The 144,179-nt window shown below is 43.7% G+C and overlaps 3 protein-coding genes and 1 long non-coding RNA gene across 4 annotated transcripts; 2 read left to right on the top strand and 2 right to left on the bottom strand.

Annotated features, from left to right (window-relative positions):
• Window positions 1–16,613: 16,613 nt before the first annotated feature.
• Window positions 16,614–19,310, bottom strand: ASCL1 (achaete-scute family bHLH transcription factor 1). Its single transcript, XM_064456320.1, has 2 exons — window positions 18,016–19,310; window positions 16,614–17,771 (listed from the first exon to the last, which is right to left on the bottom strand). The coding sequence occupies exon 1, from the start codon at window positions 18,692–18,694 to the stop codon at window positions 18,038–18,040; it is 657 nt and encodes a 218-aa protein (XP_064312390.1). The 5' UTR covers window positions 18,695–19,310; the 3' UTR covers window positions 16,614–17,771; window positions 18,016–18,037.
• Window positions 19,311–21,694: 2,384 nt separating this feature from the next.
• Window positions 21,695–25,583, bottom strand: LOC135314281 (uncharacterized). The gene is made up of 2 exons (XR_010373741.1): window positions 25,017–25,583; window positions 21,695–21,805 (listed from the first exon to the last, which is right to left on the bottom strand). It is a non-coding gene; the product is annotated as an uncharacterized LOC135314281 (long non-coding RNA).
• Window positions 25,584–28,237: 2,654 nt separating this feature from the next.
• On the top strand, window positions 28,238–70,431 carry PAH (phenylalanine hydroxylase). Its single transcript, XM_064456308.1, has 14 exons — window positions 28,238–28,591; window positions 28,764–28,890; window positions 32,932–33,039; window positions 43,814–43,997; window positions 52,830–52,918; window positions 55,091–55,158; window positions 57,944–58,140; window positions 58,458–58,593; window positions 59,896–59,965; window positions 61,699–61,755; window positions 62,789–62,884; window positions 63,215–63,348; window positions 66,314–66,429; window positions 67,044–70,431. Exons 1-14 carry the CDS (start codon window positions 28,542–28,544, stop codon window positions 67,085–67,087), a joined length of 1,476 nt encoding a protein of 491 aa, XP_064312378.1. The 5' UTR covers window positions 28,238–28,541; the 3' UTR covers window positions 67,088–70,431.
• A 2,462-nt stretch (window positions 70,432–72,893) lies between these two features.
• Window positions 72,894–104,836, top strand: LOC104041893 (tyrosine 3-monooxygenase). The gene is made up of 12 exons (XM_009501235.2): window positions 72,894–73,088; window positions 73,993–74,167; window positions 77,322–77,410; window positions 80,687–80,754; window positions 81,920–81,970; window positions 85,671–85,816; window positions 91,620–91,755; window positions 92,404–92,473; window positions 94,168–94,224; window positions 97,296–97,391; window positions 102,946–103,079; window positions 104,677–104,836. The coding sequence occupies exons 1-12, from the start codon at window positions 72,894–72,896 to the stop codon at window positions 104,834–104,836; spliced, it is 1,377 nt and encodes a 458-aa protein (XP_009499530.2).
• The last annotated feature ends 39,343 nt before the right edge of the window (window positions 104,837–144,179 follow it).

A 144,179-nucleotide genomic window follows, 5' to 3' on the forward strand; every position in this document is an offset into this window, starting at 1 on the left:
CAGTTATGTACCTGTACAGCATAGATATAGCACCACTACACACATACTACCACACATTACCAGCTAGTTGAGGTAATCACTCATAGTGGATGCTAGGTTTGAATACACACATCCACACACATGTGTATCCAGGAAGGACATATTTCCACGCTTGCATTTCTGCAGTCAGTTTGTCAGCTATAGACAGGCAGTGGTCCAGTCACGTTCAAAGAGGGAATTAAGCTGCTGCATCTCCAAAGAAGACACATACACATTTTGATGACAGAGTGTAATGATGTAACAGAAAAGTTCTTTATGGCAAGTCTCCCTTGATAGAAACAGTCTTTGGTCTTTGTGTGGCATGTCATACAAAAAGTTGTAGGGTAAACTGTTGCCTTTGGCTACTAGCATTATATTACTTGCAGATTGTTACTGCTACAAAGCAGTGAAATAATTTTCGCTGTTGGGAAAATCTTATCAGATAATGGGAAAATTTAAGGTAAATTCAGGATTTGTGAAGACAGCTGAAGCAGCTGTGGTACCCAACTTATAGTGAATTTCAGTAGGCTGTGAACAACTCTGTGCTGCCCACCCATATATCCATGCTAGCAGTGGGTGCATTTCTGCTGCCATGGAGGACAACACACTGATGCAGCATCAGCAGCACGTCTGGCATGCTAATCTGAAGTTTTCTCATCTGCAAATTCATACCACTTTTCCTGACATGTCCTTTAAATCTTCAGTACATCGACATGACACCCTAGCCCGGGGACTGGTTTCTTAGTGGTAACCCCTAAGCTGCTGTGGTGGCCCCAAGAGCTGAGCTGCACAGAGCCATGCAGGAGGCCAACCTGAGGCAACCGCCCATTGTGTGAGCACCCTTTGGAGCTGAAGAAAAGTCCCAGGAATGAAATGCGACTGGTGATTTCAGATAACCTTGGGACTAACTGACAAGGAAATACTGCTCTGCCTTTTGCTGCTCTTTCCAGAGTAAATGGCAGAGGTCAGAGTTACTTCTCTTGTTCTGACTGAGAAACTGAAAATATTGCATAGATGTAATTCATTCTGCATGTGATTTTGTGTTGTGACTCTGTTGAGCTATGTTAGGTTTGTAGGAAGATCAGAGCATATAACAACATAGTAATTCTCTTTTATGGCCTATGACTATGGAAGCCACTTAATCAACAAGAGTGTGTTCTTACTCCAAAATGACAGGCACATTTTGTGATAATACATCTTTTCCCAGGCATGTGTGCCGGTATCTCCACAGAGAAGTAAAATACAGTATACCCATCTGTCTACAACTGACCCTGGTGCTTCTGCATTCCCATCTGCCATAGAATAGACCTGGCTTTCAGCTCAGCCTTCAAAACTCAGTTTTGTTTCTGTTTTATAGAAGTACTGTAATTAGAAGATGCTACATTTCCTGTGTTAACATATTCCCCTGCAGAGCTTGACATTAGAGTGAATGTAAATGGTTTCATGGAGTGCAAGATTAGGGCTGTTTAAATAATTGTTGTAATTGAAAATATGTGTATTATTATCTCTCAAGATGGTTTAGATTAAATTAATGAAGTTCACATCTGGAAGAACAGATATTAACCCTTTATGTGATTCTGATCCCTTAACTAGGTCATCTGAAGCTCAGATTTTCAATCCATCCCTCATAACGCAGCTGTTCTTAGCTTTGAAAAATACTTTGTCTTAACCCTTGCTATTTATTCTATTAATTTCTGGATCACAGTGCCCAACTCAAAACAAGTACAGCAAAAACTAGCAGCTGGATCTGTGGAAAGTCAGCCCCATAGTTCCAATCGAAACCAACAGAGTATACCTGTGGGCTCCCAGACAAAATATTTCCTCTGGGTAGGCCTGCTCTGGTCCTTTTGTTGTTGTGTAGGAAGTGTGTAGTTTTGTTGTTTCCTCACTTTCATGAAGTCAAAGAAGAGGAGTCCCAAACAGATTTGGAGACACCATCCACCTGAGAGGACAGATACTGATTTTCAGAGGCACAGGCAAGGCTGGCAGCTAGAGGCCATGGCATCCTGAGAGTCAAATCTGAGAGGTCAAGGGCTCCCCACTGCTGCCTTTGCTTCACTCCCTGGGTCAGGAGGAATGGTTGATTCGCACAGGTCAATGATCCAACAGCAGCAGCAGGTTTTTGCCTCTCTGAGAGGCAGTGTCTTCTAGCTACTGATGAGCTCTTGCTGTCCTGCATAACCTCTGCTTCAGGGCTGATAACCACAGGCTAGCAGAGCACCACTGAAAGGTTGTTGACCCCGATCTAGTCCATCTCTGCCCTGAAGGCAGTGTCAGCTACACGACCATTCATAGATTAATAGACTTAAATGCACAGCAGCACTATCATGGCTGTACAGCAGTGTGTTCACAGCAGATTTTATTTATTTATGTATGCATTTGAGGCAAAGATTAGTTTAAAACCTACAAAATAGTAGGACCTCCATGGTGCATTGCTGTGGGTTGGCTCTTGGCATAAAGGTGAAAGCCCCTGTACAGAGAGGGGAAGGTAAATGCTGCTTTGTTTGAACGTATTCCTAGCCAGAGGTTTCTGACTACTTCCTCCCCATCAGCAGGAAACTGACAGCTCTGAACCTTCAAGTTACGTGTTGCTTATTTCCTGTTTGTATTCAGTGTTAAAATGTTTCTTTAAACAAGCACTAACATGTTGGGCTTTGAAGCCAGAGCTGGGGGAGGTTGCTGTTGCCCGCAGTGGGATCAGAGAAAGCCCTTCTTCCCAAACAGTTTGGAGATATCCTGGTCTTCACTCTGGACATAGACTAAAGTGTGATGTAATTGCTTAAGCCTGATGCAGAGAAGGCCTTACACTTGTACTTAAATCTGGAACCATGAGGGTTTCCAAAATCAGGGTTGCAGTGCATTAGATACAGGACTAAGAGAGACCTTTCATGATGAGGCTGCAACATTACTATGAAGGTTCAGTGTTAGCACAGTGGAGCTACGTAACTTTTTTAAAGCTTTCAGGCACTTCCATAGTAATATTAATGTTGATAGTAATATGATGTACAGGATGGATCTGCTATATGCCTTCCAGTTCCCCTCCGCTCAAGCCAGACAACAAGAAAACTAAAGCTGCATAAATCATTAAAGTGAATGTGACTGCACTGAACTAATACCAGGACTCTTTCAGTTATGACTGAATTATTCAGGCTGCATCTAGTCATTAATAATGGAAATGGAAACATATCTAGATTATTCTGTAATTATTTTTCAAAAAATAGCTGACATCCTTCTGAAAGATGGATTCCATGCGTAGCTCTGCCCTCACTTTTCCTGTTTGCACTTATTTTTATTGAAAACAACCTCACAAACAGGAACTATGGATTTTCCAAGACGACCCTTATCAGAACCCATGTTTTGAATGAAAAAAGTTTATAAAGCATTTATTCTACAAATGGTTTTTAACCAGCTACAGATCCAATTGAACCTATAAATAAATCCTCATAACCTATTCCTGTATGGAAACTGAAATGAAGACAAAGCTTTCATTTCAAAATCTGCTTGGATTTTCAGATTTTGTTTATGGCATGGGTTCCCAAAGATTAACTTTTCTCTTTCAAACTGCATTAATAGCATTAGGCCTCAATTAATCAGATTCAAAATTTGGAAACAAAGAAAGTATTTTGTCCGTATAATCACTGAGAGGCCATATACCGGGATCTTTTCTTACCAGGCTTTTTAATGATTATTTCAGTCCAGAATTTATTTTTTTTAAAGGAACCGCTGAAATCTAGGCTTTGAATTTTGTAAATGAGCCTGCTGCCCAACGCACTTCTCAGCAAGATAAGGGCAGAATGGCATTTGCAGAAATGCTTAGCTATCTCTCTAACAATCCTGCTTGGTTGTGGGCCCCTTGGTAACAGCTTGGCAAATCTGCAAAAGGAATGTGACTATATAGTTTGTGTGTGGATTGTTGAGTCATTATAGCCTCCAAATTGCACAGCAGATCATTAATCATAGGCCAAGATAGGCAATCACTGCAGAAACCTGATGAAAAGGCTCCAGAATAATGCCTGCTAAATCATGTTTAACATGCAGACCTTGCCTGTGCAGATATGGAAAGGGGGAGGTAAGGAAAAAAAATCATTCCCCTTTTAGGAAAGAAAACTTCTACTTATCTTTGATTTGCATTCAGCCCTCCCTCAATAGTCCTTAAGCCTGTTATTTAATTCATTTTGGTGCCAGGTCCCATCACAAAGCGAAAACCCTAACCAGGACCTATGCAGTCTATGACCTCCAAACCCCCTGTCTTTTCTTGTCAGTTCTATGTCATTTGTGCAGTTGAACTCCACCAATTTGAAATGCTGACCTCTTCCATAGACAACCTTATTCTCCTTGAGTGAAAGAAAGGGCCAAGGCCTACAAACCACTCAAGCGAGAGATGGCAAGAAAAGAGAAAAGTGGTTGACTCGTAAATCAATTTCCACAGCCCACCCAAAACCCACATGGACAATAACAACAGTATTTTTTAAAAGTTGTGTTGCTGTGGTTTTCTTAATTGAGCTCATTCTCTTTGGAGAAAGTTTCACGCAAAATAAAATTGTTTGTTCAAGGTGGAAAATTAGACTAGATCCTGCTCACAAACCACTTCAAATCAGGGTATATTTATATCAGAACTCTGTTCCCACCTGTCGTCCCCACAGAAAAGGAGCGCAGCCTCACAAACAGGTCTTTGTCCACGCTGGAAGAGGTGGCAATATCCAAAGAAAGAGAAACATTTGGGGCATAGATGTGCACTCAGTACCAGTATGGGGGAAGAGCGGCAGTACCTGGCTTTGTGCCGCACAGCCTGCTCACACGGATGTAGCTGTGCAGATCTGTCTTTGGGCCCCCGCAACCCCACATGTGTGTCTGTGGCCTGTACCAAGCCCCCGGTGTGCAGTAAGCGGGGAGGAAACATGCGTACATATGGGCTGCACTGAGCCAAGGACACGCATTGTGTCATAGAGACGTGCGAGCAAGCATCCAGGCATACAAACCAGTTAGAAACCTGCCACCACACAGCAAGGTAAATTTTTAAAGCTCCATATTCCACTCCCTGGAGTCTGATTTTGTCTATGTTACTTGCTCAGGAAGGTTTTCTACTCCTCAGGTGGTCTCGGTGGATTCAATGACAGTGTCTTTGAAGAGCAGCTGCAGAAATTGCCTGGAGCATATCATGCGCCGGGCCCCCAGCTCCACTAGCAGCTTTCCATTTTTCAGAGGATGGGACCTGGCTGTGCTGTTTCTTACTCAACAGTCACATCTCTGGGTTTAAGGCTGGGGTGTACTTAAACAGCATTACCCATCTTCCCGATGGGAAAGAACACCCCTCCTCTGCCAGGCTGGTGTCTCTCAGTCCTGCTCTCCCAGGATCATAATCCTCTGGAGCACGGAATGACTGGTCAGTCTCTGTCAGCCCAGACAGGTCCAACCCTTAGGTTGCACATAACAAATGAATCTTTTAAGATGTCTCTTTGATTGGGCTAAGTCTCAAATTCACCCAAAACTTAGCGCCACTTCCAAGTCCATGGTGGAAAAAATGTCTGGGAGGAATTAAGTGCAACAGCCCTGCCTTTGGCTCTGCACATCCTAGACCCGTACACCGCTAAAGGTGGTATCACCACACGCTACGCTTCTCTTAGTTTTTTTCTTCAGCCTCTGGCATTGGCCCTTTCTGGGTGGCTCAGACCCTCCCTCGAGCTTTTTTTTCTTGAAACAGAATAATGATACTTTGTGATCTAAAAATCCTTGATACCACACAAGCAAAATATGGTGTGTTGTGTTGTTATGGAAGTAGGAAAGTTACTCCACCAGAAGAGAAGTACCTACAATGGCAGTAACTCCTCCAAGGAACCTGGCCTATTGCACTGGTTTTTCCCTAAATTGCTGTGAAAATGCTGATGGGATACAGTCAATGGGAGGGGTTCCTCATCTGGGAGAGCAGATGCTCCGAAGGAATCTGCCTGTGGAGCCTGCTCAGCCGATGTGCCCCCATTGGGTCTGTGCCTGCTTGCTGTGGGGCTTACCAGCTCTGAGCCCTTGGGCAGAAGGGAGATTTGGAGCTGTTTATACCACTTGACCCTCCATCCCAATGACCTTCCATCATCTGGGGCCAGCTGATGCTAAGCAGTAAATTAAATTCAGTGGCATGCTGTCTTGCTTCTCAATGGCGTTTTAGTGTGAGAGCCGGAGTCCATAGAGCAGGGCTCATTACACGCTGCTACAGCAGCTGGAGCTAAGGGGAGTGTCAAGCTCATTACATTTTATAATATGCCCACCGATGGAGCTAGGTGTGCTGTAGATGGACTTGTTGGACTCCAGCACTTTTGTTTGGGGGCGAAGCACGGCGTTAATCTGACAGGCAAGACTCCATATTATGCAAAAGGAAGAATTCAACAGGAAACAGATGCATGTGGCTAAAAATAATCAGTGTTTTCACAACCTGCACCTCTGAGTGCAGCAGCACCTGTACCAGTTGAAAGGATGTATCCTCTCCTTCCTTAAGCAAACCGAGGCTTATGGTGAGCAGTTTGCAAAGTTGCACTCCAGTTCAATGAAATCCTTATATATACGATACCAAAGTTTTCAGCAATAATTTTCTTGGCTTGCTTAGTCAGCTCTCTGTGTGTCATTGTTCAGTCCAATAAATCAGAGATGATTTTACTCCTAAATGTCTGAAGTTATGCACCAAAACCTGTGTTGAACTATGTGATTAACTTTCTAGCACAAGCTTCCTTGCAAAGCTGACCTTGCCACACCATTTTGTTTGGAGTGCAGTGCAACACATTTCAGTAATCCGTGTGCACTCACCTAATTCACCATACTCCAGGAAAAAATGTCACATGCCTGTAAAGAAGAGAAAATAGCAAAACTAGAGAAGAAAACTGGCCGTGTGCAGGCTCCCTGGCTGGATAACACATATCTTGAATCTGTCCTTTAATATCTAGATCTTTTGGGAAAAAGAACGTCAGATGTGTAACGATGATGAAGTCAGAAGACAGGGTCTGCAGAGAGCACCTTGCTGGCTACTGTCCATGCAGTACAGCGGTGGACAGCTGAACTGGCAAAATCAAGAATAACCCATTTGTCATTGCAGACTGCCTTCCTGGGAGCTCTGTTGCTCAAGATCCTGAAGGACAAGAGGCTGTTTCTGAACTTCTGAGCTCATTAGTGCTTACTGGTTAAGGCCACCAGGTTATCGATGGTGTGCAATGTCTCTGCTAAAGGGTAAGGAATAGTTTGTGGAGCTAGGAGAAGGTGGACTTAAGGGAATGTACTGGCATTGTAAACCTTGTCCTTTCTGTGCGCCTTGATTCACATTTCACATATTCCTATTAGAAGAAGTAGGCTGTCCTGTGGTAGATGGGAACCTTACACAGGCCCATCACTGAGACAGACAGTTTTAATTTCCTGTTTTCTTCAATAGGGAGATGGCAAGGATATGTGTGCATTGTCTCAATTACAGCAGTAGCAGCTAGCAGGCATGAATTTAACGGTGGTGTTAATAAGACACATGCTCCTGGTCGTGTCTCACAGAGGCAGTTGTGCAGCCCTTGCTCCTTTTCATGCTGTGGTGGCATCTGGCACAGCTAGATCCTTGTTTGGGTTATTTAATTGCTTCTTTGCCTGCCTTATGCAAACTACATTTGTAGCTGGGTCTGACGTGGTCTTTTGGGCACTCGGACCCATGACTGCACTGCATTTAGTAAGTGCTCTGCTCTGTCCTGTAGGCAGTATTTCACATAGTCACCAAGTGACTTTATTCAATTTGCTGGTCCTCAACGTTATTGTCACTCTGCATCATTTACCGATACAATTTTTACAAACAAAATTAGTCATTGCAATGTAGGTGTATGGAAGCTGTCCCACTCTGGAAGGATTCATTAAAATTCCCATAATAGCCTCCTTGTCAGGACTCTTGCCTGCTGTCTGGGAAGTATTTCAACAAGTCTGTCCTACTGTTGTGTTAATTAAACATTGTTCTATTTATAAATGCTCCATTGGTCAGTAGCAGTTCCACACACAGAGAGTGAGAAGGAGTAGTAGTAACTAAAAGTGATGTGCCAAGAAGACAGGATTTGGCCATGCAGAGAAGCCAAGGGACAACCCAGACTGAGCAGAGTGCCCCTCGTGAACCTGTCATTGTCCTCATCACCTGCCCCGGCAGCCGCGGTGGTCTTCTGACAAGAAACTTTGGAGCAGGGGAGTAAGGGAGGAGGTTTGCTCAGCACTTCTGCCAGCAGCTATTTTTTTTGTTTGTCTGTACATCATATTCCTTTAACAGTGATTGCCACAGGGCGTTGCAGAAGGCAAAAATATAGCTGGGTTCAGAGAGGGAACAGGTAGGTGAATGGAGAGTAGATCCGTCAGTGAGTATTAAAGATGGGCAAGTGCAGCCTCCGAACCAGCGCCCAACTGCGGGAAGCCAGGAGGGTGTGCGGCCTGGGGGAGGCTTACTCCTGCGCTTCTCTCACGCTGCCGCCAGCCTTGTCTACAAGCCTCTCGCACAAACACATCTCTCTTCTGACATGTGTGGACAAGAGGAAAGGGAGCCATTAGGAGCCCCACGGAGTTGCTTGCTGCTACAGAATCATCTCCTGGGGCTGGCACTGCTTGGGTTTCAGGGGTGTCTGCCCAGCACTGCTCTTTCTTTATGCTCCTATTTTGCTCATCAGCAACCCTGCTCTGTGCTGATGTCCTGCCCAGCAGCACGTGGCATGGCTGCGTGGTAGGGAGCCTCTCTCCCTTTCATGATTACTGTGACTTTCTGCCATAGCATCCATGATGTCCCCTCTTCTGCATAGGTAGGGGAAACTGCCAGCATTTTTAACCATCTTCTAGAGGCTTGCTGGCCTCAGAGACAGGAGAAGTTGGCCACCATCTCCACCAGCAGGTCCATAAGAGGCAGAACCCAAATCTTTGGTGAAGCCCAAGGGAATTTGGAATTCAGGTGGGTAGTGTTTGCAATGAGATGCTTCTGAAAGTCATGTCTGTGCTTGCTTCTTGATTTTCTGGTCTCCTTCCACCTCACACTAGTTCTCTTGACTATGCTGGTGAGGGGTGAGAGTGCCTGGATGAAGATGTGTGCAAATAGGTATTTATCCTGGAAGCTGGTTCAGGGTGTAACTTGAGCTGCTGCAGCCCCAGATGTGAGAAGCAATGGAGGCGAAAGAGGAGGCCAAACCTGTGGAGGAGAAGGAAGCAAACATTTGACAGCAGAAAGTGTGAAGTGCTGCCAGCCTCATCCATGGACATACATCTCTCTAGAACCTTACCTGGCTGCTCAATTCCAGCTTCAAATCATTGAGCATGCAAAATCTGTAAGGACCACTTGAAACATTGGGGTTCATCTGAGTGGCAACACAGCCAGTGAGGGATAAGCTGAGATGCTTTGTGGGTTTTTTTTTTGGCAGTACTTCCAAGTTTGACAGGATATGAAACACTCTAAGTCCTCTTGCTAGGTCAGGGCCCATAGCTGGGCAGACCAACATGATGTGTATTATAGTAACCTAAAAATGTGGTTTTTTATAAAAGTTAAAACAGGATGAAGCAAAGTGTGTCCCACTGCCCATTCTTCAGCCTCTTGGGTCAGCAACTCCAAATGCAGTTTGTATGGCGTGGAGAAATATGCACAGACACTCATTAGAAATTTCAAGTAAAAGTCTCAGGTCTTTGAAGAACACCTTTCATCTGAAAGGCTCAGGGGGTTATTAATAATCAGTGACCCTTTGCTTGTAGGCTAACAGCCTGACATTATCCCGTTTATTGTGTGAAAGCTATTTCTGCCCCACAGTGACACAGTAGTGGATGCGGGAGAGGCTGTAGGTTTTGTGTTGACTGGTTATACCTTCATTCACTGGTGCATCCTCAGAGATGTAAAAGCAAAGATCTCCAGTACAGTGAGGCATTTCAGCACGTGCTTAAATGTAACCAACACTTAAACAGGCAGGCTGGCCTCCTCCTTGCTCAGAGAAACCCTCCATCACCCTCTTGCAGGCCTTCAGCAAAGCAGGGTGGGGAACCTCTCCTTGCTATTGCCGGGTCCGTGTTTGTCCTGGATATGATGCAGGACTTTGCTCTCCCGCGCTGTCAGTCAGGAGCCTTTCAGGAGCACCGCGTTCACTTCTCCGAGTGCACACGTGAATTACTGTTTACTCAACAACAAATCAAACAAATTCCCTCTCTTTTTCAAAGCAAACCGCAATGATAAAAGAGGGCTGATTTCCAGTATTATTAGCATTGATTAATGTCTTCCCTTCACTTGACTGTCTTTATTTCATATACAGGTGGCTTTTTTTTCTTTTTTCTTCTTTTCTTTTTCATTTAGAAATGTCATCGCCACTTAATTAGCAACGCGTTGTTACCTGAAAGTAAATGCAAGCCTATCTTAGGCCATATGGCAGGGTTTTAATCTGCATTGTCATGGTATAATCCTGTTGAAATGGCTTCCCTTTTGAGTCAAAACTGCGTTTCGCACTTTACTAATATGGGGCTTTTCCTTTCCTGTTCCAGGGTAATATAGCCCTGCCAGTGCAGCAAGTGCAAATTAAAATAGCTCACAGCTCCGACCAGCAGCAGGAGGGGAGAGAGAATGAGAGAGTGGTGCGGCTGGGTGGGGGGAGGTAGGAGGACCCCATCCCAAAAGGGGAACACATGCTCTTTCTGTGATCTGCTTCTGTGAAACTGGACCAAACGAGTTCAGGCTCCATTTCAGAAGATAATCACCGCCCCATCAGAAAGGCCCGTGCTATGCCACTGGGCCTAGTTATAGGGGTCTTTGTGATTTTTACCTCTCCTTCCCCAGTGCCATTGGGAACCCAACATCAGGAGTTTATAGAACCAGAAAGCAAGAAAGCCATGTGTTGCTGCCAACTAAGAGTGACCAGCAGAAAGTTTGGGCAACTTGACTGCTGCAGTTGTTTACAGGGTCTAAGAGCGGGTTGAAACACATGGCCTGGTGGGTGACATTTTCAAAAGAATTTTGCTCCCAGGCAGCTTCCAGGTAACATATAGGACAACATACAAATGTTTGCTCTTAGATTTTAGGGAAAGCGAAGCTCTTCTGGGAAAAATATATAACTGTCCCTTTCTAGGGTGATGGGTGAAGAGCACAAGCAGGATTTAATCCTGTTCCCACTGGAATGAAAGGAAACATGGATTGCCCATCCCCCAGAAAAATAAGCCAGACTATTAATATGCACTGGCTCTTCCCACAGCACTTTGCGCAAGAGCAGAGTCTGGAGCAGTGACCCCTCTCAGTCTTGCCAGATTTCTCACCTTCTCCCAATGCTGCATATCCCCAGGCACCTGTGAGGAACTACTCATGGTCTCTGTTCAGCATTTGTGGATATCAGGCTAAAATAGATTGAGACAGGATCAAATCATACCCAACAATGAATCTCGATAGCTTCAGTCCGAGATCAGTGCCTTGTCACAAAAAGCAGCTTTCCCTTAGCTGCCCTTTCCTGCATTTTTACCCGACTTCCTCCTTTGCAATTAGTACAGTAAGTACCAGGTAGCTGGGTAGAGGGAGAAAAGGGACCTCATGAAACTTCTCCCCTCTCCTACTGGTTACTTGTGTTTGTCCAGGACAAAAGTGTCAAAGCCAATGAAAGTACCAGCACTCAGGGAGGCTTTTCCTTTGCTTACCTCCTTCTGGGGACACATCTGGCTCCAAAGCAGCAGAAAATGCCTGCCTTCTCTAAAGGGGGGCAGCAAGCATCATATTGGCTGGATGCACTGTGCTGCTCCAGGGTGTGTGTGGGATGGAGGACTGGTACTCCTGATCCTGAGGCCAGACCTCCTTCCCCGTGGGATGCGTAGGAATCACACAGCTCTCATTAGAGAGGAGCAAAGTCTGACTTGCCTTTCTTTGACACATCGTCTGAACTGTGTTGCTGTGTCCCTTTTCTGGTATAATCCCCTACAACACTTCAGATGACGTTTGGAGATACCCATATGTGAATATGACAATACACAGCAGTACTCTTCCCCCTCTCGTCTCCCTCCCCCCAGCAAAAGTCTGGCTATAGAAGCTGCGCAGTACTGATCTGGTCCTTATCAGATATTAACATGTACGTGTACTTGCAATGGGACAACAAAAATGACAAGGGGAAAAAAAAAGGGATTCAAGTGGTGGTCTGAGGTTTTGCTTGCAGTAATTTTAAAAGCTTTGGAAAAATCTGTGCTTTAGCAAGTCAAAGGAAAATCAAAGCATGGATGTTCACTTACAGGCAGCGCAAGGGAGGCTTTAGTTTGGTGTCCTTGCCAGTAGGTGTTTTACTAAGGGAAAGGATTCGAGCATGTGTGTCTGGGTAGCCAAAGCTGTACATTTGAAAGCAAAAGGTGGTAACGGTTCTGCCGTGCTACTGTTTCACTGGGCACCTCGCTTGCGCTTTGCAGGACTGACGCAGGAAAGGACTGAAGGTGCAGAGAGACAGTGTGAGTGCAGGTGATGGTCCCAAGAGGAAATGTAATTCTGGAGCATGAAACAGAGGGAGAAATATCAAGAGCAAATACCCAGCTGCAGGTCCTTTCCCCTTCTTTTTCCAGCGTTTGCATGAACTGCAAAGCCAAGGGGGACTGTTAACAGCCTGGGCCTGTCCATTTGTCTCTCTCTCTACCTCTCCGTCCCTAACCCCCCTCCCTCTCCCCTCCCGCAGCTCCAGAGGGTGGAGGTGCGATTCGCTATGCCAGTTTTTTATTTCCAGCACGCTTGACAGGCTGGGCGAGGAAGGCGTTAATGTTTTCTGACAGGCCCCCTCTAATTGTTGGAGCTTTTCTTCTCTGCCTTTTCTGTGAAATTCTGACTCAGGCGAGCAGCATAACAAAATGCTCTGGCATTGAAATGTGCGCTTGCACTACACTGGGCTCGGGGAAACAGCATTATTCATGAAGATTTTCAGCTGTTTTTGTCTTTTAACTAACCTTTGAGTTTGATCAGAGGCTAGCCGGGCTCCCTTTCTCAAAAGGCGGTCTTGGCAACCCGACAATGGAGCCAAACTGTTTTCCCTGTTAAAGAGATAACTATGCCGTTGAGTTGGTACATGGGGGAAATTAATCTTCAGGCGCATACAAATGATAGCTTTACTTCGGTCTGCAATCGCCTGCATGGGATTATTAATAGGACGGGGGTAAGGAGCAGGAGAAATTCAGTCTGGGGCAGGGAACTTAAAATAAAACTGAAAAAAAAAAAAAAGAATCCCAACCCCAAACCCATCATCCCTTTTGATTGCATAAAGCCTGCGATTGATTCCTCACCACTTGCCTTTTGCAGCAGGAATTAGCCCTGCATTGTGCGGGCTGACACGCTAAAAGCGAGCTCGCTTGGGAGCAAGAAGTTGCTCTGCGCTGGGACGGGCCGGGGTGGCGGCCGGAGGGGGGGGGGGGGGGACGACACGGGACGGGGCGCGCTTCTCCCCGCTCCCCTTTCCAAGAGGCGAGGAGGGGGGAGACACAGACTCAGCCCCCCTTCGCTTCAAGGCGAGCTAATCCCTGAATGCACTGAGTAATACGCGCTGCATTATGGAGCTGCGCTCAGCGGCGAGCTCAGGGCGTCCCCCTCGCCTTGGGCAGCTGCCCGCTCCCCTCGCGTGCTGCCGGGGCCCCCGCCCGCGGCCGCGCCCGGGCCAGGGGGACGCGGAGGGGAGCGGAGCGGGGCGGAGGGGCGCGGAGGGGAGCGGAGCGGGGCGGGCGGCAGCTGCGGCGGGCGCGCGCCGCCCCCGAGCCCGGCGGGCCCCCGCCGCGCCGCCGCCGCCGCCACCGGAATAAAGGCTGAGGCGTGACACGCGCGGGGGCAGCGCTGCCCGCTGCCTGCCCGGCCCCCGCAGCCCCCCCTTTGTGCCCCTGGGAGCCCGCACACAAAAGGCAGGACCTGCGCCGCGGGGAGGGGGGAGGAGGAAAAGGAGGGGGAACAAACAAACAAAAAAATTTTTTTAAATCCCCAAAAGAGTGGAAAAAAGTTTTTGAAAAAAGCGGGGGAAGCGCCCCACGCTCCCCAAAACTCGGGCTGGGTGCGGGTCGGCGCACCTCTCCGAGGGGAAGGTGGGGCAGGAGCGGGGAGCGACTCTCCGGGGTACCCGCGCCTCTTGCCGGGTGCGGGGCCCGGGGGTGCCTCCACCTCCCCCCTTACCTGAGCGCGGGGGTGGGACACGACACATGGACGGACACGACGACACACGACGAAGACACGCGGAGGCTCCGCAGGGCCGGCCCTAGTCCCACGCGCGGAAAAAAGTTTGGGCAGCGGAGGGGCCTGCGTGGAGGGGGCAGCGGCGGGAGCCTGGGGAGCGAGGGGAAAGCCCACGCCGCGGGGATGCTCCCCCCCACCCCCGCCCCCGTCTCCGCGAGCGCGGACCTCGCGGGCCGCCACGCACATCGTGGCGGGAGGGGTGGGTGGCGGGGGAAGTGCTGCCCACCTCCGTGGCCCAACGCGGCCGCCGTGTTGGGTCTCGCCGTGCTTCCCCGTCGCTGCCCGAGGGTCTTGATTTGGGGGGGGGGGGGCGGGGGGGGAGAAAACTCGGGGCGAGACATTTGTTAACGGGCCGTTTTTCCAGCATTACGATAAATAAATACACAGGTAAATAAATGAATAAATCCGTGGCCCAGCAATTTCCATCTGCATATCCTGCCCCGTTTCTCTGCTCCCCGCCCCCCCATCCCTGAGTAGCTCTAAAACTTATACTGCGCCCAAAGAAGTCCCTGATTTATGGAGTTTACTAATGCTAACTGAATACTGTCTGTCAGGCAGCGCTGAAAGGCTCTCCGCACTAATACAAGAAAAGGCTTTGTGTTGCTAAGCGATTAGAGCAGATGTAATGAGATTTACCCCAATCCTGCTTTGCCCTTTCCCTATCTTCAGTAAAATTGTGTGTGTGTGTGTGTGTGTGTGTGTGTTTTCTTTCTTTCTTTCTGTCGGGAGGGGGCTGAGGGGAAAAGGGAGGGAGGAGGTGGTGAATTTCTGAGCCTGCCTTATACATTGTAGCGAACAACAGCGTAACTTTGCCTTTAGTTTAATGAGTCTGGATATTTACTATTCAGAAGTGAGCAAAAAAGAACACCTGTCTACACAAGGAAGAGAAATTTCGCCTTTGTAACAGAATGAAACATTATCCTAATGTTATATTCATAGCTATAAATTACTCGCTACACTTTCTTTGCATACCTTATCTGCACACTTGCAAAAGTGGGTAAATAAAAAAGGAGATGCTGTAAAGGGAGAGCGGACGGAGGCATATAACGGTTATTATTTTCATAACTAAACATTAGTTCCACGAGCGGTTAAAACAATGAGTGTTTGTGCTGAAGTAATGAGGGATTTCGTGACCCCAGCGTGTCCCGTCCCCATCCCCCCCAGCCCCCCCGACTAAATCACATATTGATCATTTCAGGGCGTGGGGGGAGGAGGTGAAGGGAAAAATGGGTGTATGCTTTTAAAGCAATGCAGAAAGGACTAGACGTTGATATGCGCACGTATATATGTGCATGTGTGCATATGCGTGTGTGCCTACATATATAGATATAGTTGCACATACACACTCACACAGAGAGAGAAAATTCCGGGGTGCCCCACCAAAGTTTTTCCCTCCTCTTTTTTAAAAATAGCGCATCCCTCGCAAGTCGGCGGCACATTTGTAGCTGAGGAGGGTAGATTTTTTTTAAACTCCGTCCAACACACTGGCTCTCCCCGGTCTTTGTTGGGAGGGTGGGTTTTTTTGGTGGGTTTTCTTTTTTTTTTTTTTTTTTTTTTGTAAGATGCATTTTGCGCTTTGCTTTCCGCTTGGCTTGGTGCACGCAAACTGAATCTGCAAGTGATGCAGGAGCCAGGCGAAAAGGAGAAGGCGAATTCTGGTCACGTCCTTGCTAACTGACAACAAGCAGGCTAGCCAAAAAAAAAAAAAAAAGAAAAAAAAAGCGGAGCGGGGGGGTGAGTCCAATCTCTTTTTGAGTCTTGGTAATTGGGTACTTTTACAGGCAGATCACGCTATTTGGGTAGAATAACAAGCTTAGAAAGGCCAGTGTCTCTAAGCTGCCACCCATTTCTACTACTTTATTTATTTATTTCATTTTATCTCCCTTCGCCTCTCGCTTCCCGTCTTCCCCCGGCGGTTTTATTTATCCACCCACTACCTTTGCAAAGGCTTTTTCGGTGGCGGCGGCCGTGCCTTCCCCCCTCCTCCCTTCCCCCTCCGTGTTTTTCGGCCCCGCCGGGTCAGAGCCGCGGAGGACGGGGTCACACCGCCGAAATGCGGGATGGAGCGCCCTCTTTTTTAGGACTTACTTGGGCTTTTGGGGGGCGGGGGTGGGGTGGGGTGGGTGGGGAGGAATTCTTTAACGTGCAGTGATTTCAGGAAGGACAATGCAATCATTAATCATCCCCTCGCCTTTTGGTTTGGATACACATTTGCAACACAGAAGGGCAACAAAACAATGGTGATACCGCTAGATCTTTGCATATTTATATAGAGATAGATAGAGATATATATGTTACATCCATCAGATACAAACACTTCATACGCAACTTAGCTCCGGCATAATATCATTTAACATTTCGCCCTTACATTCATCGTTGTCAATGGCAGAAAGAAAAAAAAATTGCATGCGGTAGGCAGCCGATCATTTTAATTAAAAAAGTTTTATTACGAAACTAGTTTGTATAAAACAAGGTTATACAGGACCTTTGTAAGTTTGTAATAAAACAGTAAGAAAAGGCAGTGGCACAGGGATTTTTGTTTGTTTGTTTGTTTGTTTGTTTGTGTATTTTTTTTTTCAAAAGGCAGCATATAAAAACAAATGGCTACCATTTTGCGTTTGGACAATAGCTGCATAAACTTTGTTCACTTTGAACATTGTTTAATAACATTATTAATACATTAACAAAGTTTCTATAAAGTAAGACACGTTGGTGCTAAAGTACATCTGGAGGAAATCCAAGTCCTTTACAAAACCACGTACAAAAATGGCAGTTGTAAGGTAATGTCGACTACGAGTCTAAACATGAAGAGGTAATAAGCATTACATATTAAAAAAAGTATCAAGATATACACATTTTAAACCATTTGTACAAAACCTCTATAAATCTCTCTCTCTCTTATGTACAAAAATAGCTTAATATATCCCCAAACTGGGTAGGATAGATACGAATAGATTTTCTTATAATAAAAAAATTCACCAAAAAAAAAAAAAAAAAGATTGGAAGCATTCTATGCTGGATATGAGAGGAAAAGCTCGGCGCGAGGGGAGGGAGAGGCGCGGGGAGGGGGGGAGACGGGGCTCCAGGGGCTGCTTGGAGTACAGCATAGCTTAATTTCCACATCTCCACAAACATCGGGGAACTAACGCTGTCCACGGAGTGATGAACGCCGGTCTCAGACGGGCCGCGGCGGCGCGGGGGGGATGCCTTTCTGCTGGGGAGGAGGAGGAGGAGGAAGAGGTCCTCCGCAGGCTGGGGATGGCGGCGCCCTTCCCCGCGGCCCGGGGCGGGGGGATCCCCCGCGGGACACCCACTCCGCAGTCCGTGGCGGCGCGACGGAGCGCAAAGGCCGGCAGGGCTCCGGGGCCGGGGGCGGCCGCCCCGACCGCCCCCGCGGCGCGCAGCGCTGTGCCCGCCCGCCGGGAGACGTGCCCGCACCGCCCTCCGACGGCGGGGGGAGACGGAAACGCAACAGGTTCCTTTCCTTTTCTGGGTGGATTTTTGTCTGTCTTTCTCAGGGTGTGATACACTTTTGTGGGTTGATTATTTTTTTTTTTTTTTGTCCCCTTTTGCAACTGTCCTGTAACAATAAAAGAGAGAGGAGATCAGAGCCGCGCCGGGACCAGCGCAGCGCCGGGCTGCTGCCCCTCGTAAGTACCGGGGGACGCGGGGCGCACGGTGCGGGGGCGTCCCGGTTGCGCGCCCCCCGCCCCGGCTGCGCGCCCCCCGCCCCGGCTGCGCGCCCCCCGCCGCCCCGCGTGTCTCCCCCACCCCCGGCCTCCCCCGCCTCGCGGCGCACCGGCCCTCCGCCGGCGCCCACCCACCTGCCGCGGGGGCCGCCGGCGCTCAGAACCAGCTGGTGAAGTCGAGCAGCTCCTGCTCCTCGGGGCTGAGCGGGTCGTAGGAGCCCTCGTCGGAGGAGTAGGAGGAGACGGGGGAGCCCGCCATGGAGTTCATGTCGTGGGAGTAGCTGGGCGAGATGGTGGGCGAGAGGACGCCGGCCTGGAAGGCGGCGCTGACGGCGTCGTGCTCGTCGAGCAGCTGCTGCAGGGCGCGGATGTACTCGACGGCGGAGCGGAGCGTCTCCACTTTGCTCATCTTCTTGTTGGCGGCGCCGTTGGGGACGTGCTCCCGCAGCGTGGCGAAGCCCAGGTTCACCAGCTTCACCCGGTTGCGCTCCCGCTCGTTGCGCCGCGCCACGGCCGCCGGCTGCTGCTGCGGGAGGCTGTACCCGAAGCCGCTGAAGTTGAGCCGCCTCTTGCAGCGCATCAGCTCCGGCGAGGCCGAGCGCTGCCGCTTGGCGGCCCGCGGGGCCGAGGGCTTGCCGCCCGGCGAGGGCTGCCCGCCCGCCGGGCTCAGCTGCGGCGGAGGCGCCCCCGGCGGCGGCCCCGGCGGGGCGGCGGCGGCGGCGGCGGCCACCGCCGCGGCGAAGAAGCAGGCCGGCTGCAGGAAGGGCGGCTGCCCGGCGCCGCTGGCCATCCTGGCGGGGCTACCGCTGGCCATGGGCGCGGGGGCGTCCTGCGAGGCGGCGGCGCCCGAGCGGCGGCCGGGCCCCGTCCCCCCACCACCAAAAAGAGAGAGAGAAAAAAAAGAAAAAAAATGTAAAAAGAGGGCAAAACAAAAAAAATTTGCGGCGTTCGCTTAAAAAAATGAGACAGGCGATGGAGGGCAGGGGGAGAGGGGCAGCGGCGCCCCACGGGAGCGGGCGGCGGAGCCGGGCGGGCGGCCGGGGATGGCGGGCGGCGGGGCTCTGCCCGCCCCCCTCCCTCTCGCCCTCCGTGCGGCGGCCGCGGGGAGGCTCGTGGCGCTCGCGTGTGCGCAGCCTGCTTTGCAAAGCCCCTTTTGCAAAAAAGTGGCTGGGGATTGTGTCTCTTATAAGGGGCGGACGGGGCTCGCCCCCCCCTCCTCTCCTACACACACACACACACACACACACACACGCCCGCAGCCTCCCCCCGCCGCCCCCCCGCGCTCACACACACACACGCACACGCACGCTCTGCACCTTGCGCCTTCCACGCTCCCCGGCTTTGCCGCCAGCGGCCGCGGGACGCGGAGCGCCGCCGCCTTTTCAGCGCGGGGGTGTGGTGGGGGGGAGCCCCCCCCCCCCACGACCCCCCCCCGCACACACACACGCACCCCACACCCCCCCCCCCGCACACACACGCACCCCCCGCGGCCCCCGGCGCACACGCGCTGGCCGCCGCGCGGCCCCGCCTCCCCCCGCCCCCCTCCGCCGCCCCCCGGTGCCCGCTCCCCCGCCCCCGCCCCCGCCGCCCCCACCCCTCGCGGGTTTGTTGTTGCAAGTGCGTGCGCCCGGCGCGTGCCGCGCTCCCGGCCCTGAGCAAACACCCGCGCCGGGGCGCCGCGCGGGGCGGCGGCGGCGGCGGCGGCGGCGGCGGCGGCGGCGGGCGCGGCCCGACGGGGCGGGCGGCGGCGCGCGTGGGCCGCCGCGGGGAGGGGGTCGGGGGGAGCCGTGGCTGCGGGAGTGGGGTGCAGGCGAAAGGGAAAGGGAGGGGGGAGCCCCGCACGGGGACGGGGGGGTGACCGAGCGCCCTTTGCTGCCGTGTCCCCCCGCTCCCCGCCGAGGTGGGGTGCGCGGCGGGGCGCTGCCCCGGCGGGAGGGCGGCGGCGGCGGGGGCGGGGTGTGGCTCCCCGGAGGGGCCGGGGTGCAGGCAGGTGCGGGCAGCCCCGGGAGGTGCGGGGCATCCTCTGCCGCGGCTGCCGCCGGGGCGCTGACGGGCTGGGGGCGACCCTAGCGGCACCTGCCAGGTTTTGGAGGGGAGAGCCGCCGTGCGAGAAGGGCTGGCGCGGAGGCGTCCCACGGCGTGGGCAGGCAGGACGGTGCATGCCCACGGGAGAAGCGCCCTTGCCAGCGCTGCGACGCGGCGTGTGCGTGTGCTCAGGCAGCCGGGAAGGGGAACTTCTCCGCGTGCGGGAGCGCGACAGGGCGGTTTTGTCCTTGTCCCTGGGAAGCACCGGGATACCCGGTACCGCTTCCTTCGCTCACCCCGTGCTGCGAGCCTGAGTTCCGCGAGTGTCCCGGGAGCCGCTCCCTCCAGAGCAGCCGGAGCCGCGTGTGCGCGGCATCGCACACGCTCCGCGGGTGGCGTGATGGCTCTATTAGCTTGCGACGGCGGCGGGTGAACCGGTGCGGGTGTTACACGGGGTGCGCTGCCTCGGGAGAAGTCACCCTGAGTTACCCCTTTGAAATGCCCAGTGCCAAGGGGCAAGCCTGTCTGGAGAGAAAGAGAAAGAGTGAAACCCCCTTGGGTGCACCCAAAGCGGGTGGCATCTGGAGGGTCTGAGTGCCACAGTACTGCCACCAGCACGGGGCGGGGTGGGGGGGAGGAGGTTTGGCTCAGAGGGCAGCCCAAAGTCTGGGTGTGCTAAGCAGAGCAAGCAGATGTGGAGTCAGCTCTCCCTTTGCTGCCATACCCCATTTCCCAGGTCACGCTGTCCACTTGCTTGTCCCGGGGAACTCTCTGCGCCTCTGCTGCCTCCCGTGGTACCCTGCAAAGTGGGAGCAGGTGACCACCTTTCCAAGTGGGTGATGGCATTTGCTTGTAACTGGGGAGTCGGGATGAACCTGGCCCATGCAGGGGAAGTTGTCCCTGCTACCAGGTGAAGTCTCGCTTGTGGCTCAGGGCCAAACATGGAAAAGCAGCATGGAGGTGCCAGCGCTTGAGCCTGGCATGAGTTGGTGGTCACGCCAGCCCTTGGGGCTGCAGTGGCGTGGGCAGCCTGGGAGACATGGCCAGGCTCAGCACTGGGGCATGCTGGTGGCCCTGCTCTTGGGCCAAGCAGCAGTGATGACCCCGGCACAGCCTTCTCTCCCTGCCCTCGTGCCTTTCACATATCCACAGATCCATGTAAACTTTAACACATTTTCTGTCTTCAGCTCTGTCTCGTCTCCACCTCCCTCTGCACCTCTCCACTCTGAAAACTCAGAGGTGCGTGCTCTCTAACCTCCTGAAAAACAGCAGAGCCATGGTATGGTGGTCTTGCCATGGGTGAGATTATGGCTCTAGGAAGTCCCTGGCTTTCATCCCTGGCACTCACACCAGCCCTAAAGCATGGAAGAAGGGGACCTGCACAGTCCCTGTTCATGTTTCAGTGGAAATGAGTGCAAAAATAAACCCTGCTGTGCTGCTGGCCTCAATTATGGCAACCTGGAGCTGTAAAGACCACTTCTTCTCATCTGCCACTGCATCCCTGATCCTGCCTGGGCATGTGAGTTTAAACAGTGATAAGAAGCAATGTTGTATGGGCAGAACCTTAATGTGCATCTGCTAACTAGTCCTGTAGTAATTTTTAATGTGGCAGATTTTAATGCACATGTATGATGAAAAAGGTGAAGTAGTTCTGTTTGGTCTAACCTCTGTCATGCTTAGTTCAGGGCCCTCTTCACTGCTTACTGAGTTTCTTTAGCCTACTGTCTCATTGCATGTGAAATATATTAAATTATTTTACCCTCTCTTGGGCGGGACAGCCGGACCTAAGAAGGATAAAACATTCATTTTTATTTTCTGTGTGAGGAGGTCTCCTTCTTCAGTTCCAAGTCTTCCGGGTGGTTTGTTCAACGTCCCATGTCTGACATCAGAATTCTCTGCGCTGGAAATAGTTGTTGCATCATCAGCTCCACATTGTGATATTACAGGAGTGAAAGAACAGTAATGAACCAGCCCTGCAATTCACATCCCAGTGCTTTGGGAAGCACCAACAGAAGTATCAAAATAATTGCAGGCCTGTGAACTATATACATATTTAAACAGAGTAATTCTTCTGGAGCAGCCCCCTACCAGAACTGGCCTAGAAATGCCTGGCAGCAGGGAAATTCCTGCCCTTTTTCCCCAAAATGGCAGAATGAGGCCGGAGTTTCTGGATCCCTCCTTCTTGAGCCTCAGAGAGATCTTTAAAAGGCAAAAGACACGAGTCCCAGAGGTCACCGAGTGTAACTCGCATGTAATTTTGCCTCGGTGGCTCTGTCCTCCGCTTGGCTCCCCCGGCCCCGGGGTCCGGGCGGGGGGTGTGAGGGGGGAGGAGAGAGCCTTTTCCTCCCTTCGCCCAGCAGGTCCCTCGCCATCCACTGCCTCCGGGAAACAAACCCACCCCTTGCGTTGTCCAAGGTAATGCCATTCCTGCCAGCTCCCCTGCCTGGGCAGTGAGCCTGGGCAGAGTAAGGGGTCCGGGGCTGCCAGATTTATAGATAATAAATATTGTTTCAAGGTCCCCTGCCTCCACCCACTCATACGCACAGTCCTGCACCTGCACTTTGAAATTCTTAATTCTAACATAATGATAAATAGCCCTTACCCTTTTCATTGGGCTTTTTTTTTTTCTTCCCCCCCCCCCCCTTTTTTTCTCTCCCTCTCTTTTTTTTTTTAATCTCGAACTGTCATTATTTTATAGTGGTCTTTTTGTGCACCTAAATCGTAGCCACACTCATGAGGTCTTTTGAAGTCCTTGCTTTTTTTTTTTTTTAAACTTTGGTATGCCCTGTTTTGGTGTTTTTTGTTTTTTTTTTTTTTTTTTTTTACCACCCCTTTTCTTTTTTAAAGGCCATTTACGTTATGATTAAATGCTGTCTTGGAAAAGCAGAACGAAAGTCGTTAATCTATATAGATCTTCAAAGAATCGATACATTCGGGACTTCTGTAGGATTTGTTACACTCCATTTTGTTACAGTAGGCAGCTCGTCTGGATTTGGGCACATGTGTTTCTCTCCCTCCCCTCGCCCTCCCCCTCCCCGTTCCAGCTTCCCCCCCAAGAGTGAAAATAAAGTAAAAGGTCTTTCATGGTAAACAAAACCAGCTTATTCTCCACATAGAACACATGAATAGCTGGAAAAAAAACTTACAATAAATGGTGCATTTTTTTCTCTGCTGGGTATAGCATTCAAGATCAGTCCAGTATTCAAGAAGCAGTCCATTTTTTGCTCAGCAAGAGAGTTTAGAAAAGAAGCGTGGGGTCTATTCAAGGATCTTTTCCCCCTTCACAATTGCCGGGCTTTATGAAACCTATCTTCCATGCCTTGTCAGAGTATTTCTGGGGACCAATTAGTGCTTTGTTGCAAGGCTTCTTTGCTGAATCTTTGAGCAGCAAGAAAAAGCTCTCTTGAGTCTCCCCTTATTTTGACTATTTCAGTCATTACTCAGTGTAATAATTAATATGACAACTGGACGCTGAAGTTTGTATAGAAACACCTCGGCTGCAGGAGAGAGCGTGCAGTGGGTGGTAACAAGCTACAGATCAGACCGAGAAGCCACACACACAAGGAAGGGGGAAAAAAAAAAGAGGAGAGGGAGAGAGAATAATGAATGAAAAGAAAGACAGAAAGAATAAAGATAAATAAATAGTTGGCGCAGCCTGAAGAAACATAGTACAGACTTGGAAGGAAAAAAAAAAAAAGGCAATTAGGAAGGGGGAGGGATGACCCCAGAGAGGTAAACTTGTTTCAAAACAGTTTCTATATGAATATAATTTTCAAAACTTTGCTAGTTTCAGAAGGCAGGAAAGTGATTTTTCGCTGACGGCTGTTCCTTCGGGTAAGTAATTTTCAAGGAGCATCTGCCTACGCTTTTGTATGCGTGATAAACATCAACGTCTCCTCCCAAGCGTCCCTTTACAGAAAGAAGGACTTTGAGTATTAAACTGTGTTCGTAAGTAATTGTTGCCCGTCCTGCCCGTGGTGGAGGGAGGCCAGCTCTCGGGACGGCAAGTTGTACGAGTTTTCTTAGCCTTGTATCGTCTACAAGGGGAATAAAGCCCGCGACCCAATGAAGAATTAAAAATGACGTTTGACCAGGGACACTGCTGAATTCTTCTCGAAAGGCGTCTTGGGATGAACACTCATCCCTTTGCAGACATTTCTCGGGCTGCCAATTAGGGCATAATAAATAATTAGAGGTTTTAAGCATATTAGATACAGCTCATGCTAATGAGCTCCATCAGGTCTTGTGCTAACCTGAAGTGACAGTTTGCATATAGGACTGCGAAAAAAAAAAGAAAAGAAAAAAAAGAAACAGGAGCAGCGACCGTCGCCCCCCCCGCCCCGCCCGGCCCCGGCCCCGGCCCCGGCCCCTCGCCCCTCCGCCGCTCCCGCGGGTCCCTCCGGGCGCTGCCGCCCGCCGGTACCGGGGTGCGCGGCGCCCCCGGCCCCCCGCGCCCGCTGAGCGGGGCTCTTCGCCCGCCGGCCCCGCCGGGTGGCCCCATTGTGCGGCCACGCGTCCCGCGTCCATCACAGCCCCGGGGGATAAATCACCCTGCCCCCCCCCCCCCCCCCCCCCCGCCTCTCCTCATCGCCACTTTTTTGGAGAGCTAAATTTTGGAGGCTGCGGGGAGTGTTTCTCCCGGCGGCTCCGCGGTGGCTGTCCCTCGGCGGGAGGGGGGTTTGGGTGATGCCTGCCGCAGCCTGGGGGGCAGAGCCCCCCCTCCCCGGGGGCAGGCGGCGGGGACAGCCGGGGGTCCCCCGCCCCCGCTCCCGGGCTCGGCGGCCGCTGCCGTGAAGACACAGTGCCACCTCCCGGCTCCGGGGGGGAAGAGGACGGGGAAACTAGTCTAGGGAGGGGATGGGGTGAGGCCAAAGAGCATTTGGCAGCGGGCTGCAGGAGATGTCGGGGAGCCCGGCTCTGCAAGGAGCGGGGGATGTGGCTGGGCGGTTTTGCAACCACGATGTAGACCGGGGTGTTGAGGAAATGCAGCCTGGCTGGCGCATGATGGACAGCTGCAGCACCCTGAGACCTCTGGTAAATGTATGCACATCGATGAGGAAGACTTCCCCCCCCCCCGCCAGACACACACACATACCCCCTGAGATACTCACTGAATCCTCATTTGGAAGTTTTTCAGGAGCGTCTGGTTTTACTAGAAAAGCCTCTCTCCATTGCTCACTGCTCCCTAAAATCGACTGGGACATCCTGAAGCAGCAGGGCAGGCAGGGGGCTGCAGGCCACGGATAGTCCCAGTGCCCTTGCACAGGAAGGGACATCCCTGCCCAAAGCAGAAAACGTGTAGCTACAGGGAAGCCGCCGCTCTGCAAATACTGGCTAAAGGCAGAGGCGGGAAAAAGCAGTCTGAAAAACAGCCAAAGTCCGTGGCCCTTTGAACTTGCATGATGCCAGCCAGGGGAAGCAGCCAACTTTCAGTGCAAAGAGCCCTCTTAGTTGTGGCTGAGCAGCACAGCCGGGAATGGATGCGTGTGGCACACATGTGCCTCAAGAAGTTGTGTGTTTCCATGGGCGAAAAGGTACGTTTAGATGGAGGCAATGTGGGACATCGGTGCATATCTGCATATGATTGAAAGGAGTGGGGTTCTACAGTGCTGCAGCAAGAGGCCACAGCAGGACTAGTGGACCCAAAGCTCAGGTGCTCACCCAGCATACGGGGAGCCAGACACATGGGGCAACTTGAAACCCAAGAAGGAAATGCCAGTTAGAAATGTCACTGCAGAGGGATGAACCCGTACGCTGAACTAGTACTTCAAAGGGGACAGGAAAGCTCAGGCAGTTTGGACTCTGAAATGGTCCAAGGTAACCAGTACTGATGCAATTGTGTGTCCATACTGTAATGGCACTGGACACATGCACGTGCATGCACACGCATGCATAAACACTCACACCCTCCACCCCCCAACTTTGCTCCAGAACAACAGAATTAGGGAATTCCTTCTGGTGAGAAGGAGCTTTGCTTCCCCCGGCCATTGCCTCTTGCTACCCGGCAGCCTCTGACAGTCCAGCCTGATTAAGCAGTGAACTGGTGGCAGTACACTGGTGATTATGTAGCAATAAGAGTAAGAGATAGTTTGCAATATAAATACAAAAAGCAGGAGATAGGAGGAGTCAAAATAGATAATCATGAGGATTTGGCATGAGTGGTGTTTTGCGTACCCAATATTTCACTTTGCCTTGCCATTACTGTCAGGGTTGAGTAAACAGAGGGTGTAATACATAAGAAAAGGGATGGAAGAAAGGGAAAGAAGACTAAATGCATGTAAAAGCCATGGAGAAGGAGGAAAGATTGATCAAAGACTAATGAAAAGAGAAGGAAAAAAGAAAGGAAAAGGAAGACACAAACAAATGACAGAAGAAAATAGTTTGTGACTTTGGATGCTACAGTTATTTTCTCCAGCCTTAGGCCATGCATTTAAGTTTTTTTAAAATCTAGTTGAAAAATATGCCAGGTAGTGAGGCATGGTGTGTGGGGCAAGTAAATAAGACCAGTTGCTAGAGGCTGTCCTGCCCTGCACAGGGACTACTATAACCAGTGTCATCACCATCCTCATGTTACTGCTTTTTTTTTTTTCAAGGTGGCTTTCAATGTTCCCTATCATGGATAGGACTGTACCTGCTGCTGCACAAACACAGGACACAAAATACTGCCTCCTGGAGTGAACTTACTGGCTGAGCAGTTAAAAAATAGTAGTTTTTATACTGCTGGCAATTATCAAGGTCAACTTCCCTTTCTCCTACTGCCCCATCTCTCCTTGCCCCAATCCCCTGCCACGGTGCCAGCAGGGCCCAGTGTGTTATGTGTGTATCGCATTTGGCTGCCTACGTTGACCTGCCAGCCCATACCACAGGCTTGCTTGTCACTTTAGAAAGTAACTTTCTACCCCTGCGTGCAGCTGCAGGATGCACAAAAAAGCAGCTCTTCTGAAAAAGGTACGTATTCACCCCCGAAGTACTGAATTACTTCAGGTGCACGTTATACAGTCAGTAATTTCAGTGGGCTGGATTCTGACTCCACAGTCATGAGGTTCAACATGTATTTGGACTGAGATCCCTGAAAGTGGCTCCGTGCAGTTTCCCTACTATGATGCTGATCAGATGTAGCAGCTACTGGATTTTGTAATTACCAATAACTCACGGTAAGTCTTTGTTACTGTTCACCAATCTGAGTTTGCACCTGTGCATGCAGTAGAGTTTCCTTCAGGGCTAAAATAACTGGAAAGAGATGGTTTCTCTATTCCGCAGAACTTATCTTCATCACAAAAATATAGCGAGATTACCTGCCTTGACATAGCTTGTCTTGGTATAGACTTCATCTTCCCAAATAACAAGATAGATACAGAAGACTGTTTCTTTTTTATTTATTTTTTTTCACCTGCTCTCCAGTATTGGGCTACAGCTTTCCATTATTTCCTCACTGCCTTTGGTGACTCTTTCTAAACCAAATCTGGGCTTTTTTATATCAATCATTTACCAACCTTGTCTGAAATCATTCATGCACCCCCACATTCCCCTTGTAGCTCTCCACGGCTGACAGAATCACAGAATCACATAATGGAAGGGATAGGAAGGGACCTCTGGAGATCATCTCATCCAACCCCCCTGCTTGAGCAGGGACACCCAGAGCAGAGGGCACAGGAACGCGTCCAGGCGGGTTTTGAATGTCTCCAGAGAAGGAGACTCCACAACCTCCCTGGGCAGCCTCTTCCACTGCTCTGTCACCCTCACAGGAAAGAAGTTTTTTCTCATACTGAGGTGGAACTTCATGTGTTCCAACGTGTGCCCATTGCCCCTTGTCCTGTCATTGGGCACTATTGAAAAGAGTCCAGTCCCATCCTTTTGACACCCACCCTTTAGATATTTATAGGTATTTATTCGATCCCCCCTCAGTCTTCTCTTCCCCAGGCTGAACAAACCCAGGTCTCTCAGCCTTTCCTCATAAGGGAGAAGCTCCAGTCCCCTGATCATGTTGGTAGCTCTCCGCTGGGCTTGCTTGAGCAGTTCCCTGTCCTACTTGAACTGGGGTGGCCAAAACTGGACACAGTACTCCAGATGTGATCTCACTAGGGCAGAATAGAGGGGGAACACTGTATACAATCACACATACATCTTCCACAGGTTTTCTGCATCTTCCTGTCCTCAAGCTCTGACCTGCTCTTCCCTGCTCCTTTTTATTCCTTTGCCGCCTTCCCTTTCTCCATGTCCAGACTCATATCCCAGGGTGAGGTTCATGTAGCTAACTCCTGTCTCATGCTTCCTTCACACCAGGTCTCTCTCTCCAATATCTGGTGTGTGGAGTGATGTCTCCTGCTCTGTGACCACTTGTATGCAGCCGAAAAGGTCCTACTAAAGGACGAATCTCTCAGCTGCTGTGCTGTGTCACAGACTTTCCTGGCTCGTGCCTGGCATCCAAAAAGCGGATCTTGGAGAATGTCTGATCTCTGCTCATGTGGAGCGAGCCTCCATGGGAAACCCACCTGAGGCTGAACACGCACGCAGCGGTGGGAATGGACGAGAGGGAGGCTGAACCGAAGACGATGTGCTGACGTGCAAAAGTGAAAACAGAGGCTGATGTTGATCAGGAGGGGGAAGGCTGTTAATTAAAAGCATGCTGCCTGTCCATGTTGGGTGCAGAGAGAAACAATATTCTGGAGAGCCACTATGTGCCGGGGTGAGACTCACAGGGGCCAGCTGGCGTGGAGTGGCTTGTCCATGTGCCAGGGGTGGGTGGGGGGGGCGTGTAGGGAGAACGCCCCCTTGGCACGATGTTCAGGGGAGGGAGATGGGGGGGGGGAAGGGGATGGCTTTGCCTCACTTGCTCCACTTTAAATACATTTGCACAGAGCTCTGCCCACTGTAGTAGGGTCAGAAGGCTTCACCTGCAGCGCCAAAGGGGCCTCCCTGAGTGGGCATCACTGCCTCTGCAACATGGACTCACAGCACTGCAAAATGAATGGTGACCCTTTCCAGGTAAGCGATGGGGTCTGTGCTCCCATTTTTTGCGGGGCGGGGGAGGGGTGGGAGGGCTGTGGCTGCCTCCCTCCTGCCCCCCCATGCTTGCAATTTTTTTCCCCTGCTCTCTGAGAGGCAGTGTGACCCAAGATGGGAGGAAAAAAGTGCCTGTCTCAGTGCTTTGCAGTGCCTGGTTGACACTGTTCTGCCTTTTGGCAGCTAGTGTACTTGTCTGTTGCTAATTGTGATCACAAACTGTAGTGAGAATGAAAATGAACATTGCAACAGTATCCTTGTGTATATGGCAAATAGAAGAAGCAGAAAAGACCAGCAGCTAATTAGAGGTCTTAAACCTGTGTGATGAAAAGAAAGTTGTCTTCTTCTGTTAAAGGAAAGCAGCTAAAGTTATATGCTTTTCCGGTGGAGCTATTTGTCAAATATCATGACTCTGGCATCTCCTTTTTTTATTGTTTACTGATTTATTTTGAACCCTTTGCTTTTAAAAATACAGGAAAGTCCTGAAGCCCATATCTGTTGGTTACAGGCACTAGTTACTGCAGGGGCAAGTGATGTAACTTGAGGCCAGCATGGTTAATTATGAGGACCAAATTCTGCATGTATGTGTCCTATGCAATGCTGCTGAAGCCAGAGACAAGCTGGGGAAGATGTGGGAAAAATAAAAAGGGCTTCAGTTTCTACAAGTTATTTTAAGAGCAGAGCAGCCAAGGAAGCCTGCTTTCCTACTGCTTTGTGTGAGAATGAACTCCCACAATGATTCTCCAGGGTCTCACCTGGATACTTTTTCAAGTTGTGTAATTGCTTGGTTCCAATGAGATCTGTGGGAGCTGAGCATCTAAACGCCTTAAGAAGTCTGACTTGGACACTAGCTCCATCTTCAGAAATAACTTAGGAATCATGTTTCCTTTGAAATATATATTTTTTTTCTGAATTTTCCCTACTATTCTGTACATCCAGTAAGTCTGGAATTTGCGACACAGAGGTGACATTTTTCTCTCACTGACACTGCAGTCCAAACTCCCCCTGAAAGCACTCTGAAGTGCTTTATCTAATCTGCTCAGAAATGGAGTAGAAGGACGACAGGTCTGTGTTACTGATCTCCAATACTGCCACGCATCAGGAAGGCAATATCAATCTCTGTGCCAAGTGGTTATTTTATCCCTCACATGCCATATAGGCAATATTTCAATGTCAATGAAGCAGTTTGTTCAACTCTTAATTGTAAACACAGTCATAACAGTAGAACTACCCCAAGATGCAATTGCTATCTACATAACAGGTTGAAAAACAAGAAATTAGAATTAGAATTAATAATGGATAAACTGTGATTAACAGTTAAAACTCTGCATAGGTACTACAAAAAGCTCAGCAATAAATGTGCCTGTGTGTATGTTGATATGTATTACCTCCAGTGTATATGCTGTTGTATATTGTCTCCAGTGTGGAATGATGCATATTGCCTCTGTACATATTGGTAAGAACCGGGTACCAGGAAAACAATGATTTTACTCTTCTTTCCCCTTGCAATGCAAGCTGTCAGCTCTGTGGACAGACTCAGGCATGAACTAATGTTTGTACAAAGACCTTCCAGTGAACTGAGTGCACATGTAGATGCAAGAAGTTACGCAAGTATCACTCTGTTTTCAGGCCTAGTGCCTACTCCTTATTGCAATGTGTCTTACTTTTAAGCACCAGCATAAACCAATTTGCAGGAGTGGGAAAATGAGTGAGGGCAGATTGAAAGTTGCTGAACACAAAGCATCAAGGGTAGTGATGAATGAGAATCTACCTGAGTTGGAAAGACAGTTTTAAAGGCATTTTTGGGTAATCTCACAGTATTAAAAGATCAATTAACATCAGAATTACCTTGCAAGACTCAAATCATGCATTATGTCCCCTGCCGACGTCCAAACCACAAATTCTTCCTTTGTCACACAGATTTAGGTCAACCTGCCATAGAAGTTGGTCCACATGGCATGCTTTGGCAAGGGTATTTTAAATACCCTTTAAAATACATGGCTTTTAAAACAGTTCCAGTGCAGACCGTGAAAACCAAATTCTCGGTCCATCAGACAGACACTGGTGTAGCACAGTTCTGTCCTTAAGATCAGTTTTGGTTGTGGTAGGGGAAAAGAGAAGGGCAATGCAACGCATGGACAGTAGGCAGGTGATGGTCTTGGTTACACTAACTATCAGAAAATTTCCAGAATACTGACATTTGTTTTGCCTTTTGACAGACTCCTGTCATTGTTTTTCCTCGTACTTGCTTCAGGTGTAAATGGGTTTCATTAGCCAGCTGCCACATCACTCCTGAGTGCTTTTCCTCTTGGTCCCTGCCATGTGAGAGCTGGGCTGGCTCCCTGGCTGGGTAAGGACCCAGGAGACACAGGGATGCTGTGAGAAGTGTCACAGTTGAACAGGTGACAAACTTCCCCCTGGTGCGTAAAACCAGTATTTCTACCACAGTTCCCACTAGAGGTTCCTTATAAAGGTGGAAAACATTTGGATAGCCTTTCCGACCTCTGAAAATAAAGCCAGATAGAAAAATCTGTTGCTAGTCTCTGGCAATGAATTATCGTGTTAGCAGCAGCCTCGGAGACAGCCTGAAGAACCAGCAATTATTTACTTTACAGAAGAAGGCAGTTCCTTATAACACTGCCTCAGAAACTGTAGTCCCACCAAGAGCTTTATGGCTTCAGGGCAGCTGGATTTGATTATCTATTTGTCTGCTACAAAGACTGTCTTTTCTAAGGACAATATTTGGGAACTGAGACTCTTCATACCCTGATTTATATGTTAAATTAAGCAACAGCTATGATGAGGACAGGCTCTGACTGAAGATACAGATCTTCATAAAGAAAAATTGAGTGGATACCTTGAGTCAAGTTTTGGCCCAGGACTTGTTACATCAGTATCCATCTGCACTGCAGATGTCTGGTGTAAGGTTTGAAATACCAACCAAGGGCGATTCGCCCAAGGCCAGTAGACGTTAAAACAAAAAGACAAAACAACCCAACAAATAAGGCATTGATGTGACTTCCAAAAGTTTGTGGTGGTTGTGTATCACATTCACTCTGACATCAGAAAAATTAAGCTATTCTGGAAATCTCAGCAGGCACTTACCTGCCATATCAATTACTTAGCTTGTTTTGAAACTCTGGCCCCACTCCAGGACTCAGTTTCCTGTTTCTGAAGTGGTGGAATAAATCTTTCCTACTTATCCGGGGTTTTGTAGAAAGAAGTACATGTATTGAGACATACTAAGACATTCTGGTAATAAGAACCATGAGAATAGTTAAAATAAACATTCTCCTTGCTTGGGAATACTGGAAAATGCCTTTTGGAATTTGCAGAGCAGAAAATCAGTAAGAGAAAGGGAACAAACATAAATGAAAACATATCTTGCTCTAACTGAGTCTTTAGTCACTGTGGGATTTAGGGAAGATCGAAATGTCCGCTGCAACATTTTTTCCCCTTTTCTTTTGTTCCTTATTGTTGTTACTTTATTTTTAAAACATTGTTCATCTCCCTCTTGTGAATACTACCTCTCCTGGAGCTACCTAGAAGGTCCAAGTCCAACTAAAGGGAAACATAGATCATGGCCTGCATCCCTGCACAGAGTTCATCTGCATTGCTCTGCTCAATCCTGAGCGCTAATGAAAAGAGAGCCTGAGGGAAGGTCTTTGCACTGTAGCTGAAACCAAAGTGCAGTAATATTTCCAGTCATCCCTGAGCTTGATACACTTGAGAGGTGAAGCAAGACAGAGATGATATTAGGCTATTTTCATGCCCTTTTGACTACCTCAGTCCCACATGGGGCCTAGTTTGAGAGAAGGGATTTACATCTGTACCATCATAAATCAGAGCAGCCCCAGAGCTGCTCTACTTCTGGCAGCAACGGATTCCCTTGATTCCCACTTAAAGCAACTTTATACCCTCTTTACATTGATGATGCCATGCAAAAGGGAAATGGAGCAAAGCAAAACTGACTCCTAGGGTGAGTGCACATTTTTTTTGCTCGTTTGCTTTCTTTTCTTTCAGGAATCTATGTACATTGAAGAGTCCTCAAATAAAAATGGTGTGATCTCTTTGATATTCTCTTTGAAAGAAGAAGTTGGGGCATTGGCTAAAGTTCTGCGCACATTTGAGGTAAATATTTTCCTTCAGGAGACCTGTCCAGGTCTCTACATTTTTGCATTTTGGCAACATTTGCTCAGGGTATTTGTGGTCACGTTTGTAATTCCATTTCATTGCCATAAAGGGGGAAACCAGCATGTATTTCTTTTCTGGGGTTAAAAGTCCTGGTTTCCCCATTTAAGAAGGAGATATTCCACTGTAACTGCTTGAGTAAGTGGTAGAAGTGAATTGGGCCATAACCTGAGATTGATGTCTGAGTATGTATATGTGTATATATGCATGTATGTGTGTATATTTATTTTATGTGTATATGTGTGTGCATATATAGATATGTGTATGTGTGTAGAAAGGCAAATATAACCTGCATGTGAGCTGTGTGACTCGCAGTGCACAGGTTGCATGCAGTATTTCTACTGGGTGCAGCCACCATCCTCTTAGCCCTTATTTACCTCAGTAAATCTGATATAAATAAGCTCACCATGTCCCATTTTAGGTAATTCTACAGAGAGGGTTGGTACCTACAAAACAGCATAAAAATGGCAGCATTTTGCACTTTGTTCACTCCAAATGAACTCAGCAGCTTGTGCTGACTGATTTGGAAAACTTTTGGAGAAACAAGGAGCCATTTACCTTTCAGGACATTGTGTGCCTATTTATTCTTCCAAAAATATTTCCCAGATGTCATGGATGCTGTTTAAAAAGCACGAAATCCTTGAAATTCAGGATGGCTACATTGCAACACACACAGCTGTGTACTCTGCGCTCCCAAGCAAATACACTCTGTTATATTGGTTTTGTGATTTTTTTTTAAGAACATCATCATGTAATAGTTGTGCCTGAAAGCAGCTCTTTCTATAGAACACTGTAAAAGTTGTGGCCTGCATACTTTCCATTCATAAACTGAATTGGCTAGGGAATGAAAGGTTTGTGTGGTATTAGTACAAATGAAAAATAGTTATGAGTTAAAGGACATATTTGATTCATTAAGATGAAAGGAAATTCATACCAACAGCAGCAGAGCTAGTCTAAATCTCTGAATTGACCACTGTAATACAGTCCTGCGAAATGTCTGAGTGTCAGCAGTGTCCATATCTGTAGGTGAACTAAGGAGGCCAGCTGATATTGTGTTGTTAAATTCATTGCTGTCTACTAACCAATTTGCTATCAGCCTTAAAGGAAAAACTGCAGGGGAGCTAGTATAGGAAGGACAAAGATAGCTGCTGCTTGCACATGACTCTTCTTGCCCCAAAACAGGTACCTAAACTAGACTGGCTGAATCGTGGTTTTCCCAAGCGATCATGACAGCAACCAAGGGGATGGGCTCAGCTAAAGATGTCTGCACTGCGGTGGTTTCCCTTTGCAATGAGGCCAATTCTTTCTGTGCAAACTTGCAGCCTCTCCCATCACCAAGGCTTGACAAGAGACCGGGCATTGGCGCTCTTACGCCAGTTTTGCGTGCTCTTGGCAGTGTAGTAGGCCTGGAGGGAAGGGATTTAATGGTACAAGCCTGACCTGCAGCTTCAGCTCCTCAGGGCTTTCATTAATGAATTCATGAGTGCTGGGATGTGTAAACCAGATCAGCCCTTGGCCTGTTCTAACTCAATGCAAACAACCTCGCCCTGTGTACAGCTGTGTAAGACTTGTGGACATGCATAGCTGAGACAGCCCCCCACCCTTTCCCACCCAGGCCATAATCACTATGCCTCAGAGACATGGACTTTGTGCTCAGTGACACAGTTTCCTCAGATGGGGAAGGTGGAGGGTGGGGACAAGGAGGATGACCTCGAAAAGGTTTTTTTTTCTTTTGTACCCCTTCCCTGCTTGATATAATCAACTGTGAGGTGTAGGTTAGTTACAGAAGTTGGTCTCTGTTGGCAGGCTCCTCTGGGCAGGGAGACCCATTCCCTTGTCTTCAAGGTTTCCGTTGCTGGTTCAGTGCTGGCCTGGGGAAACACAGAGGGCTTGTCTCAGAGGGGTGGCACAGGGAGGAGATGTGGGGATCACTGCTTTGGCTGTTGCTGCCTCACACAACCACATAAAGTAGGAAAAAGGAAAACACAAAAGCCACAAAATATGATCAGACTCTTCCCTGGAGCAGATGTGGCACTGCAGCCGCTGGCCCCCACAGAGGGCTAGACCTGGCGTGGCTGCTTGTGCTGACGGCCATGCATGGCATGTTCAGACCCACTCTGATCCTTGCTGAGGCTGCAGATTGCCCAGGATGCCAGGGTCTGTCTCTCTGGGCACTCACATGTGGGAATGCAGGCGGAGAGCACAGCTCAACCCTCTCCTTCTCCCAGCATGTGCTTGGAAGTGATTAAGGGACAGTGCCTCCAGCACCGGTTTTGAGGATTTTGCCTCTTCGCTAGCCAATTTATAAAACTACTCTGGGACACGAAGAGGGGAGGAGGAGGACTGAGAGCTGTAAATATGAAAGTCTTGAAAAAAAAGCCTCTCTCAAGACAGGGAAGAAGGTGTGGAAGTAAGATCCAGACTGAGACACAGGGAATTAAGGGGATGCCTAAAGAAAGGAGAGATCTTACGGTGCCGTCAGCAGCCAGACTGCCTTTCTGTAAAGGAGGTGTCTGTGTGGACCTGGGGAGGTTCATCATCTTCTTGGTTTAAAAGCTAGAAAAAAAATTTCTATTACTCTGGGAGGGCTGTTCAGTTACTTTTGTGTCCCTGCCTGGAATGCAGAATGCAGGTTCACATTCTGCCCATGTTCTACTTCTGTGCTGGGGTGAAACTTGGCCAGGCATTAGCCCCCACCACAACTTGGTGTCCATGGGGAGAAAGAGCCCAAAGGGAGCCCCGCTGTCGTCCAGCCTGACCCTGTGCCTGGATATCAGGAGGTCCAGGACTGATGGCAAATCAAGCACCGTGGCTACTCCCCAGTCCAGACCTAATCTGCACTTGCCCAGCAGTCAAAGCTCCCAGGGAAGGAAGTAGTCCTTCCAAACACAGTAGTCCAAACATGACCCAGATGAACTGGATGAGGCCCCATTGTGGGCCAAGGTGGACAGAAGGTAGAGGAGCCTTGTATCTGGGTAGGTGAAGGCACAAGGCCAGTGGCTACAGAGAGAGAGTTCACAGCACAGAATTACATCCTATAACCAAGACACCAAGTTTAAGAGAATGTCAATGTGTTTTGGGGAAACATTAATGTCTGTCCTACTCAAACATCCCTTGTACAGTTGACAGAGTGCTGCATGCTCTTGCATTTGTTTTTTTGCTCAAGGACCCAAACTCTTGTTTTCTGTTCAGATCCCAGTTACACACAAGTATGTGGCTACAGTGACCAACTGTTATTCCTCCTATATAGCTTGAAGGCTTTTTTCTGAGCAATCTCTATGTACTCAGCTCCTTATGTCTGCTGGTTTTATGTCCAAAGTGTACTTCATTATATCCACTTTTTTCTTATGTTTACTCTTGATTCATATGCTCTGTAATGCGTTTCAGTGCTGGGCCAATGCACAATGTCCAAAAAGAGCAAGCAGTCTGCATGGAAGACGGGCTGGACCTGCAGAAGGGGAGGCACATTTTAAAAGAAAGACTATATGACTTTTTAAGCTGAAAGCATTTCTGTCTTTAAAATCAAACCCGGACCATGTCTATGGAGGGGTTCAAAAACACTTTGGGTAGGAGGAGAGTCCTTTCCCAGTCTTACACACAAAAAATAAGCAGCACTCAGGAAGACCCCTCCCAACACCAGACCTCAGCCCTCTCCTAAGATCTTCTGACCCTTGGTTCTTGTCTCCCCTCTGTTTCGCATATCCTTGCCTGGCTGCGTGATTCTGCTCATCCTGGACTGCTCTGTATCCAGGATGCCCTATGCCACTGCTGACAGTAGAGTCCCTGCATTCCCTTCTACACCTTCCTCATTGTGAGGCAGCATCCATAGGGCCATATTCGCCCTCTGACATGTGCTGTAAAGTAATAGCAGCTCGATCGTGTCCAGCAATAAGCAGATTGTTAAAACTGAATCCACTTTGCTTCCACACTAGTTGCTCTGTGTGTATATTGGGATGTGGTAAAGATTCACTTTCTGCTCATCAAACCCAATTATGTTGCACTTGAAAAGCCTGTTTGTCCATAATCTTTATTTGTCCTAGTGCGCATACAACTTCCTTATAGGTTCTGCTTGGGCAACACCTCTGTCCTCATTGCAGGCATTGAGAGTGGCCGTCAAGACAGCATAAACCCACCAGCAAAGTCTTTACACCAACTTCATTTTAATAGGACCCGCTATACACTAAGGTACTGCTTGGTGCAGCCATATGCTGTTTATTTGTCTCATGCTATTGCAGGAGATGATAGCTAGGAAGCCAAAACTTGAAAAAATACCTTAGTCTGAAACAGAACATCACACACAAACAGAATATCATGCTTAAAATCAGGAAGACAGAATAGTTATCGTGGAGTTATGTTTCTTTTTTTGATTCTCTAGACAAATCAAAAAGTCGCAGTATATAATTCCAGGTCAGAAAAAGACAGAAATCTTCCAGGTTTCTTATCAAAACTGAATAAGCAATGCAGAGAATTTTGGGTTAAACCAAATGTTACACTTGATGGGAAGGTTTATTTTTCTCCGTAGTGACAAAAGCCTATTGAAATTGAGATAAGTTTTTAAACAACAACAAAGTTCATTCTGAAAGAAAAAAAGTGAAAAAAACTTGTCCCCCTCAAAGATTGGCATTTCCAAAGTTTAATCATTAAAAAATATCAGAACTAAGCATTTCAATATGCAAAAAGGATTGCCCTCAGTTTTAACTGAAAATTTTCCACATGAATTTGTGAATGTATTAATATCTGCTGAAGTTCTTTCCCTGACAGATTTGGAAGTAGTAGAGGATGTCAGCTGTAGTATGTGGCAAACATTGGGTTGGAATATGTCACAAGGTTGCTCAGCCCATTCTCAGAGAGGAATCTTCCATCTTTTCTTCACTGACATGGTCTTCCCAAATGCAGAGCAGGACTTCAGTACAAGGTCCAGCCATCACTGGTGTTACTTACAGTGGGTAGGGCTCTACCTGAAAAGCAGCCACATTAATTTTGCTCCTGGAGTATGTTACTGCCACGTGGGAGGACTGGATGAGAGCAATGGGCTGCACTAAATGAGACCCTGCACTTCCAAAGCCAGCAAAGAAGACTGCTCTTTTTCTGTTTAGAGGCTTAATTTATTCAGCAGAAAGTCCAAAATGACTGTTATCTCTTTGTCCCTTGGAAAGATATTGGCTCTGCAGTGTTTTGGATTGTTTCCAAATCAGCAGAAACAAGCATTCACTTTGGCCAGGGGGTGTGTTGGAGGTGCCTGCAGTGATAGGTGAACAGCTCAGGCGTGCCTCTCCCAAGAGGCTTGTTTTTTTCATCACAGTATGTATATACACAGCTACAATCATTTTATTACACCTGAACTCACTGCTCCGAGTCTGTGTCCTCAGTCTAAGCTCTCTTTCCAGGGCCAGGAGGGCAGGACTCCTTGAACTAGTAAACCAACATGAGTTTAAAGAGAGGAGTGCCCTCTTGCTAGGTGCTCATGCAGTGCCACTTGTTGTTTCATATGCTCTCGGGTTTGTCCTGCTCCACATGTTTTGTGGCTAGATTGTGCCGAACACCTCATACAAAACTTTAGGGTTGGAGCAGAAGTGCCAAGTGACGGACACCAGGGGCTTCTCCAGGGCCAGCTGCCCTTTGGAGCTCTTTGCTGGCATGGGCCAGCTCTGGTTCCCCTTGCTTCCATGACCTTGTCATGCGAGGAAGACCCTAGCAGATATGAAGAAGAAATGAGGAAGCACAGGCTTCAGCTGAGAAGCAGGCCCTTGGACAGTGAAGTAAACCAGATGGCTGCCTTCGCCTTCACTTTGGGAAACTATGGCTGAAGGCATCGCTGTAACTTCCTAACTCCCTTGATCTCCTGTGAAAATTAGGCACTGAGTTTCTACTTCTGAAAGTGTCTTCCTTCAGGAAGCCCTGAACTAGCCAATGACAAGGGTTAAAAGAATATGTCACTTTTTTTTCTTTTGTATTAGGAAAGTGCAAGTAAATCCTTGTTTTGGGATATTTCACCCAAGTTCTCACTCAATGTTTATTAGCAGCACCATAGTGCTGTCGACGGTTCTTCATCTGGTAAGTGTGGGGTCTCCTGTTGAAGCCAAACTTACTTAATGACAACAGTCATGAAAACAAGCTGCAGACAGATTTCACAGCTGTACTTAGTTTTAGCAACCGTATACAGGAGCATTTAGTAATGTGTCAACAGAAGGACATATGAACGCCATGGGAAGCAGTAGCTCATAACATTCCCAGAAAGTATCTATCCCCACTGAAAGCTTCCTCATGTAGCTATGAAAACACAACTTTTCTTTTCCAATGATCAGCAACTAAACTCTCTGAGGGTGGGACTAAATTATCCTGGCAATGGCCTCTGCAAGACTGCCAATGTAGTGCAACACCAGGCTGGTTTGATCCTGCCTGTGTGGGACAGCTGCATCATAGGAGATACTCCATGGGTTGGCATAACTGGAATAAGCTGGGGAAGGGGCTGGAGCTGCTTCATGGCTTCTGAGAGGGAGCCAAGGCTGAGATCCAGCACCATGGGGTAAGGAAGGCAGGGAGATGGATAATCTCCTCCTGCATCCCCCATTGCCTCTGTTGCAAACTGGTATCTGTATCACTAAACCCTGTCAATAAAAATCATGACTTACACAAAATGGACTTAGTTCTAACTTGATTTTTGAGCTCTGAGAACATCTTGAGACTTCTTTCTCTAATAGAGGTACAGTTAATTTGGATATTCAAATAATGAAAGCTGAGATCTTTCAACCCCAGAAGTGGAGGTTTTACCAAAAAAATGCAAGAAATTTGGAGTGACTTCTGCTAACTTCAAGGGCTCTGGCAATACTATACCCCTGTGATCTCCATTAGGTGTTAAACTTAATGGTACCATCAGTCCTCAAGGCAAAATCTGTTCTGAATTGTTAATACTTGCTAAAAAGTATAGTAGAAATGGCCTAGTGCACTGCTTTGAAATAAATGCAAGGTGAACAGCTGCCCCTCCTCTACCAACACAGAAGCACTCCAGCAGGTATGTGGTTGTATGATAGCATGTGTCCATGTAGGAGAGACTCAACCTCTATGCTGGTCATAAACCTGAGGAGAAGTAGGGAAGTATCAACCTGCTGCAAGTTCTTTGCAGCTGCAATATATGTTGGGTCAAATTCATCAAAGGCACATCTAACATCAAGCCATAAGCTCATCTGATTCATACCAGCTTTAAAACAGGAAAGGCAGAAGAGACCAATGTTAATAGTTCAGGTGTGAATTCAGCCCCAAACATGTGACAGCCCAGGTCTTCCAAAACCAGTTAGGTTAGGAGTTAGGTTCCATCCACAATAAATAGCTCAGAAATCATCAAGTCCCATAAAATAAATACGAAATTTTTATTACCTGTCTTTTGAGGGCATACGTTGCCAAGGTTTCAAGCTCTACTAAAAAACACAGACAGATTGAAAACAGCTCAAAATAAACAACTAAACCAAAAAATGCCCCCATTGTCCTTTCTCAGGTAACCATTTGTCTCCAGAAGTTGGAGATTTAAATAAAGCATCAACTAGTGTGAGAAATCTGATGCAATTGCAAAGTTTGGCAATACTGAGGACGCAATAAAGTTTTGAACAATGTGAAACTATGAAGATTAAACACTAGATGGAGTAGTTGGACTAGAATGAAATTGAGATTTGTAAAGCAACTCTAGTAACAGAGCCATTGTAAATATTTTGAAATCAGGAGCTTAGTAGCAACGCACAGTGTATGAGAGCATGTTTCTACAGGAACGCCAGCTCAGGGAGTTGGAGGTATGCTGCTGAATTCTTGCTTAGAAAACAAGTGACCAGAAGGGTTGTCCCTTCAGCTTCTCTGCTGTGAGGTCCTGGAGCCTTGGCACAAGAAAGTAACAGGTTGGCTCTGCACATTGCCGAGCTGCAGGCACCCCTCAAACAGCAAACCAGCTTCACACTCTGCAGGAGGCTGTTTTGCCTATCCCAGGTGTAAGAAAGAAGATGACTCTCTCCATGAGCTATTTCCTCCCTGTCTTCTCTTAGGTTGTGGTAATAGTTTAGGAGGCATTGATGCTCCTGCTGCCTTAAGCATGCCTTGTGCCCACCCTGCAGCTTTCCTCATCATTCCCAACCCCTGCACCATTCCCTTCATTTTGTGGGCACTGATGTTTGCACTGCTGCTCACTGAGCCAGGTTGGAGACCTGGTACAGTGGAAATGACACCTGGCCAAAAAAAAAAAAAAAGATATAGTTGAGGTATCTGTGTGATCTGTCAAACAGCTCTGCTATGTCCAGGGAGGGTTGTTGAGGCAGTGATGAACATTTGTGGGTGGGGGAGGGAAGCAGGGGCTAACCGGCCACTGAAGAGATGTCCATGTTGTCACAGCCTCTGCAAAACAGAAAGCCCAAACAGGGTCTGGGACCCCATTCCTCTGTGAATCTATACAGAAACGGAATACAACAACCCAACACATCAGTGCAAGGTGAAAGTAAAGCAGCACCCCAGTGTGCCTGAGCCAAGCCCTTGCACAGGGGGAGGTTTTATGTCCACTCTCCACGTTTGTGAGTGGCTCTGCAGAGCAGCCACATGGCCCCGGGCTCCAGGTGCCAGCCCCAAGTTGCTGCACTGCTCTTCATGGTGTGGCCTCGACAAAGGGGCCGGCACCCCTCTGTGCCAGCTGTCTGTCAAAAGCTTTCCAGCCCCAAGACATCTGAACTTCCAGACCTAGGCCGTCTCATCTCCCAGCTCCTCACCAAGTGGAGGGTACAATGTGCAGTCTGTTTGTGAAACAGGGTTTTGGAGGCCTAAAACAAATTGTCCTTGGGGTCCAGGACAGTGGTAGCCATTCTGTCCCCCAGACGGCCCCATGAGGACACCATCTCTCAAGAGCAGCAGTTGGCGAATGTGCTTTTGACCTTTTCAACTTATTGTATTGGTATCTAGCCAAACAATTTAAGTTCATCTGTAGTGTGTGACACTCAGGAAACAGAGGAATGACATGCACGCTCTTTCCTACCAAGTAATAAACTGCCTTTTGTGGTGGAGTGAATGAGGCCTTTGCCACTGATGGCCAGATGCCCCCTGTGCTGTGCAAGCACTGAAAGGAGAAAAGAAAACCTTAAAGGGCTTGAGAAGCTCAAACTAGAGGGAGGTACAGAAAAATGCTTCCCTCTTTGTTTCCTGTAGGTCACAAGTAGATCCCTGCAGTGTTTCTTCAGGGATGAAATCCTGACCCCAGTGCAGTAAGGATTTTGACACTGACACCAGCGGGGCTATCATTTCACCCCATTTAGTTTGGGGTCTTCTTAAGCCTGAAAGCAGCAAACCAGCAGCCTCTCCAGGGCTGCTGAGCACTGTGGATCAGCTCCTCTGGCTCTTCTGCCATTGATCTTCAGGCCCAAATTTCCTCCAGGGTTTTTGTTTATTCCTCCCAGGAGACAGAAGGCCAGACTTAGCCTCAGCGTGCCATGACCGTGGCTCCAGTGTGAGCCTGACAGGAAGGTCAGGTGGTTCAAGTCAGCACCAACTGAAACCTGTTTAAAAGGTTTCTCTCTCAAAAAAAAAAAAAGTAAAATTTTCATATTCAAATTACAGTGCCCAGGAAAACATTTGAGTTCAGCTAAGCTGAGGTAGATTTTCCCGGACTTGTGTTTAAGTGACTGGAAAAAGAGGAGTTTTAGCTATCTGTTTCTTTACACATTGACATGATGGTGGTCTGAGGTCAGGTACCCACTGGCCATAGTCATCAAGACTACAGTTGCCAATGATACTTTTCTTCAGAGCTAGGAGGTGCTGCTGGTCATCAGTGAAGATATTTGGTGAGATGGAATTCGAATTTCCATGCTAAAAAAAACATTTATTTGCTGTGACAGTGATCAGACTCTGAAGCAGGTTTCCCAGAGAGGTTGTGGAATCTCAGTCTGTGGAGATACTCAGATACTCTAAACCCAACTGGACAGAGTCCTGAGCAATCTGCTTTAGTGGACCCTGCCTGAGCAGACTGTTGGACTAGATGATCTCCAGAGGCCTGGTCCAACCTCAGTGACTGCAATTCTGTGATTTTGTGATTCTGTGATTGTGTTTTACACACATGTTTTTATTTACACAAACCTTTTTGGCTACCTTTTTGGTGCAGATCCATGTTTCCCATTGGATCTCTGCCCAACACCTGCTCACAGTCCTGGAAACTGTGCAGGTGGTTTTGCAGGTGACTGTGCAGCATAAGCTTGGCAGAAGCTTATCTCACAGGGCACCCAGCTGCTTGCTTTTCCAATGTCCTTTCAAGATGCTCATAAATATAACACTTGCTTTCTTATGAGAGGGTTCTCTACAGGTGGAATGCCTACTCCTTATGTTGATCCCGGGGAAATGTTCTTGCCAACCCAGACAAGCTGCCATATGTACTTGTGGTACTGGTGTCACCATTTACAATACAAAGCCTGTTTAAAACTTGTATCCTGCTTCCAGCTTTTTCAAAGTTTTATGTAGTGCATAGTCTTTATGTTGGTGCTCTGCACAAGGGTGAATCCCACATCCTTCTCATTCTTCCTTTTTGTCTCTCTCCCTGTTACGAAGTCCTCGATCCACTGGCCACCAGAGGCAAGTCTCTACTTCTGAGTTATTTGTATTGTATAGTACGGGTTGTTGACTAACACATGAATTTTAGCCAGTTTTTATGTCATATTTCTTCCCCCAAAACCTGTGTCACCAAAATCTCTCTTTCTTATAGGAGAAAGGTATAAACCTGACCCACATTGAGTCTCGACCTTCCCGTCTCAACAAAGATGAGTATGAATTCTTCATTAACTTGGAAGGGAAGAATGTTCCAGCGCTGGACAAGATCATCAAGTCCTTGAGAAATGATATTGGAGCAACGGTCCACGAGCTGTCACGAACGAAGAAGAAGGACACTGGTAAGGATACACTGACAAAGATAATATTGACAAGGAATATTTATGTCATATACTTAAATGACTTCTTTTTCCTGTAGCAAAGGCGTTTCTCTTGGATTGATATGGCTGCGTTTCCCTCCCTCTGCCTATTTTGCCTATGTTGTAAGCCTTTTCATATGAAGGTCTTCTCTCAGTGTAAACTGCCACGCTCCATCTTTCGCCGTGGTTCTGACTAGGTCTCCTGGGAATTGGTGTTATGTTGCCTTCTGTCTGGTTGGTTGGCAGAACTCACAGTCTCTTAAAGACAGCCTTGTCGCAGTAGCCTGTTACACTATGTGCAGAAGTTAATGGGGATCAAATAATGATTGGAATTACAGTATAAGGAAGGGCTCAACTTGTAAATCCCTAAGCAATGGTGCAGGAAGCTGCAGGTACATCTATTTTCTGCTCCTGGTCTCTGCTCTGTTTTAAAACAGGCAGCATTTATATACACAGCTTTTGGTAAGTCATGCAGGGTGGCAACTTTTGTTCTTAACACACATCTGTAATATGAAGGAATAACAAGGGTGCAGGTGGGTTGCAAGCTGCCATGTTTAACACAGATACATTAGCTTATCAAGCCCAAAGACATATCCCCTGAATCTCTGACTACCATCCCATAGCTTTTGGACCACTGACCACTGAAAGCCACTGCAGGGCCTGTACACTTTTAGCCTTTTCCTATGTTCTCTGCCCACATAAGAACTTAGAAGAAAAGAGACAAGGATCTCCATGTGGGATGCACTACATCTGTCTGGTTACTGTCTGCCCTGAGTCAAAAAGCCCACATAAACTCAATCACAATTTAAAAGGGCAAACAGTTCCAGCAAAATCTGCAGGTGCATGCATGGACTTGGCTTGTAGATGGTAAATCAATTCCCCTGAGAAATCCAGGCCTTGATCTGCCTCCTTTTCTCTCCCACCCCATCCTCATAATAAATCTATGCCTGTTCAGTACCCAGTACAGTCAAGCCTCTACAATGCCATTTTGTGGAAAAATGTAATCTATTGAAGACTTCCTTTTGGCTTGGAGTACTGAGCCCAGTTTTGGGCACCCCAGTTCAAGTAGGACAGGGAACTGCTCAAGCAAGCCCAGCGGAGAGCTACCAACATGATCAGGGGACTGGAGCATCTCGCTTATGAGGAAAGGCTGAGAGACCTGGGTTTGTTCAGCCTGGGGAAGAGAAGACTGAGGGGAGATCGAATAAATGCCTATAAATATCTAAAGGGTGGGTGTCAAAAGGATGGGACTGGACTCTTTTCAATAGTGCCCAATGACAGGACACGGGGTGATGGGCACAAGTTGGAACACAGGAAGTTCCACCTCAATATGAGAAAAAACTTCTTTCCTGTGAGGGTGACAGAGCAGTGGAAGAGGCTGCCCAGGGAGGTTGTGGAGTCTCCTTCTCTGGAGACATTCATAACCCACCTGGATGCGTTCCTGTGCCCTCTGCTCTGGGTGTCCCTGCTCAAGCAGGGGGGTTGGATGAGATGATCTCCAGAGGTCCCTTCCAATCTCTACCATTCTGTGATTCTGTGATTCCTAAGGAAGGATGGCTGCCTGGAGTCCCAAGGGCGGTCACTAAGAGAGAGCCCTCAAGACATCTACAATGTCTGTGCCTTGTGTGTTCCAGATGTAGAACTGTCCTATCCTGAACACTTCTCTCAGAGGGCACTCAGGTGAAAAGCAGCTGTTCTTTAACTTTTATGTGATACACAGACCCTCTGAACCCAGTCAGACTTCACTGTCTTGTACAGCAACTCTGCACTGCAGGGCTGACCTGGTCTGACCCAGTCTCACTTGCCTCACAGAGATGATGACTTCTCCTCCTGCCTGCCTTTGACACTGGGAACAGAAGATACTCTTCCTCTTTAGACCAGTCTTTTTGGTGTCTGGTGATGTATCCTGCCCAACTTCATCCTCTCTTCTCATGGCACCTGGTTTCTGGGCTTGTGACCAGTCTTGTTGCTCGTTTTGGAAGTGTCTCTAGTAAATTAGATAAAACTTTGGTATAACTATGATCTATAAGGTTTCTATTGCTCTGGTGAGCAATTAATTAACTATTTATTAAACTAGTTGTTGCTCATTTGCTGACTCTTTATAAACTGTTTATTCAATAGATCCTTCACACAAAGTCCAGCTGCCTTCCAGATTCTCCTTTTTCAGGTAGTAACTGCTGGTAAAGGGCAGCATAATAAAGCAAAAAAATGACAGTGAAGTGCTGTTGCAATGCCTTTGCCCTTGCCAAATATCTCTGGGACCTCACAAATCAACCTGGCACAATTCTTGAGGTGTATCAGATGTGCCAAGAGCTTGGCATGAAGCGGTGGCATCCTTATGGGGCAGGAGGAGTTGTTGCCTTCCTGTGCTCCTGGGCTGGCATGCCCCTTTGAACACCTGGATTTACTTTCTGAGTTTGGTCTCGTGGACCCTGGCTGCTGCAGCCCCATCCTTGCAGGACCCTTGAACCTCTGGGCTGAGATGAGAGTAAGGGAGGAAAAGTCCCCCGGGGTGACCATCCCCACTGCTCCCCACTGTCCCTTACGCAGGTACATGTGAGTCTGACACCTTCCATCTGCCTTTCCATGTTTTGGGCTTCTGGATGCCCCTCACTCCTGCTATTGAAACTGGAAAGGGTCTGCCACCCACGCTGGTGGGAGCAGGAATAACTCTGTTGCTGGAAGAAATCCCAGGGAAGTCAGTCGCAGTTCAGACTTCAGAGGGAAATAAGGAAAGATTTTGTGAATTGTCCATGCTCCTAATTGTTAGAGATTTTTGCAGGAGTTGAGTCTGCTCAATACAGTGGTGGTTGCCCAACATCCAGTCTGAGACATACTTAAATGCCTCTTCAGATAACAGATGTGATTTTAATAGGATTTCAGACTTTAAATACTTTAGGCCTGGGTCTTCCTCTTCCTTCCTAGGAACAACATGAAAGGACATTAATACCTTCTTGAGATCAGTGCTGGTAATCCTTTTACCATTTCCTTTGTGTCCTACCCATGACATTACATTTGAAGATGAAAAAGAAGAAGGCAGATACTCTTTGGAGTCAGTTCTCTCCATTCATGAGACAGAGGGACAAAAGGCTGATTAGGTGATGTATGATCACGTCAAATGCAGGATGTTCTCTTTTGGGGGCTACAGGGCCCAGCGGGGCTTGCCATTACTTTTGCTTTTCTAATTATTATTAAGAAGTTAATAATAAAATTTATTAAATAATGAACTTTTGTATAAACATAGGTCAGAGTCAGATAGAGATACAGCTCTAAGTATCAGCCAAGAAAGGCTTGTGAGTGAAATTCTGACCTCACAGAAGTCAAAACTCCCATGGTCAGCTGCAGGATTAGGATTTCACTGCATGTTACTGTGTTGATCAAAGGATTTTTTGAGCTAGATTATCCTGTCAGTGCTGTAGAAAGGGACTTGTTTCCCTTCTGTTTGAGTGGATAACTTGTGTTTGTTGGTTTCAGTAATTTGGAAATAGTATAAGGTGGAATAATTTATTGCCAAGGAAAGAGAGAAAGATTGATATTTCTTTTTGCTGTTTACTTTTCCCTTCCCCCCCCCCCCCCCCCAATTTCAAAGTTTCTCATGAGTAGTAAGGGTCCAGTTGAACTGAAATCCTCAAAAAGCCATCTTTTGAAGGGTCAAACAGCCCTGTTCAGGGTATGAACTGCGGGTGGCAAATTCTGGGCTGAGGTAGCTGCAAGGGCAGAGCCCTGGCAAATCTGGTCATAATCCACATGCATGATTTTGCAATATTTTATTCCTAAAACACTAAATGCCTCCAGGGAGCAAAATCTTAGTAATATGGTTTATGGGGACATTGTCACGCTCTTCTCAGCTGGCAGGTAAAGGCTGGGAAGGTTTTAGTCTGAAGGCAGTCCAAGCTTCTGTGGGACTGATTCTTTTATCACTGGCTGAAGATGCTCTTAGCCCTTCTTTGCTAAGGCTTCACTTTGCTTATGCTCATGATTTGAGCAAAAACCCCCTGCTTTACTCAGTTTCCTATAGGAAGCACACAGTGCCATTCTTGGGACAGTGCTCTTGCTTTGCCCCTTCTCTATATTTCAGCGTTAAACATGTGTGCGTGTGCTTTATTGGGCAAGGTATAAATGAACAGTGCTTCTTGTTTTGTCTGAGCACTCTAACCATTTTTAGGGTCTTTCCTCTCTTAAATGCAAAATGTAATTTTGGCTTCCCATTTACACACCAAAATTGTTACAAATACCAGATTTGGATTAACAGTGTAATTTTAACAGACAGCAAGCCAGGAAAATACTATAAATCCAAAGGTAGTTTTAGAACTTCAGGTGAGGTGGACTAGCAGTCACTGGGCCAAAAGTCCTTTGCAGAGATGGGAAGATTTGTTGTGAAAATACAGGGCATCTCTTCATGGGCCTTTCTGGAAACAAGCTGAGTATCTGCAGACCACTCAGAGCCCATGAATAGAAAGAATTAAATATTATTCTGTTGCAGCATTAGGGAAATGCAGACAATTTATTGCATTTCTGAGACAGGCTGGAGGCTGCAGTTCTGTAGGGGCCTTGTTTGCTAAACCCTGAGGCTGGCCGAAGAGTTTGGGACTGTTTAAAAAAGGGCTAAACCTGGCCCTCAAACTGCTATAAATTGCATAGACCTGTATTTGACCCTCCTCACAATGGTCCAAATGGAGGAGTTCTGCAGAAGTCCTCGCTGCCCCTGCTTTGCTGCCCCTCATATAAATGGCTTATTAGCATTCTGCTAAGCATTTGACCCCATGGTAATTTGGTCACCACTTGGGTGTCCAGCACAGTCCCATAAATGCTGCTGTTTCATTTACAGACAAATCAATATTTATTACTGATCAGCCCACATTTGCTCCTCGGACCTTCACAGAGGCCCAGTGTTGCAACAGCTTGCCCTGGCAATTCATTAATGACTGTGCAGACAGACAGCAAGTCTGGTGAACGGGGCTGGAGGAGAATGTCACAAACAAAATATGGGATAGATTCAGCCAGGGGGTAATTTGATTTGATCTTTTAAATAGATGCTGGGAGGGCTTGGAACAGCCTCCTGGCACACCACAGCTACGCAGAAGACCTAGTAGCCCTTTTGCGCCCTGGTCCCTGATGTGTGGGCTGTATGCACTTGGTGCAGTGCCTGCCCTGGGGCTGTGCTCAGCACCTTCAATTCTTGTTTCCATGAGAGCTGAGAAAGCTCAGGACTTTCCAGGACCTGACTTAACACCAGCTATTCTAGTGCAAATAGTGCTAAGAATCCTCAGGACTTCCATTTCTCAGCCTGCCTATTTCATCCGGCTCTGCAAGCTCAGAGTGGTTCTCTCTTAGCTATCACTGGTGCCTGGGTAGATGGCAGAGATCTGCTGAAAACAGGTCAGGAACCTATGAGGGCTTCATGTCTGAAAGATAAGGTGCTGCTTCTGTGTAGGGGAAAAACAAGACACCCATCTCCATGCGTGGGACTGACACCACATCAGCCTGGGAGTCAGTCTGTCCCAGAGTTTGTCATGAGCTCTGCACCAAGTACTTTGGGGATCTTGAGAATAAAATGTATTTAATGAAAGTAAGTCACTAATTTATATTTGTTTTATCCCTCTTGAAGTTACAATGATTCAAACCGTGCCCACCTAGAACTTTCTGATTCAGGGCAGCAAAGTGCTACAGACGTTGCTGCTGAAATCCACTGTAGACTTCAGCCCCTACCAGTCTGTCTGCACAGCCCGGACCCTTCAGGTCATGGTGTGTCCCTGATAATAGTGGTTATTCACTCTAACACTGACAAATCCTTTGCTGTGGGGCTGCCAGACAGCTTTTTTTTCCAGTGCCTAATCCCAAAACATTTATCAGTGTGCTTCCCCCCAGCCTGATAATGGGGAGTCTGAAGCACAAAACAGTGAAGTGATTCCCCCACCGTCACACAAAGCTCAGTGGCAGAGCTGGGAGGTAAACCCAATGCTTAGCTGCCCATATAGAAAACGGGCAGGATGGCTGCGTGTGCTCAGCCTTCGCACGGTGTGAGTGGTGACTCCTCTGTAGGACTCAGGCACACCTTTTTCTGCTCCCCGCCTCTGACTGTTTTAACTCAGGGGGCTGGAGGTGCAGGATGGTTGCTAACAGCAAGGTGAGAGAGTACTCCTGGAGAAACTCGAGAGCTAGTGGTACACCCAGCAACTAAAGTCATTTTGGGAAGATCTTCCTGGGGCTGCTGCTGCCATCTAGTGACTTGTTCAGGTCTGGGTTTTTAGGGCAAAGCAGGCGGCGTGCAGCTCGGAAAGGGGGCGGGGGGGGGGGGCAAAACCCATTTCTGCTGGGGGGTGGAAGGGGAGGCACAGCCGGGAGCAGTGCCGAGCCGCCCGACAGGGTCTCTGCAGCCCGGGGAGCCCGGGACATCCCCCGGCTGGCGGCCACCACCCGCCTGCTTTCCCTGGGCTGCCTAAAACAAATCTGAGGGCTCCCTGCGAGAGCGTCGGCTGGAGCCAGGCTGGTGGTGGGACAGCAGGTCGGGGGGGGCGAGCACTCCGCGTGGGGCTGAGCTGCAGTCACCCAAAGTGTGCCCTGTAAATCCGCTGTTGTTGTGCCGGCCCCTTTGTGCAGGTGCCTCGCAGAAATCCAGCACCACAAGTGCCCTCCATTTTTGGTAGGCTTAGCAGAAAGCAAGGCTGAATAGCCCTGGGAACAGAGTGCTCCATCCAGGTCTGGGATAAACCCCGTCAGCGAGGCGCTGCAGGGAGCTCATGCAGCAGCTGCCGGCTGGGGATCAGGTTCACTTGGCACAAAACCCCAAATCAAATGGGGAGGTACGGCTGAGAGGCAGTGCCCCCAGCTGAGCAGAGAGCCACACAGGGGAACGAGCTGTTTTCCGAGCACTGACTGAGCAGGTGACACCCATTCGTGCAAGAAAGTCACTAAGTGAAATGCAACGTTTTATTGATAGAGAGACTGCTCAGAGCCCCTGAGCTTGGAGCAGCAAATCTTTGGGTGACATTTGCCTCAGAGTCCATGGAGCTGACTTGTACTCGGTGTGGGGATCGTATAGGGTATGATTGCAGGGACTGAGCATGGGGTGCATCTATAGATGGAGGTCCTGTGCCCTTTCCTCAGAAAAAAAACCATGGTAGAACTGGAAGTGGTGCAGAGGGAATTAATGTGAGTGCTTAAAGACAGCCCACAGATTCTGTGCCTGAAATACACAGGCAGTCTCAGCCAGGACGATGGATGGTAGTTGGAGGATCTGACAGGGAGCTATAAAATCCCAGGTGACCTGGAAAAGATGAATAACAACAAATGATGTTTGTATGCAGGAACTAATGAACCTCAAATCAAATGATCAAGTTCAAAATAAAAGGGAGTAAATTTTCATATCACATGTAAAGAAAAGATAGAGCTCAGTGCTTCAGAGTTTCCTGGAGACAGATGTGTACATGGATTGAAAGAGCAATTAGTTGTATTTGTGAGTAGTTCGTCACAGGTTTTTAAATTCAGGCATGGCTGTATCCTCTGACTCAGGCAGAAGGGAAGGGAAGGGAAAAAGAAAAGAGGCAGGCAGCTAGGGTCAAAGGGCCAAATCTGTAAGAATGGGGCAGCAGAATGGACAACCAAACAAGTTGAACCCAGCAGCACTGGCAGGTCCTAGGATATGCCCAGCTGCCAGTGGTACCTCATGGTGGTACCTACAGATGAGCTTCCCAAAGTGATGACAGGACAAGGGAGAGGAATGGGCCCACGATCCTTGTACTCCCTTCACTGAGCTTCCCTGTCGCAGTGTTTCAGAAGGCTGGGGTGGCTGGGTCCAGTGATGGCTGACAAGGAGGTCCCTTGCTTGGTATGCAGCCGAATCCTTCTGGAGGAGATGGAAGAGAGGGCTGCAGCCTGGTACAGCCACTGCACATGTGTGCCAGGCCTCTTGCTGGTGAGGTGACATGTGGCAGGGGACTGCCTGGACCACTGGGTGAATACACTCGTGGCTCCAGGAAGGAGGTCTGACCTGGGATGACTGCTCCATGTACCTCACAAGATGCAAAGAGGGTCTCCTCGTAGTGCAATTGCCATGAAGACACTTTCCCCTGTCTGAATATATTGCATGTGGAAAGCCCTGTGAGTCTTCCTTGCCCTCCACCTTATGCCCATCTGTAAAGGGAGGGCCACATGGGTATTACATGCTGTGTAGTCGGTGTGGTCCCATTTCATATCCTGGCTGCGCCATAGGCAGTGTGTATAGTGAGTTGCAAGGCAACAGAGAACCAGGCCCAGAATGTTTATTAAATGAATGCATTACTGTATAATGACTGCAGTAATACAATGATAGTCTGAGGTATAAGGGTGCCATTTATCATTTTATTTCAGCATCCTAGCTTAACTGATGCCACCAAGTAGGTCTTAGAAAGAGATTTGCAGAGGGTGAAATAATACTGTATCCTTCTTGCGGTGGGGTTTCTTGCTGTTCCTTTGAAATGGCTGATTCTAGCTGCTGTGAAAGGAAGACTACTCTGGAAAAAATCCTACATTTTGGTAAGCCAATAAACCAGAATAATAAACAGAAAATCATAAACATTACAAGCCAGCTCTGTGCCAAGGGCTAGACATTCCTGATGCTCTGTATTCTTCCAACAGTGCAAAACAGCCACAAATTCAAGATGACTTGCAGGGTTTGCTTTTGCCTCTTGCTACAGGGAAAGGCCATTGCTGCCCAAACAGTTTAGCCCCTTGCGTGTGTTTCTTTATATTTATGATAAGAATGTGGAAAGACGAGAAGAAGGCCTCAAAGTAATGAAGTAGCATACCGGTCTCTATTTCTTTTCTGTTTTGCAGTGCCATGGTTCCCAAGAAGTATCCAGGAGCTGGACAGGTTTGCCAATCAGATCCTAAGCTATGGAGCAGAACTGGATGCTGACCATCCTGTAAGAAACAGAGCTTTATTTTTTTTACCGCGTTTCTAGTTATTGGGACAGATGTTTCTCTCCTTTACATTTGCTCTGCTTTAAGACAAATCTAGTAGAATAAGTCTCACATGGTTTAGGACAAGAAGGGTACCACATTTCCAGAGTTAGAACCAGTGCAATCCCTAGTATGAAAAAAATCAGACCAAAGGTTGCTTTAATTTGGACAAATACCAGGAGACCTTAAAAGTCACAGAGGTCATCAGAGCACAGAACCACCAGAGGGACACCTCTGTTTTTCCTGAGTGGCTCTGATATAGTGACTTCAGACTTATTTTGTGAATCACTAGCAGCAAAAACTTCAGAAGCAGCATATCATAGCCTAGAGATAGGAAGACTGTTTTTTTCATCCTTGATCACATACACACGATTGAACTTAGTGCCTTGTTACACGGTTGTTAAATCTCACATGATTCTTGTATGGTAAGACAGAACAAAAAAAGGGTGTCTGTTTCAAAAAGTTTGTGGTTTAAATGATAGAGTCAAAAAGTTTTGTTCATTGGCTTAGCTGATTAAAAAAAAATTCAGCGGTTTTTCAGCTCTTCTAGATACAAGAATACTTTCTGCCTCTATTCCCTCTCCAAGCAAACAACAACTTATTTTCATTTGTCAAAACACACTGAGTTCCATGCAGTGCAACAGAAATTGCTGCTATTAGTTTAATTGAGATAGGGTGATTATAAATAAATTACATGCAGCGCAACAAAAATTGCTGCTATTAGTTTAATTGAGATGGGGTGATTAGTCATTCACTACCTATTGCTTAATTCGAGATGTGTTATGTATCATGTACAATGATTCATGATGTTCAGTGTAGTCATATGAAAGGCAGAATGAAAGGAGATACACTGAGTCAATGGCCCCCTTGTGTGTCATGTGGGAATAGACCAAGATTGTATTTGAAAAAAGACACACACACACAAAAAGATATTGAAAGGAAAGAAGCTTCTCTGCTCCAGTTCCTAGAATTAGTTAGTGAGCAGTTTATGCCTTTAAAAAGGAAACCCAACTGCTGGGCTAAATAGGTGTGACATTACATAGAGTGCAGAAAAAGACAAAGTAAAGGAGCCTGTGTTTTTAGTAGTTAAGTGATATGGGATTTAATCACAGACACCTCTATGCCAGGTTAATCTTGGACAGTGCATTTTTTTCAGGCCATTGGTTACTTTTTTTGACTCACACTCTTAGATCTCCACTCTGCTTCAGCTGCCTCCTGTACCTGGTTGCATTTTGTGGCCACTCAGTCCAGTTGTGTCATGCACCACTAAGAGGTGGATTAATGAACTGCTGCAGTGGCCAGTGAGTTGTTGCTCTTTGCCCTGCAGAAGTGTGTCCTAGCTTGGAAGGACGTTTCTCTGCTTCAGGTGGTGAAGACACTCCTAGCCCTGAGAAACTTTTAGTCTAAAAAGCAGGCACACTGGGATAGAAGAAAGGTTATCCTAGATGAAGATTTAGAGATTATATTTCTTATCCCTGGTTTTATTGGTAATAAACTGCAAAGGTCAAGCTCCCAACCACAAAGTCTATTAGACATTCTCTGTAGTAACTAAATCCCTTCAAATGGTTGAATTCATAGTGCAAATAGGGCTTTTGGGCCTGCTAAATGCCTACTGTTCTTCTAACAGTTTGAAAATGAGCACCTTCAAATGTGGTTCATGCTGAAAACCCAGCTAAAAAGCCTGACTGAGTTGATGAGTGTGTTTCTAATGTGGTTTCACCTTGCTCCTCTAAAGCAGCCCAGCTCTGTTGGGAACTGCAACAAGCTCATAAGAAACTAGAAGGACCTGGTTATCTGAGTGCCATTAATGAGGTGTATTGCTCTGACAGGAACATGTTGCTGGCACTGTAAGAGTATGTTTCCCCTTTTTGTAGCAAGTGTATATGAGAAAGCAAAAAGATTTGGAGGGTGAGAGGTGTTGGGAGGCTGTGGCTGCACGGCTGCTCTAGCGGCCCTGCAGACCGGGAAGGAGCAGCGCTCTGTGTGAGAGGAGCCGAGCAGGTTGGACACAGCTTCCCCACTCACCCTCCTGCACTTCTTGGACTGCACCAGCCATGCCCGAGGGCCCTCTGTGAGAGGAAGACTGTTCACCACTTGCACTTACACAGGGACTGACCATTGCTGTTTCTCTTTAGGGGTTCAAAGATCCTGTGTACCGGGCACGGAGGAAGGAGTTTGCAGATATCGCCTACAACTACAGGCAGTGAGTGCTCAGTGGGTGGGCAGAAAGCAAGCCTGACCTCTCCTAGGGCTCTCACCCGGCTGGCAATCCCTATTTTTCCACAAGCGTCCTCCTGCTGTTGGCTTTTCTCTGTCATGTGTTTAAATATTCCTGTTCATGCATTTATCCTCAAATCACAGTAAAAGAAAAGTAAATTGTTCCAGGCACATGTTCAGAAGAGAATGTCGCCTCCCTTCTTTCCCCACAACACCCCTCTTCCCTGGCTTTGTTGTCTAATTGAGCAGTAGACTCCGTTGCTACTACAAAGACCTGAGCATTGAATAAAGCCGCTTCTGGTATTCTCCCCATTAAACCAAGGCTGGGGGAGGAGTGCCTGTCATTTACATTAAAGCAGGAGCTGCATACAATATTAAAATAATGAATAACTTCTGGTTCTGATGCTAATCCAGCGTCTGATACTCTACTTTTATCATGTCTGACCCAGCTGCAATCAGCAATCTGGGCTCTCATTTCCCAAGAAAAATAAATGAATAGAGATGATAAATTCAGTTAGAACAGGCTTGCTTGATTGCTTTCAGTGAACAAATCCGGAGGAGATAAAACTCTGTTCCCAGAGCCACTCACACACTTACATCAATACTACTGGGCCTGATTCTTGCTGAGACTAGTAAAAATTGTGATTGCAAAGGATAAGGTAACATATGTTGTACATTTAGGGCTGTACTTTGCACAAGACTGGGATGAAAAGATAGTCCCTGAGCCAAAAAGCTAATAATCTAATCACAAAATGAGAGACAAAATTGGTCTGATTGATGGAAAGTGAAAACATTCAGGTGAAAAAAGTCAGGAGCCCAGTTTATAGCTAGAAGATAAGAAGATGGGTAAGACTTTGTGGCCAGACATGGATGAATCTAATGCCCATTTATAGGTATCCCACAGAAGATTTGCCTTTCTTGCATAATTGCAGGCTTTCACCATACATAGAAATAAAACAAAAAACATGTTAACCACCCTGTCCCCCAAGATTCAAATTGTAACCATCTTATGAAGGCAAAACCATTCTATTCCAAAATGTAGCTAATTAATATTTAGTCTTTTATCCAGATCCTCAGACACATCAGAAACAGAACCTATACAGACCTGGACCTATGTCTGAAAAGCACCTTTTATGTGACATTCTTGGACTTTCCAATTAGGTTTTTCAGTTACCGAACAGTAAGTAGAGTGTGGAAGCCCATGTCTGGAGTTCTGGGGCTCGTGGAAAGAAGGCATGTGTTTTTTGTGACTTTGGGTGTTGATTTGGGAAGGCCTAGATGGATCTGTGATGTCTTTGCCCTGGGTGCTACACCTGGTGGACATGCCTTTCAGGGTCTACAGTGGGGAGGAGAGGTCAAGGGGGTGTCTCCAGTATGGGGATACAGAGATGCAGGAAGAGAGGGACAACCAAAGTTATGAGGCTTCATGGGAAGTATATGAAAAAGCAAATGTGTTTGGCTTGTGAAGGTGCTACCCAGCTACAAAGGTGAGGTGGGTCTGTGGTTGCTTGTCTTGTGCTCTTCTTCCCACCGTCAACTTCATCCTCTTCTGTGTCCCCACTTTTGCACCTGCTTTGTCCTTTTTCCTCCTGCTGTTTGCCTCTCTACTCTGCCTTTGCTCTTTTGCCTTCTGTCCTGACACGTTTACCCATTGATTTTCTTGAATGCTTAATTCCCCTGACTTCTCTTTTCTTTGCTTTTAGCTTGCTTCTTCCCTCTGCCTTCCTTTGCTTCTGGCCCTGTTGATCCCTGAGATTTTTTAAATGACATTTGAAAGGTTTTTAAGCCATAGCTTCCCCCTGTAGCCCTGGAAGGTGGTTGAGGATTACTTAGGAGTGCTATAGGGACAACAATCCCCCAGCAATCCTCATAATTCAACATGATGTTTAAAGCTCCACAGATCAAGGAGGGCTGATACAGAAAGACAGAAAATCACAGTGCTCCAGAGGAGCTGCCCTGAGGCTCAAGGAAAGAAATGAGGGAGTGGGAGATAGTGGAGTGTCATCAACAGTTTAACAATGGGTCTCTGGGGCCTGGAAAGCTCCAGCATTATTCCAGCAGTGATGTTAACCCTATTAAGTTACTTAAAACCCTTTGATTTTTCAAAGCTGGTGGATTCACCTATGGCCCTATCATTATTGCTAAGGAATTGACTATTCACAGGAGGCCAAACTACATTGCTTGTGATTGTCTTATTCCTGCTAGCTTCAACATGAGCTAAGCACATGGAGGCCTGAGGGTGGGATTTGACTCAAAATTACTCATTGCAATTATAAAACGTCAAACTGGCTGGAGTCTGCATCTGTTACAGCATAAAGCACAGATCAGAATTTCTCTGTCCCTCCAAGAAACAGAGTTTTCTGGAGCTGATGGTTTCTGTGTTGTAACCAAAGCAATTAATATAATGTGTATTAGATCAAGAAATACAACAGCTGCTCCAAATCTAGAAATGCAAATAAATTTAAACCAACAGCCAGCAAATATTTTTAGAAGAATATTTTGATAAGACGAATAAGCACTCATTTATTTTTACCACACTAATGCATGAAGTTTTCTAAAGGCCAGTATCTCAGCTGAGGTCAGTAAAGTCCCTCCCAGCCTGAACCTAGGGGCAAGTGAGGCTCCTTTTGCACCTGCCTATCGGATGAAAGGCATCTCCCCTCCTGCACTAGCAGCTTCTGGCTAGCCCATGTAAAGCTCCTGAGTATGATGCTGGTGGCATCAGACATTTTCTCTGTCACTTCTATGGAGGGTATCCATTTTCTTTACAGTGGCCAACCTATTCCTCGAGTCACCTACACAGAAGAAGAAAAGAAAACATGGGGCACAGTCTTCAGAGAGCTGAAGAGTCTCTATCCAACTCATGCTTGTTATGAACACAACCATGTGTTCCCACTGCTGGAGAAGTACTGTGGCTACCGGGAGGACAACGTTCCCCAGCTTGAAGATGTTTCAAAATTCTTGCAGAGTAAGTTTGAAACTTATAAAAGAACCAAATCAAATGAAAGGCCTCAGCTGTCAGTGGAGGTGGTGCTTCCTGAGATGGAAAAACAGTCCCTGCTTTATCACAGAGTCCCTGTGGTGCTTGGGCATGTCACTTAGCCTGTGGCCCAGGTCCCTATCTAAAACTTCCAGGGGTATGATGGTACTCTCAGGTACTGTGATGGTGGTACACATGGGAAGAAAATTCCCTGCTCTTTCACAGCTAAACTGTGAGGAGTCTGGATAAGGATAAATCAAGCACACTAGTTGTTTTTAAGATGCCATTTTTTTTGGTCCCTTCAGGCTGCACTGGATTTCGCCTGCGTCCTGTTGCAGGCTTGCTCTCCTCTCGGGATTTCTTGGCTGGGCTGGCGTTCCGAGTGTTTCACTCTACGCAGTATATTCGCCATGCGTCCAAACCCATGTACACACCAGAGCCGTAAGTACTTTGGCACAGAAGGCATGCAAAGTTGCAGCAGACTAACAGCACAGTCAGCCCAACCAATAATGACCATGTGGGACTCCAGGACACTCCTGGGAACAGAGCTAATGGAGAGTGGCCAAGCAACTGCTCTCTTCTGAAAACATTTTCAGAAGATTTTTAGCCTTTTTAACAAGCGGCATCCTCTTCTGCAAGTTCTTATGGGACCGATCAGAGAGTTTTGCTACTGAAGACATGCTTGTGTGGTGGCTGGGAGGCAAGAGAGCAGAGTACAAAGGCATTTAGCTTAGTTATTAACACCCGAACACTGGTGTGAAATCTAGTGCAGGAATGACTCAATATGTTACAAGCAAGCTTCTGGCAGTAAGATAGAGGAAGTCCAGATCATTGATCCCTTCTCTTTTTCAGTTTTATATTGTAATGTTTCTCTCTGTCCCTGTCCATTGTCCTTTTCCACTTGCTGTTTCCAAAACAGTTTTCTTCCTCTGCTTCATATTGCAACTCTTTCTCCTCTCCCTTACCATTTCTTTGCTTCTTACTTCTTCACACAATGGCCTTTTCCCTTCCATTTTTCTATCCCTCATTCTTCTGATTTTCCTCCCTGCTTCTCCTCACCCTATTCTCATTGTGCACAAAGCCAGGCTGAAATATGTTCCACCTTGCCCTTCTGGGAGCACATCCCTCTCCCCTTTCCATCTCACCAAATGACTTCTGTCTTTGAAAAATTTAGCAATCCTTAGGTGAGTTCTTCCCCAAATATGCCTGTCCATCTGCCAGCTTCAGATTGTGATGAAAATAGTCCTACCTGAGGAAGGGTGAGCTTCCACCTGTCAGTGGGAGGCTGTGGGCCTGAACATGGGCTGGAGTTGACCTTCTGAGGTGCATATTGACACCATAGTGAATTGTCTTAGTAGCCTGAGCTTCATCTAAAGAAGTTTCTTGTCCTTCAGACTGAAAAGTCTCCATGTTCCCTTTGGTGGGGTGATTTCTTCCTGGGCTTTCCTGAGCTGGGTGGGCAGTTGAATGGATGGTTTTCTTCCGTAAGGAAAAACAAGTAATGTATCATCCTTCCTCTGAGGGATGTATGATGATAAAAGCACTGAAAACCCTGGCATGTGCAAGTCTTTCCATCACAAGAGTAATTTCAGAGAAAAATGTTTTCCCATGAGTCTGGAGCATTATTTGCTGGTGGGAGCAAATGCACAGCACTCCTGACTATGTGCTGACTGTGGGACATTCATCCAGTATTGATGGACTGTTCCTAAGTTAAATTTATTCAGATGTCATGTTTTCCTGCAGTGATATTTGCCATGAGCTGCTAGGACATGTGCCTCTTTTTGCTGATCCCAGTTTTGCTCAATTTTCCCAGGTAAGCTGCTCAGTGGTTGTACTATTTTTATAATTGAACACACCAGAGACTAGGTAACTCAGAGGATGAACCAAGAGCTATGAGGGGTGGGGTGTTTATTAACATATTGTTTAAGAGTGGCTGAGGCTGATTTATTTATTGCTTGAAATCTTGACACAAATCACTTCTGTGAACTCATACACCCAAACTCCTTGTGTGAGTTGTTTTTTTTACAGGCAAACCCTTTGTGAAGCCATCATCTAAAACCTTTTTGTAGATGTTGATCCTTCCGAGCAAAATTAAATGGTTCATGAGTCAGATGAATTACTGCCCCACCCTGCAGTCTGAATGTTAGGGAAAGTGAAGATTTTTTGTTGTTTTCTATTGAAGCCACAGAGAAGGCTGAATAACGTGGAGAACTGTCCCAGCTGCAAGCATGGGAGAAGGCTGGAGAGAAGCTGTTTCTTTGGTAGTGTTAATGTCTCTGGAAAAGAAGCCAAACCTCAGTGAAGGAGTAAACTTTTGGCTGTGTCTTACCAGAAAACATGAAAAGGCAGAAAGAGACAGAAAGAGAAAGAAGACAGAAAGACAGACAGAAAGAAAGAAAGGAAAAAGGAAAAAAGGAAAAAAGGAAAGAAAAGGAAAGACAAGAAGAGAAAGAAAGAGAGAGACAAAGAAGGATGGAAAGAAGGATGGAGGACAGAATGGTGGAAGGAAGGAAGGAAGGAAGGAAGGAAGGAAGGAAGGAAGGAAGGAAGGAAGGAAGGAAGGAAGGAAGGAAGGAAGGAAGGAAGGAAGGAAGGAAGGAAGGAAGGAAGGAAGGAAGGAAGGAAGGAAGGAAGGAAGGAAGGAAGGAAGGAAGGAAGGAAGGAAGGAAGGAAGGAAGGAAGGAAGGAAGGAAGGAAGGAAGGAAGGAAGGAAGGAAGGAAGGAAGGAAGGAAGGAAGGAAGGAAAGGGAAAATGGACTTGATGTAACATCCTGCTCACAAGTCAAAAGATGACTTGATGTAGTTAGTAAGTGCTCAGTATTGCCCTCAGGCTCTGCCTTTTCCCAAAACTGGGGTTTCCTTCAAGATAAGCCCTACTACATCTTGGTTTATTAGGATCTGACGTGGTGATGGCTGCTCCCATGTTCTTGGTGTGGCTGTGTATGGGGCTCTGATTTTGCACTGCACAGTCCTCACTGGAGCAAACCAAGAAAGGTACCTCATTATGTACAGTCTTGTGTGGCTGTCTTCTGAATCCAGCTGTTGCATACCTCCCAGGAAAGTCTCCGGTAGCTCCTAAGGTATGAATAAGTTCTTTCAAATCACACCCTGCCATTTAGAAAAAATAACTCATTCAAGACTCCAGGAAAACTCCTGCAACCAGGGCCCATCTAAACAAAGAGAAATATTTAAGGTGCGTGGGTATGGCTGATTTACCTCATTTTGACCATATCATTCTCTCGGGTGTGCATTGTAGACTTGATCAAAAGCCTGTCGAAGCAAGAGGAGAATTTTATTTGACCTCAGTGGGCTTTGTACCAAGCACAAACGATCATGCCTTGTAAATGACATTTGGACAGGACCCTTTGTTCATTTCTGGAGAGATTTCTGGTTTAAAATTGATGTTGCACGATAGGAACATGTCCTGTAAACATTTGTGTGTGGTAGTAAGTGATGGTAACATTTAAAATGTGAGAAATTACATAAGACGAGACAGGAAGAATGTTTGCAATAAACAGCTTGAAGAATAATGGTTTATTGTTACAGGAAATTGGACTGGCATCTCTGGGAGCTCCAGATGATTTCATCGAGAAACTCGCTACGGTAATTTAATAAATGAGGGCTCAATTTTCCAAAGCACCCTGTGTTGTCTTAATTCTGCTGCCACTGAAGTCACTGATAGAACTCCCATAGAGTTGAATGGGAACAGAGTGAAGTCTATGGTTGGAAAACCCCACCCTGAAATGGTTGTATTAAAGGAAAATAACTTTGGCACCCCTTATCCAAAGTGTCAGTTGTGATTAAACACAGAAGCCCAGGCAAGATTTCCTCCAGCACAAACATATTGGGCAAGAAGAGATTACATATTACTAGATCCCCACAAGAAATTTCAGGAGGCAGCTTCAGTAGTTGTTCTACCTGTGAGTGTCCCTTCTCTTCAAACCTGCCAGGCAGATAACATCCTCTGCAGTCAGTGTGGCTCACCTGAATCCTGTTCTGAGGCTACTGAGACCCAGAATTGCAAACTTCAAACAAAAACAAGGATATGCCTGTGAGATTAGTCTCCTCAGTGCCAACTCACCTGGGCCAAAGCATTGTACTATCTTTCCTGTTTCTGATAGACGAGCCAGAGCAGGTTCTTCTGAGTCAGAGCAGGTATCCCTTCAAAATGACAGACCAAGAAGTCAAGCCAAACCACACACCAACTTCATTCAGTGTTGCACTAACAGCCCATTCCCTCTCTTGCTGCTGCACCTAGACACCCTCTGTATGAAACAGGACACAAACTCCTATCAACTAAGGTTCAAACTTCAACTTGGTTGGCCAACCAAAATGGAATTTTATTGCTATAGTTTCATTGTCTCTCTTCTGCTGACAAAAGTAAGCACAATAAAACACAACTGTTTTTGTCAGGGAACTGAACTGACTTGCAGTCACATTGAGCCTAGCACTGTGTCTAGCATTACAGGTGAAGAATTTCATTCTGTGGGGACATTTATCGTATTTATGCAGTTGATATTTGATACATGGCAACATTTTAAATAGAAATGTAAACTCCAGATATATTTAAATCAATGATGTGCTCCTGCTCTTTTTGATCAAGGAATCGTATGTTTCTGTCTAATTTACTTCCTAGGTTTATTGGTTTACAGTGGAGTTTGGACTATGTAAGGAAGGCAATTCACTTAAGGCGTATGGTGCAGGACTGCTGTCTTCATTTGGGGAGCTGCAGGTGTGTTCTATAAATCAACATTTCAAAGGTGTTTATAATCGCTCAAACTTCTCTTCTGAATGTCTTCAGATCCTTATTTTGCTTCATACTTGTGCATAAAATTAGCATGAAACGTCATACTTCATTGAAGAGGTCTAATAAATGTCTCCTTGTATATGTATAAAGGGGACTCATACCTGCTTCTTTCCTAGTAAGTGACGTTGTCATTGTATTCCACAAGAGCATCTCTTTCCTATCTGAAACTGGGTGGCATTCAGTATCTCTGTCTTTCTTTTACAGCACATTCAAGCACTTTTTAGCTAAAATGAATTTCTTATCCTTTGCTCATAGTACTGTTTATCAAGTAAGCCTGAGATTCAGCCTCTTGTCCTGGAGAAGACTGCTGTGCAGAAATACCCTGTTACTGAGTTCCAGCCTGTCTACTATGTTGCTGAAAGTTTTAAAGATGCAAAAGAAAAGCTAAGGTAATCCAGTCATTCCATATAATATCGAGTTTCTTGTCCACTGCCAATACAATGGATCCCATTGCCATAATAAGTCTTGGATTGACAGTAATGATTTGAGAGGCATTAGAAAAATTTGTGCAACGCTTAAAGAGACTAAGGAGTTGTTACTCTCAAAATCTTCTTATGGGCAATAAGGGGAACATACCTTATACATGAGGCCAAGAATATGTGGTTAGTCTAACTAAGAGTATCATCTGTATAACCAAAATGCAACAAAAAAATTATTGTTCGTCCAGCTGCAATGATACTAACACTCAGGATGAAAGATAGCTAATTAATGCAAAACAAGACTGTTTGATAGTACGGTAGTTATAAGTTCTTGTACAAAGAAATCCCCTGCTATCTACTCCTTTTCCTCTGAAGTTATGCTCACCCTTACACTTTCTTTTTTGTCTTAAGTTTCAGTCTGGTGGTGGGGGTCAGAGTCGTCAAGTAATGGGCATCTTGAGGTCTTTGGAGCAGGGCTGTGATGTTAATGAATGGAGCTTCGTCCTTTTTTTTTGTGAGAAGGTGGATGGTGTTGATACTTCCTTTCTTCCTCCTCAGCCCAAGGTTTCCTCAGGGCCATTTTTATGTTTTCTAACATGCTTTACATCTTGGTCTTTCTACATTGATCTGCAAGTCTGTGTTACTTCTAACTTTACCAGTTATGTTGAATATTTTTTTCCTTTGTCCCTTTTTCCCGCCCTAAAACTGTTTATTTTTCCCTCAGCTCCTAAGTTAGCTTTACTATGAATAACTGACCAGTGCGGTGCTGTTGATAGTCCAGGGACAACCAGCATCATCCTGTGCTTGCACCTTTAAGACCTCTGTTATCAGCCCATCCTGGTACTCCGTTATACTGCATCATTGCCTTACTTAGACACAGACTTAGTTCACTCTGCACAGTGTAACTACTTGTTGTTCCTGCCTATATAAAAATTATTAATGATAGGCATAATAGCACAGTTATTCAGAATTAAGCAAAACTAAAACAAATTAGGTAATAGCTGCATGGTCATTAGACAACTGCTCTTACAGCTAAACAAAACTGCAAGCAAGCCTAATAAAAGCAATCCTGAGGCCCGTGTGGTTAGCTTAACACAGAGCCTCCAGCTTGTTACCAGCAGTGTGTTTACAAGTCTACAAGGCTACACAGTAAATCTTTCAGTCATCTGTGACTGAAATACAGATTCAGTTCCAGTTAAACAAGACTTTGAAATAGTGGTCCAGGTTCAGTTCTGGTTCTTGAAACAGAAATGGCTCAGACTGTGTTGGGATTCATCTTGGGTTCTATTTCTGTTTAAACCCCACCCCACCATATTTCTGGATGTTAGCCAAGCCACTGGGGGTTAGCCTTGGTTCACACTCAACAAAATTTTCACTTGGAGATGCCACACAGGGACTTGTCCCAGACCAGCAGTCTCCTCTCTCTGTCTCTATCTCATCCACAGGTAAACACATACCAAGACCCAAGATATTCTGCTGCCCTAGGGTCCCCAGCTCCATAGTCTTCCTAGCTACCTCCCGTGCTATGTCCTCAGTTGTCATAAACCTGCAGCCTCTCTTTCTGCCCTTTTCTTTGGGGTAATACCTGAGAAAGATGGCCTTCTCTTCTGGTTTGTGCTATTAATACCCTGCCCACAGCTTCTATCTTCTCTGTATACTTCTCTAACTGAGTAGCAAGTTTCTTGAGAAAATGAAAGATGCTGCCTTACTCTATAAGGTGCTTCATTTAATTGTTTCGATGATCAAATTGGAAAACTGGTAACATTGAAATAGAGGTCTGGGGGTTGGTCCACTGCCTGTGTTCATGGCTTGCACCTGGAGATGTGTGTTTGTGTGTAATGGAAAACCTCCCTGAAAAATTATTCTGAGGCTGACCTGAAATATTTCAGCTTATTGCATTCGTCTTCTAACTAGGATCTTACTTTCAGCTGAGATTTAGGAAGACTGTCTTCTAATGTGGAACTCTCCCCTTACAAAAACCAGACTGATGCCACTAAACACTTTCATCCTAGCCAAGATATTTTTTTTTCCACTGTCACACCTTGTGGCCTGCTCAGACTGAACTCTATTTGAGACAATGGCCTTAGCTGATAATAATTAGGACTAAACTGAAGGAGCAATGTGGTGATGGCATATTCCGTTGTTCTGGGCATATGAGATTTACCATGCTGAGTCACAGCCTGTATTGTGGGACTCCATAATCAACTCCTGCGTGCTTTCCTTCCTCTTTCAGCAATAACTTCAGTAATCCAAAGCAGATATATAAGCCAGTATCCTGCTGGGGTCTACAAGGAGCCTGGAACAATAGCTCTGACCATCTCATCCCATTCAGAGTCCTACTTTCCACAGTTCTGTGGTCATGCAAATTCATGTTTTCCCAAGATACCAACATCTTAATGTTTCTGCCATGAAATTAACTATTTTGCAGAAGGGAAAGCTGCAAATAAGGGATTGCAAGAATGATGCTTCACTCCGTTGACTAGCTCCTATCTTTGCAATAACCTGGAAGCCACTACCAACCATGCCAGAAGTTAGCAATCTGCTTGCTCCTTGGTACGCCAGGATGGCATAGGTACTTGAACTTACTTTCCCAGAAATTGCAGACTTGGATCAGGGATCCTATATTTTGCATTACTGAAAGGAAAATGAGGTTTTCAAGTTTGGCAAATCTCAATAGCTTCATAGTTGGCCTATACCAGGAGCAGTGTTGCCATGCCAATAGCATAATTGTTTGGAAAAAACCAAAGGTAAGGACAAATGCAGATTCAAGAGTGTTACAGAATGCTGTAGGTCTCAGATCACTCCGCAGGAATTTAAGTTATTTCCTCTCACAGATTTTCTTATTCTCCTCATCAAATGCAAACACCGAGAAAAGACTGAGGTACTGAGAAAAGGAGTTTTTCAAGTTTCTGTGTGTTTTTGTATTTTGCTTCAGGAAATTTGCTCAAACGATCCCTCGTCCTTTCTCTGTTCGGTACAATCCCTACACCCAGAGGATTGAAGTCTTGGACAATGCAAAGCAGCTGAAGAACTTAGCCGACACTATCAATAGTAAGGAACGACAGATTTCTTACTTTGAATTCCTCAAAACTTGGATCAGAAATAGCAACCACAAAGCAGATTTTGACTGGTTGCATGTAATGTTCTGAACCTGACCAAGTTCAAGCAGCACACATCTCCTTTCTAGTTCAAAAACTGCTTTGCAATTCTAGTCAAGCTTCAGAACAGCATTTCCACTTGACTAGTTTGTTATATCTGAAATATCCAGTTTTAGTGGAGGTGCTAGGAAAGGCCAGAGGGCCTTGTGATGGATTCCAATGTGTGGCTTTAGCTGTTCTCAGTAAGGAAGAAAAGGAAAAGCTTGGCTTTAATCACATTTCCTTTTGCCATTCTAGCATTTTTTCCTGATATGTTTTCCCCTTAACGTTGGCTAGCCTCCTAAAAGCCAGAACCCCTTATTCTGTGAGCCATTCTTGTGTGGCTGGTGAAGGCCAAGGGCTGGGTCTGCAAAACTTACTCCAGTAAGACCCTAATAAATGTGTGTGATCCAGCAGTTATTTGTTCACCTTATTCTTTCAGGGAATGGATATAAAGGATAAATATATACAGGAGTGTTAGAAATGTGCTAGCTGTAGGATTAAGTGCTCTGATTCTTTCCTTTGCAGGTGAGATGGGGATCCTTTGCAATGCCCTCCAGAAGATAAAATGAAGATTCACTGTAACTTGTTAATTGCTGGCTACTGACTAGAAGCTGCCATGTGCAAATACCAGTCTTCATCTAGTCTCACTCTATTATATTCCTGTGTATTGCATGAATGCTTATGTTATATATCTTATTTACTACAGATTAGCAGAGAAAGAGACACCTACAGGTGACCCTTGACTCTTTTGGCCTTCAGACACTAATCCATTTTTTCTCACTAATGCAAAAAATCCCGGTTCTGGGAATCTGAGGAAAGCCATCATATTTCTTGTGCCAAAGTTCAGCAGAAGCAGGAGATCTCCACTGTTTAGAACTAGTCTGCTGCACCTGTGATGTTGCATTACCACCCTGGGCCCAGAGACAGGATGGTAATGACTAACAGACTAATCCATCTTGCTTTCTCTCACAGTCATTCTCCACTCAGTCCCTCATATTTGTGCAAGGTTCCCATGGAGTCCAAAACTCTACACTTTTCAGGGGGTATACATATACTACTTGATCCTTTGTATCTCTACTTTTACACACCTCTATCCTAAAATACTTTTTTTTTCCCCTAAGAGTGTGGTGTTGCCATTGACCCAAAGCACAAATGCTAGCAGAAAAGACAGCAAGTGTGCTGTAGCCTCATTAACAAATACTTATCACCATGTATAAATATACTGTATATTCATGAGCACCAATCCCAAAAATGTTTGTGCAAGTCAAGAGCACTGTATGCCATGGTGTGTCATTGATTTGCAGAGCAGAGTCCCTAAGCAAGGCACTGCGACTGCCTATCCAGAGCATGGAGTCTGTGCCTTAATACAATACCCATAAAACATCCCTTTGGAGGAGAGTTATCTAAAGGCAAGTCTGTGTGGCTTTTTGCAGTTGGATGTGAGGTCAGTTTGTCAATATCAAATAGCAAGCAAGGAACTGTGCAGATGTTTTAACAGGCCATCAAGGCCTTATTAGTCCAGTCTCAGAGCTGTGCTGGCTGTAATATTGTGTAACATCATGGATTCAGAGCTGATTCAGGACAGGCCATCTTGCAGAAAAGGGAGACCTCTCTTAATAGACATAATCAGCTACTCACTGTAGAAGGCTGATGTGTGAAGGCTACCTTGTGTTGTGTGTGTCCTTCTCTGAGAGTGCTTTATTCAGCACTGCTACAAGCTGTCTCCTAACTTTCTGGACTCAGAATCCAGGAGGTGGATACCAGCACCTTGGAAATGGAAGAGAAGTCGTTCTTACAATGCAAGTGAAGACATCAGAGTCTTCCAAATTCTAACTCATTGTATCTGTGGCTAGAGTCCCAACCAAAGCTATGGAAGGCCTGGGTTAGCTGTGTCCCAGTCTGAGTGCATTTAAACCCAAACATGATATCTTTCAAGACAGCTCCTAAGTCATGATACTTCTTGGGGGTCTCCTTCCTTCTCCCACTTGAGCTTTAATCTCCCTTTTCTGGTTGAAGCAGTTTTATTCTTCCTGGATTGTAGCTCAACTGAGGCAGCAAAAGGAAGCAAGGGTGAGTCCAGCTTAACTCAACGGCTGAGCCATGAAGAGAGAAAAGCTTGGCTGTTCAGAAAGCCATTTCCATATTCTTCTATCCAATAACTTTCATTCAAAGCAGCTAAATGCCCTCCTGGACTGGTCCACATTGTATAATGCCTCCCTGTAGCTCCCTAGTTGAAGGAGGAAGGAGATCAGCACTTGTACATTGGAATAGAATGGAGCAAAGCTAAGCAGAACAGTATTTCCAGCTTGCAACAATTCTGCATGATGTTACTAACGTGATTCAGGAGTCACATTTCTGTTAGAGATCCAAACATGGAGAGGGATTTGAATGTCCACAAGTCTCATACCTACTGTTGTACTACTCTTGTATTTATAGTCTGAAAATCAATGGAGCTTTAATGTAAGCATCATCCTTTAGGAAGATAGAAAGTACAGCTGTTTCCTTTATATTTATGGTGGGTAATAACATTAATCTAAGCATACCAGCTGGAACCCTTTTCAATAGACATATACTTATGCAAAATGGTATCATTTTGGTGCTTTGAAGTAAGCTTTTTTATCTCTCTTTTTTCTTCCTTTTTTTCTCATGACAATGCCTGTGTAGATCTTTCAGTCCTGTTTGGCATGTATTTTCTGTGTGAAAGTAGCCCATATTTTTCTCGCTTAATATAACAGGACCCATAAGGTAACTGTACCACAAAGAGACAATTTCATCTCAAGGGTGAAGTCTTTCAAACTAATCCTCGGACAGCTTTCCAAGCTCCCCTGCTTCTGGCTGTTGTTATGAGTGACAGCAGCAGTAAATCTACAGTGTCCTGAGAACCCAGGATTCATGGTTGCCTTTTATGTGCAGGTGGAATTTTTGAACAGTATTGATGCCACACGTCTGATTCTGCGTCCCTTAATGAAGGTTTAAATAAGCAATAACTCCAGCCAAAGAAGATTAACATAGCTGTTCAGCAAGACTGAGAGATGAGAAAAAGTTAAATGCTCAATATTTTAAATGTACTGAAAGTACATTTTGTTGCAGAACAAATTAACTTGCACATATGTGCTTTAAATAGTACAAATAAGTTGCATTTTAAATAGTACTTCTTAATAGGTGACTTCATATTTCTATGCTAAAGACAATTAAAGTTGTATAGCAAACTGGCAAGTTATCTGGCCAGTGCAGCTCCTCTCTGTAAGGTAACCACATGGGTCGGTCCAAATTAAATTCCCAGGTAGGGGGAATGCCCATTTGAGGCAGATTCCAACTGAGCTGAGTATACCTCATCCAGACAAAATCATGAGACTGATATTAAAAAAAAATTCTCTAGATGTATGTAATTATGTATAAATGTTCAGCAAAGCCTTGATTGCTCTACCTTTGCATACACTGTACATCATTGTATGCCTCTCTACATAAAAAGCTGCAGAGCAAAAGCAAAAGCTACTCTTTAAGTAACCTTCCTCTCTTCCACCCCACTATGATCACAGTTTTTGATGTCCCCACCTGTTTCAGGTGACCAAAGAAGCCATCTCATGAGGCCCCTTTCCTTTGCAGTGACCTTGACCAGAGTCAGTGACGGTGATGGAAGGGGGAGATGTCAGCACAGGTTACACAGGGAGGTGGTCTCCTCTGGGTGTCTTAAGATGCCTAGATATGACATGACTAGGGAGGCTTTATTCCCCAAAGAATGCAGAAATTGTTGAAAGAGGGATTAAGCACAAGATGAGCCCACAGGAGTGAGTTCTTTTCAAGCCTGTTTTTTTGCTGCTTCAAACCATTTTGGCAGTTGACAGAGAAGGCTTTCTTCATGTTCAAATGTAACCATTTAAACTAATCTAAATAAACAGAAATATTAATGCTGCATCAATCTCAAATGAATAGTGTTATGATCACACAGGGTAGAGATATTTGCAATGGGAACTGATAAAAAATGGACAGGTTGTTTGTGGTGACCATCCAGTGCCTTTTAAAGCACCCACCCCAGAGGCTGCAGAAGAGGAGCTGACCCTACTTTTGGGTGGGAGATCTCCACCTTCTGCAGGGAAAGGCTGCCTGTCCTGATGGAAAAGGATGATACGCTGTGGTCCAGACCTTGCACAGCCCTTTAAATGGCAGCACCCAGCCTGAGACCTCTCCTCCTGCAGTCCTAGAAGTCCCCAAAAGTGCTGAAAGCAGGACTCTGGGATGCCTTCAGATCTGACTTACACCATGACACCATGGGTGAGGCCTTCCTGGGCCTGCCCCAAGCATGGATTCAAGGTGGTATTGGAGTGTCCGCTGTCTGGGCAAGGACATTTCACCAGCTGGAGAGCTAGGGCTTTCTATGCTGGTTTCTCAGTGGGCTGCAAAGCTGTGATGTAAGTTCTGCCTATGCTGCTTAAACTGTCACACTGGCTGATGAGTCCAGTTTAGCTCTATGAAGAAACCTCAATTCATACATAGAACTATGACTAGTGTTGTACAATCATACAGAAATGGGGCTCTGACACTGGAGTACAAAGACAGCCGTAGGACTCTGATGTCCCTGCTCTGCCAATATTTGTGATCAGTGCCATAAATGTGCATCTTGTGCCCAAGGGCTTTCACCCTGCATGTCCACATGTAGCTGGAGTAGGCGACCTTGTGCCATTTGTTGTTTGTTCCATGCCTGTGGTGTGGACGTGGGGGTGCCTGCACCCACCCTTCATGGGAAAGGCCCAGTTTGGACTCAGATAGTCAGACTCAGCTCAGCTTGTTCTCCTGTGCCCAGCCTTGCCACCACTGCTGGGGGAAAAGCCTTTTGCCCCCTTAAAGCCCACTTCTTCTGAAAACTGAATTGCAGTTTGCAGCTGCAACTCAGCCGCCTCTGAAGTGTGCCCTTGCCCTCCCGGAGCCCCCCGGGACGGGAGGCGGCGGGGGTGGGAGCCCGGGGCAGCCCACGGGGCGGAGGCTGCGGCGGCCCGGAGCCGGGCCGGGTTCAGCACCGCGGACAGCGGCCTGCCCTGCCCTGCCCGGGGGCGGCGCCGGCTCCCGCCGCGCCCCGGCCCGGGGCCGGGCTGGGGAGCGTCGTGGGGACACCTCTTCCCGGGCTGGCACTTGCCACGCTGTGCAAACCTGCACTGCCCGAGGTCTGGATGGGCCAGTGTTCCTCAGGACGCTGGCTTCTGCCTACTAGGCAGGGTGCTTCAAGATTCGCCTTGGGTTTTCTGTCTCACCAGGCAATAGGCGGGGAAATCCAGACCTTCCTAGTGTTCTGTCATGGGCCAAGGGGAAACATGGTGCTGTCATGGTCTCTGGAGAAAAAAATTTGTTGGCACTGTCTTTATCTTCCTTGGCCAGGGAGGGGGCAACAGCACTGGGATATGTGACCCAGCCAGGATCAGCAAGGGCATATTAGAAATGGATCCATCTGCAAAGGGAGGTCAGAGGGGTTGGCTCCTCTGTGAGCCTGCAAGATTACCTTCACAGGGGTTCCAGTATGCTGTAACTTGGGGTATGAAGACACAGGTGCTCATACCCAGAAACATGTTTGTGGAGGTCAAGGGATGCCATGCCCTGGCAGGAGCAGACCTGAATCCCCACTAAGCTTGCCCTGCCAGCTGTGAGAAAGATGTGACCCTGGGCTTTTTGAGACTCTGCCTCACTGGAGATAAAATAATGACAGAAACAAGTTCCAGCAGAGGAACTTAGCCTTGAGGCTGCACTCAGCTCTTGTAGGTCTAAAGTAGAACAGGTCAGATCCTTTGGGTAGGAAAAGCTCAGAATTAGGCAATGAACTTTGGCTTTGGCTCAGGTCTCTCTGCCACTCCCACAATTGTGTCTGTGTAGAGGGGACACCACTTAGAGCTCCTTTGGTTCCCTGGGGGCATGGTTAATGCAGAGGGGGCCCCAGTGAGGTAAAAGAGGGTAGGGAGGAAGGACAGTCTCAAACATTGTGCTGGGCACTCCACAGTGGGAGATGTAAATGGGGGTCAGGCTAATTGCCTCTCCACAAAGGAGCCCATCTCCAGGGTTGAACGGCTTGCAGACACCTTCAAACAGAACAGGAGGGCCCCGCTTTGAAGTTACCCAGAGGAGGAGGGTTATCTTGGGCTCTTGCGCATATCCTACACAGGCGGTTTCCCTTGATGTGTCTGGCATGGCCAACATAAATGTCCCTACACCTAACACAGTAGAAACCAGCTTGTTTTGCTGCTGTCTGGCAGCTCTGATCTCACCACCCACATACAAACACAGCATCTCCAGTTCACCACATCCCCGTCCATTGCTCGGGAAGAAGCACTCACATCCTCAGGCAGCTTCTACTCAACATCTGGCAATTGCAATTCATTGCCCTGTCTCCCAATGAAGACTGACTTTGTGGGGATCTCAGGCCAAAAGGAAGAGGCCAGCAGGAAGGAGATGCATGGCATAGAGTCACTGAAGAGGCGAGGCAGCCTGGACTCCAACAGGGAGGATGGCAGAACCACTCTCATCCTGACCTTCACCCTCTGCAACGTGAGGAAGATTGAGCTCTCTAAGGCAGCCAAAGTCTTTGAGGTACAGACCTCACCATTCCCTTCCTCCCCTGAGCCCTCTCTTCTGTGCCTATTGCCTTCATCTCTCCCACTTTGCATGTCCCTCTCTCTCACTGTTCTTCGGCTCCCTGCCTAACTTATGCCTCCACCTGCTTTCCCGCTTTCTCATTGTCCCTGTTTTGCTACAGCTGCTCAGAGAGGTTGGCTGGCCTCTCCAGGTGAAGAATGAGAGTGCTCTGGAGGGAGGGAGCAGTTGGACATAGTAATTTAGAAGAATCATCATTTTATTAAAGGGCTGTTTAGAGCATATACCAATCCATTATTTCTTTCCAGTAGTTGTAGTGGCCAGCCATGACTAAACAACAGGTGAGCATTTCAAGTACTCAGACTGTGGGGATGTTAGAAGCTAATGAATTTTCTCTGCATATTGGGCAGGAGATACAGAGAACACAAGAGCTGTAAACCATAGAGGCATTATATATTCAGGGCACTTGAAGTATCCCTACCAGGTGCTCACTCTCATCTGTGAAAATGAAAGTATTACATTTGTTATTTTTAATCGTTTGCAATTATATAACGATTATGGTGTTAATATAGATCAATAGATCTTTTTTCATTCTGCCAGGGTTTTAAGAGTTACCCAGGCACTCATTTGTTATTTTGGCACAAATGAAATGCTACAGTCAACAGTATCTCATCTTTCATCTCCATCTATCTCTACCTGATTCTACAGTGTTTAATCTTTACCTCTGACTATATTTTAGCTCCTTCTAAACTAGGCATTATTAGGCTTCATTGCTTAACATGCACTTCTTGTTAAGATCTATTTTAGTCACCTTTTAAAGACATTGTAGAAGTGTATCCAGACTTACCTGGATTTTCAGTGTTTGGAAAAGCTTCATCATATGAACATCGGGCTCTTGCAGATGTTTGAAACTCAGATCCATCACTTTGAAACCAGACAAGCCAGAAAGCCCAAGAACTCTGCTGATAATCTTGACATTTTTGTTGAATGTGAAGTTGACAGTGCTGATGCTAGTGTCCTCATCAACTCCTTAAAGAGAGTAGCAGAGGATGTGAAAACTAGCGGAGAAGACAAAGGTAAGAAACCTATGCATCTGTTAGTGCTCTTTTGTTTATTTTTGTAGTAACTTTTTTAGCATTAGCTTCATAATAGTAATTGAATTAGTCTGGGAATCAGGTGAGCACACATCCATTTTTCTTCACTGCATGACAGTTTTCTCTGAATTGGAACCATTCCCATTTTTATGGAAAGGGAGGCATTTCATCATATAGCCAGTGGAACTGAGGCGAGGAAATCATTCCAGCAAAAAGGGAGATGAGAGGGATAGAGCAAAACAAGAAGCTGAGGAGAAACTGGAAACTCCTCAATGACAGGAAGATCATGGGCTGAGAGCTGAGAGCTGTGCAGAGAACTGACCACCCCGAGGTGAACACAGACACTTGACAGGAACACAATGGTATAGCAGAGGGTCTGAATGTTTCATTTACTTGTAGTGTAGTGTGTCAGTTTTATTAAAAGAAGCAGTAGCTCTCTGTTTATGGTGTCCATAAACATCTGGATCCAGCAGTATTGTCTGTAGCTAGATTGCTCCTTCACTCAGAAGAGCTAAATGCAACCAGCTCAAAGAAGTGTCCAGAGTACAAGAGGGAGAGATGGTCAGCAGAAGGCCTGCAGGGCAGGCTGAGAGAACCAGGGGATGAGCTCTTGTAGAGAACAGACCCACTGCCAAATCTGGAGTAACAGAGCTTCAGACATTCTGCCAGGCACCTGAAAAGCCTCTTTGGCAGTTGTGCAGCTTCAAAGGTTGCACTTTAGGAACAGTTTTTCAGCTGACAAAGTGCTGCAAGTGGCTCCTCCACCACCTGTGCTGTATTTGAGTCACAATCCCTATCAGTCATCAGGATGGAAAATGAGTTTGCCAGACGTAGATCAGTATTTTTCCTGTTTACAGGCAGGTAGGGGATTGGTAAATACAACAAGCTGTTAGAGACCTTTAATACAATCCCAAGGATGCCAGAGGTGTCCCTGACAGATGAGATGAAGGAGGGTCCATTTCATAGGTTGAATTCTCTGAATACAGAATTGCCATGAGGTTTCCCACCCTTGACAAGGCCAGGCAGAAGTCCCCAGGGCCCCTTTAGCTAATACAGCCCTGTTTGAATGCCTTTGGTTATTGCTTGAAATTCACCTTCAGGCTAGTGGTTAGAGACAGAACGTGCCAAGCTGCTCTCAGGAACTGTGGGGATATCAAAAGGATATATCACTGTCATCAGGGAAAGTGGAGAGCCAAAGAGGGTTTTGGAGCAGAAGAAGTATTTCTTTAAGATTTCCTTGGGAGTTGAGAGGTTTATGCTCTGAATTAGCAGTTAGTTTCAGGGACTGGGACTACTGAGACTGGGATCTACAATAAAAACAAGGGACTGTTAAAAGACAATGTTTTTATGGTTAAAGCAGAGGAATATTAGGAACGTAATTTTCTTCACATTTTCCTTTTTCTTATGGTTTTGAACAACAACCTTAAAAGTAATCAGTCTTATTTTGGATGTAATGATGCTAGAATTAATATAACTGGTATGCAAATGGCCAGAGTCTTTCTCTTTCTAAGTTAGCTCAGACTTACACACAACACTCCTTAGTTTGTAAACAGTCTTCTCTGGGTGTTTTAGACCCCAGAATTCAGTAATGCCCTAAGCAGTTCATTTGACTTCAAGATGAAAAGGTCAGAGTTGTTATTCATGGCCCACAGAGACACCTTACTTGTGGGCACCAGCAAGAACTGGGGATTTGGAGGTTTTGGCCTTAAAGCTCTTCATGGTTTTGGTCCAACTGAGGTGAATTTAGGGGTGCTAAAGTGTCAGAGCATTTTCAGCTTAGCTAGTCCCTAGGTCTAAGATTGGCTAGCGGCCATTTCACTGATATATCTTATTGAAAGTGGTAGTGCATCTTATTCAAAGAGGCTAGCCGTAGTTTCACTTTCTAGTGGGGTTTGCAGATGCCTGTGAGAGCACATTGGTAACTAGGAGACATCTAAGTTGTATAAACATGCTTACTGGTCACCAATTATTTTCCTCGGAAGATGCAAATATGTACGTTCCAGCTATCCCTGTCACCTGAGGCTCAAGCTCCTGGATTAATCTATTTTTTTTTTTCCCACATGGACTTTTTATTTGTTTCTTCAGAGTTTCTAGGTGAACCAGATAGCCCTTCCCAAGCAGTTTGCTGACAGACAGTGATGAGACAATGTCCTGCCCATAGGTGCCTTTACCCAAATTAAGCACCATCCCTGCTTTATTGGCTGCATCCATTTCTGTGACTGGGCCAAGGGTTCTGCCATGGTCCTTCCTCCCCTCTGCTTTAGCCTCTCTGCACTCTCCCAGGACTCAGTAAGGGATAGGCAAGATGTGTACGGAGGACATACACTGGAGGACTTATGATCAGGTACAGGTTTTGAGGCGATATGGCCATAAATGTCAGAACAGGCACATTGCATGCAGAACTATTAGTACAGCCAAAGACAATGGCTCAGCAAATAATTCTGGGGTGATGTAAGACACCTGTTAGACTAATATTTCTTCCTTCTTATCACAGAATTGGCCATAAATGTATCAAAGAACTGGAATTTCCCCAAATTACTGTGTATTTGTAGCCTTGTGCCTTTGTGAACTGGCTGTGCCTGGATATAATATAATAGGGCTAAAGCTAAATTGCCATTCAGTACAGATGCCTGGTCTCTTGTCAAGTATGAGATTAACGTGACCACAAATGGACCTTGAAGTCAGGATACTTCTTGGCCTGTTTTGTTTATAGAAATTTCTTGTTTTCCTTTTAAAATTTTGCTTTCACTTTTAAAGATATGAAAATTTAAGACTACTTTTTAGACATGATCAAAGTGTTTTCTTAAATCCAAAATGTAAAAATAAATTTGTTGTGCTGTGTAAAACAGAACAGCTCATTTGGACCAAAAATAAATAATTTTGCCTTTAGAAATTGTTTCTACTAATTAAAACTGAGAGATTATAACTGCAAATTAGTTTCAGATCATTTTTCATCCACTCTGCCGGTTCGGTCAGCAAATTAATTCAACTGCTGACATATGGTGACATGTAGATATGAATATTCTTAGATATTGATGAAAAGTAAGCTTGTAATCTTCAACACAATTTTTAATTTCTGTGTCTTTTAAAAATTTTTTGATCCGATGTCAATCAGCTCTTGCTGCTTTCTCACCAGTGCCCTGGTTCCCTAGAAAAATCCAAGATCTGGACAAGTGTCACCACCTGGTCACTAAGTATGATCCCATTTTGGACCATGGTCACCCTGTAAGTTTGACATCACTGTTATTTCATTTTTTAAAAAGAAATTCTCTGTAGGGAAATTTTTGTAAGGAGAATTTCAGGAGTAAAGAAATACTCATGAAAAGACAGAAAAAACGAAGAGTTGGATAAAGGCTGATCTTCAGCAGAATTAGGGACTATAGAATGAATAACTTAATAATGAGAAAAGCTTATGGGTCCTGATTTATCAAGGTACATATGATCAACATCAGACACAGGCTGAAGTAATTCCTATTTAAAATATTCTTTAGACTGAGTTTACGTTTCATTGTTTAGTTAAAAAAAAAAACAGAAAACCTGTTGGTTTTTATTTCACCCGATATATTTGAAGTGTGTTTACTTCATACTAGCCAGTCCACATAACAGTCAAGTTCCCCAGCCTTCTGCTCTTTGTGTTTTTTATGTTTTGACCTTTCAGATAGTCCATATCTGCATTTTTAGTTTTGCATATGCCAGGAATCTCATTCAAGTGCAAATGTACAGAGGATGGTAATGAGAACAAGGGGCAAAGAGCTAGTCACTAATAAATACCAGATCCTCAGATCCCACAGAGGGGAGTATTATGCTTAACCTTGCAAAAATTGTCTAGACAGAAAATAAGATAAATACATGGCAGCGCTGATTAATGGATATAATACCTGAATGGAGATAAAACTGTGACTGGGGAAGCTCAGAAGGTCTAGTGATTTCGGCTGAGGTAGGCATCTAAAGTTTAAATAGGAAGCAAACTGGAAAGATTATAATCCTAATTTGCATCTGACTTTTCACAAGGTCTTTGGAGCCAGGATTTTGGCAGTATTTATTGATCTTACTCTGCAAAATATTGTTAGACAATTTGTGATGGGGTTTCCCTTGGATTCAGGTCTGGGTTATGCGTGGGCTTCAAAAAGGGCTTTACTCCTAACAGTTTTGTGTGTGTACTCTTAGCCTTGGCATAAGCAGAAACTCCAAGAGAAGGAAGAGGAAAAACACACTGTAGAGTCCTGCTCTAGTGATGATAATATTAAGGCAAAGTACTGGGAACAAACAAACACACACTTGTTTCTCATCAAAGCTTTCTCACTTTAGTACAGATGAGATATGAGTTAGGTATAGACAAATAAGGGAATCCAAAGGGCCATTTGCTGACTGACAGGGTAGGTCACAGAACTGTTGTGAAGCATTCTGCCAAACATCACATAGAAGTGATGCATGAAAAGGAAAAAAAAAAGGAAAGACTTTGCATTGAGAAATGCAAGGAAAATTTAGATAGATGTTAACAGAACTTACAAGATTTTGCCACTCCCTTTTCTAAATGTCTAAATTCTGTTTAGATCCTTTTATTAACCTACATAATGTTAATGTTGTTAGCTATGTACAGTTCTGTGTGGTACAAAAAACTTCCCAATTCTATCCTCTATTTCTAAGAATCGCTTATTAAACTATAATGCCCTAGGAGGGCTTCATATCCTCCTTAATCAGGACATCTTTCATTCTTGCTCACATCTTTCTGATAGAAACAATCCAAGTATTTGTCATTTTTCTAAGCTAGCTCTGAGGCCATTTATCATGAGATAAATGAATGCACATTGGGAACTCTTTGTATTGGACTAAGTTCCCTTCCGACTTTGCTAAATAGGAAGTATGAGCACTGAAGAGGGTGAGAGAAAGCACCAATGGTGTAGAGTTACGGAAGCATTGAGTGGGGATAAATCTACACTGCAGAATGCAGTGGAATGTAGAGATACCTAAACTAACTTGAAACAAGTTAGCTCAGGCACTGAAAATCATTTGCCTGTGGTAGGAAGGAGCACAATATGGGCTCATTTACTATGCTGCTAAGCGTGGCTCATAAGTAGACACTTTGGAGGAAAGTATCAAATACACGGATGGCTCAGCAGAGATTTTGCATACACATTTACTACTGAATGGGTAATTTGGTCTGTCCATCTCAACAGCTTCACTTTGTTCTTTACTGCCTCATTAATAGCCAGAAAAGCAAACCGATGACACTGTGACACCAGTCTCAGGGGCATCCTGACACTGGCTGTAGCGGTCCCCCAGGAGGCTCCTGCTGCTCAGAGGGTGGGTACAGAGCCCTGGGAACAATGGGGACAAAGCTGACAGGTCACAACATCAACCCTAGTCTGGCCCGATGGCTTTTCCATGTGTTTTGCATGGACTTGTTATAGCTACTGACAAGCAAGGGTGGCATCTGAATGAACATATTATCCATAACACATGACAAAAATAAACATGCTCTCGGGATCCAGTTCTTTCCTCAGATTCACGCACACAATACTCATTAACTGCAGTGTTACTGGTATTATTGCTACACTGAAAATTATGTGAATAAACCTAAGGGAGAAATTTGGCTTGCAGTATGCAAAGTGGTTCCAGTAAATTCTGAATATTTTAGAATAATAAATATTTGTACAGTGATGCTGATCAACGCTGCTTTATGAGTTATATTAGTAACACAGTGCCAGATTTCAGATTTTATTCCTATTATGAATGATGTAAAATTCAAAGGAATTTGATTCCACATCTCTATTCATATTGAATATCTGGAGAAGCCTGCTTGAAGCTCAGCTTCTAGTAAACACTGAGGAGGTGAAAAGAAAAATCTGGTATTTATTAAGTAAACTGCCCCTTTAAACAGATACCACTGAATCTGTCTTTATCATAACATGGTAGTAAATGGCCAAGGGGGGATTGAGCTGAAAGCTTGTACTTTCTTCAGGTTCAGTGGTGGTTCTAATGATTTCTAGCCAGGGAGGACCCCTTCTTCACCCAAAGCGCAGGGTATGGTGCAGGTGCAGTGTACTTTCTCTGGCGAGGTGTTACTAGGCTTGGTACCACCATGTCCATCACAGCCCTATCCTGCAACCTTCGTGCTTAGCGCAGGAAAGAAATGATTCAGAGATTCAGATCTTTCCTAGCAGAAGTGGCACCCCTATTTCAATTCAATTTTTAATGTGATAGGCATTTAAATTTGACTGTAAGTGTAATGGTCTGTGATGTAGCATTTATGAACATCTCCAAAACCTTCCCACCAATCTATGTTACTTTCCATTCTGGTCACAGGCCCCAAGTTTTCATCAAAAGTTCACAGATGTAACTGACTTTGGCTTACCCTGTTCATAAGGCTCAAGATTTATTGCCTCAGAGAAAATAACATGTTTGAGGCCTAGGTTTTCTAAGTGCTTCTGTTAGCAAATTTATTTATGCCCACAGATCTTCCTTAATGTAAAACTTTTTTTGAATTATTTTCTAACTCAGGGATACACTGACCTGGAGTATAAGAAACGGAGGGCATTCTTTGCTGACCTTGCCTTTAATTACAGAGCGTAAGTATAAGCTGCTTAAACGACACTTCAGCAGTCTACATGCACTTTCAGAAATCTTCGTGTACAAAAAATACGAGAATCTTAATCTTCTGTCAATGTATCAATAGGACTATCTTTTAGAAAATAGAGTTTATCCACAGAATCTTTCACCCTCTATGAAATAGACTTTTCCCACAACACAGCAAATATGCCTTAAGATAAAAATCTTACAATTGCATTCATATCTTATTTAGTGCTGTATTTTATCTTAGCAGAGATGATTTCTCAGAATGACTCTTTCATTTCAGTTTTGCAATTCTTTTAGGACTAGCTCCTGAGCTGAGGCTAATCTTTTTCAGGGAACTATAAGGAACAATCTTTAGGAATGTATTTTTGACAAAGAAAAGCAATTTACTATTTTTGTTATTTGTTTGACAAAATATCTCTAGCCATGTATATTAGCTTCTTAAAAACCTAAAAACTTCTCAGGTCTCATGTGGGTGATTGAAAATGTTTCTGCCTTAATGTGTAAAACTTCACCAGAATCAGACTGCCACCTGACAGAGTCAATCAGGTGAATAGGTAGAATTGGTTACGGATTGTCAGCCTCGTGGTGTCCAAGAACTGGTGAAATCTACCAAACCTTGAGAGACTTCTACTGAGCACAGTTTTCTCACCGCCACCATATACCACAATGCAGCACAAAACAGCACAAAACAGCACAAAAGCAACACAAAGCTACCAAAGAAGCAACAGTGAGGAAGAGGAGAGAAGGCCACAGTGAGGAAATGGAGAGAAGACCACCCATCACAGAAGTTAGTGTATACCTGGCAGCTGTCTGCTGAGGAGTTTATGAATACTTTCTATGAAGGCACACACTGTGTTTTGGTTTCTAGGTTGCCTTCAGCAGAGGTAAGAATAAGCCTGAAGGCCTCTTTCTTCTTCTGTAAAGCAGAACATGGCTCCCTTACTTACCATATCCCTCTGTTTCCTCCATGCATTGGAAGAGAGGACAAAATGCACACATTAGAGCCTACGAAGACAAAAAAACCTCAGTTACATGCTATTTTGCTGTTTCTGTCTTCATTACAGCAAATATTCATGGTGCAGGCAAAGAAAATAATACTTGGAAACTGAACTTGAAATCTGCTTTAGATACATGCATTATTTTCTCTTTTCATTACAGAGGAGACCCTTTGCCTCTCATTGAGTACACAGCGCAGGAGACTGCAACTTGGTGAGTTTGTTACTTACACTCTGATTCCTGGGCCTTTTCACTGCTGTCCCAGGAAAGACTGGCAATGTGAGACTTTTAACATTTTAAAACCATATTTGTCCATCTCAGATTTTACTCCAGTTGTCACCCTTTGGTCATACGTTTTGCAGAAAGGCATTATCAGGGCTGTTCTTAACTATTTACTTTCTAGAGCAAAATGCATTTTCCTGACCATCTCCCAGCCTGCTAATCCCATCAAGATATCAGAAGCCAGAAAACACCTGAAGCCTATAGCATAACTTCTTCTAAGTGACCTCTAATTAACCACAGATATGGTGGTGACAGAAATATCGCATTTCCAGATCTGTTACCAGGAGAAAATGCCCACTCACAGGATGGAAGTTCACTCATAGGATGTGGCTAATCCAATGTTCATAGGACAGACCAGCCTTGCTTGTTCTCCTCCAAGTATTCATTGCTGTTAACGTGAATAGGTATCATTCTCTCAAACTGAACATAAAGGACATTTTGGAGTGCCCTTCCAGGATACATTATTTACGCTGTAAAAAGGCCTTTGATGTCATATGAAATTAAGACAAGTTACTTTTACATGGGTGCAGCATTTCTTCACTGGGGCTTTGTTTCTCCTGAAGATTTGCCACTCAAAAACCAAAGAAACAAACTTAATTCAACTGAAGTGTGTTTGCAGACTTTATGTGAACCATGTGGCAGGCTGGAAGGAACGCAGGGTTCTTATTTCATATACCTGTATTTCCACTTTCTCCCACTAACTTTAACAAATCTCAGTAAGAAGCAATAATTTCAAATTTGTATGATAATACAAACATAAATACGGTCACATGTCCCAGCTAAGAGCAGAGTCATGGGATTGTGCAAGGTGCCACATGTGCACATAATAAGAAAGAATCCTTGTTTAGAAAAGTTTACAGTTTAAATAGAAAGACAGCCTAAAGGTGGGAAAAATGAAAGATGATGACCACATTTTATAACTGTGGAACAAAAAAAAGTTAGAGCTTAAGTGATTTGCCCAAAATTATGCACAAATTTTATGTCAATACCAGGAATTAAATCCATACACTAGATGTCTCATGCCAGAACCTCAACCACAGGACCATCCCACCTTATTCAGTGATTGTTTTATTTTAAATAAAATCTACTGTGCCACAGAAAGCTTGAGGGGTGTTGCCCACAATCACACAGAAACTTTGCATCCAACTCATCCAGGCAGTCACATTTTTATAAAGCTCAAATAGGTTTTTATAGCATCTTTCAATTGTCAAAGATTGATGGTCGGTGTCATGCTCATGATTGCTACCACCAGCCAACAATCTTGGCATGGGATGGCGTGTGGGAATGTCATATTTGAACAAATTTAATTTTGTGTTCTTTCCTGTTTTTCCTTTTTGTTGCCAACCTCCGTCATTCCAGCCCTTCTCCACCTAGAATTAGTCCCACTGTGGTAACGGAATAGACCTTTAAAGGAGTATCTACCCATTTCCCCAAACAGCCAACCCCAGCAAACCAGGTTGTCTTGTTCTGTAAAGCTGTTTCCGAAATTAGACCTCCCAATGGTTATCACAGCCCCCTGGGGCTGTGCCCTGAGGTCAGCTGCATTACAGCACAACTTAATTGAGCACTGTGCAATTGAATGGGAAATTTGTAGCACGGACTAAATTCCCTTGGTGTTCACTCTGAAGAGTTGTTGGATGCCTTCAGTTTGTAGCAACACAGTTATAAAAATGAAAACTAATCAAGTGAAGAAATATGACTTTCTGAAAACAGAGGGTACAGATGATCTGAGTTTCTGTTTTCAAGCAGGCTTCTTGGAAGGCCCTGAAACTAAGTAGTCACAAAAAATGTCTTATGGGTAAAAGCAATAGAAGAAAAAGGGCTAATCTAGGACAAAATTATGGGGCTGCACCTGTCGTATCTTCATAATAAAGCTGAATAATGCCACTTTTTTCTAGAAGAATAAGGAAATTTATGTAAAATGAGGTAATTGGTTTTAAAGTCTTTCAAGTGGCTGGCTCCATCCTTCATTACGAGGCTCCTTTCTAGAGTATTTTAAAAACCGCACTTTCAGCAGTTTCTCTTTCCATCTCTGGACTGAAGTACCATCGAGTAGCAGCTCAATGGTCCTTTGAGTCATAGCACCTCCATAGGGTGAGGCATTACATCTATTTGAGACACTACATTAGAGCAAGATAAATGGTTGTCTGGAAATATCTGCTACTCTGTTTACTTTGGAGTGAACTTAGACGATTGCCTTAGAGGTACTTAGAGAGGAGGAACACTTCGCTTTGGATAATTCATCACTAGTCTCTAAGACTGCCTATGTTTCTGTGGTAGTCAATGTTTGGACACACAGTAGAATGATACTTTCATAAAAAAGACCATATGTGCAGAAGTGTAAACAAGCCTGCTCTCTCTAGACTCCAGTCTGGGGAAGAACTGTGTACTGGTTCAGATCCTATGCAATCCCGCTGAAGTCAGTAGTATTCTATGGGGAAATAAGCCAGGGCAACACTTGAACTCTAGTCCTCATTTTTTCCTAATTCTTCTATGGAAATGGCCCAGTCTCCTGCGGCTTTTGCAATAGTGACAGCAGCCACTGTTTCCCTCTGTTCTTTTAATTTTTTTTCCTCCTAAGGTTTTCCTCCCCCCCTTCATTCTGGTTCATTACTCCCACACTGTGTAAGACATTCATACAAATGAAGAGAGCCATTACCAGGGACTGGCTATCACCTCCATAGCAACAATAGCATCACAAAAAAAAATACAATACAAAAACAACAAAAGGTCATTTTCCGTAGCCAGCATTTCCAAGAATGATCTCAATTTTCATAAAACAATGTTTATAAAATTGTTAACACCCTAGGGCCATGTCTGAACAAAAATAACCGTTTCTATAAGGTTCTTTGCCATCCTATTACTACTTGTTTATTTTGCAACAGCTAAATATATTCCAAACCACAGCTCTAAATCCAAGCACCATCAAGTTTGGGAGAAGCTTGAAGCCTGTGCCCAAATCTGGTTATATATATTTTTCTTCAGCTGGTGTCTTTTTGTATAATGGGCTAAATGCTTCAAGAAGTTGGCATGTCTTTCAAATACATAGCCCGTGCCAGGCATTTTGAACTGCAAAAGTATGAACCTCTTTGCTTGTCCAGATGCTACTCTTCAGTATCAGAAAATGTGCTTTTTTAGGAGGAGCTTTATAAGAGTCAAATATAGGCTATGTTTCAGCATGGAGATGGAGGGACCGGCATTTCAAGTTGTACCCCAATGTAGAGAAGGAGGGAGTACCCAACTCATTCCATCCTTAAACTGCACAACATAGGAAGGGCCACAGCCTCAGCTTTTTCCCTGGGATTTCCTTGATATCTTCAACACCCTCATACCTAAACAAGAAACACTTCTGAATCAGGATTAGAGCCCTGTTACATTAAAGGAGGGTGTAGGAAGGGATAAAACAGATTTGCTGAACAGAACCCACCTTCTGAAGAAAAATTGAAACAAAAAACCCTTATGCTTTGGTACATCCCCCCAAGCATCAGCTTCCAAGCACCAGGCGTCCTGAGTTCAGATTTTTAGACTGTGGCCTCTGCTAGGTGTTTATGCTTCTCTGTGGGTCTCTAGATAGGGCAGATAAGTACTGCGTTATTGAGGTGGGTCATGCTACATGGCTTTTGCTTTTCAGGAGAGAAGTCTACAGGAAGCTGAGTAGCCTTTACCCTACTCATGCCTGTATGCAATACCTGGATGCTTTCCAGCAGCTGGAGAAACACTGTGGCTACCAAGAGGATAATATACCTCAACTCCAGGATGTCTCCAGATTTTTAAAAGGTCAGTCATTATGAACTGTGGTTTATTCTAGTGCTTCCTGCATATGTTTGTACACCACATACACACATTAACCATCTTGTAGGACCCAAGCTGGTCAGCAGAGCTGATTAGCTGTAGAGTTCCCTTGTGTAAGATGAGCTGTAGCGCAGGTCATTAATACCAGGCATATCTAGGGACCAAGCCGTAAGTAAGTTTGTGTTTGCTCTGTGAGTGGCTGCAGTTGTGTAGCGCTAACCAGCTAATTCCAGTACTAGCAGCAGTACAGCCACAGTAACACACTGCTTAGCATGACTTCCACACACAGGTTTTCTATGGGTTTGGCTGTATTTTATGCTTCTATAGCTATGTCGCTAGTAAGACCCAAACACAAGTACAAACACACATAGCTCTCAAATCCACTTTTTTCTGATGCATGAGACAGGATAGCAATGTGTCCTAGAGGAAATTATTTCCAGGAGGTCCTGCTAGTCAGTCATCAGCTGTCTTGAAACAACAGTGCTTCTTTCTGTTTCCATGGCCCCACTTGCCACACTTTTTGGTACCTACCGTGAGGCTGACAGGAGAGCAGAAAGGCAGTGGTGCTAATCTGTAAATGCATGAAGATGTAGCCTTAGATGAAAGGACACGTAAGATTGCTAGGCTGACCTACCTGCTGTTAGCCGGGGGCTGACTAGCAAGGGGTGGGAGGGGAACTGCGCCTGCATTATTTTTATGCAGCCACAGGCTGCACGGATTCCCAAGTCCAAGTGTTGTGTCAACCAGCTGATTGCCTACCTTTATCAAGAATGAATAAAGAAAGGTGGTCTTTAAAGCCTCCTTGCTTCTTCTCAGTGACAAGACGTACCAGAGAGAGGAGGACAGCTGATCACTATGATGAAATAGATAATAAAAAGTATGGCTTAACTTTAAATAAATTCAATTTAAGTACAGTATTCAGGAAATCAAGTGACCTGCTCCATATATCAATAGGTGATGCTAGTGAGCTTGAATAAGCCTTCTGTTGCTGAAAAGTTTTCTAAGACATTGCCATATTTCGGGAAGATTAAGCTGTTCAATGACAAAGTTTTTATTGCACCTTTAGTGTAAGGGAATGGAGGGTAGGCATATGAAAAACATCTCTCATGAGACCATCACATCTAGCTGTATGAATTTTTTTCGTGGATGTGTTATGTATTTTCTCATGTATTTTGCCCTGTATTCAACTGCTCATCTTACTTCCCTCCTTCAGTAACTGGGCTGATAAATATTTTTTCTCATCAAGTAGTTGATCAAATCTTATCTCATTTACACAGTAGCTGTCAGCAGAGAGCTCCAGAAATCATGTGATGCTGATTTGATTACCACAGATATTCATATTCTATAAGTGAATCTGGTGGTTTCAAAGCGGGAGAATTTAGGATAATGTAAGAACACCCAGTCATAATACTATTTGTATTGCCTATGGTGGTTGAAAGGATTTGAGTGCCTGGAATTTGGGCCTGCTCGCCTGCTCACTTCTTTTGTTGGCTCTAGTTCTACATTTTCTCTGTGCCATACAAATTGTCCTAAGCAAAAAAAAAAAAAAAAAAAAAAAAAGTAAAAAGGGTAATTCTGAAAATTCTGCTAATAATGGTTAGGATGATGTTCACAGTAAGTTTCAACTCATCTACTGTAAACATGGAGTGTCTAGTGTAAGCTAATTGTCTGAACTATTCTGACTGAGAATGAGAATCAGGCACTTCAGAGGCATTTTATTCCATCTGGAATGAGTGTCTGAGGAAAATGGAAAGAATGGCTCTTGGGACCACTGGCCCCACCCTCCTTAAACTGTAGATAAAACCTGGATTAGTTTAGCCTCCAGGCTACAGGCTTTGTGAAAGATTATGCATAGATGGAACAAAGTTTGTTCAAAAGAACTGTGTTTACAGCTAGACACAATTAGGAGTGAGTAAGCTATTTTAGTCCCATTATGTGGGGCTTTGAACTGATATCTTATTTATCTTCAATGATTCCCTCTAATAAGGTAATTTCACTATGCAGAATACTTTCTAGAACAGCATGAAGACTGACGTTATTGTAAGGTCCCTTTGTAACAAACTCAGTCTGAGTCAGAAGCATCTGCAAGGTCTGTAAAATCTGTGTTAAAGACAGCCTCATGCCAAGCAGCCACTGGGTGAGGGGTATGATTTATAAGGAGTTCTTGTGATTTGTTTCTAATTTGGGTGGCTTTTAGCACAAGGCCAGTATTTTTACTCCTTACAACTCATCAATCAACTGTGTGTTTAGGTTCTTTCCTCCATTACAGGTGTGCAGTTCTCAACCAACCAAACCTCAACCAAACTATAGGCTGTGATGTGCCTCCCAAAGTTCTGTAGCATACAGTGGATGTATTTCAACTACAGCCTATGTGGAGATGCATACTGCAGTTCCTCCTGTCAGTGGTTATCTCTGGGTGAGGCCTGAACTGTCCCACTCTCCCATTTAGGCCATAAATCCCAGCACATATCTTTGCTAACTACTGCCACTGAGGACTGGACCATTCTTTTGCATATGTGGTGATAAGACTTCATATAGACCAGACCAGACCAGACTATTTCAGTGGGAAGGGACCTACAATGATCACCTAGTACAACTGCCTGACCAATTCAGCACTGACCAAAAGTTAAAGCATGTTGTTAAGGGCATTGTCCAAATGCCTCTTAAATACTGACAGGCTTGGGGCATCGATGACTTCTCTAGGAAGCCTGTTCCAGTGTTTGACCACCCCCTTGGTAAAGAAATGCTTCCTAATGTCCAATCTGAACCTCCCCTGGTGCAGCTTTGGAAAACCTCCGCTGGCACAGCTTTGAGTATAATAAACTATAGGGTTGCAGAGAGAGACAGAGGGATATCCTGGAAAGAAAATGATCATGTTATAACCATCCCACACAGCCAGATAAAATTCCATCTTCTCTTTTACCCAGCAGTATCTATGAACTCAAGCAAGCAATTCCTTTTGACTTCAATACAAGTTGAACTACAAGATGTGTCTAGTGTTACCTGGCCTGATAGTGAGGCTGGTTTGAACAGAAAGGAACTCTGCATCATAAGTATTTCACAGTTACTTAAAGGGAGTTTAAATGGTTAAACATGTGACCATTTAACATGAAAAGTGTTTTTCTAAAGGGTTAACTAGATGAACCTAGGCACATCTTTCTTTCTAGGAAAGATGTTTGGATTTAGGCATTCATTGTCCTCCACAGCTGGAAGAAATTACAGCCAGTGAACTCAAGCTCACACTACAACGCACAGGCCTGTATACATGAGTTTTTAGGCCAAGAATTAAGCCTTACAGATCACTTTAGGTCAACTGCTAAAGGCTTTCTCTTCAACTCATTTTGGTTTCAGACATCTTTGGGCAGCAGGTCCAATTAGCCACACCCCCAATTCTCTACTGATTGCTGGTTTTACTGTGCAGTAATGAAATAGAAGTTCAGATTTTGCAGATATTACCTTCAGCAGATAACTTTTTCCTATGGCTTTTCAAGGCAACTGGCCAAGTCTGTCCCGTCAGCAGACAGTCTGATTCACTGGCCTATATTTAAAAGGGCATCTCAGGGAACATAAGCTGTAATTTTCATTTTCCCTCCTGCTCCTCCAACATGGATGCTAAAGCAATATAAATTTCCCTAGACTCTTTCATAGTCCTTCCAAAACTGAGTTACTTAGGGCTTGGTCCTTGTCTGATATATTTTTCAGCTGGTGCAGTTTTCACTTCACTCAGACTCAGAATTTAGTCCAAAGATGACCGGATTCTGAGATTTTCACATTCCTCTGGATTGGCTTACTATGGCATCAGCAGCAAGGGAGTACCCTTCATGTGCCAGGCCCTGGCCAGTGCCTAAGGAGACATAGCTGATGGTCTGTCTCTTCCCCCAAATACCCTGCTTGCTTAATTGGGGAGCGGGAAGAATAATAAAATGCTTTACAATGACTTCTGATTCCCTGGTTAACTCTGATGCCTTTGCTCAGATATAGAAAAAGAGAAACAAATAAGCTCTACGGGTTTGTTTTTTTTTGTTGTTGTTGTTGTTCAGCTTTGAGGCAGTTCTGTACCCATTAGCTTTGAATTCAGTGGAGCAATGGAAGATAACCATGGCAAATGCTAACCACCTAGTCCCTCACATTGTCAGGTAAAACATTCTTTGCTGTCCACTCATTTTTGTCCTCTATAGCTTCAGATGTTTTGTCACTTCTAATTCTTCCAGTGAAGCTTTTTTTCCCCCTTTTCTTCTCTCTCTCTCTCTTTTAAATGAGAAAAGTGCTAATAACCAGACAGAGCAAGACAAGAAATGCTGGAAGAAACATTAAAAACCAAACCAAAACAAATCTTGTAAATGGCTTGGTTTCTGGGTGGGATTTTTTTTTTGTTTGTTTACATAAAATAAATTAAGTTCCAGGCTTCATGACACAATAGAATATGGATTGAGAGGGAGAAAAAAGACATTTCTGATTTTTTTTAAAATGTACTTTTGTGCTTTAAAGAAGATGAAATGTCATTTATGGGAGCTGAGAATGCAACACAGATTTTGAATATAGGACTTCAAAAAGATTATCATTGGCTCTCTTTTAAAGCAGTGATTTTCAATTTTCTTAGCTTTGCAGACCACCAACATGTTTCCCATGGAAATGTAGATTTTGTATTCTGCTGACCATAAGACTGGTTATTTTGTTAGTCGTCTCTCACAGACCTTTTGTAGTAGTACAGGGTGTCCTGGCTAACACTGATAGCACAAGCTGAAATCATGGTGCAAAATTATTGCATTCTTCTGTCCTGTTCTGTGGACATGTGCAAAGCAAAATGCATACAACACATCACTGGGAGGCTGTGTATTTAGTTCTAGACAAATATAATGTTAAAAAAAAAATCCAGAAATTAAGAATAGGTGAGAGCACTGATGGAAACTCTGATGTTAAATGGTTAAGTGCCAAATTCCAGTACCCTTCTCTCTGACAAGGACCTGTTTGCTCTTTCTCCTGTGTGTTCCCATTCTAACAAAGTTGGGGCAGAAAGATAAAATTGATAGCAAGTTTTGCCAGTGCTGAGCTAGTTTATACTTGTGGAGCATGCCCTGACAAAGGGAAATGAAGTTGAATAGTATGCTCCAATTCTGCCACTGGGATATCTTGAACAAGACCCATTGAGGAACAGAATTGCCCAGGCTGGAGCAGACCCACGGTCCACCTACTTCTGTCTTCACAGTGCAAGGAACCAGGGGTTTCAGTGCAGGGAATAAGAATGTCTGCAGGAGGGGGCTAGACAGTAACCTAGCATCAGGGAAGAGCCAGGGGCTCTCAGAAAAAGGTAGCGGGATGTGTGTATCCCTTATCTAACTTCTGTTTTTCTTTTACATACACTATACATGAGAGACATAATCCAATAATTAATAGACTAGGCAGGACTGAAAATGCAGGTTCTGTCCCCTGCTTGATTATAAGAATCATATGTGACCTCAGACACATCACTGACCTGTGGGACTTAGTAGATAAATGTGTGTAAATGTGCTAAAAATGTAAACTGGGGTAGGCAGTACTCCCATAGCTCATATGATTGCTGTGTGAATATATGTAGGATGCATGGCTAAATGGTTTGATGTTGCAGAATCGGACCCATAACAGAACAGGGCCATGTCGATGATGGTAAGACAGAATGTTGCTACTATGCTTAGGTGGAGGGAGTTACTGCAACAGAACATGAAGGTCCTCTGAAACGGCTTACCTGAAGGAAGTGTGCTATGTAGTGAACCCTAGAAATGCCTAAATTCAGCCTCTCTTCTCTTTGCAGAGAGAACAGGTTTCCAGCTGAGACCAGCTGCAGGACTACTGTCTGCTCGTGACTTCCTTGCCAGCCTGGCATTTCGCGTCTTCCAGAGCACACAGTATATAAGACATTTCTCTTCTCCTATGCATTCCCCAGAACCGTAAGTTTGATGCACTGGCACAATCCCATCCTCCTAAAATGTGTTGGGGACGATTCTCTTGGGAACAGCTCTGGAGCTCTACCCAGTAGTCCACAGAACGAAACAATTTGAGAAACTGGTAGCTGGAGAGTTAGAAGGGGAAGTCATGCATGAGAGGGTGTGGGTCTCTGTCTCTCTTGCAAAGTTGTCTGGGGAAGGAAAAGACTGCAGAATATCTGGTTTAATCTTTTCATCCTGCCTTCAGTTACCATCTGTTGGGGTTTGATTCCCTGCTGTGAAACTCTCCCAGTAAGTGCTGGCCAGACAACAGCAATTACATTTCATGAGAAATTACAAGTTCACACAGACGCTTTTGTTGTATGCTGGGACAAAACAGGGGCCTTTCAAAGATGTTGTGACATGGGAGACCAGTGCCCGTGCCACCCCAAGTGAGACAATAGCCAAGGTACTGGGGGGCAGCTGGTTCCCCATGGCAGAAGGGAATGCTCTGTCACGCTCCCTGCCAGGCCACGTATGGAGGTAGCTACTGTGGACTAGCCCTCACACTAGCTCCCCTTTGGGTGTCTATCAGCTGAAGTTCTTAATGGGAAGCTCATGTAGGGCAGGAAAAGAAGCCTTTATTAAGCATGAAGGTCACTTGTTTTCCAGAGACTGCTGCCATGAGTTATTGGGTCATGTTCCCATGCTAGCTGACAAAGAGTTTGCCCAGTTCTCACAGGTAGGAAGCTTGCTCTGCTGGCTGTTTAACCAACTGCTCTGGATAGCAGGCCAGATGTGCCTCAAAGTCATGCAGCTCACTGTGCCTGAAACACTATTTTAAGACCTGATTGTGTCGGGGGTGTAACGTCCATAGGTGTTGGGCTAGTGGTGCCCCAGCAGACATTTACTCCAAGGGAGTGGTAGCACTGCTCCCTATGGCCATCATGTAAGAGGAAGGGCAGGCAGTTCTTGTGGGACTTCTTTGTGGGAGGGCCGTGTCAGTCTGCAGAAGGGTGCCAGTGGAGCCTCTGTGGTGCTGCGTGTTTGAGTTGTATTGACTACGCTGGTCCCCTGGCTTCCTGTCCTACACCACATGAACCTAACCAGCAACAGCTATCGAGCCCCCAGGCTGGTTCTGTCTCTGGATGTACATTTTTATCTCACATGATACTTTAATTGTGTCCATCACCCTGTCATTCATTAGAGTTGTTTTTTCTTTTACAACTCACCAGATTCTCATAGCATTGCTCACACTGGTGAGAAGGCTCCAAAAAGCAAACAGGGCTTCTTTGTACAATAAGGGGCTATTTAGTATGAGCAGTCAGTGTCAGACCCAAGTGAACTCAATGACCTCATATAATTAAAGACTTCAGAACTATGAATGTGCCTCAAAACCAGAGCAGAGGGAAGAAGATAACTCATATTCTAGGCTTATCAATCAGTGGCCAGTGTGGAAACTGGCAATAAAAGCAGAGGAGTTAGACGATGTAGGTCCCTGTGAGAATATCCTAAAAAGAAAACCAGTTCACATCATGTAATGTGGTTGCCAGTTGTATCAACTTGGATACACGCCAGTTTCCATTTTGGTCATAAATGTTGGGTTTTATCAGATTCACATGAGTAGTATTTAAAATATCCTAGTGGACTATAATTTAGTCTGGAAGAAACCTCTTCAGTTCAGTTCAATGCCAGAACTGAAGATACATTAGAAATAAGAGATTTTAGCAATTTCAAAACTTTCAGCTTTCCTCTTTCCCCATCTATAATGCAGATTAAACAACATGGGACCACTTTAAATGAATTTTCACATTTCTTTTTTTTTTTCCCAAAGTATTTTCACAGTCAAAATTCAGCCCATGAAATTTCTTTTTTGTTCCATTCAACATGAGACGATGAATGGTGAAAATGCCCTAATTTTGTTTGTTTGCTTCATGATATGGCTCCCGGGATAGCTAGGAAGAGCCATCTACAGATTCCTATTGTGAGAATAACAATTAACTGGGAGCACAGATGAGAGTAAACAGAATCCTCCCTGCAGGGATCTGACCCACTCATAAGGGTCGTCAGAAAGAGAGTGAGAGACAGAAAGGTAATGGCAAACATAAAACCCACATTGCTGTCCTTCCTTCTCACACCTCCCTATAAATCTCTGCCAGGGATAGTCCAGCATTAAACCAAGAGATGGTTAACTTTACACAGAGAACACTGAGGATTAAACACTCATCTAATGTGGCTCCCAGTGGTATGTAGCTGGGGGCCAGGGAGAGGTAGGCATCCTGGAAGCCATGGAAGGTCATTTTGGGTGACAAAAACAATGAATAGTTCATGCTATTCATGCTAGAAATGATGCGGTCCTCCCCCTTCCCCTCTTTCTCTCCCTTGGGCTGAATAATCACACTCGTGTAACACTGCCTGCTTGCTTACTTGCTTTAGGATATTGGACTGGCTTCTCTTGGATCATCTGAAGCAGAGATTGAGAAACTGGCCACAGTAAGTACAGATGGCATAATATCGGAGGCAAAACCCAAACTTTTAGCTGCATATCCCTTACTGTGCAGGGAAGGCTCTTCTCCAGTGTCTCAGATTAGCTACAAAAATGGGAGCATCAGCAGGACTGTCTCTTCTCCTCATCCACAGGTTAGAGAGGTGCTGGAGCAGTGTCTGCAGTCCCTCTGGGAGATCCCAGAAGCATGTGATTCTACCTGAGGAAATGCTTGTGCTTTTTGCTTCTATACAAATATATTGCTGAAACTGAGTTTGCACAATTTCAGCCACAGGAGGGTCCCAACTCACTTTCCAGATTTACCTAACAGACTGGATACCCAATGTGATTCCTGCATTTTCCCCTACACAAGTTAAAGTGTGCAGGGAACCACCAGAATTAGATTCACCCTGTATTCATTAATCTCATAAAATAGGTGAGTGCTTAAAGGCAATTTGAGAGGTACTGTCATTCAGTTCTGAGTCACTAGGTTGTATGCATCTGCCAAAACAACTCATGCAGCCCCTTGCTGCCATCTTACCCTGTTCCTAATGTGGGCTGGAGGCCAGATAATTTTTCTTTCTGATAATGACAGCTATTTCCCAGTCTTGATCATTTTTTCTGGGGAAGAGAGGAGCCTTACCCTCACCCAGCTGGATGAGGATTGTTCAGGAAAGGGGGTAGATGGGAGGAGACTGTCACTCCTGATATTCCTCACCCAGCCCACAGCCCACTCACAGTGGAGTGGAACAAGGCACTGTGTGAAGGAGATTATGGCTTACCTAAAATCTATCTGCATGTATCCCTCCTTGGGTCAGGACTAGGTAAGATGAGCAGTATTTTTAGAGTTCAGAGAGCAAAAAGTACCAGTCCTGAATTTTTTGTAGCATCATCAGGGCCCTAAGCTGGTGATATAAGGGGAGTATGCGGGAAGAAGCAGTGATGCATCCACATTTCCACTGCAATTTCCCCTCTCTGGGTCTAGAGAGACTAGAGTAAGATTAAGATCCATGCCTTTGCTAGGGTTAAAAGAATTAGGGCTCCTGGAGAGACATTTTGCATCATTACCCAGGTCTTGGTGAGACTGGGTGAAGGCCAGTGGTTTACATAATATTGCTCTGCAAGCATCCCTCCCTGACCCTGCACTGTCTAGGACTAGATTAGAGATAGGGTTAAGGTTAGAAAAATGATGGGTCTCATATCTGAAATTGTCATAGTATCATCTAGGGTTTGGGGAGGTAGAATAAGGGCACCTTTTTGAAAGGGCTACCTGCAGTTCAGGATCTGTGAGAATACAGTTTTCTAAGCACCATTCAAGTATTCTGAACAGCAAACATATTTTGGATTAACATCTCAGTCTTCAATTGTTTAAAAGTTAGACATCTAATCTAAGATTATTATTTGGGTTCCTTCACTAGGAATTCAAGATAGAGAAGAACTTGTAGCATAGCTGCTATCCTGACATAGATGTCTAACATAAATTCTTTTTTCTCTCTGGAAGCCCCTGTCATTCTCTGTTCATTATAAAGACAATGTAGGTAACTATCTTAGATGATATGACAACTTTTAAGCTAATTAAAGTCTACTGAAAGAATCTCAACTTTGTTGCTATGGTCTATAACATTTGTAAGACAAACTTCGAAATGCCATTATTTCATTCAGTCCCTGGACTTCTCTAAGCAGGTGGATCTGTACACAAGAGATGGGAAATTCACGTTGTCCACTTAGTGCCACTAGTACCATGTCTTGTACCCTGTTAAAACAGTGAGAACTGAAAGAACCTCACTAACTAAAGGCCAAATACAGGATATCTAAGGAAACACTAAAAAGAATTCCTCCTCCTCTCATGTCATTCTCTAGTCAAAAAGACCTGCAAAATGAGGAGATACTCAAAAGACTTTTCACTGTAAAATAATAAGAATCAAGATTATTAACACAATAAGAATGCAGAGTTATTAGCTGAACTGTAGAGAAAGCAGCTTGGGATTCTGCAGAAAGAAAGATCCTGGCATGCTGTTTCTTGGCAGGCTAAACCCAAGTAATCAAAATTATAAGACATGTAAAAGGGTGGGAGAAAGAAAGAAAGAGGCAGAATAGACAGAATAACATAGAGTTTCACATTATTTTACAAACTGCCTGTAGTTCTTTAAGAAGAGTGCTGAGAATGCAATACTTATGGCTAAACTGAAGCCCAGGTCCATCCCTATGTATGAGGCAGCAAAGAGCTATGTGCTCCTGAAGGAAACTTGAAAAGCTGTGACACAAAGCTATATTCTTGCAATGGCTCATGTTTTCCATGTCTTTCTTTGGCACAACACCTATCCAGCTGCTCAGGGGTCAGGCTGTGTCCAGACTTGGTTCTCCACTGTCCATTTCCTAAGATGCTGTAATAAGGGGAGGGCTAACAGGTTGGCAGATTCAAGAGTTGCTTTTATCCCACAGCTGTCCAGCAGGTAAAGGTAGTATGGTCCTAAGCATGCTTTATTGCAAGAAAAGCCCAGAGAGATACATCTTTATTTTCTGATGGAGCATGATAAAGATGTAGTTGGCATAATCTTAAAGGGTACATTGCTGCTAAGGGATAAGTCATTCATCAATTCTTCTGAATGCTATCACACAGACAAAGGAGGAGGGAAACTGTCCTTTCGAGCACCTTTCCTAGGGTCGTGAACCCTCTATGGGAGTTTACTTGTCCTTCTGGGGACTATGGGTCAGCTTCCACTGACTATAAAGAAGCTCAGGGCTAAGAGGTTGCAGGGTAATTTGTAACATCTTCCAAAGAAAGGAGGGATAGGGCTTTATGACTTTATTTACCCATGCAATTATCATTAACAGTTTTGTTTTTTCTTTTGGGGACTGAGACTGGGAAGGATGGCAAGTTCTGAAAAATTGTGTGTTATAATCTCTGTGTGTTATATAAGTTGAGAGAAAAAATAATTTTCTTAAAACACACAACTATAAAATTTGAAGGTACAGAGACATTAGGGAGTAAGTATAAAAGAAAATGAAAGGAAAAATGAGAAGCTTAAAAATGAACTGCCTGTTGAGACTGTTTTTCACAAGTTGTTCTTATTACCAGCTTTATTGGTTCACTGTGGAGTTTGGTCTCTGCAAGCAAAATGGATCAATCAAAGCTTATGGGGCAGGACTGCTTTCGTCTTATGGGGAACTTATGGTATGTGTCAAACACACGGTATTGAAAGATTTCTATAATCCAGTTTTCTGAACTCTCTGGTAAAAGCAAAATATTGTTTCCTTATATAAAACGATATGATTTAAAATACTGATTTTTCTTTTGTAAAAATATTCATTATCCCTTCCCAGAAGCTACTGAGTAGGGGAAAAACTACTGTAGGATTGTACCTGTCTTCCACCTAAAGAGGTGAAATGCAACAACAGCAACCACCCTATAAAGTATTAGATTTGCTTCTTACTGCTCCTGGCCACTAGTAATACAGTTGACTTTAACATAAAACTTATGTACCTTTCTGAATTATGCACTAGAGGGCAATATTATGCCTATTATGAACTCTGCTACTTCATCCATGCCATTGGCATTCATGCACATATGAATCAAAAAGGCATTGACTAACTGGGCCTATTAAAGTGCAAAGAAAATGTAAATAGCATAGACACTGACAAAAAGAAGATGCATTAGTATTTTACATTCCTAAATACATTTCAAAACTAATCCCAGCTTGAGTTTTATGTAGATGAATATCTGTATACACAGGTTTGACACTGTCCTGCCTGGACAGATTAACTGTGGAAAGAGGGACTGACACCTTTACAGAAAACTTATGGTTTTTCCCTCCTTTGGACAAACAGCTGATTGAGACATACTAATTTCTCCTCAGTTTCACAGAGCACTGAAGCAGATGAACAGTTTCTAAGTGCAAAAGCTCTAAACTGGTATCTGTAGGTTTCAATTGGTTCAGGTTGTCCAGATATTGGATGATTTTTTGGAATTAGTAAGAAGGAAAATAATAAGCACTCTTTTCAAGCATTTTTATAAACCAGAAATCAATTTTTTCATGAGAGATATATTTTAAGCTTAACACATAAACACAATGGCCTAACAGCCAGCTACGATACATTCATATGGAACCATGGCTGGATTAGCACAGCTTGGACTCTCATAACAGGAGGTAGTTGCATTGTTATGACAAAAGACATGTTGCAAAACTCTCCTAATGGTATACAGGTCAGCCCACTTCCCAGTCAATTGGCAGAAGCAAGAAACAGCATGTTAAAATATCTCAAGACATTTAGGAATCCCAACAGAGAGGCAGTTGAGAGTTAACATACAGAAAAGGGAACCTTCCCAGACATCAACCTACATTTTGCCACCTGCCAAGTTTAGAATTGATTTTTTCCCAACGCTTGCAATTTGGAGACTTTTGTGAGAAAACTCTATGGTACGTGATTTGCAGAACTTTCTCTTTTGATAAGTTGAGAGATCTGCAAGTTCATTAGCCCTCTAGAGAAATAAACATACCTTCCTTTCTACACGGCAACCTGATCTTTTGCCTGACTGCTCATGAAAATGAGCAGAAGTGTGCTCGAGCTATCACAGCACTGATCTGCAGAACAGTGAAGCATATCGTTTTGGAAAGCAGATCAATGAGCTCCCCTACAATGCAGTGCAATGCGTTAGGTTTACACATATGTCTGTTCTAGGATAAGGCTGAAGTTACTGTTTTTCTGAGTATGGTTTAGCCCTTGCTATATTCACAGACAACAAACAGGAAACCTAGGCCTGCTTTTATTTACCTGGTGAAACCAAAAAGGTCCAATGTCAAAGCACAGTTCAAGGAAACATCTATTCTACTCTGCCTGCCTCAATACTTTATAGTTTTAAATCAAATGCATTTACGTGTTAAACAGGGTACTAAAGGGCAGAAGTAATCCTGTGTCCGATACTTATGTAGCTTTCATAGTAATATGCACCACAGAATCTATCTGCATGATGTTACCTCCTTTTTCTATTCAGTTTTGACACAGATGAAGGTACAAGTTGCATCAGAAATGCTGACTTTTGGTGGCTGGAGTTGAGTGTATCAGACTTGTGCTCTCTCTCCTTTCTTTTACCCTTTTCTTCACCAGACACCAGCAAGCTCTTCTGCTTTTAATTAAAGTAGTCGCAAGAACTACTTCTTCACAAAACTGCTATATAACACAAAAACGTAACTGTACCTCACATTCCCTGCCTCTAAGGTTGACAATGGAAGTAGTGACTGTCCTTGAGTTGATAAATGGCATATTCTTGTCATTACTTTTATTATCAGTAGTTGTTGGGTAATGCTGCTGGGTAAACTTTTGATACAGCTGGGTCCACATAGGCCTTCATCCATTGTATTACTGAAATTACACGTAGATGTGATACCATTTGTGTTCAGTAGGTAATGAAGGAAATTTAACCCCCTTCCAAAAGTGTGTTCATTTTGCATGTAGCACCTAAGGCAGTCTGAAGATGGGCAAGTAGTTGACCAGCAATGCTTCTATGTGTCCTATACAATCCCTACCTGAGCTCTGCAAGTTCATCATCATGTAGCTTTTGGGACAGCAGCTTAGTGGGTTCTGTGCACTTCACCTTGAACATCTGAAACTTCTTGTACACAAATTAATTATATCTATGGCCTTAAGTGCTGAAGTTTCCTTTTATGGCTGACTGATCTCACAGATTTTTATTTGGAACAAAACTGAAATACAGAAACGTTTCCATTTGATCACTCTAGTCTGCATAAGCATCTGATTCTAACTTCAGTATACACAGTGGCACTGTGAGTAAAGTGCTGAGGTCCTATGCCTAAGCACCTGCTAGCAACTTGAAAATGTATACCAACTGTTTCTTTCACAGCTGAAGAGACAAAATATATGTAGGGCAGCATCTACATTGTAGAAGGGATCTTTTTAGAAATACAGCTGTGGCTAGGCAGTTTTGTTAGAGAAGATGAAGACTGGAAGATAGTGAGGCTCATGATAGCCTTCAGTTTCCTGCAAAGCTCATTTTTTAGTCTTAGACTGGCTCTTGAGAAAGCTCTGGAAAAGTTTTGCTACTGCTTGGGAGAAAACCGTTATCCATCATGATAATTATCTGCCAGTCTTCTCATTATAGGCCCCAATGTGGGCTTGTGCATGGAGACCCCAAACTCAATTCCATTTCATTTATCTGTGCGGCATATTTAGCACAGACAGACTCACTGCGGCTCATGTGACGGAGGAGACATGTTGCAGCAATCTCTGCAAAGGAAGGGTTTCCTCATCACTGAAGGCTTCTGAACTAGGAATAGCCAGGACAATTTGGTCACTGAGGAGATGATAAAGACATGAGTTAGTATGTTAGTATATTAGTATGGCTAGGTGGTTGGCTACAAGAAGATAACATCTAACCAGCTGGAGAGGGTGAGCAGTAGTATGTCCAGCTAAAGTTATGTGAGAACTTAGCATCAGCAAGGAGCCTGGGAATATCCCTGAACTGCAGTCTGGACTGACTGCGGGTATGTGACTGTGACCCAGGGAATCATATCCTGACAGGGAATCATATCCTGACAATCTTCAAAACATTTTCCTCTTCACAGCACCCACTCTGACCAGTCTGAACTCAGCTTCAGGTAGTCATTTTCTGTGGATGAGCTGATCCTGCCCAAACTCAGGGCATAACTTGGGAGAAGGGTAGGGGATGAGAGGTAGAGCTAGATGCTCTCTGCATAAGGCTTCTACTTGAATTCATGTTATCTAACAAATCATTTAGTGACAGCAGCTAGGTGTCAGAAGGGACAGGATAACCATACCCAAGTCTAAACTGAACAGTTGTAATGGGTCTGACTGCTGGCCAACCTTGCCTCCTCTGAACTGTAAGAATTCCTTCCCAACAGCTCTCGGCATTGCACTGTTTATTTCACTATATTCTGTCAGCTGTTCCACATTATCCAAAATGCTTCTCCTGTTAACACTCAGCTGGACTCTGTCCTCCATACTGTAAAACCTTATGGCTCATACCACACTTCTGGCAGCACTCAATGTTACATATGCTTTTTTTGCAGCTCAACAAGTACTTAACTCGTAGAGGCCTTTAAGGCCATCCGGCTTCAAGCTGAACTTCCACTGAAATCAATGCAATTTCAGTTCTGCTTTAACACTGACAGCATAGCGGGACCCCTGTCAGGTTTTGAGTTTCTGAAACCTTTTTCCATTAGTCCCCAGAGCTTCTAAGATTATAAGAGCAGCCTCATGTTTGTATATACCATCCATCTTAGATTGTATGAGTGCTCTCCAAGGTTTATTCTTCAATTACACACTGCAAATGAAGAACAGGAAAACCACCACCTTTTAGCATTTTATAGTCTTGTTTGTGTATTAATTTCTGCACCAGTTCTGCAGCAAATTGGCCTACTGGTTAAGGCAGGCCTCCAGTGATGGAGAGTTCAGGCTCAGTTCAGTGAAATATCTAAAAATGTGCTTAAGCATGCTGTCTGAATTTTTCCAGTTAGCAGATTAAGCTGAAAGTCTTGTGCAGTGTCACCCACTCTTACCAGTTATTTACAAGTACTGTGGGAGTTGGCATGTGGATCATAAAATAGTGAAGGGAGCCTTCTGAAGACTGGGGAAGAAGAAAGACAAACAGGCAGATCTCAGAGAAGGGGTGGGTACTAAAAGACTGTCCCTAGGTGGATGGGGCCCACTGTCCAGGCTGAGGGTGGAAAGAAAGGTCTCGATGTTGACTGGGATGACCTGCCTTTTTCCTTTTTGTTTGTACCCAGGACACTTCACCAAAGTGGCCATGGCACTCACCAGCCTGGTAAATTGGAGGCCAAACCAGCTTTAAGCACATCTACGGTGCAGTTCAAATGTCACGGGAGCTGAGCTAGCTTTAAACTACCTCACTTGGGTTTCAGGGGCAGACAAACTGTGCAGGAACTCAATTTAAGCCTGAGCTGTGCTGCCTTCCCAGGACCCTGTGCAGGTACTAAGCAACCAACACCAGTGCCTATGCAATCACACTGTCACCAGCTCTTCTGCTGGCTGGTTTAAAGGTATCTCCAGTATGTGTAAACAAATGATAGATATGCCTATGGACTGCAGCCTGTACATAAGTGTTGCCCATAATCCTTCTGTCTGCCTGAGAGGTCAATGCAGAAGAGCCTGAAAAGAACCTCCGTGGGCCCAAAACTCAAACACACACACACAGAATATAGTGCATATTTATATCTTGGGTTTCAGGGAAGATCTTAGGCTGCTTACTTGGCATGGGAGCTGTGCAGAAAATACCAGGAGTATTCTGTCTGCTCCTCAGTGCAGCAGAAAATGTGAGATTTGTGCCACGGGCTGGGGACTTCAAAAGAGTGCTGCACAGGACTGTGAATCTTCTATGATACTAGTTGAAAAAAGCAGCATGATATTTTTTTCTTCTAGATATTCAGATTTTGGGCAGTTGCATAGACTTTCCCCTCCCTGTCTGAGAACACGGCTATGGTACCCAATTGTACATTGCTGCAATAGAGGAAATACATATTTCTTTTTTTTCCTTAATTTTTAAAATTATTTATTATTTCTTTTATTAACTTCTAATTATGAAAAGCATCTTTCACCTGTGAAAGAACAGGTAATTATATTACCTATAATTATTACCTATAATTATTCCACAAAGAGCATTTCACAGCCCAGTAGGCACTAATTCTTGCTATGTTCATTCGCTTGCTCTAACCTATGTTGTTCCCATTACAAAGTATGCTTTATCAAACAAGCCACAGTACAAGCCTTTTGATCCAGAAGTGACTGCAGTTCATCCTTATCAGGATCAAGCCTTCCAGCCTGTCTACTTCATAGCAGAAAATTTGGAAGATGCCAAGGCCAAGCTTCAGTAAGTAAACTGTTTGTACATATTTTCATTAAGGGGGGTACAGTGGCTTGAATCGTAATCTCAAATGCATCTACCACTACTGCAATAACATGCCAGGCTATCTCATTGCACACTGCATCTGCACAGTGGCTTTTTTGCAACAGAGTTAAACATAAGATTGTTTATCTCAGAAAAGCTTCATAGGAAATCGTAATTACATATTGTACGCCCTGTCCCATGCTTCATCTTAGTAATGCCTCATATTAACAACTTCTGAAGTAAATTCTGTAACTGAATAGTGAGAGTAGAGTGCAATCCCACAGTTGGGGTGCCTAGGTGCTAGTCCATACAAATAAGAGGTCATGAAGAACTGATTTACCCAAGGTCACACAGAAATTTTATAGCAGACTCAGGAATTAACATGGATCAGCAGGGGGCTTAAAAACAAGATTGCCTTTCTCCTCTGATTATATCTGCACAAGAATGCGGAATCAGCATTCACAGACAATCTAATTTCTACAAAGTAGCTGACTGCAACCTAAATAACATTATTTCAAATTGGCTTGAGGTGTTTCTGAATACATTTCTTTGCCTGTATTAGGTTATGCAGTAAAGGATTTTTTTTAAAAAAAAACTATTTTCTTTTAAGTAAGCAGGGTTCACATTCTGGCCTTCATCTCCAACAGTTAGAATAACACAACCAATTCTGGCTGGAGGCAGGAGGCTGGTTGTGGAGCTACTGGGGAACATGTAGGAGCTGAAGTGAGGAATTTATTAGAGGAAGAGAACCTGGGCCAGACTTCTTCCCTACTCCCCCTACCTCTTCCCCAGAAGCACTGCCTGCTGGGGTTATAGCAATGGCAAATTAGGTGCCTCACCTTAAATCTGAAGGTTCACGTTAAATTATTAATGTGTATAAAACTGTGGCTGAGAACTCACTGGCAGAAAAGAGAAGACTTGCAAGAGCATTTGACTCAGGCAAACATGAAAAGAGCTTACAAGGACAAGCAATACACTATTCTCAGACTTGAAGGTTTTTCATACATTTTTTCAAGATAGTTGTGTAGCCAAAGCTGCTCAAAATAACCAAAGACACAAGAATCTGTCGGAACGGAAAACATAAGGCAACAGTAGTACAGGGGGTTCCTACCAGCATCTACTTAATGGAAACATTGTCAAAAATGGCAAGCAATCATGTTTTTTCTTTTAATAGAGACAGTAAAATAGCCCAGGATGCCTAGTATCAACAGGTTTTTAGAATTTTATGCAGAAAGAGCTACTCCAGGTTATTTCTTGGAAGTGAAGGCAGCAGACATGCTGTGTTCCTGCATTCCTCAGCTTGTGGTTGTAATAACTCTGAATGGTGTTCAAGTAGAGCTGTAAGAGCATGGACAGGTCTGAGCCAGCCAGGCACCGTGGATCTTTTGGGCTGCAAGTAGTTCAGCCACGGGGAGGGTGTACTGCACCAGACTATGTTAAGGAGTAACAGTGAGGAGGTGTCACAGCAGCTTCTGCTCCCCAATAAGTCCATGCCTACATAGTGAGAAATCAAGTCCTGCAGGTTTTACACTTAGAGAAGTGGCTTCTGAACTGGCAGCTCTGTCTTCTTCCCCCACAGAAACTACATGATGAAGATCAAGAAGCCTTTTTCTCTGCACTATGACCCATTCACCAGCAGCATAGAGGTTATGAACACACCTCAGAAAGTCAAGAGGGCACTCCATCAAATGAAAGAGGAACTGAAAAACCTCTGCTTGGCCCTTGAAAACCTCTCTTAAAACTACAGCAGTACATCTCACCTGGCTCTGAGATACTTGTAGACAGTTCCAGCACTTGAAGATTTAGTGATGAAGTTGTAGTTGCATGCAAAAAATCTTTAACCCACAAAACATCTGTCAAGCTAATCTTTCCACTGTAATTTAGGCTGCTGACTTAGCCACATTGAAGAGTTCCTATTGAGTATGTCTCAATGACAAACAAGACCAAATTACTCCAATTTTTTGGTAGGTGATATGAGCTACAGCTGTTTGGAGTGTATATATTTGGTATTATTGGACTCTTAAAAGTTTTATATTTACCTGTGACCTTTTTAAGTTATCTCTCACAAAATAGCACAGCAGCTCTTCAGCCACACAGTCTTTTACTTGCTGCTTAAATGACATGATCACAATCTTTTAGGCTGGCTAGCTGCCTACAGTTAGCAGTCCTTGCAGCTAGCTCATTTCTGCTAGCAATTACTATCAGCTATTGTGCTCGCAAACTATGAATGGTTCCCTTACAATGTGCAAATGCAAGAGTTTGTAAGAGGAACCCTTTACTTCTGCTCATTATTTATCCTTTAGACACTCCCTCAATAGCCCTCAAATATGGCAAAATAATTTCCTGTCATATTTGAGAACACAGAATATTTGTCCCGTTGGCTCTGTCACATACAAGAATGCTCAATTTGAAAGGGAAATTTGAATTCTGGGAAGGAAATTTGGGTGTAAGGAAGGATTTTCAAAGAAGACTTTAAGGAATATAGTCCCGTTGGTTTTTCATGGGATACAGATACTCCTGGAGACCTTTAAAAATCTTTATTTCTTATTGATGTCATGATGACTGTAGTAATAACCAAAACTCCAAATCTACAGGACATCTAGTGTAAAACCTAAGAGCAATCACTAGCAGCCATATAACCTTGCTGTGGAAAAGATATCAGATATGTGCTCCAACTCATCTTCTGTCCCTCTCCAGTCCCTCTCTGAGATGTGTCTGAAATTTATCTATACCATGCAGGTCACGTTTCCCAGAGTGAATCCCATAATTGCCTTTTCCAGACTTCATGTCCTTTGTGTCCCCTTTCTCCCTCTACTCTCCACAAGTAACGACTAGTTCAGAAAAAGAAGACAAGGCTCATGCCCAGAAGTATTCCCTCTCAGCCGCCGTGCAAACAGACAGGGTTGATGCCTGTTACAGGTATAGCATAAGCAGGGGCAATGTGGATCTCATGGCTCAATCTGGGTGACAGTGGTCCACAAATGTCATGGTAGATGTATCCCGTGCAGCTTAGAAGCTCTACATATTTTCTCAGAAGTATGTTTAGCACATGGCAGACACCAAGCTTGTCCACTGCTGTCTACTAAATGCCAGTGTACGTGGTCTGAACTCTGAGGTAAATGTGAGGTGGTTTGGCTCTTGGTGGAAAAAGAGTCATCATCTTTGCCTTAACTGGTCACTGTGGGATGGAAGCATGTACACAGAAAGTCGCAACAGAGCAATTCACATGCTGTTACTTCATACAGAACTTATCTCACTGTAATTTATCCATGTGCCAGGCTCTAAAGAAACTGTCTTACTGAAAGTTATGGGATTTTGCCTCTTAAATTTTCATGTCTATAAGCACTTCAGAAAATTTACCCATTGGCAGTAATAGAACATTCAAGGTCTGGGGAGCTGCTGCAACTGCTCCATTTTATTAAAATGTGGTGATGCCTGAAAAATTTGGAAGTATCTTGGCAAAAATGGCTATAAGACCCCTTCCTCTGAACAGCAGGAACATCCCAAGTTCTTTCTTTTTTTTTCATTTAAGTCTAGGATTCTTCTGTTCTACTCCAGGAGAACACTTGCATATCATAAACCCTGTTTTGCTAGAGATTCAGACAGGGCCAGAGCTGAAGGGACTTCCTTTGCTTACAGTATATTTCTGCTGCAATGAGGATGACCTCTCAGCATACATTTATGGATAGAGTTCTACTTATCCTGCTCATACACATACACACAAATACCATTTCTCTTCAGAGAAATTTGTTTTCTTACATATTGTAATAATTTATCTGTCTACTTCCTGCCAATTGGTGCATAGGCAAAAATGTTTGATAGCTCACAACAGATTTTTTTTTTCAGAAGTATTATTTTCATCAAACAGTTGTTTTACAGTGAAAATTGAACTATGTGCTTCAGTTTTGTGTGTTTTCTTTTTCTTTCTTTTTAAGTGGAAGATAATACCAGAGTGGAAGAGCTATCAAAATATTTTCTATAGATGGACTCTGTAGGCCATAGGATCTTTTTCATGCATTCCCTCTGAAACGGTTGAATGTGGAGTTTAGACTTGAGTTTGGCTATTGCTCAGAACAGACCTATATTTGGAAGAAATGAGAGACCTGATGGATTTGTTTTGCCCAAGGCCTCACACTTTCCTTGGAGGGACTCCAGGCCCGCCCACACACCCTTGTCTTTTCCAGTTCCTGTAACAAGGAGAGAAAAAGAAACCATTTGGAGCCAGATTTTCCCACCCTTACACACGCTGAGCAGTACCCAATCTCTCGAGCAATCCCAGCGACAGTGCTGAACCTCTTTAAGGTGCTGGACACAGACAATAAGAGCAGGATTATCAAAACCTCTGTTGGTCTTGCTCTTTTGTTGTCTTAATGACAGTCAGGTGGCATACACGGCTAGGGTAGGCTCCAGTGGGGCTTAGCAAACCTTCAAAAGTAATGAATTTGGCTACTTGAACATTTAAGAAGCGTAAACATTTTTCCAAAGGAGGCAAATCTTTCCCTCCTTACTCAGGCAGAACCTACCCCAGGATAGCCATGTTTGACACTTCTCTCTAAGGAGGTCCAAATTCTTCTCTTCTGATTCAGTGTAGTGACAAAGCAAAAGCCTTCAGGGTTACATCCTTATGAGGTACACTGATTATGCTGCTCTTCCAATAGTCATTCTTTCATTTCCTCACAGAAGCCAAGAAGTACCTCATACTCCTGTCAGTCTAAGGCAGGGGTAACAGGGAAGGCTGTGATGGGGCCTCCCAATGAAAATAATGGCACAGAGGAAAAAGCACCAACCAGTAAAAATATGTCTTTTTGTCAGTTTGCATTTCAGCAGTTTCACATTAATCTTGCACAAGAAGGCTCCAAAGCCAAGTAAAACATGTCTTGTGACTTGAAACTGAACTGATGAACTCCCTATGGGTCCTTTGCTTATCCCGATAAACTTATTTTTCCTAGATGGAGTGCATTTAGAACAAAATAGTGTATGTTATTAAATCTGTATTATGTTGTTCCATTATACATGGGAGAGTTAGTAAATTCAGTTCGTGGGTTTAGGTTTGTTTTGTTTTTTTGGCTAACCAAGTCTGTCCTCTACCAATTTTGGTCCACCTTCAAGCCTCCAGCTGCTTGACTGCTTCCCTGCAGATTTACTAGGGATGCCAAGGGTACCACTGTGTAAGGAGAATACACAGTTATGCAATTTGGGGAATTTGGCAGGACAGGAGGAGGAAATTTAGGCAGGCCTCCCACCCACTCCCATGAGAAACAGTATTGTGTTACAAGGCAGAGATGTCATCCTCAGAAAGACCTTCTCATTCACTTCCCTCTGGTTCCCTTAACATTTTGACCTTTATACTACCTGGTGAATGTAAACCTTACTTAACCGATTAAAGAAATACCAGAGGGGGGAAAAAAAGAGAGAAAAAAAAAGAGAGAGAGAGCAAAAAAGAGACCTCCCAAGACAGGAAGCTTCATCACACTCAGTCTTCATTCTCTCTGCTGATCTATGAAGGAATAAGCAAACAAAAAAGATCAAACTTCCATGGAAATGGTAGTGTATTCCTGAAGAAACCTAAACCACTAAATTGTTCCATGTAAAACTACACACATGAAGATCATCTTACAGCCATCATCGAAACACCGTAACTCACCCAGTAAATCATGAACATCAATTAACCACGCACAGAAGTGTTACATGACTGTTTGAGGCAGGAAATGAAGCTACCAGGAAAAACCCTCTGGTAGCTTTGCCTTATGCACATACTGCAAAAACAGAAGGTTCTCTGGAGCCTGCTTCCGTAGATATCCTACAGCATGGAGAAGTTCCAGCTGGCAAAGAAACTGAGGGGCATATACATACATCCCCAGCAATCTCACCCACCACTAATCAGGAGTTTATACGTAGGCTTTGAGATTTAGAGGACGTTATTTCGCAGCATTCCTCAGCTGGTGTATGATCAGAGATTGGCAGAAAGGGTTACTGGCTATATCGTATTAAATATACATTAACTTTGGGTAACACTGGTGGCTGAGGCCCAAAGTGAAAGCAAATCTCTGGCACTCTCTCCCACCACAAGAATTCCTCAGGGGAAAGAAAGTCAGACTAGAAAAGGAATCTGGCTGACAACTGGCAGAGCAGAGGGACAAGGAATGGAAAGGACTGGTAGATAGGGCTGAAACATGTTTGCTTTGAGTATGTTGTTTCATTATATTTGAGAAACATTTCTGTTTGTAAGGGGGCATTTTAGCATAAAGGAGGAAAGTTCATACATTTAGGAGTGTAGAGGAATTAAGGTCAGTTAAGACTTTTTAACTGTGCCTGAGGAATGTTGGCCTTAGCTAAGGCATTTACTTTCAGCAAGGGGGACAAAGGTTAGAAAGTAGAAAAGGGGTCTTTGGGAAAGAGATTTTTACATGGTGTGTGGGAAATCTGAAGCTGAGCAGGCCTTGCTGCCCTGCAAGACACAAAAGTCCTAAATTTTGAGTGAAGGTTACCTTAGGAGGGGAAAGCGAGCAGCTGGCCAAGCACTGCATCTCCAGCAGAAGACTATAAAATTGTTATTGCTATAGCCTTATGCTAGCTGCTGGTTTTTAGCATACTTAAGTATTTTGTCAAGTGTTTTCTTTTTTCCCTGTATTTAAAATGTTATTTATTGCTCCCTTTGACTTGTGTTTGCAAATGGGGAAAACAAACTCACTGAGCATGAGAAAGTTCAGCATTATTTTCCCAGGGTTTTGGGTGGAACTTGTGCGAGAAATGGACCCTCTTAAACTTAAATCTGGCCCTTGTTGAAGGCAATGAAGACTTGGCAAAGCGGTTACATTTGGGTAAAAGGTGACAGCTACCACTTGATGTGTCCAAACCAAATCTCTTCTCCTATCCACAACCAGTAGTTCCAGTCTTCAAGGTACATCCTTCACAAAATTACCCATGACAGATTTAAACATAAACTGCTAAATATAAAATGTAGCACATAACACCTGTCAGAATCAGTAACTAGGAAAATCCTCCAGTTTGGAAGATCAGTATCTGAACTGGCTGCTTTGTAACAGCTCTGGATACCATTTACAATTATGTGGCCTATTTCAGCTGTTGCTGAAGTTCTGGAGCTTTAGCATGGTGTTCAATAAAGCAGGATACACTGTTGATTTTAGTGAAGCCAGTTTGACTGATCCCACTTACAGACTCTGAATCAACAGCAAAATTTCTGTTGAGCAGGCTAATAGCTAAAATGTGGAAGCAAAAATAAAGGATCCATTTACAGTCATACCACTGTGCAGCACTTAGTACTTTCCTCTTATATTTACTGACAGAGAATAAAACCCCAAATATCAGGATTATAGAAATATTCCTTGAAGTGGTAGACTGGCACACTTTAAATGTTCTGACATAAATAGACAATTCAAATGAACTCGTAGAAGGAAAATATTAATTTGTTAATTAACAAATGCTGTCTTTCAAGAACATTTCACAAGATGACACAGATGATCATCATTATGTTTTGTACAAGTGTGTTAGAAACATTCTCAATAGAACCCGTAAAAAAAAAAAAAAAAAAAAAAAAAAAAGAAAGGCAGGCCTGTTTTTAAGTATTTCCTGAATGAATCCCAAAACTGATGGGTTAGAAATGGAATGTGTGTTGGATGATGGTATGAATTTTGTACAGTGTTTAAGTCTTGTACTTCAGACATTTCAATTTGGTTCTGACTCTTGCATTAGTTCATATTTCTTGGTTTAAATCTCAGTAAACAAAATTATTTCACTCACTTCTTGTGTCTCTGGTGTCCTACAAAGGCAGGCTTTGTAACCAAATCTGAATTCTATCCCCCTTTATGAAACATTGTGTTAGCTGCAGGGAGCTTGAGGAGGAAGGAGTTTTGTAAATGAAACTTGCTAGTCACTGTTGCTTGTTGTAGCTTTCTTCCAATTACCAGTCTTTATCCCTGGGCAGGAAACAGGTCAAAGGTTAGGGGAACGGGCTTTCTATTACAAATGTATCGTCCGATTATGCTGTCAAGTGCGTATAAAGCTTGGTAATAATTCCACCCTGTCACTAAAGTGGTAATGGCATTATGATGATATTGCCTGTTTGGGTTGTGGGCAAACCATTCAAGCACATTTTCTCAGTACTTTGTGATACATCATTAGTTTCTGTATTGCTATCCTACATGGTTAAATGGAGTTAAAGATAGATAAAAAAAAACCTAAAAAAATTGGGTGGAGAAAATGGGCTTTCCTATTGCTTTGACATCTCTCTTTGACCAGTAACTTGACTGAAAACGTGAAGCAAAAAAGCAATGATGTAATTATACAGAAAACTACAAAACACCTCACTCTTTACTGCTTAAATGGCAAAGATGGTCTGCACAAAGACTTTCCTGATTAATTTCTGCGAACTGTTCTTCATATTCCAGCAGTTTACTAAAGCCTTTAGGTGCTGACTAACAGCTGAAGAAACTAAAGTTATTACAGAGGACTGTTGGGCCCAGTTCCCACTGATGGCTTAGTTCCATATCCTAAGCTGACATAAAATGGTATTACACTACCAGTTTCAGAAGAGCTGTCTTAGGCTATGCTACATGGCCCACTATATTGCCTAAGAATTCAGGAAAGGAAGTTAAGATTTTGCACTTTCTAATGTGTCGGTTTTTAGATTATGGAATCCTGTTTGCATTTGTGTGCAAGACAGAGTAGAAAAATGATATCATTTAGGAAACACAGAGCAAGGAGGAATAATTTTTTACATAAGGAACCCAACTCACAGAAGTGAGGAAGAATGTACTCCCGTAGCTGAGGGCACCACCAAAACCTAGCAAGAACCATTTTGCTCTGAATTCCTCCTACAACAGCATCACAGAGTGTTCTGCTAGCAATTTCTCTCCAGAGAAACAGATTCATCATTTGTCACATTACCAGACTTCCACCCTCAGTAAAGGAGTTGTTATTTTCGGCATGACATGAAAATCTTCCACTATCGAGATCCCAGTAAATTAATGCATCTTTAAGATTAATGCCTTTGGTACACAGCCCGTTCCTCCATGACACCTCTGCTATTTCACAGTATTGGTCAGTGGAAGAAAGGAGCAAAAGGTCAGCAGGTGAGCAGAAATGGGAGAGATTTCTAGATTCATGGTAATCCTGTGTAGCAATTTTGCTGTGCTTGAGGCAGAAAAGAGGGGAGGGATTTAATCTTGAATTAAAGGACTATTCTATAGAGCTGGAGTGGAAGAGCACCTGCAGTGTATTTACTGCCCCTCATGCCCTAAGCTTATCCTGTGTTTCTGCCACACCAAAAAAAAATGTATATACTTTGATCTTTCCCTTGCTCTTGTAAGACAGAAGCCGGGGCCAGAAGGGAGCTGTGATGCTTCAGTTACTTTCTTTGGGCAACAGGATAAGTAGGGCAGGGAAATGTGCTGAAGAGAGCATGAGTGACTCATGTCCCACAATACCTGTGCACTGAATGTTATCCTGAAAGCAGAATCAAAAGATAGAAATGTTTTTCTTCTCTCTGCCAAAAAGGGAACAAGAAGTTGTACACAGGAGCATTCCTTCTATCAGAACTGTGTCTGGAAAAATGAACAAGTTACTGAGCAGAATCACAGGGGTTGGAAGGGACCTCTGGAGATTGCCTAGTCTGACACCTTACTCGGAGCAGGGTCAGCTAGAGCAGGTTGCTCAGTAATGTGCCCAGTTGGGTTTTGGTTCATCTGTGCAGGCCTCCTCCCATCTTTCCTTGGTTTCCTGCATGTCAGGATGGACCATTCTTGAGCTTGGAAGAGGTGATTCTGGAAAAAATGTTCAAACTGTCTTGTGAAAATGTAGAGGTGAGATTGAAGGCCAGCAGAAAGAATTCTACTGTCTACCATTAAGGTAACCTATAGTGATGTTAGAGACCCAAGTTCATGTGCTTGCTCCAGTGGACACCTAATTTATCACATGAAGAGAACTACTCTAATTGTAGAGCAATATGAAATAAACTGGGGGTTTTGGACATGTTCTCTGGATGTGGAAAGCTTCAGTTTGTTCTTGTGTCACATCAGACCACAGAGAGAATGTCATCAGCATAAATTTGTGTCTCTAGCCTATTGACTAACAGGAGGCTCAGTCCCCCAAAAGCTTTTGCCTTCAGCCATGTAAGACCCAAATCAGGCCATGCCAATCATTTTTGGCATGTAATTTACATGTCTGAGTAACACTTGTTTTTCAAATCCCTCTGTAGTTCACCTGTGAGGAGGCACATAAGACAGTACATCTCCTCCTGATCATGTAGAGTTTCAGACCTGCAGGGGGATTCCTTCAGTTTTATGGAAAAGGAAGATAAGGTTTTGAATATATCTTCCTCTGGAAAATTCATCCTATTGGGATGAAAACGCTACAAATAATATTCTTAATAATAACATCCTTAGTAGCCAAACTTTCAGGTGTTGTTTTGGTTTCTATTCTTCCCTGAAGCACAGCACTGAAATACAAAAGAGCTGCTGCAATCCCAGCATGTGGAGAGACTACCATGGAGGAGTTGGGACTCCAAGGTAATACACTGCCAAATGACTTGTCAGTTGAGCTAGCAGGTAGAAGACAGTCAAGGAAGATGCAAGTAGCTCTGAGGATTGTGGTTGAGAGCAGGCAGATGAGAGGAGTTGCCTATATAAAGGCATTGGCACTCTAGTATCATAGGAACACGATTTAATTCCTACTTGCTTCTTTCTATATCCTAGGGGAGAATAAGACTGTCATATCCCTTTGAAGGGTATCCTTCACCTGTTATCACACTTCAGAGCTCCAGCAGATTTTTCACAGTCTGTTTGGCTTCTGTTGGCTGCCCAGACCCTGAACTAGCTCAGTCTGGAGGATTTAGACTATACTGTCCTTGTCAGCTAGATTGCCCACAGCCTCCTTCCCAACCAGAGTTGTATTTATTTCATACGGGCAGTGTACCTGCGTGTCGAACGCAGTGCTATTTACCTTTTGTCCACAAGGTGGTAGCGCAGCATTAGCATTAATGTAAACATTGTGGCTCGCTGAACTTCTGCCCAGTTACCTGGCTGACTCCTACTACTGGACAAATGCTGACAGTTTTCTTGGTTTTGTTCACTTTCTAATTAAAGAACAGCGTGTTATATTAGGCAAAAGACATATACACTGGGATAGTAAATATTTGTGAAAATAAAGGAAAGAGACAGAAATTTATTCCATGCCCGGAAGAGCTATTTGGAAAGAAAAAGTGGTAGGGATAAAATCAGGTAACCCAGCTTTGAGATTTTGACTTGTTTCCAGAACTGGTGAGGCCAGATATTATCAAATGCTGCTCAAGAGGGATGAAACTAGTTGGGCTGCAGTGGCCTCTAACATCACTCTTGAGTGGCTCTCTGGCTTCAGAGTGTGGCATGGTAGAACTTGTCCTTTCAAGGTCCAGCAGAACTGATATCTAGCAGTTTGGAGGATCACATATTGGTAATCTCTTTGGTGAAATATTTAGGCTCTTTTCTAAAGCTAGTTTGCTAGTTGCCTTTGGCAACATTACTACTGGCTTCATACTGTCCCATCTACAACCTCCTGCCACTTTCCACTGTTCATTGCTGCCTGCCATACCTGGCAGCATGACTATGACAAATCAGGAAACTGCTCCAACATTGCTATTCTCTCCCTTACACACACTGGGTTTTTTTTCAACAAAATTTCAGAGGTCTAGTTCACAACATAGGCTCATGAACAGTTGTGCTGCCACTAATGAGAAGGCATTGTGCTTGCAGCAGAGGGTCAGGAGTGAAGCCCATGAACACTTTTTATCATGGACCTGTGGCTGTAGTTCCCCATGGTGAGTGGGCTCTCTTGCCAGGATTTGTGTCTTATTTTTCAGTCTTTTATACCAAATGAGGTAAAATGTCCTTTAAAATATGTATTTCATGTTAACATTATGGAGATCACTACTTAGAAAGATACTTAACAAAATATTTGTTAATTTTTCATACCATTATTACAATATAGCCAAGTTAATGAACACCTCATGAGGAGTCATACATGCTGAAAACACATTCAGTCGCCAAGCTCACAAAATAAAAGTAAATTTGAGAGTGATTTTTAGTAGTTAGTCTTTTGTTCAATGGAAAATCAGAGCATTCATATAAATCCTTTGAGCAGACTTCCTACCCACAGTGAATTGTGCTCAATCCTGGGATATGTAAACTAATCAAGCAGAGATTTTTGCTGGAGAGGAAGGGATAGGAAGAGAGTTTTATCTCCTCATTAGTGTGGTCTCTATCTTCATATCAAATCTTAGTTAATGCTGATTAACTAGGGCACTCTCTAGACTGCCTAATTTGATACCTCCTTTAGCAGGTTACCAAATAAAGTGTCTCTAACCTCAAACCCAGGCTGCTAGGTGCCTTACACAGGGTTGAAAGGACAAAGTGTATTAGATTCAAAGAGATCAAAAGAAGGTTTTCAAACTATTTGATTCTAGAACCTAGTACTGGAACAAAATTCCCTTGTTTGAGTCTATTTACCAGTAATTCTAGGTGGTCTCCCATCAAAGTGCTGGAAAGTCCTCCTTAGTGTCACAGTGACTGCCCACAATCCTTACAACCAAGACAGTGTTGCACAAACTACGCAGGCTCTTAGTTCCCAAGGGCGTTACTACATACCATGGGTCTGACTATAATTCTTCATCTGTTACTGTAACTTTAGTAGGAGGCTTTTGTTTATGTCAGAGTACCCTTATAGTGTGCTGATAAAGTATTATGAAGTTTTCCAAGGAATGGACATAGCTGTCTCCAAGAAATGGAACTGCTGTTCCAGTCTAGTGAAACTATCCAGTTGAGTGAAAATACTTATATTAATGGAAACAGTTTTGCCAATACGCTCATGCCACCGTTAATGATCTCACACTCCTGACAGACAGACCCTGGCAGGAATTTGGAGCATAGATGGGGCCTAGATCAAATGAACACTTCGGAGTTAGAAACATATAGCAAAGATCCTTTCAAAATGCTTTTATTTACAGAAACATTCAACAGAAATAAAGTCTCTTAACAGGAGGTCTTGATTACTTTTCCATTTCCAAACCACACATCATAATGGGGATGGAATGTGGTTACCATAAATTGTTGGTTTACAAATCATCACTGACTTGTTAGCAACAGCTAGGATGTTAGAGTTAGAGCAACAGTTTGGATGTGATAAAATTGCAAGAGCCCATTTTTCATGCCATCGTTGGAATGAATATAAATGAATTCTTCCCAGAGATTCATTGTGGTGGTTGTGGCAAATAGCAAACTGCATATTTCCTGCTCATGTTGAAATCAATGGGAGTTTTATTATTGGCATCAGGAGAAGTAGGATTTGACCTTAATAGAAAAGAGAAGAGGAAAAGAGAAAAAAAAGGAGGAAAAAAGAAAAGAATGATCCTGAGAGTTCTAAAATGACTAGCGATTCAGATGCCTGACTGGAGACATTTCAAAAGAGGAGTCTGAAAAGCAGAAAATACCAACAACCTGAAACTGGGGCCTCTTTTCGTTTGGATTTCCTTCCAAATTTTCCTTTGAATTCTCTGCTTGTGAACTTTGAAACTGAGGAATAACCAATACTAGTCACTGCTGAAAATGCAGATTTTCAAATTTTCCTTTTTCTTGGAAATGCTTCTTCCTCTCTAATGGCACTGAAGAGTTCTTTTATTGGGTTTTGGATGGGGCCTATAAAAATCAGCAAAGGCATTCTTTGAGGGAAGCCAGCACAAGCTTTCTTCCATACTTGTGTTTGAGTTATGACATAGATCACTATCAGTCACGTAACCTTGCTCAAGCAAAACCCACATCTGTTAATAGACAGAATTGGCAACCTTGCCTCTGTCAAATAGGTAAATCTTTACAAGATAACTTCTGCATCAGAAATAGGGGAAACAAGAAGCTCTGGCCTAAAAGATATCACTACACTTGCTTAACTAGTAGACTAAACTACTCAAATTTATGGATTTCTCCTCAAGTGCTCTATAAAAAGAGACTAAACCAAACAAAATAACAATCTATGCATTCTCACTACATAGTACAACACATCAAAAACTTATTTCCTTTATCAGGTGTATTCAAAGTACTCACTAGGGTCTCAAATCTTAAATATAGTTGTTTAAATATTTAAAAGAGTGAGTGAAATCTGGTCCTCTAAAGTCAACAGCAAAAAATTCCAATGAGTTCACATAAACCAGATGCTTAGCTGATTAAATTTAGTATCAGTGGGGCTAGGATGATCGCTATTAGCTGAACATTTAGTACTTGCCTACTTAGATTTTAACACAACAAACATATAAGCATCCTTCCCAAAGTACAGATGCCCTTAAAAAATAGCTAACGGGGTATGCCAATAGAGATATGAAGAGCAAATGCAAAGAATCTCTTCTGCGCAAAAGAAGTATTGGTCCATTTTATTGATGTTCTGTGCTTCAATAACCAGATCTCCTGAAATGCAAGTCTATATCCAAGGACTGACACTTAATGTTCACCACATTACTTGTCATGAACCTCGTTTTGGACCTTCAGACTGGCACACAGGTGCTGAACATGGTTGCTCTGTGCAACTACCCCTGAGCATGCTGGTAAAGAATTTGATTAATGCATGGGTGTTTCAAAGCAGGTCCTGCAGCAATGCAAAGCACGGTGAATTTAACTTTTGCTAACAAAAACTGAAATTGCAGTATACATTAAATGGACTCTAACATATGGAGAGAGACTCTAAGTCCAAAATCACCGTACTTTTTTTAGGTAAAGGGCTAATGCAGTTCATTCTTTCTCATCTGATATTATTTTTTGGTTCTCTATACAAAATTCTCATTAGCTGCAAGAAAGCCCTTTAAACAGCATGTGTTGTCCCAGCCAGATAAGGAAGGTTTGTAAAGAAAAGTTGTGTCTAATAAATGTCATCTTTCCTTAACAGAGTCAGACATTGTTGAGCTTTAACATGTAAGAGCAGATGATCCAACTGAGATTATCACAGGAAATCCAAGAGGAATTTAATCCAATCCTTTGAACTTTCAATAAGATTTCTTAACTGTGAAGTACACAAGGAACTATGTTGACTATTGTCATATTTGGCTAGATACCCCTTACCAAAGTATTCTCTAGAAAATGATCCTTTATCCCTAAAGTGTTTCTGATGTTGCTTGAAAGAGACAGGAAACACAGTTGAGACTGATTTTGGAGGAAGCATTTATTCTGTGTTCTAGAAAATCCTAACCTGTCAAAAAAATCACCCTCCCAAAGGTATAGGGTAGTTAGTGCTTCTCAGAAGATGCACTTAAATTTATTAACTTTTGCCTTGACAACCTATCCCAAATCTAACCACTGGAGTACACAAGGTCTCTACTGAAGAGGTACCGATTGCCTGTTTTGCTAGTCTAATAAATTTGTTTCTCATTCCTCCAGAGTGGAACAGAGGTCTTGAATCTTAAATAGCAAAATACATGTATTTCACAACAAGAAGACTTATCTCTCTCATCAGTTCACTGCTCTGCAGAGGATTTCAGAAACAGCATTTCATATCCAGTTGCACTACTTTCCCCATGACAACTGGGATGTTCAAAAGAAGAATTCAAAGTGGTATCTTGTAGGTGTGTTGCTCCCCTTTTTTGGAATTGGATTTTATTTCACTAGTTTGATTTAATTACTGTGAATATTTAAACTGTGAATAAGCCTGAACTATGGTTTTACTCGGTGGTACAACATCACAGGCTAATTATGAATAAAGGTACTGCTATTAGAGGAATTTAAAAATGTTTCAGCATTTCTTCACATGGCAGACAGAATGGTTTTGTAATGTAAACTTACCTAACCTAAGCCACTTTGCTTGTGCAGTGGTAGATGTCTCACTGTGCCAGCAAGGAGCTTAGTAAGGGCTACTTTGCCCATCTTGGGAGAGTTTTACAGACTCTGCTGAATTCCCCACTCCCACGGCCAGACTCTTCCTGCTGGCACTCATCTGCAGCTGGAGGCCAAGTCTGCCACCTTCATGTTTCTGTGGAATCAAAGCTCACTCTTAAGATGTCCTAGTATGTGCCATAGTAATACCAGTTAATAAAGTACTTGCCTGACCTACATCAGTTTTGATTAAAAGCAGAACACCCCAAAAACCAGTCTTGGGACTCCAGGAATTACGGACCAGAATATTTAGAGCCTGTGCAGAGCTTACGTGGCAGACCAAGTTGCCTTTGAATGTATTAAGATTCAGGCATAATGAAGTCATTTCCTCTATCAAGATGTTTAGGAGAAGTTTACCGTAATTCTGTACTTTGTGTATGTTTATATGCCAGTAACCCAGGAGTTCAGGTAATGACATTATTTCAGGATTTCCCTTTTATCCACAAGCACTTCCACAACCCCACCTGCCCTTTTAACTACTGCCTTTTCCTTGGAATTAATTCTAGATTAGGGTGCTTCCACATTCCAGCATTCTGGGGCTTAAGAGAAATGTGTAAGTGCTTCCCTAAAAGCCATGGTTAATGCAGGGAGCTGCTCACAATCAAGCTAGGAGCAGGATGCATTGAGACCTTACTTTTGGGATATGCCCAGAGAGGCACTGAGGGGTCTTCTCAGCCAGGACAACCCTGAGAATGCCCATGAAATTGGCAGACTCTGTAGAAACTCCTGTGGAGATCAGAAGATGCTTCAAACTGAGTGCTTCTTACATCCTGCTTGATGGTTATAATAGCAACTGTTCAGGCATCTGGTAGCCTTTGGCTATGTGCTTCCTAAAGAGTGTATAGTACTGCATACTGTTTAAAGAGCACAAAGGCTGTTGGTATGTGGTTTATAAACAATGCACAAGCCAGAATGTGGTATTCAGAAAACCAATGTGTTTCTAATGTACGTAGACGTTGTTACTAATATCTAAATTATAACCCCCCCATACCTTCCAAACTGAGTCCAAAGCACCTATCCTTGCCAGGGACAACAAAGTAACCCAAATTTGGAGTTTCTCGGTCAAGATAGTTTTGAGTCATGACATTTCTTTAAAATAAACATTAGGAAATTATCCAAAAAGTGAGATCACTCCACTTTTAAAAATATCTTCCTATCTCCTGAATGTTTTGCCTATTATCAGTCAGGTTTTCCTGAAAAATTGGACTCTGACATAGAAGTTTGCCTGTGCGATTTCAGGTGGATTAGTTTCAACTTGAAAAGATCAGGGTGGGATTCAAAATCAGGCTCATAATAGAAGATCTTTCATCAAACTAGACTGTGGAAGAGAGAAGCAACTCTCCATCTTGTATTTTCTCTCAGCCAGAGCTAACAATAACTTTGCCTCTGCTACTGAACAGCCGAGCCAAAAAAACAGAAAGACAAAAGCCAAAGACAAACCAAAAAGACAAGAAGCAGAGACAGCAAAGAAGACAGAGAGAGAGAATAAAAACCTACCCCACATACAAACATTGCCCTGAAAGCTCAAAGATAAGAACAACAGCCTCTGTAAAAGTCAGTTTTGACATTAGGACATGACAGAAGCAGCAGAGATGGCAAAGCACCTAACCTGACCTACCATCAAGAAAAGCTAATGAAAACAAGATGGGAAAAAGAAGGGAAGTTTGTCACTTTAAAAGAAAAAAGTAATTTTTAACACTGACAGTATGCAAACCAATACCATACTCAGACGTTGGATCAGGTCCATATCAAAGTAACTCAGCCTATAATTATATGAGAATCAAAAAATGTCAAAACACAATAATAAAGATACTGTGGGGTGCTTTGTCTTTTGTGGAGCAAACCCATCCATACCACCAAATAAGGGAAAAAGTTAAATAGGAGTTCAGCATGATGATTACAAGAAGGGAATCATAACGCGTGGGAATGGGTAGAAGTGGGAAGAAGAGAAGAAAAAGGGCAGAAATTAACAGCAGTGAGTGGAAGAAAAAGAAGAAAAAAAAAGAGACTGCCTTGTGCCAGACAGATATCGTGTATGGGACACCCTTCAGGTATGAAATGGAAGAAGAGTTTTATATGCCCTGAAGGCTGTCAGATTTTCCAACAATACAAGCTGGAGTAACAAACATATCACCTCTTTCCACAAAACTGATTTTACCTCTATACTTAGCCCATCACAGCTATATCAATATTGTCACTAGGAATTCCCAGAACAGAGGGTCAGTTATAAATTGATCCAGCTACACTGAGTAAAGTGAATGCATATCAATATTCATTAGCTAATAATTCACTTCAGGATCTTGCCAGCAGCATGCTTACTCCTAATTGCTTGACAGGGAATGCTCCCAAACGTGCTTATCTTTTATCTACCTTTGCTCCTACTGAAGTGAGTGGAAGCATTAACCTTTCACTTTGGCGGGAGCAGGATGAGGCCAGCCCCAGGTGCTTCAAAGATTCTTACGTATTTCAAAGAAAAAATTCTCTGCCTTATAGGTGTGAATCTCCCATCATCTGAAATCAGACAATAGAGTGCCTGATTTAACTCCTTGTTTGTGGGTACAGCATCAATTATTTCTAATATTTCTTCATCAGACTTTGAACTGTGTATGAAATGTAAAGAAATAAAGAATAGGCAGTCTAAGCAAAGTAAAGTTATTGCTAACTACTCTACCCAATGGCAAATGGAAGAATTAAAAGGCAAAAACCCCACTCAGATAGAACCTCCTATGCCTTCAGATTGCACATTAGTACAAAAGAGACAGTAACCTTCTGCATCCCAGAAGCTAGTCCTTTTTCTTCTTGCAAACACCTCATTTAATCTTGGAGCATAAATAACAATCTGCAACTTCCTGCATTTTATCCTAGATCTACTACTGCAGTCAATGGGAGTTTTGAATGTGCAAGGAGCACACACTGGGCTAGAGCCTTGGGCTGTAAGATCTAAGTCCAAGTCTATGCCTTTTTCTATGCCTGAAAAGTGCCCACAATTTTATGGGTAACCTATAAAAACAATTGAAGTAATTGTGGTGGTCTTACATTGTTTAGATTGTTTGCTTTCTACTCCCCAACCTCGTAATATGAACACAGCTATTACAATGATCTATTATAGTTGGGGCTGGTCTCACTATAGAAAACTCTGTGCAAGCTGAGAACCAAAATGTAGTCACAGCTCCAAACAGCTTGGGGATGAGATGAATTCTTTGTCTATCCTGCATCCTAAATGCATCCAAATTATTCTAGTATCTGTGTATCTACGTGGACTACTTAACTCCCTCTTGAACTCTCCTTAGTGCTTTAAATTACTTGTCAGCCACATATGAAAAACCTCTACCTCATGTAAAATTTACATTCAAGAGCTTTCTATCACTGATTTCTCTCAGCAGTAAGGTTTCTTCTGATCTTGGTGCCACTGGAACGATGGGACTGAGCTACTCCTGCCTTTTGCACAGATACTCAGAGTTGTGTGTGGAGCAGAAATGTAATCAGCCCCAGGCCAGAATTTCAGCATTCCCTTATTTAATGCATTAGCACGAGGGAGGGCTAGCTGAGATAACAAGGTAACGTGATTGCTGCTGCTGGCAGGAGGACAGATGTCAACATTGCCTCTCCTTTTCACAGAAACATACCTGGCTTTATGAAGAATAGGTTAGCAAATATTTTAATACAAATAGTAACCTCAGCTGAGCTGCCAAAGCAGGCTCCAAAGAGACTGACTTGTTTACAGTCTGGACCAGTGCCTTAAAACCTGACGTGCTTATTCAACAGAAAATTAACCCCAAAACGGGTATCATCATTACTGCAGGGAGAAGCTCCAGAAAGATAATATCCTAGCTCTCTCCAGCTGAACTCAGGACATTGTCCATGTTTTATCACATCAAGTGCCCTTGTAGTCAAACAGAATAAACAAGCAAATAAAGAAGTGAGGTATATCACATGTGATAGCTTGGGTCACTGGGACTGCATAGATGTTTGGATGTGGCCCAACCCCCTGCCTTCACTTGAATTACTACTGGAATCTAACTTCTTACATTGTTTTAAGAGACTAAATTGTTCTCTCAATGTACTTTGGTCATCCCAACTCAGATGTTATCTTTTCCTTTCCCACTCTAGTTTTTGGCTACAAAAAATATACGTGAAGAAGGGTGCCGAGAAGAACCTTTTTTTCCCAGCTGCAGGATGTGTGTGCGTGTGTCTGTGGTATCATTCTCCTCCAAACGCCTTTGACAAAGATTGCCATTTCTGCTGTCATTTGTTTAAGAGGTTACTAGTGATTCTCATGAAAATGAATGCTAGTAGAGATTTGACCTTGTAAGCAACATTGGTAATACCAACCTGGTGTACGTAAAAAGGGTCAGAAGGAATTGTTTCCGAAGTTAATGTAACCAATCAGTGACGAATGAAACCGTGGTCGGGAATGGTCACTGATCTGGAAGAGTCACGCTGCAGCGGTGTCATAATCTTTAGCTATCCAATTTCTTGGAAGATGGAGAGAAAGACTTGCCCTGGAGTTATTATGCAAAGGCCTGTAATACTCGGTCAGCTTTGTTGCGTAATTCAGTTGATTTTGAGCAGCCCTACAGGGGAACAAGAAAGAGAGCTGATGTGGGACAGGTAAGAGCCAGGGCCTTCCTATATGACCTGGTGGCAGAGCTCTGCAGGAGTCCATGAATTGCCCCATATCCTCCATGGAGGTCAGTGTCAGGCACTAGTGTGGCATCTTCTAGGTCGAAACAAATGAGGGTGGTGCTTTTCATGCCCATTACTTGGTATGTCAAACACCACTTCTTTGAGAGAAACCTATCTCAGACATCCATTTAACCTGGAAACTAAATTACCTGGATTTGGATTTCTTGCAAGTATTCACGGGTCATGAAACTTTTACTGAAACTAGAAAAAAAGGATCTCTTCTATCCCAGACAATTGCCATTGGGATCCATACGGAAGCCATTAATGAGATTTCAATATTTGAGACTGCAGTTGTGATCTAGAAGAAAGGATGAATATAGGGAGTTATTGCTTGGGGTGGGTAAAGGTGATATTAATTTGTGATGGCCCCTCTTGATGACCAGCATGGAGGCACATGACTTACTTCATCATTCAGCTACTCTGGACTGTTGTCAAGAATGCAAAACTGAAGCAGCCTGTAGTTATCAGGTCACAGGAAGGTTGGGGATTAAGCACGTAATCCAACTAGTTTTTGGTGAAACCTGAAAGCACATACCCACTTCCACTGAAAATACCTGACGGCACCTCCTCTATACTGAAAGTGTAATAGAATGCAATGAAAAAGGAAAGATTTCCCGCAGTATCCTATAAAACTTTTAAAAGAATTGTATCCCTTTTGTAGAATTCTATAACTGTTTAAAAACAAAACCAGAAAAAAGATTGCTTGCTCTTCTGTCTGTATTTTTAGAGTACTATCCACAGAAATTTACTGGAGCCAACCCTACTAAATTCCTTACAACTGTCCCACAAGGGTGGTTCTCAAAGTGAAAAAGAGAAAAATGCTGGCAGTTTATGTAATGTCTTTTTCACTTATACAATCTGGGAGGCTATCTAGGAAGTTTAATGGTATACAGGCCTCTGGTGGCAAGAATCAAATTAGAGAGTTTTCTCTACAAGCCCAGCCTTGTTTATCCATGCGTCCTCCTGTACACCCTTGTCCCATACCTCTCTCTGCTCCTGAGAAGGCAAAGGAAAACCACATTCCCTTGAAAAATGACAAACTGAACTAGAATGAAGTATTTGGATGACTGAAAAAAAAGCCTTATATATTTTATGAGAGCTGCTTCTGGGTCTGTTTTACTGGAAGCAAACATTTGCCTACTAAAAAGCCTGCTTAGGTTCAAGTCGCATAGTAAAATGTTCCCTAGATAATCCTTACTCCATTCCCTGCCTTTCCTATAAGTAGCCCAGATTTTTAATCTTTTCTATCTAAACTCGCAAAGGGGCAGAGTCACCTCCACTTTGCCTTGCACCATACCTGATCTGGAACTCTGGACCTTTAAATGCCTGACTCTTACCCCTTTTGCCATTCAGTGTATTAACGACTCTCTGCCCCTATGCTATTTTCCCTCCTCACATGTCTAGTACAAAATGTTAAGCATCCTTGTGACCTTTAAACATCCTGCACAGCTCTCCATCTCCTCTTTACATGATCCAGACTCATCTCCACCTCCTGTTAGAAAATCCTGTGCATGCACCTGGCTTGATTACATCAGCATATATGCACACAGCTGAGCTAACACATTTCAATGAATCTACTGCAGAAGCAAACGGAAATGAATACCTCTCCTTCTGTCTGCAATCCAACAGTCACTGTGCTATGGTATCAATTTGGCATGAAATTAGAGTTATCTCTAAATCTATTTTCACTGTTACCTGAATGCCATGATGTGGGAGCTAGAGAAGAACAATACTGACAAAATTCTGATGGTGGCCACTAAAAACTGAAACTATTTCAGTTCCTTGTGCTTGAAACATCACCTCCTATGGGTGTTAATTTTTTTCTCCTCTTCTACTAGATGAAGTAGCTACATATTCCAGGAGTAATATATGAGTAAAGCAAGAATTGCATGAGAGATCCAAGACATATACAAGTCACTATAAGCTACCACAAAATTTACCTTAAATGTAGACAGCCTAGCAGTTGTATTTCCCAAGATCTCTGCTAAGGACATTGCACTTTCCAGTGCTGTTTTAGTGTACATAAGTGGGTGACAGCTGTTTCTTTAACATAGACAAGGAGCATGCAGGAAACATGAGGAAGAGGCCCAAGGATCATATAAATGTACAGGCACAGCAATACATTTGATCTGTAATCCTGAGTTTGACTGTAGAGCATACACAGTCCTTTTTCTTTCAAATGTAGAGGGCTACTGGATTGGAGGGTACTGTAAATAACTCCTGACTACTGCTGAGCAGGACAAACCAGTGAACAGAAGTGTGGGTTCATCACAGGCACCAGTTAGCTAAAGGAGAGCTGCAGTGTAGGAAAACAAGTGTTATTAGGAATAAAATATCTGCTCTGGATTCTTGTTCTGGACTTGACACCAGAGTACCAGGAAAGTCTCTGTGGGAGAGTTTGGAAGACTTCAATTCATGTCTGGTGGAGCAAACAGCAGTTGTAAAATCTCAAGAGATGAGGGCCACCCAGAGTGTGTCAGTTTATCAACTGGACAGCTGTGGTGTGTCTACAAATGCCAAACCATAAGCATATTGGCAGGGGAAGCAGGAATTGTGGCCAGCACACAGAGAAGTGGCTCCTGAGTTTCTGAATTGCCTGCCTCTCAGAATACACTTACGGTCCAGGCCAGCCTGCCAGCTCCAGCAAGACTACCGTGCAGCAGGCCAGTGACATAAACACGCCTCACACCTGGCTTCACAGCCTTTGGGAAGATTTCTCTAATATGGAGGATGACAATCTGGGAGTATTGTAGCACTCTGCTTACCTCCCTGCCTTGCGTAGGGTAGCGAGATAATGACCTTGTAACTGGAAAGACCTTATACTCTTATTGCTCCTTGGCTAGAAAAACAGCCCTTCGGGAGCTATGAGTGGTATAATACAGGGACCTTCCAGTGGCAGAGGAACCACTGAGGGACTTGATCAAATGCTCTAGGATCATGGGAGTGTGAGCGTAGCAGTAAAGCTACTTTTGCACAAACACAGTGGTCTTACCACAAGAGAGCCCTGTGTCTTAGATGCAAAAGAATCAGCTGTTGCTGATGGCTGAATTTTCCACCCACAGGAAAAAAGCTGGAAAGCAAAACAAATTAATCACGAGTGGAAGGCAGAGAATCATGTCTCAAAGAACAACTTGGGCTACAGTGACAAAATAACTGATGTCAACAACAAAAGCCTAAGGAAAGCGGACATTCAGTAGATTGAATATTGAATGAACTGTTATCTAAAATATACATGATATTTTATATCAGTCTTAGATGTCCTTAAAATACTGTATAAATTGTGATATTTATGATTATTGACGTTTATAGTAGTGATAGTAGCAGCATTAATATGTCAATAGACTCTGAAGAGATAAACTGTATTCCTAATGAATTCCTGATGGAGTTCTAGTGAATCCTAATGGATTCTACCTAATCCATTCTGAGGACATTAACTAGGGTTTATTTTGTCCGGATTTTAAGCTCCTAACACTGGAAGTAGAGGCAGAGGATTATCTAGGCTTCTTAATATCCTCTAACCAGTGAAGGGTTAGGCAAGGGCAAGGGTAAGTAGGTGCTGTTGTTGCCAGTGCTCTGCTATCACCAGGGCTGGCGTAGTGGGTTGTTAGATATTCTGGCTTAACATTTCCTCTTGCTTTTCTATACTTTCATCAGAGAAGGACACACACAAGCAGACTGGGATGCACTCTGGAAATGCCTGCAGTTGTTCTGGGATTAAGGGAGAGAGGAGGGTGTCTTTAGAAACTAACAAAAGATTCAGTCTGTCTCTCCACTGACTCTGCTTCCCTTGTGAAGGATCAGTGTCTCCAGAATCCTTGAAAGTAACATGGACATTTATTCCCTGCAAATATAGGGAAACAGTCTCAGGGCACTATATCAACCGGGAACAAGATACCGGTGGCACCATTTTAATGGAACTATTGGTAAAAGTTTGCAGGAATTATTCAAATGTCCCAAACTCCAGTTAATTTTAAAGATCATGGCTGCAACATACAGAACAACACAGACTGTTTTAAATGTGTTTCCCAGAGATGAGATGAATCAATACATGGTCCACAACAGGGGAATTGGACTAAACGACCTTTAAAGGTCCTTTCCAGTCTAAACCATTTTGTCATTCTACGATCTCTACGGCATTCTGAAGCTGTAAATTTGAGAGGTGGGTGTTATGGCCCATTAGGGAGAACGTGGTGATATGGGATAGCAGGGGACATCAAGGTGTGTGCTAGTGAGAGAATGAGGACACCCCCTAGTGCAGTTCTGCTTTTCTATTCCAGCATGCCTGTCAGTTTTTGTGTGTTCCTTAAGAACAGCACTGGTATCTGTTCAAAAATAATACTGCTGGCCCAGGCACCTCCTGCAGATAGGTGTGAGAGAAGGCAGGCAGACCTGAGCAGGCACCAGCTGTGAATGTGTGCTCAGTTGTCAAGTGGCACCATGGCATTAGGTGAGGACCTGCCACCAGAGCATTCTGTAGTTTGCTGGTCACTGCATCAAGTGGTTGTAAGGAAGATGTAGATCACCCAAATAACGTGGTCCTGCTACTCAGCTGATGAATTGTTTATGCTCTCCAAATAAAGTGGAAGTGGGACCATCTGGCATAGGCTGATTCTACTCATCTTACTCCCTGGATCTTTTGTCATAGTCACAGGAAAGGGTGAAAAAGGGAGGAAAAACAACCACAAAACCAAGCTCACTTGTTTGACGCTTTACCCATAAATACCACACCTATTAAAATAATCTTTTGGCTACTGAGGTTAGAGTAAGCAGTGAATTTTGCCCAAAAAATGCAAACAGAAGGAACTTCTCATTTGAAACTTTTATGGCAATATCCAAGCATAGCTTTGTAACAAAATCCGTCTTGTTAGTTGCAGTGCACAGCTACAGGTTTTATTAGGACAGCTCTAACAGGACAAGAGAAGAGGGAAAGGGTTGATGATTAGTCATTAACAAGATGCAGCCACAAAGAATATCACAGCTAGGACTCTAGCATGTCTTGTTAATGAAAGGAAAGTATTAATGTCATCACAAAAAGCTTTGGCAAGCCTCCATTATGCGATCAATACAATTCTGACCACCCATGTGCAACAAAGAAGTATTGAAAATTAAGCAGGTACAGAGAATGGCCACGCAGCTGATCAGGACCTGCCTCAAAGGAGACGACCTAAACCAACAGGTTGTTCAGCCTAGCAAGACAAAGGCTCCTGGATGTCCCAATGATTGTAAGTTCAGCAGACATAAGAAAAGATATAAAAGTAGATACAGAGAAGAAATTAGAGAATCTAAAGACAGTAACAGTGTCAGTGGTTGTAAATTTGCTAGGACTAAATTTAGGCTGGCAATTAGAAGGCTTCAAACTTGGAAGAATGAGTGGAGCTTTGGTGCTCTTCTCCCTACATTCCCTACTCTCTGTCCTTCACAGTGTTCTCAATTTACTATTGCTATTTCTTCCATGCAAATCTGATCAAGCACCACAAACTGGTTATTGGACTGAATGGTGCCCCCAGCTTCCATGGCTCCCAGGAAACTACACTCCATGAGTAGTAGCAGTCCTTCTGTACACTAGAAGTGAGTAGGTTTTGCCCTACACTATCCCATAATCCATAGCTGAAGGGATTACATTCCATCCCATTCTGTAGCAAGGCATTTAGGTTCACAAAGAAAAGCAAGATACGGTAAAAAAGCAAGTCTTAACAGCTTAACCAGATTTTTAATAGAGATATAGAATTCTACATAAGTGCTGAAGATCGGCTGGGTACTTAAAGATTATCCACCATCCAGCACAAAATTTGTTTCCTACTAACTGCTCCATACCGACTACTGAAATATTAATCCATTCTGTGCACTACGTTCATCCCTACCACACACTACAAAATATAATACTAAAGATAAGAAACCATCAACAGCAGCTTCACTGATTTCAGTACATGTGCTTTCTACTCCTCTATGAACCAACACCAACATCTGGATTAATCTTTAGTTATGTGCAGTAGCAAATCCTTATCGTTAGTCTGAATTCTGGCATAAACTCCTATAAACAGAGACTAGCGTAAGAATATTGAAATGCATTTTATTTATCTGCATGGGAACTTGCTATTTTGCTCACAAACATGGGAACCGTCATATTTAAATATTTCTCCAGTACTCATAAATCTCTCTCATAACTGAATGTCTGAGTCTGGCTTTCTCTTTGAACTTTATCTTGCCTTTATGGAAATGTATTGTCTATGGTTCTTTTTTTTTTCCTTAATTTAGTTGCTTGCTTATAGTTTTGTCTACTGTCTGTGTTAAAGATGTCTGTGACTTGTTGAGTATTCCTACGTTACAAACTAAGACACTATACCTACAAACATAGTTAAAACACAGATATATACAAGGATTTTCACTGGAAATGTTGCGTACTCCTCATCGTGATCCTAATTCCAGTGAAGTCAGAAGCGGCTTTTACCCACTCCATTTATTTTTAATTAAACCTTCTAAAAGAGATTGGCCTGAGGCATGAAGCATAGATCAGAAGTTCATCTTATGTAGGGGATCTGATTTGAAGGCTTCATTTAGGTCACACACTACCTATGGAGCAAAGAATGGTACTGCAACAGTGGAAAAACTGCCAAATACACAAGACCATATGTAACACCACAAAATTCCTTCTTTTTATTCCAGATTAGGAGCTTCCAAAGAAAAAATGAGATGTCCATTGTTCTGAATAAATTACTAGTGAAAAATGAATAACCAAACTATTGTGTTGACATTTAAAGAAAGTCAGTGGTTCTGTCCGAGATTCAGACTGTAACTGGTTTCAAAACAGAGAGGCACAGGTATGTGTAAGTGTGAGTACGGTGCCAGGAGGCTTCTGTGTAAGTACCAGTCTTAACAGAAACCCGTATAAATACAACACATGCAAATGTTCTCTCAGGATCCCTGAGTGAAATTTTTTTGTGAGAGGTCCATGAAAATAACGTGTGGGGTTTTTTTGGACATGATATCATTTTATCATTTGCTCTTCTTTAGTCCTTTACATAACGTAACCTGTGTTTCAACTGGATTTTAATGCACAAGGCCCTACTCCTGCATAGACAGTTAAGAAGGCAAGGAGATCCTCTGATTTTGCTGGGATTATCTGTATCTTTTAAATACATTAGGAAAGATGGGATCATTATCAGGAAGCAGTACAGGAAAAATCTGTTATCATGCCACCCCTTAAGCACAGATTTGATCAGTGAAGATAAACTTTTAAATCTCCCCAAGCACAGGATTAGCTTAATCTCCAGACTGTTTGTTACCTTTCCTGTGAGTCAAACACCTGAGTTTTTTCTCTTACTGTAAAAGGGGATCTAGCTAGCGGTGTATACAATACCATGGTTTCGTTCATACTGACTACATGCAAACATAATCACCTACTTCCATAGGAATATACTCATCCTGTATACCATTAACAGTTTTGGACTCATGGGACCAATGTTCTAATGCAGTCGGTGTGAAACCCTCATGTTTGCCTCTTCCTACCACAGATAGCAGGGCAGGGAGCAACTCTTAGACTCTGGGGAACAGCATGTTTGAAAATGTCAACAGATGTAACCAGTTCTGCGTCAAGACTGAGATTAGTGGACACAGTACTTTAAAAAAAGCCCCTCTTTTCCTCATCTACAGAGTTGAAATGCAATGGCAAGCTCCAAGAAGTTGTTAAAGTGTGTTCCATAGGTCTTGAGAAATGCTTGTGTCTATAGCTTGATGCTATAGAAAAAAAAAATTAAAGAAGGAATTTCATTAGAGTCTACAGGGTCTTGAAAAAACTAGCCCAGGAATCCAAGAATGTAACTCATTATACTGTGGTACTGTTCAAAAAAATCAGCAGAAAGAAGCTAAATGGTGATATAGTGCCATTTATTATATACTGCACCAATAGCAAAAGCCTAGGAAGCGAGCCAGTTACACAGGAAGGTTCTCCTGTAATCTGTATATTCAATACATCTTCTCTCCTGAAATCTTTACAATTTCTATAGGGAGGTTACATTTTCTCTTTCTCTTCTGCTGGCCATAATCAAATATTCTAGTGCCAGACATCATGGCTGGCCACAAAAGGATCATAAGAGCATTCATAAATTCATAAAATAAATGGATACTATTGCCAAGAGACAAAAAGTTGAAGGAGAAAAAAAATTGACTAACAGCATCACAGAAACTAAATTCTCAATAGCCAGTGTCACTGTAAACCCTATTTTACCATAGCTTTGCTAAAAGGTCTGTATCACAAGCCACTAGTCCTTGCCAGAGACAACCTGCCTTGTTATCCAAAGTGAAGCCTGCTGGGAAATGTTGTATAAATGCTGCTGGCTTACTGAGGTAAGTGCCTTGATATCTATTCTGACATAAAGGAGGTGGGAGCGATCCCCCAGAGAAAGGCTCCAGAAGACAGGCTGAAAATTCTGGCAGAAGGAACCCTACAATCAGACAAGCAGGGGAATTGGCAGAATATATGTGAAATTATTGCTAATGTAGAGATTAATAACAAAAGTCCAGGGTACATGGACTTTTGCAACTTTGAATCCATTCTGCACCTTCTGATCCCATGAATCAGAAGTACCATGATCCCATGGATCAGATGTACCATGGATCTAAAGTACCATTCTGCACCTTCTGATCCCATGCCACCCTTCCCAGGCATTTTGAGGGCCTGTAGGATTCTCTTCTGACATACTTGAAGCACATCCAGCCATTGTCACTTTCAATACCTCTTTGTAATGTGTGCAGCCTTAAAGTCGTCCTGTAGGAAGCAGCTGCTGTATGAAAAGGGAACGAGCTTCCACTGGAAAAAAATTGCTGTTATTGAAAATAGTCATTACTTCACTACTCAGCATGCTAAAACATTAAATACAGGAAATTGTCTCTCTCAAATCTAGTATTGCTAGACATATCAAAAAATATACAGTCTTTGCAGGACTCCATCTTTGCTACTCTCAGTTTAAAAATCAACTGGGACCCCCTGTGGAGGAAGCAAGAAACTCTGCTTATTTTTGGAATGTCTGTGAGTATGCTTAATAACACAGATATTAGCAGCAAGACTGATATTACTGTGGTCTGTGATGAAGAAAATTATGGAGGTCAGAATAGCTTCATAAAGAAGCAGGTCATTCCAATGGTGACGATCATGCTGCCTGTGGAAGACCAGAGCCCAAGACAACTTTCATGTACCCATCAGTGTGGGTCATCAGAAAAAATGGTATGATGAAAGGGAAAACGTGGTAGGTCTTCTGGATCATGTCAATGGAATATTGTTCCTACAGTTCTACCAGCACCTCGTCCTGACACAGAGATGTTTTTTCGAGTCCTGCTCTATAAGGAATACTTAGCTCAAAATGGTTATTGTAAACTGACCAAGCCAAAAACTGTGAAAAATATCAAAATCATTTTTCCCTCAAAAGGCACTAAAACCCAAGTAAGGAATCCTTACAGTTTTCTTTTCACCCTTTTGTTTTGGGCATGTTATTTACATCTTTTCCCTGGCCACATACTATCCTATGTCAAAGCCAAGGAATAAATAAATGCATATACACATGTGTAGTAGGGTCACTGAATGTTGAGGTGGGGAAGAAAAACTTGCCAGGTCAAGTCTTCCAATTAGAACTGGATCTCCTTCTAAAAGATACCATAGCAATCAAAAAGAAGAAATACGTTAAATAACGGAATTCCTAGGGAATAATTTATGGCTGGTGTTATACAGTAAGGACTTGAAATGAAGGGGGAGAGATATGAATTCAGTATAGTTCAGTATAAGGATAGTTCAGTATAAAGGGGAGCCAAAATTGTTTGCCTCTCACACAGAGAAGACTCCATCCCTATAGGAGTTAGGGCATAGGGTGAACTCCGAATTCAGCTGGAACTGAAAGCCAGTACCATGGAGTCAGGATTCGGCCTCTGGTGTAAGGCAGCTGCTCCCAGCCCCCAAACTCCTCTTAGGTCTCCATCCAGGGAGACAGGCGGCTGTGCTTCCCACAGTGGGAGGACCATGCCATACTGGATTGAAGCAGCTCATCTTTTGGGCTCAGGGGTTTTGAAGTGATTTTTTGCCATAAAAGAAAGCAAAATATTGCTTCCTAGGTAACTGAATCTCACATAAGCATGCTAAGAAAGACAAGAACACGTGTACAGGCTCAGATAACCTCTGTCTAGCGCAGTAGCCGGTCTCTGATGAGACATGCCTAGTTAACTGTTTAAGCCCAGAGAAAGCATACAGTGTCAAACTCCCAGGTAGATGCTAAGATCGTTTTGAGCTCAGCATTTGGCAAAAGTTGTTCCAATCAGTATTTCCCCTCAAAAAATACAGAACAGCGTACATGGGAGAAGCATCATCTCTGAGCCAGCATGTGTCATTTTCCCATGTATAGAAGATCATAATGGGAACAATTGCTGATTTTCTGGGGTACAGCAAAAAGAGATCTTTCCACAGATAATGATAATGCACATATAAAAAAAAAAAAAGGCAAATGAAAACACACCTCAAACTTCCATATGCCCTTGAAATACTTGCTGTAGGAAATTAGATTAAATGAATAGCAGTTGTTCTTTCTGCTCTTCTGGCATTAAAATCTGAGAATTTCTGATATTTGTTCACCTTTTCAACATAAAAAGCGTAGAGGGGTTCAAACCTCAGAAACCTCAGGAACATATTTTATTGACTCGAAAAAATGGTTTCCATTTCTTTACATGTAGCACAGTAACTCATCTCAGTCTTTCTTGCATCTGATCACTATCACTTGTAAGTCAAGGGCCAAGACTGTAGTAGAAAAAATATAAGTCACTTTAATCTATACTAGAAGAATGGATATTTGTTCTAGCTGACAAGCTGGCAGAAACTCAGAAGAGCAATATATGAGACAAATCTCAGAAAACGGTTATTTATTCTCGTTCAACCGCAGTAGAAATTTCCTGATGAAGCTGGAGCTTTGGAATGCTTGACCAGATCTCTGTGAACCTTATTACTGAGGTTGAAATTATCATGAATTACTGTTGTACTCATTAGTGGAAGTTCTTAGAGACATTAAGTCACCTACTGGCTGACCTTCTGGAGTAGTAGATTTACGTTACCCAAGACACAAAAAATACCAATATCAGCACTTAAACACAGAAGATTATTATATAAAGTCTGCTGAGTTAAATCAAAGCATTTAATGTATCAGTGCCGGAGACCAGTAATGGTGTATTCACACCTGCTCCAAAAAAACCCATTATTGATTAATTTTTGGTAAGCTGGGTCTCATTTTCATATATTTATGCCAGGTTAAAGGTCACAGTGATCCCAGATGGTATAATACAACTCAATCACATTTAAAAAGACAGTTTATTATTAGGTGCAGGCAGATGGCCAAAGAGAGCATTCGAGTAGGGACTGGAAGCATTTGAAACATCAGTGGCTAGTTCTTATTTACATCTGAGAAAATGACAGTATAGGAAAGATGAAGAATGCCAGGGGTAAAATCTCAGCCACCCTAAGGTTAATGACACAAGAACTTCAACCCTGAAGAAGTCTTTTCAGTAATATCTCTCCCAAGGTTTAGTAAAACTTAAAGTCGTGTGGTTATGACAGTTATGTACATTTTAACAGGCAAGAAGTCTGCATGAATATTTGAGGTTTGGGGCCAGATTCATTTGAAAGTAAGTAATACAAAATTGGAACAATTAGTCCCTTTACTTCCAGATCCCAGAAGTTCAGGCAGTAGTTAGAGAAGATCATATCTGACCCTTGTTTCCACCTTCACATTGCAAGTTCTAAGTATACCAAAGAAAACAGCACTGCTCTTCATTACAGCATCTTAACAGAGCCTTTCAAGAACTAATTATGAAGATTTCCTAGTAATTTTCCTTTCCGCTTCTTTTCCTCAGATTGCCTAATGTAGCTTTGTCTTTAACTTACCCATACTAAAATAAACATGATTTTCCTTCCCTGCTGTTGGCTTTTAAAATTCTGCAGCTTTAGTCTCATACTGTTCCCTGGCCTTCAAGCTATCAGGTGAATTTCTCTAGATGTGCACAGCTATAGCTTTAGTAGATTTTGTTCTTCATTTGTGTTGGACTTGAAATTTTACAGTTTGGTGTTATGCATTATGGAGAGTCTGGAAGGGAAGGTTGTTCTCTTTGTGCTAGGCCCTGAGGCTTGGCAGCAGCGCTGCAAAATGACTTTATCCCCAAACCAGATGTTCAAGTTGTTTTAATAATATCTTATGTTTCCTTCACAAAATAAAACAAAAACTCACTGTATCAGAATGTTCCAGTGTTATAACAATGTGATTTTTGCTGTCTGCATTTTGCCCACCAGATGGTAGCACTGAAATAAAATCACAAGTTTTCTTATCAAAGAACTTATCAGTCTTATAGGTTGGACAAAATTTTTCCTTTGTAATATTTGTAGGATCTAATTGCAGGTAATTCCCTAGGTGACCTACCAGCTACTGCATTATCTGACAGAAAACACTATACAAATGTAAGTAAAACGATTTAACATGCACCCTCTTGTTTCATGGCTTAGATGTCACCTAGTTCCCTTGCAATTTATATCCTCCTTATTTCTTTTTCCTCCATCTTAATTTTTTTCCCATCATTAGAAAAGAGACTAGCAGAAGGAATGGTATTCATATAATGTGACTGGTACTGCTGACTTTAGCAGGTTTTAAATTCAGTAAAACTGAAAACACAATGTTGATTTTCCTAGGAAAACCTTGTTCTTGGTTCAGAGAAGACTAAAGACAACCAGAAGACTACTCAAAATACACACACAGAGCAACTAATGTGTTGCCTTACTCAGAAGTTACTTTTAACCTCCATGTTATCTGCATTTCTCATAAGATCATTGCTCAAATGCCATGATGAGTAGCTTTTCTTAGCTTGTTATGGATAAGAGGCAGCACAGGAACCAGAGGTACTAGAACTTTTACACAGAAATCTTCAAGTATGTCTGTGCATACAACTTTTGTTCAGAAAAGAGCTTTCAGTCACATTCAGCGAATTCAAATTCTTATTTTTTTGAATGCTTCATTAAAGTATCACCATTTTAGAGTTTCCCAAGACGAAAAACTTTATAGAAATCATAATGACTTTTTTTTGCTTGACATTATTACAAGCTAGTGACTCTCTAGTTTGGACTTAAGCAAAGTACTCACATTCTATGAAGTAGTGCACATATTTTCACTGAGATTTGAACCAGGGCCCTTTTCTCTTAAGAGGTAAGTTTGTTCTTTTCCAGGGCTCTTGCTGTGCTTAAATGACCAATATATCATTGTTTGCAGATCTTTATCTAACACCGTGAATTTTCAGCAAACACATTTTTAGTCCACAGGAAGGATTATTGTCTCACATTTCACCAAGAAAATAAGGGCCTCATAGAATACTGAAGCTGAAGCAGACAGCTGTCAACTGCTGCAAGAACAAGACTTCATGGCTCTAGCTCTACCAAAATAACTGGTTTGCTGCATTTCTATAGCCTTGCATTTTATAGGCACAGGCCTGTCATTAAGAAGAACTCTTGGAATATATTCAATTTTGACCTTAGTATTTTATCTCCTTTGCTGGGGTGGACCTGTCTGGAATTAAAATTCTTGAGTACAAAATTCCAAGGAACACTGGAAGTCATGAGTTTTCTGACAAGATCAACAGACGTCCCTGAGGAAGGAGTTTTAAATGTAAATACGAACCCCCACCCCCACCCACCAAAGTACAAAAAAACCTTAGCAAATGATTTGGTAGAGAATATTACAAATGTTTGATAAGTATCTTGGTACTACATCATTTTAGGTAGCTGCTGGATTGATGCCAAGCTTTAGAAGTGAAATGAACCTGTAGTGGAGCAGGTTTAAAATAGTTCAAACCTTTGCCATCAGCCTGGACCTTGAGCAGTATTAGTGAATTTTCCATACTGTCTTTCTGAACCTAGCAACACAGTAAGAAAATTTGAGGTAGTTTTCTAGAAACCTGGGTGGCTTTATTTTTTTTTCCTATTAAAAACTAGCAGAAGTGGTTTTTTTCACTATCTTTGACTCCAAACCAGGCAAAAACTTGGTCATTTCACCCGAATTTCCTTTTGAGATTTTGGATTCCTTCCAATCTTAAGCTCACACTCAGGCTGCAAAAGGTTCGTATGTGCCTTCCTTGTGAATGTGATGAGTTTACTCACCTCTCACAGTCAGAACTCAGAGGTTCTACCAAGAGGTGAAGAGAAAGGATGTAAAAGGGATGAATGGCCCAAGCCTGTAGTCCCTCGAAGTGCACAACTTCCATTAATTTTGTTGAGCATGCCGTGCATGGAGAGCATCCAAATCATCCTACCCCTTTGGCAGGAAGGTTGATGTCACCAGACAGGGACTCAGAGTTCAATTCCTGTCTCTGATGCAGACTTCCCCTACAGTTTTGGACAAGTCAGCCAGGGAAGAAATCCAGGTCACATGGAGATGAATGACAAAACTCTCATTGACATGAGGCCAGGATTTAATCTTAATATGCTTGTGTTGTAGCTCTTGGTCTTCCACCTGAAGCCATTTTACTTCAAATTTTTTGGTTTTTTTTTTTTTTGTCATAGCCATTTGGACTATAAACTCTCTGAGTTAAGGGCTGTATCTTAGTATGAGTCTCTGCACAGTATCTAGCATTGGCAGGAGCTGATCTCAGGTGGGGCCTCTAGGTGTTCCTGTCATGCAGATGACAGTCAGTAATAAACAAGAAGCATGAGCACTTCACCTGAATGAAAACAGGTGGAGAATACAATTCCAGAGGATTTCATTTGACAAGAGCACAGCACTGCACTCCATTGTTAAACTCTCTAATGTCCTGCAAAAGAACAGAATCTTCCTGTACACTCTGTTTGCTAACACAGAAGAGCAATACTTCTGTCACAACAGGAGGCTGTATTCATATGAAAAGTTGGTTTTACTCAATATTTTATTTCAGCTGACTTATTGGATCTAGGCACAAAGGCATAAATGGCATAAACCAGTAAAAAATATATTTTTAAATGCATTAATTATAGGCTTATGAAGCATCTTTCATCTTCAGCATGTGGACATTGACTAATGCTAACAGGAAGGAAGAGAGACTGAAAGATGTCTACTTACTTCCAGATCTAGTTGTACCTAACCTCCAGGTCTCTCCATGAGATATCTGCCAGTTTGCAGGTTCAGCATTTGTACATTTCACAGTAGATTCATGGTGCTTCTAGACTGTGCATCCTGCCTATAGCACCGCAGTTCACTACATGTACTTTCATGAGCATAGCCATTAGAGAAGATGATAAGGAAGTAACACTGCCCACTTCCATGTATAATATTCTGCCTTAGTGCCTATGAGCATGAGAATGTACAAGACTCCATATGTTATCACTTGTACAAATGCAGCACTAACACTTTTCAGCATGGTAGGTAATGGTTTCAGCACATCCAGATACAGCTCTATCTTCAGTTTAGTTCCCCACTAGCCCCACAGTCCCCCATTCTCCCATTGCCTGGAGGTGCTTCTGCTGTTCTATGGATATCTTGCCTCTTCCCTGTCAGAGACTTGGAGCTGTTCTTCCAGCAGCTTTCTAACTCTTTACCTTTTCCTACCTAAAGTAAGCTGACCTTGTTCTAAGCTAAGGAGTAACTGCATCCTCTTTTTCAAAGAGAGGAAACAATGCACTCTTTGGCTGCATCCATGCTAGTAAACTAAATGTGCTAAGGAATGTTCCCTGGCCCACAGCACGTCTGGCACAGAACAGGCTGCCTCAATCCCATTCACTTCCTTTACCCGCCAAACTGGGGCGAGTGCATCCAAACTGCCTACTGGGAACTGCCCTTGGCATGCACTAACTCCTGAGCCATACTTGGGAATTGTCTAGGAGAGTGCTGTCTGACCTTGGTCAGAGTGTTGCCATCATCCACGCTAAAAATCTAATAGAGAAAAGTGGTCTTCAGCTCTCAGGAACATTCCCTGGCATTGCTTAATTTGCTAGAGTCAGTCTAGGCTTGATTCCTGTGCTGTTAGCTAAGAATGCATGGTTGACAGTATGTACAGCCATATTCTTCTAGTTTCTGCACACCAAGTCCTCCAGTGCTGGGTATGGCTATCAAACCAGCAAAGCTAGATGTTCAACAGCATTGACAGAGACAGAAAGTTCCCACTGTCCTCAGTGGGATATAAACAAACAGCAGAGAAAAAAATAAGGGGGGGTGGGGGGGTGGAAGAATGGCTTACTTCAATGCCTACTTCAGCCTGCCTTTTCCCCCAAACTATTCCTCCTCACAATTCCTTGTTATATTTCTCTGAACTCCAGACTCTTTTCCCATCCTCATGTGTTTTCTGTATCCCTTGCCACTTCCTCTGTGATCTTTTTTCTTCCCTTCACACCTACTCAAAGCTATTATTTCTGAATCAACTTTGACACACATTTGTCAAATCATTACTTTTCTTCCCTATGTTATGTTTCTCTTCTTTAAATTCTCCTTTTCTACATATTTTTTCTCCTTCCTCACAACTACAGAAAGCTCTTCTGTTTGATTCTCTTACTCCTTTGAATTGTTTTCTTCCTTTAGCCTTTAATCTTGGCCATACATTGTTTTAAATCTAGAATAGCTTTTGGACTTCTTCCTATTCTCACAGTTACTTGTTGCCTTCTCTTGACATACTTTTCCTGTACCCATTCTTTAAAATTCAGGATACCGCAAAAATCTTTCCTCTTTGTTTCATAACCATAGCCCCATTCCATTGTCTGTTGCCTCTGTCCCCCGTGACTCTTCTCCCAGACTTTCCACTATCTATTCTCAAATATAAACAACAGTAACAGTGAACACCAAAGTTGTTCACAGCCAAGGGAAGTGGAATAGAGTACTTCCACGAACGTCAGTGGGTTTCATCTTGGTGGGACCATGGCAACTATGTCATGCAGTTGTTGCTTGCCAACTGGCAGGTTGGAAAACTTGGCACACCTTGACATTTGTAGTGAGACTTGAGTGAGAACCTGGCACATTCACAGCCTGACACCTGACTTTCACTCAAGAAGCTCCAGCAGTAATTTGCTGTGCTTCTTTGGGGGTCTACTTCAGATGTTTCAATCAGTGTGACCTTGCTATTAGCATCCGTGTTTCATTTGCACTCAGTCCATAGATTATGCCACTTTATTGTTTTCCCAGAATCCCAATTATTCCTCTGACTGATATTTTGCATTAGCTAAGGTCTAGAGACAGTAAAATATTTAAGCTTGTGCCTAAAGATGTCTCTGTGCAGCAGTAAGAATGGCAGTCCAAAAAGACCTGAAGTGCCTCAGGCAGGAATTTATCTGCAGCAGGCTGGAGTTCAGTGTGGACCAAATGCCTAAGCATTTAACCAGGTCCTTGGGTTTGTTTTGCAGCCACAAATCCTGGTATCAAAGTTTGCTGTTTCTGAAGGAGCCCAGGCACATCTATACTGAAGTTCAGCAATTACTGTGAATGCAATGTAAGATTTGAGGGAAATACATAGCATGCTTATAGCTCTCCAGTCTTTGCTGGCCAATGGCAAGATTATTAGGCAAGTTTCAGGTGGTGGTCAACAACACCTGCCAACCTTGGAAAGCTTATGAACCAAATTCAGGTCCAATAGCAATCCCAGAAGTCCCACATTAATTGGGCATAGTTACTAAACTCAAACAGGAATAATTGGTGACATGCTATGGTTTGCAATCTACAGGAAAACTGGATAATCTGATGGTCCTTCCTGACACCGAAATCTGTGACTGGAAAAAACATTTTTACAGAATAAATTGACATTGCTATTTTATCTGTGGCTTGAAGCATGAGGGTTTTGTCAAATTTTAAATTGAATTTCTATTTTTGAGCCCGTTCTTTTTCCGTGAACATCATTAATTTTATTCAGCAGAAAATCTACTATTCTCTAACTTTTCAAAGCTTTCTCTGCTTTGAAAAAGTTGCAGGGTTACAAATAAATATGCGTATTTTTTTACCCCTTTTGTTACTCCCCAGCATTTCCAAAGTTAAGAATGTTCTGGAAGGTCACAAAGGTAAAAAACCTCCAAACTAAAAACAAACCATAAAATTTTGAGAGTGAATAGTCCCTAGACATTAGTCTTTACATTGTATTCAGTGGCAAAATAAAGTAGGGTGCAGGGAGGAAGGGAAAAAAAAAAGGAGAGGAATAGAAGACCAAAATATTTGGTTCCAATAAAAAATAGAAATTTAGAAGAAACTGAAAGCTTTTCCTGAAAGTTCTGGTTTTGGAAAAAAGCCATTTTATATTGAAATGTTTTGCTCCAAGTATTTTTTCAGTCAGCTCTAGATTAAACTGTTTGAGTTGAACTTTTGCTTCATTAGCTGTTTAGCAGTTTCAGGGCAAATCAACAATACATAGACAAGTCTTAGTACACTCCCCAAATATTTCTTTGTGGTCCAAACAGCTTAAAATGTTTTTCTTTGTAGGATTTTACCCCTCTTCTCAATTTTAAGAGCACTTCACAGGCTTCATTTGATCTTTCTTGCTCTTTGGGCTGTCTGAAAAAGTTTTGTTGAAACTATGCAATAGAAAATTGGGGATTTGGCAAGAAAAAAAATTAAAAACAACAACTTTTTGCAAGGATACTTGCTTTCTGTAGAGGATTTTTAAAGAATTTTCTTAAAAAAACCCAACAAACTATTAAAAAATACACCCAGTTTTCACTTCTGGCTGAATTTTCTAAAGGAAGAGTATTTCCAACAAAACTATTTAAATAATTTCAACAATGAGTTCTTCATAACCTTTTTAAGTTAATGAATGTGTATAGGCAATCACAATTTTTGTTGTAAGCAATGCTTTCTATTTTCATAAGTAAAAGAGTCCCGTAGTGAGCTACTGAACACTCTCCATTTCAACTTAACTGGGCTATAGTTCTTAGTCATGCTACTACTCCAGGCATGTAGAGCAATAGCTACTGGCTTAGCATGAACTGTAGTTTCTTTGTAACTGTAATGATACAAGCATACAATGGAGGCGTAAGCAATACCGAAGAGATTATAACTGACTCAGAGCAAACCCCCTGTATCTAAAGCAAAACATAACTTTTGGAATCACGCAGGTTATACAACCTATTGAGTGCATATACTGGACACTAATTTTTGGCAGTCTTCTGTTACATTCACTTTGTCTTGCACTTGTTCTCCACTGTCATTAAAATTTTTGCCAAAGAAAATTTCCAAGGAACCTGGGAATCTGGGGACTGTGGGCAATCTGAGGAACTTCAGGGTGGAGTTAAATATCGTACTTATCAGGGCCTAAGATCTTACAGTTTGCTCGAAGTTCTTACAGATGTGGTCCTCTACCAGGATGGTGGTAGTGGGGAAGCTAAACCTATATGCTGATTTCTTCAATCTCTTCCCCACCATGTCCCCCCACCCAAGACACAGTTTTCATATTTTTATTTACTTTTCTTAGACTAGGGTGTTTTTGCCCAGAGTTGGATAGAGCTGTGATACCCGTGGGGGTGTGAGCCACATAGTGGCTCAGCCCTTCCTCCCAGTTACTTCAAACCACCCACAGCCAAGATGGTACTAGTGAGTGGAGCAAAGCATCCAAGCCTTATCCCTCAGAAAAAAATTATGAACCCCTGTTTCTTTTGGAGATACACAAAAGTTTAAAGAAATAACGATAGTCCTGTGCCTTTCCCGTCTATCTTCTCATTACAAATGCCAGATGCTTATGATCTCTTCCCACTTGCTTATGGGTCTTTTGGGGCTGTAATTAATCAGTGGCATACTCCAGTACCCAACATGCAAAGGTCTTTTCTTTATGCCTGTGAACGAGACCTTCCCTCAAACTTGGTGTTACCCTTTTGGCAAGGACATGGAGCTGCTGAGTCCCATCTTGCTGTTTTCTTTGCTTGTGGCTAGAAACCTTTCTTGGCTCCCTACCCAGCCAGCCAGCACTTATTCTCTCAACAGTAATAATCACATCCAAATTAGATTTGCTGTTAAACAACGTCTCATTTCTTTCAGAAACAGGAAAAATGAAAACATGTATAGGAAAGCCTTTATTCCTATTCTCAGCAACAGGATGTGGGGTTACAATGGGTCATGAAAGCATATGGTGCAAAAGGTGAATATTTGTTGAGAACCTCTGCTGTTGAGATCAGACCCTAGAAACTGCATTTTCTCCATATGGGTTTGAACATTCCTACTGGCAATGACTATTTGTTTCGATTCACAGAAAAATTTGATTTTGGGCTGACCACAAGTACTTATTTATTTTGGGTTCAGCCACTGAACCTCCCCTCTCCAGCCCCAAGTAACTATTAAAAAAAAAAAAAAAAGTAACAACTTCTACAATTCTAATCCAGACTGTATTTCTTAGGCCAGAGTTTCACACTGCTTTCTCCCTCTAACTTAAGGGGTTCCTGATCATTTCTTAGTTTCTATACCTAACCATTTTTGCCCTGAAAAATGCAGGCCCACACAGTAAATTGGATAAGAGAACTGGGGTTAGTCTTTGCTGTAGACATTTCTAACTGGCAAAAGAG

This window comes from Phalacrocorax carbo, chromosome 1 (genome assembly GCF_963921805.1).
Source record: "Phalacrocorax carbo chromosome 1, bPhaCar2.1, whole genome shotgun sequence".
NCBI classification, from domain to species: domain Eukaryota; kingdom Metazoa; phylum Chordata; class Aves; order Suliformes; family Phalacrocoracidae; genus Phalacrocorax; species Phalacrocorax carbo.

What these genes read in the sequence shown, in the direction of transcription:
- ASCL1 (XM_064456320.1), bottom strand. Translation starts at nt 18,694, where the DNA reads ATGGCCAGCGGTAGCCCCGCCAGGATGGCCAGCGGCGCCGGGCAGCCG.
- PAH (XM_064456308.1), top strand. Translation starts at nt 28,542, where the DNA reads ATGTTGGGTGCAGAGAGAAACAATATTCTGGAGAGCCACTATGTGCCG. An exon ending in GAGAGCCACTATGTGCCGGG is followed by an intron (nt 28,592 to 28,763) that starts GTGAGACTCACA and finishes ACATTTGCACAG; the next exon opens with AGCTCTGCCCACTGTAGTAG. An exon ending in AACTGGATGCTGACCATCCT is followed by an intron (nt 52,919 to 55,090) that starts GTAAGAAACAGA and finishes GTTTCTCTTTAG; the next exon opens with GGGTTCAAAGATCCTGTGTA.
- LOC104041893 (XM_009501235.2), top strand. Translation starts at nt 72,894, where the DNA reads ATGAAGACTGACTTTGTGGGGATCTCAGGCCAAAAGGAAGAGGCCAGC. An exon ending in AGGCAGCCAAAGTCTTTGAG is followed by an intron (nt 73,089 to 73,992) that starts GTACAGACCTCA and finishes GGGCTCTTGCAG; the next exon opens with ATGTTTGAAACTCAGATCCA. An exon ending in CGTCTTATGGGGAACTTATG is followed by an intron (nt 97,392 to 102,945) that starts GTATGTGTCAAA and finishes CCCATTACAAAG; the next exon opens with TATGCTTTATCAAACAAGCC.